Source organism: Danio rerio, chromosome 12 (genome assembly GCF_049306965.1).
Source record: "Danio rerio strain Tuebingen ecotype United States chromosome 12, GRCz12tu, whole genome shotgun sequence".
Lineage (NCBI taxonomy): Eukaryota > Metazoa > Chordata > Actinopteri > Cypriniformes > Danionidae > Danio > Danio rerio.
The window spans coordinates 22,111,070-22,237,500 of NC_133187.1; the positions used below are offsets into that span (position 1 = coordinate 22,111,070).

Below are 126,431 nucleotides of genomic sequence, written 5' to 3' on the forward strand. Positions count from 1 at the left end.
CCTCCACATAACCAGATAGCGATGGTGAACGGAGGGTTGAAATGGGATCCGCTGCGTTGAGGAGAAAAACAATACAGTACAGGTGAGACAGAGACTAAATTGTTAACAAATGAGAGGTTTAGAAAATCCCTTTTTTGATGGTTCCCTTTAAATCCCAATTCTGTCTCTGAAGATCCAACTTTAAGCAGAGCTCAGCTGCAACCTTGATGAAACACAGCTGTCTTTAAACACCAAATGCTCCTTCAGATCCTATGTATCCGCTTGTTAAGTAATGACGTGTTTGTAACGTATGTAATACTGTTTCCGGGTCCAAGCTGCCATTCATTTGAGTGGAGAAATCATTTGTTTATGATCACTTTTTATTCCTATCACACATTAAAGTTAATTTTACATAAAGGCATAGTGTACACAACAATCTCTGGGCTTGCTGCATAACTAATACCAAAATTTTAACAATTTATAAAACAATTAATCACTTTCTGTCCATCGAATATTAGGCATGGACATATATATTGCGATCATGACTTTCGAAAGTCTTAAATCGCTTTGTAAACCTTTATTATTACCATTTCATGAATCTCCCCATTCAGTTGATTAGAGCGCTTGGACCCGGAAGCCGCTCCGCGTGACGTCACACTTAACAAGCGGATTGGTTTGCTGAACTCTGCAGGAAGGAAGATCTCCAGGATCAAGATTGGGCTTTAGACATTCCAAGTAACTTTTCTTTGTCAACTGTCATTAGAGTATTTGTAGACTGCATATCTTCTGCTAACACTTTTGTTTGACACTATTCAAAACATTCTTGATAATTAAATTCCCAGCTAACACATAATGTTTCCCTAACATTCTTATATTGTTTCCACTTATTTTGGGGTGAACCAAATTAGGGGCTAATAAATCAAACTGTAGTGTTAAAGTTGGGTTCAAAACTGTATTTAAAAATTGAACTTGGATTTGTTCATATTTTAGCATATTGTTTTTGCATTGAAACAGCTCTATCAAACTGTTAATGTGCAGTTGCCTGCAGCTTGTAAAGTGTATGCCATTTATTTACAACTTTCAAATTGCAATGTGAAGGCCTTGACCTGACCTTTTGATGTTGAAAATTATAAAAATTTTTAAAATTTAGTATTTACTTTTTGTAACTGATGATGTCCAGGTCTCTGGTAATGACCAATAATGAGCACCAAGTACTTTTTTTGTTTTATGTGACTGATTTTTCATAAAAAAGCAGGGGAAAAAAAACTATTTTCAGTTTCATTACTCCAGTCTTCAGGCACATGATCATTTGGAAATTACTCTAATATTAATAATAATAATAATAATAATAATAATAATTATTATTATTATTATTATTATTATTATTATTATTATTATTATTATTATTGTAATAGTAATAAAAGCAATAATGACTGGAGTAATAACATTTTTTACATTTAATAAATGCTGCCCTGGTGAACAGAATAATTTTCTTAAAAAAAAACATGAAATATATATATATAATAATATATATATTATAAGGCTTAACTAGGTTAATTAGGTTTACTAGGCAGGTTAGGGTAATTAGGAGAGTTATTGTATAATGATGGTTTGTTATGTTGACTAGTGAAAAAATATATAGCTTAAAGAGGCTAATAATTTTAATCTAAAAATGGTGTTTAAAATATGAAAAACAAATATGACTGTCTCTAGAAGAAAAAATTATATCAGACTTACTGTGAAAATGTCCTTGCTCCGTCAAACATCATTTAGGAAATATAAAAAAATTCCAAGGGAGGGCTAATAATTCTTACTTTAACTGTATATATACATCCCATAATATGAAGTTTCAAAGCACCTGTGTTTGTTCATCCAGAAGGCAATTTATATGAATAATTGTATTATTATTAATTATTATTAATAAGCTTCTTACTATAACACTTTTTTTGTAATAAAATAATTCCTACCTGATTTCCGCCATACACGCCACCAGCACAGCCACTGCCAGCCCGTGCACAAGTGCTGGCTGCAGTCTTCCAGCTGCTTCCACATTTTCAATAACAGACACACAGCCAATGAAGACAAAAAATGTCGTGCCCACCAGCTCAGCAATGCATGGCTGGAATATTCTTTCGTATTTGCTCTGAGGTTTTGGTTTGTCTCTGTTTAACAAGGTTTTGTCCAGTTCTTCGAGCTCCAGCTTCTCTGCTTCCACCGGCATTGTGCTCCATCAAGTGCAATGAGTAACTCTGGGACTGTGGCAAAGGAAACACTATGATAACAGAGCTCATTTGTTCCATCATAAATCACTCTTTTATCCATGAATGTCTGATATTTTATCATAGGAATATTGTAAATGATCAAGCAACATTATACAATCAAGTTTTAGTTGACATTTAAAAGCTTAAAGAGTAACTGTGGGGTTTTCAGTTCAGAGTTACATCAATGGAGATTTGCTCTCTTATCGCATGTCAAGTTTCACATTTGAGCAGTGTTGTTTCCACTATTATCTCTGTGTTATTTATTTGTCAAGTGTGCCATAACTACTTGGCCTTGCGTTTAAATGCTATCAATCCAAATAGCATTGTAAAACATCACATGGACGCTTCTTGGTGAACTTTGAGCAGAAATGTTAAATATGTTGATGGTTTTAAAATGTTATTAATATACTCAAGGTGTCATAAAATTACTAATACTTAATCATAAATATTTACATTTTATGATAATCCTTTGCAAAAGTCAAAGACTTTACTGTAAAAAATGTACTGCTTTGTTGTTAAAAGTTAAATTTTCTAGTCACCTCAACTTACAAACTGACTAAACATATTAAGCTAAACCTACTGGCTTATTAAAATAAGTTAAAGTAACAAAAACATTTGATGTCGTGAATTTTGTCACATCATTTTTCTTACAGTCTATATTTTTAGCACAGTATAATGATGACCTCATTTAATTTAATTTGCATACAAACAGAAATACATTTTAGTCAGTGGTTTCAGTGAACCAATAGGATTGTTAGTCCTAAAAATTCATTCTATTTATTCATTTTCTTTTCATCTTAGTCTGTTTATTAATCTGGGTTAACCACAGCAGAATGAACCGCCAACTTATCCAGCACGTGTTTTACGCAGCAGATGCCCTTCCAGCTGCAACCCATCACTGGGAAATATCCACACAAACTCATACACATACATACACTACGGACAATTTAGCTTACCCAATTCACCTGTACCGCATGCTTTGTGTGGGAATTGTGGGGGAAGCCTGAGCACCCAGAGCAAACCAACAGGAGGAGAGCAAGCTCCACATAGAAATGCCAACTGAACCAGCCGGGCTTGACTCAGCGACCTTCTTGCTGTGAGGCAATTGTGCTAGCCACTGCACCACCGTGCTGCCTAGTCCTGAAATAGGCAGACAAAAATTACTTCATAATGTTTTCCTGATCAGCATCATGATAATCCCAAACACACTGCTCGTAAAAATTATTATTTGGAGAGAAAAAAAAACACTGACAGTCATGAACTGGCCTCCACACAAACTATACCTAAAAAATTATAGAGCTGGTATGAAATTACGAAGAAAAATTACACTAAAACACTGTAAAAAAAGTCTTTAAAAGGGTTCAAGATGTGCTTAGTGCAGCGAAATCACACTAAATAATCAATTTAGCTTGAAAAAAATCAATTTAAGCTATTTGTTTTCATTTATTTTATTTTCAGCTCAGTCCCTTTAATAATCTAAGATCGCCACAGCGGAATGAACTGCCAACTTATAGACCATATGTTTTACGCATCGGATGCCCTTCCAGCTGCAACTGATCACTGGGAAACATCCATACACACCCATTCACACACATACACTAAGGATAATTTAGCTAACTCAATTTTACCTACAGCGCATGTCTTTGGACTGGGGGAAAAACTGGAGCACCCGGAGGAAACCCACACAAACACAGGGAGAACATGCAAAGAAATGCAAGCTGATCCCGCTGGGGCTTGAACCAGCGACCTTCTAGCTGTGAGGCAATTGTGCTAGCCACTGTGCCACCATGCTGCCCTTGTTTTCATTCATTCATTCATTCATTCAATAATTTTCTTTTCTTTTAGTCCCTTTATTTATCAGGGGTCGCCACAGTGGAATGAACCGCCAACTTATCCAGCATATGTTTTACACAGCATATGCCCTTTCCAGCTGCAACCCATTACTGGGAAACACCCACACACTCTGATTTACACATACACTACGGACAATTTAGCCAACCCAATTTACCTGTATTAAATGTCTTTGGACTTTTGGGGAAACCGGAGCACCCGGAGAAACTCATACCAGCAGGGGGAGAAAATGCAAACTCCACACAGAAATGCCAATGGACCCAGTCAAGGATCGAACTAGTGACCTTCTTGCTGTGAGGTGTCAGCACTACCCACTGCACCACCGCGCTGCCCCTAATTTGTATCAGTTTAGATTGTGTTTCTGTATTTCCTGTTTGTTTGTTAATAAGAGGCTGAAAATTAAAATTAAGATCACTTCAGAGCTGTTTTATCACTTTTCTGGGTTTGTTGTTGATGTGTTTTGAGTAAAATATATGTGTCCAGTGATTATTCTAGTTTAATGGCACCCTGGGCAAACCACCCCATACAATTTAATAAATATAACAATTTATTTAGATTTATTATTAATATTATACAATTATTTTTCTACATAAATAACAGAAATCAATCCTAAATGTAACTGGAAAACAATGTAACAACTGGAGTGATATGCTCACTTAAGACATCTTTTGCATTAATTATAATTATGACAATTCTATAATACAAAAAATGTATATGTTTTATAGAATTGTCGGTAACACTTTATAATAACTACACACTAATCATTTATTAAGCATTACCATCTAGTGAATTCATTATCTGTTAAGTATTAACTCTACATTAATAAACATTTGTAAGCAGTTTATAACTGCAGTTACAAATAATTTAGTCTTGACTTACAACTACATTTATAATGTGCTTAATAATTGTACTTTCATACTTTGTTAATGATATATTTTTCATGACTAATATAGTTACTGCATTATTAACGAACTGTTTGTATTTAGGAATAGTTGGTGGTTTTTAAGATCATTCAGAATGAGTTAGTAAATGACGCCAAATGGGTTGTTTCCACATGAGCAGTGCGTTTGCATATTATAAATACAATAAGTAGGCCATATTCGCGCGTGGAAGCCGCGTGTCTCCAATTAAATAAAAAACGTGCCACACTCACAGAACTAGACCTACATATTCGAACAGGACCACCAACACTGCATGTTTTGGATATCTCCGTCTGACACAATCATTACAGGTCTTGCAGTCTCTGCTAATGAGCTGTTGATCTGAATCAGGTGTGTTTGGTGGTGGACACATGAAAAATGTGCAGGGCTGAGAGCTGATGGTCTGAAGGAACGTGGTTGAAAAACTGCATTACTCATAATAATTATAGAAATGAGTCTAAAATCATCAGATGTGTAACGTTGTCACAACAACACCTCTAAAATCAATTTAAGTCTAGTCCTACAAGTTTCTAAGTGAATAATAACCTATAAACGGTGGCAAAAACAAACTTTTCTAAAATGCTACAAATATCTAAAAGCACTTGCCTCAGTAGAGCTGCAACCTTCTCTTTGATGAATGAACTCTGCTTTGCAGTGGTGTCGTATGTTTATAAACACCTATCAAAAATCCACCTTGCAGACTGTCCTAAACTAAACTAAAATATTGCTGTTTTGGCTTATTGTTCGTTCCAGAAAGACAATATATTTTGGAAATTTTATTTCTGAATTACACGTTTTTTATTAAATCTTTTTTTAACATATTGATAATATGAGGGGCGGGTGAGGACGCTAACCCAACCTTAATCTTTCGACTTTATTAAACGCAAATTAATTTCTTAATGCAGTCTGTAGTTGCCTACCTTGCTGCCATCATCCTGAAAACCACCACTAAACATAACAGTTATAACAGTATAATAACAAAACAGTTATAAAAGGTTTAAGAGAAAACGAGTATAAGAGAAAACATTATAAAATTAGTATTATGCTGCACTAAAAATGAGTTTTTTTAAATATATTTTTATTTTTCATGTGCGCTTGCATCTCATTATGGTAGTTGCTGTCATGATTCAATCTTTCATGTCAGCAAGCGTATTCTGCACTGAAGCTGATATTACTTTGGCAAATAATGTAAATTAAGAGCTGCATAATTACATATTGCAAAGTGAAAACAAATACTTCCAGGCAATTTATAACAAAAGACTTCCTTTATTAATGTAAAAAACTGAATATATAATGACAGGGTATAAAAACTAAAAAAACAACTATATTTGGCGAAGAGACATTTAAGCATCAGGATACAGAAAAGAGTAGAATACTGCATTCATATAAAAGTTTGTCAATATTATACAGCGCTTTACAAGGTAAAAAAGCTTGCAATCCTCTTCAGTTCCTTCTTCCATCATTTGAAAATAACACGGACCTTCTTGTCACCCATTACCAATCTAGAATGAATCAAATAATTGGTCAGAACATTTATACTGGCATACTGCAAATTAAGATCAAACATTTCAAACTGAAACACAAAACTGCAGCAAACATCAAATGAAGCTTAAAGGGACAGTTACGCCAAAAATGACAGTTCTTCATCTACCCCCCCACTTGTTCCAAATTATGAGTTTCTTTCCTCTGTTGATCACAATGGAATATATTTTGAAGATGTTGGAAACTGGCAGCCATAGACTTCCATAGTAATTATTTTCCTACTATGGCAGTGGTTCTCAAACTTCATTCAACGAAATTATATTTCATACAAAATGCGAAGCTGATCAGTCGGTTCTTATCACGTGACTCACGGTGCGGCATTCTGAAAAGTTAAGATGTTTTCAACTGGGGACACCTGGAATACACAAGCGCCTCGTGCTGTAGTTCTTACTCATTTTGCTGGCCTGTGGGTTAAATTTTAACCCTCAAGTGACCAAGATGTAACAAGAGAATACAAGATAAAAGATTTTTCAAAATAAATGATCGTTCAGGCTCAGATTATAGATAAACGAAAAAAATATATGATTTTTTGTGGGGCCCGGTACCAATTGATCTATAGACCGGTGCCGGTCTGTGGCCCGAGGATTGGGGACCACGCTCCACGCACCTCTTTCTCTAGTTATGCGACAATTTAATTGATTTTTAGCAGCTGATGACGCGATACCATAGTTTGAGAATCACTGTACTATGAGATTCAATAGCTACTGGTTTCCAACATTCAAGTATCTTACTTTGTTTTAAACTGAAAAAAAAACTCATAAAGGTTTGGAACCACTTGTGGGTGAGTAGATTGTGAACACATTCTGTTTTGGCTAAACAGGCCCTGTAAATTGGATTGCACGCCAGATATGCTGCGCCACATTGCAACACCTCTTTTATAATTGTAAACACTATTTTCTCTGAGGGTATGCACACCAGCGCCACCATTTGGCATCTGCTTGTGTTGCTTAGGAACATATGGATAATTATGTATAAAGATGGTGCGTAACCCACTTTACTCAGTCGTAATACATTGTTCAAGCTGATACACTAAATGATGAAAATCCTTCATTGTGTATGATAAAATCAAGAATACCTCACAATGCTGACAGTGACCAGAGCGCCGGTAAGAGGTCCAACCCAATAAATCCAGTGGTGCGTCCAGTGGCCGGACACTACTGCTGGCCCAAAGGCTCGTGCAGGATTCATACATGCTCCTGATATTCCTCCCCTGTTTAACACACATGACAAAACCAGTGAGGACCTTGAAACCCCACACACAGTATATCAACCGCGAAACCAAAAAGTTCATTGTACTTAATATAAACAAGTTACATGAACTGCAGTTTTACAGTTTCTCCACGCTACATGAACTCCTCCAACTTAAACTGACTGAGTAGCAGATTTCAAATAGGCTCATTCTGAAATCATAGCCCTATAAACATTTCTGGAGATCGCAAAATATGTAGCCAGAGCTATGTATGGGTGCATTTCATCTTTAAAAGGGAGGCTACAGGGGGGTATGATGGGGTTCCTTTTTTCAATAGGGTTTGAGTCCTATGAAGAACGGTTCCAGAAAGCAGGTAAGACAAAAACAAAAGCCAAAAAATAAAATGAACAAGTAAATAACAGGGTGAGAATGTGGTAAAATCTGAAAACGTGGTAAAATCAAGCTGCTGTAAGGGATTTTCTTTTTTGGATTGCTTTTTAAAACACTGCGGTTGGGTTTAGGGAAGGGGGTGGGCGGATCAATCAATGCTTTTTAAAACATTATTGCTTGGGTTTAGGGAAGGATGAGGGATCGGTCAATTGTTCAGTAAGTCAAAAGTGGCCTTTGATGGATTTACGTGAGAACAGCAGGCATGAATGGTATTCGCGAGAAAAATTTGATATCTGAAAAAGTGTACACAGTGGCCTCTGGTGGATTCCCGAAAACAGAAGCTGCAAAAAATGTAGCTCCTGGGACGTATTTCGCTCTCTCCAGAAATGTAAATTGGGCTACCAAATCAGAATTAGCCTAGGTTGCAGATTTCAATTTCCCTGCTTGCTTTGTATTAGTATGTATAAGGAAAATAATGCTGTGTCCCAATTTGCATACTATCTGTCATAAATAGAATTAGTATGTCCAAAATCAAAATATATTGAAATGATTATAGACCCTTTTCACATTTCCACGTTTCTTATGCCTCATTCACACTAGCAGCAACTTTCTAGCTGTCTGCCACTCTGTAGGGTGAACTGATGCACACACAGGTCTGTGTAGGTCTACAGCATGGAGAATACAATCAACCTCTGCAAGAGCTGAGGGAGGATCACGTGAGCTCTACTGGTGCTCCTATTGGCTGTCGTTCAAGAAAGTCGCTCTTCATTTGCATAAAGTTGATGGATTCTCAACTTTGTTGCGTCGCTCGACATGTCCACCTGGCCGCCAACAGTCGCTGTAGATTGCGTAGACGGAATTGTCAAAAGTTGCTCACTTTGTTGAAATGAACGATCATTTGCCGATTTGCCACTGTAAGTCGCTCAAAGTGTGAATAAGACTTTAGCAGCAGTTTGTAGTCATCATTTTTTTTTTTTATATGTTAGTTTTATGAAGGATTTGTTGTGTGTTTAGAAGCTCAAAAAAGGGCCACTTTCCAACATTATACAGTATGGAAGAGCCAGATTTAAACTTAAATCTATTTGTTTTGTCTGAAAGAAGAAAGTCATATACATCGAGGATGGTTTCAGGGTGAGTAAATTATAAATTTCATCTTGAGGGGAACTATTTCTTTAACCTATGCTGTTGCTAACATTAAATCATAAAGATTTGAGTTTGATCAAATTTTTGCAACCAAATTTCAGAAATTCATACATTGATTAATTTCAAGAAAATTCTACTAAATGTCTAAAACAGGGGTCACCAATCTCAGTCCTGAAGGGGCCGGTGTCCCAGCAGGGTTTAGCTCCAACTTGCCTCAACACCTTCTTGGATGTTTCAAGTATACCAAGTAAGACCTTGTTGAGGTGTGTTTCATTAGGGTTGGAGCTAAAATCTGCAGGACACCGGCCCTCCAGAAACAAGTTTGGTGACCACTGATCTAAAACATCAGTTCCACCAACATTTTGGGTGAAAATCTTTAAGGATTTACAGTGCTGTTTAGTCTCAGGAACAAATATTTCCTGGAGTATAATTAAATTTCTCTTTATGTCTTTTTATATGTTAACATAATGTGGGGGATCTTTGTTTGGTTTCCATGTTCACTGAAATACATTTATTACAAGTGAATAAGTTTTCATTTTGATTCAATATCGTCTTATATAAACGCTGCAACAGTTATCCTAAAATAAGATAGCAGGTAGTTTTGTAACATGACATGAAACACCATCTGATTTACCAATCTAAAATGAGCTACAAGGGTAAAACCAGTTCACACTTGAGGTCAATCATGGGACAACAGTCTGCATCAATGCTCAGGATCTGAGTCAAGAAAATATAGTCAATGATAATATTATTTTTAGTATCATATGATGATGGCTTTATATAATCAGTAGCTAGTAGTTTATCTAAACTATGTTTGTTATATTGTTATTAAATGACCTCTATATTTTATATTTCTATATTTATGTATTTTACTTGATTAATAGATAATTTTTGTACATCCAGAAATATCCTCAATCAAGAAAGATTGTTTTGGATATGGATGATTATAGTAACAGCAACTAAACATATATACTTTTTTTTTACTATTTACACAAAACAAAACAGAAAAGCTTTTACTTTTAGATTGTGTGTTTTATATAGTCAAGATAATAGCTGTTAAATGGTAAAGAGAGAATCATACATTAAATTATTATAATATTGTTGTTTTGAAGAAATGTATTTATTATTTTTTGTAGTGATATCATCTATAATTATTGTTCTGTAATTATTTAACTTTTATACAAGTTTATTTTACTTATTACTCTCACAATAAAATAAGAGAGAGAAAGACAAAGAGAGAGAGAGAGAGAGAGAGAGAGAGAGAGAGAGAGAGAGGGGGAGAGAGAGAGAGAGAGAGAGAGAGAGAGGGAGAGAGAGAGAGCAAGAGCAAAGTTTGAGACTCCAGACTCAAAAAACCGGAATAACAATGCTCTTTATGACTATAACTCGCTAGACTTTTGTTTTAAGCAGTCGGCTACAGGATATTGTGTGCACTGTTTGTTTCCTACCCAGCCAAGATATTTGCCGTCACAGTGAGTCCAATGCAGAAAGGAGCAAGTTGACTTTTGGTTCTTCCGTTCACAGCGCCCATGCTGACGACAATAGTCAAGAAAAGCGTCATGATCATCTCAGCCATAGTGGCAGCTCCAATGCCGTCAGACGACGGAATGGCATTAAACGCTGCTCCTGTTGCATTGCTGAATGCATCATTTGTAGTCACAGCCTGAATATAAGACACAAAAAGTCAATTTTTGCATCACAAAAAAGTAAAAAACATCCTTTACTTCTTATAATTGTGCCTGAGAAAATATTGACCGATATTGTACTCTTTACCAGATGACATTTGGTCCTAAAAGTTACTCTTTTGATAGTCATTTGTCCAAAGTTCATTTTACTCAATATGGTGTTAATATTTTACTGTTTCATGACTCTTTTTACTGTTTTTATCATTAACTTTCAATCCCATTTTATACAATGTTGAATAAAATTGTTTATATTTCAACCTTTAGAAACCCTATAATAAAAGCCTTGCACTGTAAACGATTTCTGTTGTTTTCACAGTATTATACTGCATTTCTCAACAGTTTTTTACTGTATAAGCTGTGCACAGTGTGTTACTGTATATATTGTTGTTTTCACAGTATAATAATGTATTTTCAACTTTTCTATACTGTAAACATGGTTAACAGTATGTTACTGTAGATTTTATAATGAATTTTGGGGAAAAATCCGTTACTGTGCATCTAAATACAGTACTGCAAATGACCAAGAACAACTCCACACACACTATATATTATGATTATTATGTTTATTTATTTTTAGACAAATTATTTTGTGAAGTAAATAACCTAACCAGTTTCTTCAGACTGTTCAGTGCATTAAACTGTCCCCTGGTTTTCCATTTTTGGGTGCACTTTATAAGGCAACATAGAAATATTAAATAATATTTAATAAACATAACTTTGTGCTAAACCAAAACGTAAATTGGAACAAAAATAAATTGATTCACGTAACCAAAGACTGTTAAACAAACAAAATGATTTCAAAGTCAGCTTAAATGTCAGAGTGACCAACCTGCTTTAGACGGATTCAAGAATATTGGGCGCCCATATTGGCCACCGTAGAGGTCACATATCTCCGCATTTTCAAAACAACATTTTAAAATACGCACTATCTTAATAAATAAACCACAGAATTGAGTTTAAAACAACTACATTCTCGCATGAAAAACGGTTAAAACTTTATTTCATAACACATTTATTATAGTCATCGAAGACAGGGCATGTCTCAATAATGTCTAGGCTGATTAAAGCATGAGGTTTGCCGGATACATGAGTGATGGAGCGCCGTCAACCCCTGGAGGTCAGAATCTCCCCTATCGGCAAAGCACACTTAAAATTAGACATGATATCTAAAAACAAACCACAGATTTGAGTTTGGAAGAACTACATTCTCGCATGAAAAACTGTTAAAACTTCATTTGGTGACATATTAAACGCAATATTTATGATATGATCTGGCTTTTCTCATCCGCCATTACATTTGCTTGTTGGTGTGAAATGAACCCTGGGAGAAAAAAATATTAATTCTCAAAACACTTCAAGCGAACATTATTCTTATTGTTAAAGTCAGATATATGTAATATTTTCGCTGGTAAAGTGAGAAGAAAAAAACAATATTACTATTTTATCAATACCACGTTTGCATTGGTTCGGTTCAGCACACAAACGACACCGAATCGGATTGAACCGTTTGCTCGGGAATTATTTTATCACACGTGTTCACAAGCACATTCAGCAATATGTGTATAAATGTGTGTGGCCGAGCAGTATAACGAAATAGTAATGATTCATTGTTGTGTCTTACAATAATATACAAAAAGGAATCGGTTTTAGGCGGACTCGACTCTTTACTGTTCTAAGGAGCCGATTCATAAAGCCGAGCCGACTCGATTCGACCTTCACCAGGCAAGCAACGGCTCTTCTAATTTGAAATTCACCTGTCGCCTTTTCTTCCAGTGAATTTATCCTCGGTAAGTGTTTAAAAGTCAAATTCTGTTCGTTAAAGGATTGTTTTGTGTATATTTCCGTGTAGTGTGTGTGTAATTTAAAATAATTAACCAAGTTACTTTGGTTGTACTGTGAGTTAGGAACTTATGTCACGTTATTCGACGCCAGACCGTGTTTGTAGTGTTTGCGAGGTATTAGATAAGGTAATTACAGTGAGTTTATCTTGAGTGAGTTTTTGACCATAGTAACGTTAAGTTACCTGAAAAAAAAACGTAACTTTTACTTGGGGTTAACTGCATTAATGAATTCTCTATTTCAGCACAACACTGAGATGAAGGCAAAGTCACCATGAAAAGTTAAACGTTTAACGTTAAGGTAAGCTCTGGTCTTCATGTGGTCATTATGACCAAGTTATCATTATGGTTAGATTTGTAAACTGTAAGTTAGTTATTCACACTAAACTCACAATGAAACAAGTCTAAACTGTTTTATTAAATTGAGCTGATAATAAAATTCAGTTGATGTCTTTTAAGCTAACGTTAATATTAACATAATTCATATTAATTGTCTATTTCTCACTGGTTAATGAGCTTATTGTATAACGTTATTGTGTCATTAATTGTACATTTTATTTTTGGTGTTCAGGTGTAGGGAATGATTTGTATACAAATTTATTTGAACCCCATACAGATTTGTATGGTTGTACCATAGATTTAGATTATTAAATGTTAAGTCTTATTTTACTCTTATTATATTTATCTTTTTTGCAACTACAGCAATTGATGCTGAAAAACTGATGCTACCAATCTCTCCTCACTTGATTATTCAAGGTAATGTTGATGTCTTCCTCATTTTGATTAGATTTTGAAATGTCAAGTTGTTCACAGATTTGTTGTGAGGAGTTTCATGTACAACCTCTTTTGCTTCTTCCAGAAGCGACGCAGTGGCACAGTAGGTAGTGCTGTCACCTCACAGCAAGAAGGTTGCTGGTTCGAGCCTCGGCTGGGTCAGTTGGCTGAATACAATGGAATAATGATTCTGCTTGCTCACAGGAGGTACTTGATTTAGTTTTCCTCAAGCGATACATCAGTTTTTATGAGTAATGCGTGACACTTGAATTGAAGGGACAGTTCACCCAAAAATGAAAATAATGGCATCTTTGGCATCCTCCACTTGTTTCAAAATAGTTAGATTATTTTTTTGTTCCATTGAACACAAACTCATATTTTTTTTTAAAGAAATTTGGTTCAAATATGGATGTCCATAGTTTCTGGTTTCTAACATTCTTCAAAATATCTGCTTTAGAGTTCAACAGAAATTTTAATGGATTTAAAACACATGGAGTAATGGTGGCAGAAAAGTAAACTATCCTTTTAAATATTTTATTCTGAGACTTATTTAAATGTGTTTTGTCTTTTGACATATTGTCTTTCTAGCTCAGATTGTGATGGACCTGGAATGTGACACCAGTTACTCTTAAGTCAAGAACCAAATAAAACACAGATGTGGAGGGATCTGCAACTAAACTAACTGGAGGAAAGGAACCTTTAGGTAAAAACACCTGCTTTATTTAGATCTGAGATATTTTATTTGGCATAGACTATTATTTTTTTATTCTTATTCTAATTTTATGTTATGTGTACTGAATATAAGTCATTTAAATTTCACAAATGATTGAATATAAAATATCTAGATGTCTTATTTTTTATTGTCTTAAACATTGGTGCTCAACCCTGTTCCTGGAGATCGACCTTTCTGCAGAGTTTACCTCAAACCCTGATCAAACGCAACTAAACAAACTAAATAGTATCTGAAGGAGCACTTGGTAAATAAAGACAGGTGTTCTTGATCAAGGTTGCAGGTAAGCTCTGCGGAAAGGTAGATCTCCAGGAACAGGGTTGTGCACCCCTGATCTAAATGCTCAAAAATGCTGTTTCAGAGGTGAGGTTGGATGTAGTTCAGAAATAAATTCATTAGGATCAATGCTTAAAGTAAATGTTTACTTCTCTCTGTAGACCAAACATGCTTAGTATCCCACACATTTTAATGAATTATTTATTTTGGTTACTTTTACATCTATATATGGGTAAGCAAGTATTTAATAAATAAAATTATTTTAAACCACTTAACTAAATGACTCTATTACCCTAGCTTCTGGGAAAAAAAACATGTAAAATAACAGATTTTTTTTTTTACAGTGTGGGTGAACATACTACCTTGATGTCCAACAAAGACTGCACAAGAGCTCATTTGATGGCACATATTCTGTCCTGTCTACATCTCTGACAACCTGGCAGTGCTTCGACATCAGTGAGTAATAAATCTTCATATTATCATGCATTCAGGATTTCTGTAAGCCTATCTTTAATTTTAGTTTGTAATTAGCAGTGACTGTTTAAAAATTTGGTATTTAAATTATTCTTAACGTTTTACTGATGCTGTGCACAGTAACGTTATGATGATTTAATTTGAGGAAATGTCACTGGAGAGGTGTAATAATATTTATTTTTCTCACTGACATGCCATCACTTCATATTGAAATACAGTAATACTAATTGACCGCAAAATACTATCACAAACATTTCATGAAGTAGACTGCTTGACTACTCTTCATTTCTTTGCTCAACTTTAACACATTTGATCGTGTTGCTGTGCCTTTCGGCAGATTTTGCCAAAAATGAATGCTTAGTGATTACTTTGTTTAATGCGAACCAAATGTCAGTAACTTATCATTAGCATTATTTTTTTTTTTAAATCACCCACGGCTTTCATGTTCTCTAATGTAATCTTGTCTGTAAGTTAGAAGTAGATTTTCACATGTTAAAAGCCTAAAAGTACTTGATTAACATTAGTCACGTTAAATTAGATTATTTTATTTATTTATTTATTTTTAATATGTAGCCTCTTAAGGTCAGAATTAACTGTGTTCACCCCTCTTAAATTCATGGAAGCGCTAGTGTGGTCATGGAATCAGAAATTCAAGCTATACAGAGTCAGACATTAAGTTAAGATGAGACTTTATTTTTTACATACCTGTGTGGACACTTGACTAGTGTTGACTTGACTGATCTTTTCCCCATTAACGTTAGTGTAATTGTAAATAGACAACAATCTGTATTTTGCCAACAAAAACGATAAAAAACAGTGTTTTATATATATAAAACAGCAGTGCGGTGTTTGGTTTCTGAATGAATGAAATAATTTGAGGTATGATTAGTTTTTACTCCAGTGATTGATTTTGCTTGTCGTTTTTGCAGGATCACCAGAAGTGCTCCTGCCCTTTTTCACTGTCCGTTTTCCACAACATCATTTGGCCTTCATCATTTCGTGTCTTGTAGCAGTATTTTCATCTGTTTTTAAAATTGTAATACTTTTTGATGCATTAATTGTTGACTGGTTTTACTGATCAATTTTTCATTAGTGTTCTGTTGCTGTGTTATATTGAATAATTGCTACTGTTTCAGTAGGGTTTACACAATAAACTTTTATTGTGAAGTTAAAGTTTCAGTTTCTTTATTTTTCTTGTATTTCTTGAACAGTTAAAATAACATTTGTGCAATTTTTGAACTTTTTTTGCTCATTATAAAGTAGCACTGTTAAATACAATAAAATAACATTTAATAACTGTAAAATACTATACAGTAATAATGAAAGTAACGTTAAAATACCGTAGTTCTGCATGGTAAAAATGTACAGTAAAATACTGTTTTCAGTTTTGCAGTATGTGTATTACTACTGTAATTGGTGTTACAGTATAAAAAGAAAACAGTAAAATGATGTATTACATTTTACAGTAAATCTAATACTAAAGTAATTAGTATTACAGTAATGTTACTGTTTTATGAAATACAGCAGCTACTGGATAATTGTTGCCAGTAACTTACTGTTAATTTAACAAGAAATCGTTTACAGTGTGGTTATCAGAAAATAGTCTTTAGTTTCATGAATCGATTCCAGGTCACATCATATTGAATAAACAAATTTATGCTTTACAAATCAAGTCAAAAAGAAGCAGTGATGTGCAGTGAACAGATTTAGTTTTGTGTTTACTATTAAAAATGTAAAAAAATAATAATAATCAAAGGTGCAGTTGAAAAATCATTATTAAATTCATGTTTCAAACCTGTATGAATTCACTTCATTTTTATAAATCTACAGCAAAACAAAAATTTAAATGCAGCTTCTTGAATAAAAATAATGGTTGCAACTTGCAGCCTAAAGGTTAATCAAGTAAAAAGAGTTTAAATTCCCATTATTAATACATGAAACCATTTTTTAGCCTCATTTACAGTGGTTTCCCCATGAAATTTCACAGTTAAATCCTATGAAGTGATACTAATGTAATTTACTATAACAAAATACAGATGCATGTTGTGAATTTCTTTAAATTGTTTTGCTGTTTACCCACAATAATATTTTTTCTTTAGTATTAAGCTCTTTTACGCTTCAAGTCTTGATAGGCATAATTATGAAAATTGATATAGAAGTATAAAAACATACTTTGGCAAGGCTGGCAGCAATCACTCCACCTAACATCTGTGAGATGATGTATGGCACCAGGAGGATCACCTCCATTCCTCCAATGAGGTAAACACACACAGACACGGCTGGATTGAAGTGACCACCACTGGAAAGCATCAAGTGTTGTGATTACACAATCATAGTTCAGAACAAATGTCTACATAGAATTTTAGAAGTGAAAATATGTAACTTAATAACAAGATTCATGTAAATAAAATAATAAATTAGATGTTAAAAAAAATGTAAAATTAAACAACTGTTTATTAAATGTATAATTTTTAATTTATAAAATAATAAAATTCAGACTTTGGTCTAATAGGAATAGTCAGATGTTAAAAATTAATTAATGTTAAACAAAAAATACAATTAAATTTACAGATTTCATGTCTAAAATTCTGTTTACATTATTTAAAATTATTGAATTATAAAATTTTAAGTAATACTTTTTAAATAATCAATCATTTTAACCCACTGCCAAAAATATAGCTGTGCAACATAAGACTTTATAACCATTATGATCATTTTATAGTATGATTAAAATGCTGGATTGAATTAATAACTAGATAACAAGATGACACTGTAAAATTCAACAAGAAACCATACATAATCATACACAGCCTAGTTAAATATGAATGAATGAAACCTCAAAAAAAAAAATTTATAGAAATGATTAAAATAATTTCTAATTTTAACAATAAATGAAATAAAGTACATAAAATTTCGTTTATAAAATCACAAACTTCTAAATATTTGAAGTATATGTTAATAAAATGCAACTTTACAATTCTGGATAGATTAAATAGGCTAAGTGTCTATTTTAAATGTTCATATTATAATATTAGAAATAGAGTAAATATTATAAATGTCATGCATATTTTATAATATATTCATTCATTTATTTTTATCTGTAATGTAGACTTGTAAAGTGAAATCATGATGCAAAACACAAGCAAATTACCTGATTTCCCCAAAAATTGCTATTGCTATGGCCAGTGCTAGTCCGTGTGCCAGGGCGGGCTGGATGCTCCCGCTGATGCCCACGTTGCCCATGACGGACACGCAGCCCACAAACATGAAGAGGAAAGAGCCGACGACCTCTGCCAGACACGGCTGGATGTAGTGCTCGAAGAAGGGCAGCTTCTTCGGCTGGTTCTGGTGGTTGTCTCCCCCATCGCCCGTGGCCACAGTGAAGAGCTCAGACTTGGACTCTGCCGAGGTCATTTTTGATTTCTGCCCGGAGCTTCAGGGTGATTTGCGGGCATCAGCCGCGGGTTCGAGCTGATAAAGGTGGGCAGAGGATGGGGTGGAGTGGCGGTGAGGCGGGCCAAACATGGCTCCCTCGTCATCAGTCTCGGTGGCTTGGGAAAAAACACTTCATTTCCAGCAGAAGAGAGCATTGTTTGGGGGGGTGACGGGTTCAGGATAAAGCTTATCATCTAGAGCCTGTTATTACACAACTGAGTGAGGACAATAAAAACGTGCGGAACGAACTCTCGTCGTATCACCCAAGGTCTGCTCGTCTGTTATGCAACTCAATTGATCCCGGCTAATGTAGTTTCCCCAAACTTGATAAATTTAATGGTATATTATAGATTGGTTTTGCATTTCGACAGGGCCTGCAGCAGTTTTATTTATTTTTTGTCTCATCAGATCAAATCAGGGTTCCCGGGGCGGCAAATAGCAGCACAAGGTTGAGCTGGGTTAATGTTTCTCTTGAGGGACTCACTGACAAAAGTGAATGCAGAGAAAGACTGCAGGATGCACGGCGTTGATGGGCGAAGAGGAAACGTTTCCTTTTTTTGTGTCTTTTAATCGCCTTTTGTTTTCTAAACTACTTCCTGGTGATTATTTATGACGTTCGAGAAAAAAAAAAGAAACACTAAAATGTTGGTGGTCGCCCTAAATTAACAATGATATTGGCATTTTAATTAGCATTTGTGTTTAAACGCAGTTTTGCTCGAATACCTGTATGCAAAGGGGGTAAGATTTGGGGTGGCCAAACTTTTTTTTGGATGAAGGGCCAAAAATCAAATATAATTGAGAGCCTGGGCCTAAGGTGAATAAACCAAACTATGTTACATTAAATATGTCATGGGTGGTTTCGTAATTTATTTAATAACATTTCAAAATAAATAGAAAACATTACTTTAAATTAATTTAAACATTTTAATTGATAACTTAAAAAGCAATAAAAACATAAACAATCACATTGATAACAGTGGAGTTCAATGCTGAACACGCTGGTCAAGCAGAGTCTGCCTTTATCTTGATTTGCTCAACCAAAGTCTCTGCAGTGTCGGGTGACAGTACAATTTAGATCAGGGGTCACCAATCTCGTTCCTGGAGGTCCAGTGCCCTGCAGGGTTTAGCTCCAACTTGCCTCAACACACCTGTTTTAAGTATACCTGGTAAGACCCTGGTTAGCTTGTTCAGGTGTGTTTGATTAGGGTTGTAGCTAAAATCTGCAGGACACCAGCCCTCCAGGAACAAGTTTGGTGATCCCTGATTTAGATCATTTGATTGAAACATTTAATTTCAGTTAGCTTTTAATAATCAAGCAAACAAACAAAGGGTTACATTACTTTCTTCTCAGGAAGGATGGCGGGCCAAATCAAAGGTTTACCATGGGCCAATTTTGGCCTGCAGGCCCTAGTTTGGTTGCCTTTTATTTAATTTTACATGTAAATTGAACTTTTATTTTCAGCATCATTAGTCGACTTCAGTCTCACATGATCCATTGCTTAGTCCCTTTATTAATCTGGGGTTGCCACAGCGGAATGAACCTCCGACTTATCCAGAACATGCTTTATGCAGCGGATGCCTTTCTTGCGGCAACCCATTACTGTGAAACATCCATACACTCTCATTCACAAAAAAAAAAAAACACATGATTAACAAACTCAACTATAGAACAATTCACCTTCAGTGCATGTTTTTTGGACTTGTGGGGGAAACCCACACCAACACAGGGAGAACATGCAAACTCCACACAGAAATGCCAACTGACCCAGGTGAGAGAGGATCGAATCAGCGACCTTCATGCTGTGAGGCAACAGCACTACCCACTGTGCCACCTTTACATTGTATCAATTAAAACATTTTCTATTATAATCAAGGATCAAAATAGTTAAGCTGCATTATTCACTTAATGTTTTAGGAGTTTTAAGTTAAAAGAAAGCTCACAGCATTTATTTGAAATGCAAGTAAAAGGGTTATAAAAATGCTATATATATATATATATATATATATATATATATATATATATATATATAAACAATCTTTAAATAAGTATATTGCAAGCATTCAAACACTTTATCTTTACACTTGACATCAGGAGCATTTCAGATTCACCAAATCATCTTTAAAATCTTTCTACTTTAAGTAGATGACAAATTCAATTATTGGGGTATGATTTAAAAGACACACACTTGCCTAGAGGTAAAATCACATCTTGAAGTCAAAGGAACGGTCTGTAGAGCTGTGGTGAGACAAAACTGGGAATGAATAAAAAAAATTTCTCCACAGGTACACATGAGCATTTGGCCTACATAATCCTGAACGGAAGTATTCAATGACCAGGGCTCCTAAACTGACCTCCAAAACTCCCAACCAAACTGTGCAACTGGAGGAGAAACATACAACACTGCAACACTCAAAACACTTAAGCCTCTTTCAGCCAAGAGACACCTGCTTGGAAACTTCTAAATGCACCTAAACAGCTCTTCAGACCGTGAGCAATAAGAATCTCATATTTGGAGGACACCAGGTAGAGCTCAGATTTAGATATCTAAAGAAATCAAAAGATATCTGTCAACAGTTCCCATCCCAACTAACAAAGCCTGAGAAGATCTATAGAGAACAACGGCAGAACCACAATCACAATGCAGAGTTGCAAAGTTTGCTTTCCAAATTATCAGAGGTTGTCAATCCTAGTGCTCATGATACCCTACTGTGCATATTTAGTACGTCTTATCACTCCAGAGGTTTGTTCCATTCAACCATAAGTGGCCTGTGAAGCGGACATGACAGGGTCTTTTACCATGATTTCAGTTTGAAAAGAAGTGCGATGAATTCAACGGCTATTAAAGAGTCAGGCCATGACTTTTCCACAATTCTCATGCAGCTATGGGGCTCTCTTTTGACGATCTGTTATCTAAATCAGTGTGAAAAAAGAGAGACATGAAGAAAAGCAGAGTGTACGGTGGTCATTACCAGGATTGAGAACCATGAAGCCACTGTATTAGGTAGGCTGTAAAAATAATAATAAATAAATCAGCTGTGTGGAATAAAACAGAGCCGTGGTTAAATGTATTTAAATAAATCAAACAGCAGCACTGGATGGCAGTATTTTACTGTTAAAATAGCATGTCTTAACTTTGCTTGGGGACTTTTACATTTTTATTTTACAGTAAACTACCATATTTAATTAATTTATAGTTTACACCAGTTGTTTGAAGTACTAAAATCTACACATTCTACATTTGTTAACCAGACAAAAACACAACTAAAAGTGTGTGGTGATGATAAAGCCAAATAATGAACCAATGCTTACCACAAATAGAAACTAGTAATATATAGAAGGTGTTTCTATATACATTTACATTACATTTACATTTAGTCATTTAGCAGATGCTTTTATCCAAAGCGACTTACAAATGAGGACAAGGAAGCAATTTACACAACTATTAGAGCAACAATGAATAAGTGCTATAGGCAAGTTTCAGGTCTGTAAAGTCTAAGAAGGAAAGTATTAGTAATTTTATTTTATTTTTTTTTTGGGGGGGGGGGGGGGGGGGGGGTACAGTTAGTGGTATATCCAGAGAGGCAATTGCAGATTAGGAAGTGGAGACAGAATGTGTAAAAAAAAAAGAAAATGTAAAAGAAAAGAAAGTGTCGTTCACAAAACTAATAAACACAATCATGGTAAACACACACAGAGCTAAGGTAATGCAATAAACATTTCATTACAATAAACAACTAAAGTACATAACTGATACATTAGTAAGTGAAACCTAAATATAACTACAGTAAAGTCTACAAAAAAAGCATAAACAGTGAAGTGTCATGCAGGGAATTCTGAGAAAGTCAATCTACAGTTAATTAAAAAAATATCTAAAGAAAATTCATATTGTTAGCCAGGCTATAGGTTTTTACTGTAACATTTCACATGGTCATGAAGAAATTGATATGGCCAGCCCAGTTAGTACTAAGTGACTATATCCCTCTAACCATTATAGCACCATCAGGTCCAACCATTTACACACAGATGGATCCATGGTTTCAAGCTTATGGGAAATTCTAACCCTTTCTAAAAATTGACGTTGGTCAAAGCAGACAACCTATTAATATCAATGTTCTGCTGTCCAAGTGACACTAGAGTGCTCTTCTTATGCTGCTGTAGCTCATCTGCTTCAGTGTTTGATGAGTACTGAGATGCTCTTCTACAGGCTTTGTAAACAGTGGTTATTTTAGCTATTCTTGACTATCTATCTACTTGAACTCTGTCTGATCATACTCCTCACACCTCTGCCATCATAAAGGTATTTTCAGCTTTTGTCCTGCACTGGATGTTTTTTTTTTTTTGTAACCAAAATGTCCTCTGTGTGAAAGCATTTTCTGAAATACTCTTGTATATAAATCTGGATATAATCTGTGTATGTTGGTCTGTAAACAATAAGGCCAATGCCATGTTCAAAGTCACTTAAATCAACTTTGCTCCCTATTTTTGTTTGAACTTCAGCAGACTGTCTTATCTACCTACATGCATGATTGATGGTATATTTACATTAACCAGCTATTGGGGAGTAATACAAAAAAATAAATAAAAATAAATAAATCACAATCTAAAACATTGTTACAATTGGTAATAAAAAGTTTAAACCATGAAAAACATATAGCAAAACATTTAATATACAATAATAAGCTTTTACACTATGACCACCCACCTAATAACCTGCAGGACATACTCAATCCCTCAAAACTGTATCCATGCGTCGAGGAACTGATTCAGTGAGGTTGGGATAGGTCTTCTGGAATACCAATGTCAACAAACATTGTAGAGTTGTGGTGATAGAGCGAATCTGGTTTTCAAACTTTCAAACTCAATTTGGTTCATGTAAGGTAAATTTGGAGGCCAAGGCATTAATTGAAATTCCCCCACCTCTTGATAAGAACACAGTAGCCATGAGTTGTAGCAGCAGGTCCACAATGGTGTCTAAATACTTGACAGTTGTCAGGAATTGTCCTTCTGGGATAATGGGTCCTAAATTGTCCCAAGAGAACCCCATTCAAATACTGCCACCTCTGGCATGTGTCTGCTTAATTTAGCATCCAGGTGCCCTCTCTTGGTAATTGGTGAACAATGTGCAGCAGTCTCTGCTCCACTACGGCATCACTGAGCTGTGGGCGACACGCGGCTAGACAACGGTTCATTGTTTGGCCATATGTGCACCGCTTTTGCAATATAAGCTCTACTACAGCACACGAACAACCCACAATTTCCGCTGTTTCTGAAACTGATGTTCTGAGGTGCAATGCCATCACAATTGCTCCTTTATCAATCTCAAATTAATCCCCATAATTCCTGTTCTAACACCAAATTCTTTACTGACTGGAAGTGTCTCTTTGGGTGGAATATGTACTGTTCTGTGAACAGTAAGGAGTTCACTTACTGCTATAGCCTGGTGTTACTCAATATAATGCACTGGGATGGTCATAATGCAATATAATGCACTACTAAGGCCTTATTTTAACGATCTAAGCACATGGTGTAAAGTGCACTTAGGATGTGTCTTAAAGGGCCTTTAAGACTATCTATAGAATGAGCCAAATTCCCCAAAAACCCCCTGAGACGAAGAAAGCACAGAAAGAGGTAGCAATTTATTTATATTTATGTAGACAATAATATTTTACATTGCAATTCTTATATTTTTTTCATATATAAAAATATTTGCTGCAGCACATCCCTGTGTGTGTAATAAGCAACATTTATGTGAATTTGGACCCCCCCCCCCCCAATCACTAACACTTTTAGATGACCAATGGCAAAGTTTGTTTTAGTTGCCTCAAAATAGAAAAACACCAAGAATGCGCCCTAACACACTCATGCCAGCACAAATGGGACCAAATGCATTTGCTATTTCAACAACATGGTGCACAACGTGAACATGATAACTACACCTGAAGCTAAAAACTAAGCAGGGCCCTAACTAGGGGCCTAAGTTTTTGTTAATAAAATGTAAATGACAATGTACTGATCTTTCACCATAACAAAATATCCTAAATACTGTGGGGGCAATTAAATATTGGGTTTGATATTGGTAAAACCATGTATTAAAATGAAAAAAAAAGAAAAAAAAAAAAAGGAAAACACTGTCCTATACAATCTAAAAATATGCTGTATTTGGCATTAAAAAATCTGAAGAAATGAACCCATAGGTGGGTTTCTCCATATATGAACATTATGACAACCCAGCATTTTAGAATGTCCGATAATTATCAATCAACTCAATAACTTATTTAACTAAATGCTCGTTATAATAATTGATGAGGTGCAACTAGGCTCTTAATTGCTGGTGGTTTTAAACAATTTTCGGTCAAACTGTTGGGTTTGTTTTTTGAATGATTTTAAATACTAATTATTAACCCAGCGTTTGGGTTTTTGGAGTGTATAATATCTGCTGCTTTTTTTAGAATTTGCTCACTTATTTTGCAGTATTCTAGTAAAACTTTTCTTAAGTGTAATAATAATACATGCACGTAACATTCATTTAACACTCTTAATTGTCTTTATTAATCATCACAATTCATTAATATTAATACAGAGGGCCAGTTACACTCACAAAGCTTACAAAATAAGCATTGATGTGCATCCCACAAATGTTCCAAAATGGTTTAATAATAGTTATGGTAAAAAAAAATCATAGAAGTTTGAATATGGCACTTCAAGTCAGACACGTCAATCACTTGGGAAACATAAGGAGACATTCAAAAGCGAAGAGAAGACGCTGACTCCAGTAGTTTCCATTTTTATTGTAGTCAAAAATGGAAATAAAGATATAAATGACTTCCCTTTCCTGTCGTCTGACTCCTGGTCATGTTGTTTCAAACTTTTACAACCGAGTCCCACTTGCCGTTTAAAACCCAATTTGCGACAGGCCTGAAAAGAAAAGTCTGCTGTAAGTTACAACTATCCATCTAACATTAGAATGGAGTTATTTGGGTAAAACAGAAGTCTCACCTAGATTGAGCTTATCTTTCACAGCCCAGCAGATGCAGTAGTGTTGGAGAAGCTGTTGGAGAAGTTCCTTTTCATCTAAAAACTCTAGACGTTCAATTCTGTGATTGCGCAACAAAGAAAATTACGGGAGAGATTTTAATCTGTATTTTTCCTGGCACAGGCTGTACAGTTAAAAATACACACTTGATTACAACTGTACTTGAGTGTTGGCTTGTGTACCTTGCTACATCTTCCTGAGGAAGCATGCTGTAGACCGTCATCATGTCCAGTGCGTTTACACTTTCCCAGCCTGAAGACAAAAAGCGGTCCTTCTGTGAAAACACGTGCCAGAGTTCTCATTGTTAACCACAAGTAATACTTAAAAATACTCATTAATTACAATGAAAGAATTCTATTTTTATTACTTGAAACAATTGTTAAGTAGTATATAAAACACAAACACACTCAGAAAACTTTTAATAGTTTAGTTGAGGTCCTAAAAAACGTATAGCATTTTTTAAATGTATACATACAATTACTTTATATATGTAAGCAATAAAACTAATGCAAAGGACAAAACATCACAATTATTGAACATTAAATAAAGCAAAACTATAACATAATTATTTAGTTATATAATAATTAACTGAAAATATATAAACATTCATATTACTAAAAGTATAACCCATATTAATGACACTAAAATACCACTAGTACTTAAGTCATCATTTTCCATGTTTATTTATAAAGTTTTAATGCAAAAGTTGGCCAACCTTGACAATTTTTATAATTGCAAGCCATAGTCTGCTGGCCTTTTAAATCAGCAACTTAATTTGGATATATTTTATACCCTAGAGAAAAAGCACCATTTCAGTTCTGACATAACACTTATTTAATCGACAGATGTAGTGCAATTTAGGTCATAACAAAAACAGACACATGCAAAAATTCGGGCACCCCAACAGAATAATGACATCAATCTTTTGCACAGCCACCTTTTGCTGAAATAACAGCCTGTTGACGCTTCTTTTGACCAAAGACAAGTCTCTAAATTCTTGCTGAAGGCATTTTAGACCATTCTTCCTTGCAAAACCTCTCCAGTTCAGTCAGATTTGATGGGTGCTTTTCAAATCAATCCATAAATTTTCAATGATGTTCAAGTCTGGGGACTGGGATGGCCATTCTAGTACATTGTATCGTGTCTTGAGTATGAATTCCTTGGTAAATCTGAAACTGTGCTTTGGGTCATTGTCATGTTGAAACATCCAACCCTGCCATAACATCAGCCTATTGACTGATTCTTGAACATTGTTCTTCAGAATCTGTTGATACTGGGTAGAATCCATGCGGCCTTTAACTTTGTCAAGGTTTCTAGAACCCGTGCTTGCCACACATCCCCACAGCATGATGGACCCTCCATCATATTCTTCAGAAGGGAGCAGGTTCTTCTCCTAATACGCATTGTTGTTTTTTCGCCATGCAAAGCATCTACGTATATGGTTGTAGCATCTGTCCACAGTATATTTTTCCAAAATGATTCAGGCTTGTCCAGATGAGACTTTGCACACATCAAATGACTCTTCTTGTAAGCAGAATGCAGAAAAGGTTTCTTCTGCATCACCTTGCATTTTGCTCTTCTTTGTGAAGATGTGCTGGACTGTGGAACGATGTACAATGACATTATCAGCAGCAAGATGTTACTGGACCTGTTTGGAGGTGGTCTGTGGTTTCTCTGTGACCATTCTAACCATTTTCGCCTTTCCCTTTCAGATATTTTTCTTGGTCTAGCACATCTTTCATTCACAACAATGGTTTCTGTGGCTTTCCATTTTCTTACTATATTTCTGAATGTGGAGATGGAGACTTTAAACCTTTGTGACAGCTTTTTTCATCCTTCTAATTCATGTTGGTGAATTATCCTAGTTCATTAGGAAGTTCTTTTAAGGTTCCCATGTTGCTACCGTCTGGTTCACAAAAGAGAGAAACACAACTAGCAATCAGATATCCTAAATATTTTTTTTCGTGATTGGTTGCACGTGTTAGGATTCACTGAGTCACTCAAATCAATGTTGTGCTGTAATCAAACAAAGTCATGATTTGCACTCAAATAATTACTTTGTATAGTTTTTTTTTTTTACATTCTTCAGGTATTACAAAATCCTCAGTGTTTGATTAAATTTCCTTTTTCATGAATGGTTGCATCTATGTTAGGATCAATTTTGTGTTGAAATCAATCAACATTAAGTGACTACAGATTTTGAAATCCACACAACAGAGAGGGTGCTCAGACTTTGCATAGCCTATTTTTCAGTTTCAAATTAATTTCACACATCTCAATACTGCTACACTATGTACTTCTGCCTAAAAACATGACATTATTTAGCTTTCTCTAGAAGCAGAATGGCATTTCACTGCGATCTTCTCCTATAAAGAAAGCACATCACTACGCAGCCACAGAGGGGTGCCTAGACTTTTGCATAAAACTGTATGTACGATCAACACATTTCACTTGGTATTTAAAAAAGAGAAAACCACATGTCCTGTAGTTGTTTTTGAACAAGGGAATACTTTTTCTTTGAACAATAATCATTATTTTATCATTTTATTTGAGGAGAACCTCTGATATATACTTGTGTATTAATCATCTACATTTTTTAATTGAAAATAAAATCTATAAATAAAACTAAATTATAATAACTAATGGAAGCCTTTTAGGTTGTGCAACAAATAAATGAACCTTCCCTTATTATTTATCATATAATTTACAGGATTCCAGCAAAATCTGTAAGATGACTAAAAATCAAAGTTGAAGCAAGAAAAAAAGCACAAACATAACAAACATAAATAGGTTTTGAACAGTGGTGAATCTTAACAAACACTGCTAAAATGTGTTGTTTATAGTTACATCATTACACCTAATCCATAAATTAAAATCAACCAAATGAACAAAGCATTGAAAGAAATAATTTCCTCTTCTCTTTTTACACCAGATTCAAGTTTCAGCCTGAATTTCACGCAATGTAAAATCATGCTGAGAAGATATCCTGAGGTGTCTACGGAGGTCACAATGGAGTAACCTTGAGAGACTTGCGCTGATAATGCTTTTGTGAGACTGAAGTGTTGGCGTTAACCACAGTAAACAATGACTTGAGCTTAACTGCGCTGTTTTCCTGAGTCTTGATCACCCATTGTATGCTGAGCAGGAAAACAATTTTGAATTCCAAGTACAACCCTGTGTAATGTTTTGATTGTACATAGCAAGACACCATTTTACTGTACAGAGCAGAACCATCACCTTTCGAAGAGCCTGACGGTTCCTCGTCATTAAAGGACATTACGAATACTGAGCAATAAAAGTTCATGCTCATTCAAAATGGACATATTTCCTACTTGAGAATCGAGAGGTCCACTCCAGCCAGATTTCACTGCCATCTCTGCAGATTCTTAATCATGATGTGCCCAAAGCAATCATTCATGTTCACGACGGTTTACTGAGTCACCTAAATCAATTTTGAGTTGTAATCAATCAGCATTAAGTTACTACAGATTTTAAAATCCACACAAAAGAGAGGGTGCCCAAACTTTTGCATAACCTATTATTTATATTCAATTTAATTTCACACATCTCAATACTGCTACACTGTGGATTTTTGACTGAAAAACATGACATTATCTAGCTTTCTCTACAAAACAAATGGCATTTCCTCTTATAAAGAAAGCACATTACTATGCAGCCACAGAGGTGTGTCCAAATTTTTGCATAAAACTGTATGTACCGTCAAAACATTTCACTAGGCATTTAAAAAAAGAGTGAACCACATGTCCTGTAGATATTTTTGAATAAGGGAATTCTTTTCTTTAAAACATTAATCATTATTTTAGCATTTTATGTGAGGAGAACCACTACTCTATTGTTCCTCGTCATTAAAGTACATTACGGATACAAAGCAATAAAAGTTCATGCAAATTTCTTACTTGAGAGTCGAGGGACTGACAGAGGTCCACTCCAGCCAGATTGCACTGCCGTCTCTGCAGATTCTCAATCATGATGTGCCCAAAGCGATCGTTCATGTTCACCTGAAAAAACATGAACAGTTAGCTGAGCAGACAAAAATAATGCTAGACTATGCTAAACTGGAGAATTTGAGAAGTTCGTGTGATGAAAATTTTGTCATCAGCACAGTTCACTCTCAGTATGTGTGCAGTGTGTACAATAATTTTTCATTTTTTGTCCACAAGAAAAAAAAAATTTGCTAAGCGATTTTTGGAGATTTGCATTTTTTTTATTTATATATATTTTTTGTTTGCAAAACTTTCTTATATTTTGCAAGTATGCTGTATATGGCTCTAGATTGACTCCATAAAAGTGTGCTTTTCTCAGACCCAAAAAGCTAAAAAGCATACAAGGCAAACTGTAACTAAGCAGAACAATATAAAACTGTAAAAATACCACAATAAGACAATAAAATATGTACAATAAAATTGACGAAAACAATCAACCTAATTTAAAAGCAATGGTAAAAAGGCGAGAATTGAGAAGTTTCGTAAAACAGTCCAAAGAAGCAGCATTCCTGATGCTGATGGGTAGACCATTCCATAGCTTAGGTGCACTATACAAAAAAACTTTACCACCCATAGTCTTAAGTTTACAGTGTGGATGATACAGGGTAAGTCCAGATGCAGAACGAATACTGCGGATTGGAGAGTTACCAGGTCACAAATGTAGTCAGGTGCTTAAAATCAATACGTGACTTAACAGGAAGCCATTGAAGTTGCTGAAGTACAGTGCATACAAAATCAGTAGTAAGTGCACTTTAGCACATATGGACATCACTAGTTTCTTAGGCTCTGTTCATACAGAATGCATTTTTCCTCTCCAATGTGCTACTTTTCTATTGTTTTTGAATGCAAATAGACGCTTGATGACAGTTACGCTTTCAAGCGCCCCTGACAACCGCATTTTTAGATGCTGTGTGACATTAAAAAGCCTTCAACTTTAACATGCAGTGCAGCCCATCACTGTCAGTTCCACAGCAATGGACCAATCAGAAAAAAAATCGGAGGCAGGTTTAGTTGCCAGTTTCTGTTTACAGGCGCTCAGTGACTGTCCGGATACCCTCATGCTTTATGCTGTGCTTTTTTTCAAACAAGTCTGAAGCGCATTCGGTGGGAATGAGACCTTACACTGTTCTGCTGTGATCTTAATCTGCTTTTCTTCAGTTTCTTTAACAGTTCACTGACTGTGATGTTTCTAAGCCATGATATTAGTTAGATTTTCAATCAGGTTTAGATCAGGACTCAATTTTGCCATTTAATTCATTCGCTCATCCATTTTCCTTCGGTTTAGTCTCAGTGGTCAGAGGTCGCCAAAGCAGAATGAACCACCAACTTATTCAGGCATATGTTTTACTCAGCGCATGGCCTTCCAGGCGCAACCCATCACTGGAAAAACACCCATACACACTCAACTCATCTATTTACACACACACTCATAAACTACAGCCAATTTAGTTCATTCAATTCACCTATAGTGCATGTCTTTTGACTATGGGGGAAACCCACACAAAGATTGGGAAAACATGCAAACTCCACAAAGTCATGACCAAACCGAAACCGGGACTCGAACCAGCGACCTTCTTGCTGCCAGGTGACAGCAGACACTGAGCCATTTAATTACTTAGATGAAAGTTTTCAGCTTCAAGGAGTTGCTGAAAAATTGCTGGCTGACAAAATGATGAATACAGGAAAGGAACCGGATGTCTCCGAAAGAAATTCTGATAACCATTTGCTTTCACTCTGTCATGTATCTGTACGTGACAAAACTCCTGCTGCAGACTCACAAACACCACTAAACCATGACACTTTATCTAAACTTTTGCTGGCTTATTTACACTTTGGGTTTAGTCTTTCCCCAATGTAAAAGACTGATTAACATGTTTCTCACTGGAATAGAAACCCTTAACACACTAAAAGCAGAACTTCACTCTGTTCAGTGCTAAAGTGACAGTCAATTTCAGCTGCAGTGTTAAAGCGATTACCCAGTGACAATCTCCACATTATCTCGTCTTTTTCAACATTTATCTTTCTTGGGCACCCAGCCTTTTTGGGGTAATTGAATGAGTGGAAGACATTGTAAATATGCTATATTCTAGAAATTACAGATTTGCAATGACCAACTTTTTTTTCTATGGCTAAAAGGCTCTTCTCTTTGGTATTAATCTGGATGACCTTCTGTCGGAGGGTTTCAGTCTAAGGCTCACCATCTTGCAAATTCTGTGAAAACTGTAAAGTTAAGCAGCTGGTTAAAGAGTTGCTATAAGAAAAAAATGCTGTATGTAAGTTTTTTGACATTTCTAAAACATGAAAATACAATAATATGCTTGTTTATCTGAAAAACAATGCTAAAGTCAGATATTCTGCACTGACAATGAGTGTTACGTGCCAGAACGCCTGTCTTTGCTTTGGCTCTTTTAACCCACCCACTGTCACTTTAGCAAATTATTCATTCATTCATTCAGAAAGGCTCTCAAAGCATGAGACCGAAATGCGACCTCTGGTGGACATAAAACAGAATCTGAAATGAGACACAGATTCAGAATTCCACATGAGGTGGTTATTAATTAGCAAATAATATAAATATTAGGAACGTAAACCTTAGTTGAGCAGGTTACATTGTAACAACATGCTACATGACCAGATTTGCAGTGGTAAGCAATTTGATTGTTTGCACCAGACGAAACACAACAGAAATGTAAATACAGCCATTCAAGAAGCACAGAATATGCACTCACTCACAAAATGGTAAGTTTCATAATCTGATTAATACATGTTAAACCTCTATACCATTATTAAATGTACATGCTGAATCACTGATATGCGTTAGCTTTAAGTCACAGTTCTGAAGTTCAATTTCAAACTGTTTATTTTATTTCAAGATCTGAGAAGAACTATCTGCTGCTGCTTTCAGTAGTATGGCAATAAATGTCACGTAAAATGGCATCTAAACTCACATTGTTAGCATTTACCAATGAATAAAGCACATGAGCTGTACCTGAGCTGATAATTGTCAGTTTATCCTGTAGTTCAGCTCCAAGAAATAGAAGCCATTTCTAATATCAATTCGAGGAGTTGGTCAAAATAAAAACTCCTTTTAAGATGGAAATATTCCTTCTATCGCGTGTTGTTGCTTTTACATAGAACACAATTTAAATCAGTCTTTAGGCTGGATCGTCAGGCTCGCTCCTGTTGGTCCTCAATTTGGCAACCTGCGCTTGCATTTATTTTGATCCAGGAATGCAATATCTAGTTCAACCACAGGGTGTCAAACTTAAATACTGCACCTTTAAATAGAGTTGTATGTGCCAGATTAAAGCCAATAAATGTGAGGAAAGTGCTCAGCAATTTTGATCAAAGTTATTTTTTAGTCTCCCAAAGTCTTTAGACTTTAAATTGCCCCAATATTAGTTGGCAATTTTATAAAAGTTTCTTGTCAGTAGCTGTGACATCCCTCATCTCATTTTGGGCGTGCCTTGCGCACAAAAAATGCTATGAGTTTGTCATGGTATTGGGAATGAGTCTTCTCCAAATGTCTTATTAATTTGGCATGCATTCATTAGCAAGAACTTTGGCGCATATATTTGCACTGTGGCTGGGTCAGGGACTCTTTGCTTTAAGAAATAGAATAAAACCATAGTTCAGCTAACTATCTTGGTATTTCCAGCATTTCATGTTTCCAGTATTGCTAGCGCTGCGACCCGAAATTTTTGGAGCTTCCTTTCCTGGGTCTAGTATGCTTGGGTCATTACTATTAGCTGCTGATGGCAAATCAGTGAAACTGTCTTTTTTGTGGAGGATGAATTACAAATGTGTCAATGTTTTTAGTTAGCCAGGGAATAAAAAGAACTAAGGTAACATTATCATTCTCCTAATTGCCCACTGCTAAAAAAGGTTAAAAATATGACGCGACCCACCACAGAGCTTGCTGAGGGCCCCATGTGGGCCAGGACCCCCTTTTTGGGAACCGCTGCTTTGGAATAAATGCAACTCATAAAATAAAGTATGCCTTAAAAATGTCTGTTTCACTTCTGTTAGAAAAACTTTGAATAATACTAAGCTGTGACCTCAAAAGGTAATAAAAGTATCCCTAACTTTGATCTCCACTGTACAGTAGTAGGCCAAAAACAGTATGTAAGGAGAGCAATAAGTCACCAAACTCATATACAAAAAGCGTTCATGTGATACTGAATCAAAGGGATACCCAATAATAATAATATGAATAATAAATTGTTGTCAGTTACACACAGTATAGCACACTAATTATCATTAGTGTGCCATATGAAGTGTTGAAGTCCTTTGAGTTGGGTTATTGTCAGTCTCTGTTTGTGGAAACCATAAAAATGAATGAAAAGGGGAGTGTGTCTAACATCTGTGGTTGAGCATGCAATTCAAACCAGTACTCTTTGATAGCCTTAGTGTTAAACTGCCTTAAAGTGTTAAAAGCCACTTAACATAATTAACTTACCTGTTCATAGTTAATGAACATGGCCGTGGGAAAGGTTTCTGCAATCCAGTGCACTAGTCTGGACGACTGTTCGGGGCTCATGTACACCAGCACACATTCAGACAGAAAGAGCGTGGGCAATCTGGGTGGAAAGAAGCAGGAATGCTGGGATAAAAAGAATGTTAATGGCATAATCCTTCAGCTCATATCAATGGTGGGGAAGTGTTCCTTTACAACACCCATCCTATGATTAAGCTTCCTCTAGATACAGGCTAAAATAACCCATGAACTACGGCTAGCAGTTTGAAGTTCGGTGACATTAAAGGATTTGGAACAATAAACTAACCAAGAACAACTTGTACTTGTACATTATTTATTAGTCTAGTTTAGTGTAGAAAATTTGCATTAATTGTATAGCAATTATGTACCAAAAATAAAATAAATTAATAATGAATAATAATAATATACAGTATTTACAAATTTACATAACATACAAACATTTTGGGTAAAAATAAGACACTAAAAAGACAATAAAGACAATAAAAACTTTTATAATGTTACAATAGATTTCAATAGTAAATAACTACAGTTTTTTTTTTTACTATGATAGGGTTCATACACATTTTTGCTACAAAATTTCAAGGACTTTCAAATTTTCATGACCTAATGTTTCAGGTAATGTCTATATACACGTGGTAAATCATAAGAAACGTTAAAAAAATGTATTAAAACATATCATAAAACGCGCAATAGTTTCAATTTATTGTTATATCTATGTAAAACAGATGATACTTACACTGCACTAATAATATGACTACATGTTTTTGGCCAAGAAATAAAAAGAAGTAAAAACAACTAACCTCCATTCCAATATACAGATATTTGTCAAATTAATTTTAGATAATCTTAATAGTTCGTTAAACTAGTAATAGTAGGTAAAACTACTTGCATTATAAAGTCGCAATCACACTGCACTTTTCGTTCCATAGACCTCCATTCATAGGCATGTCAATGCTGGAGCTCAGAAATGCAAGCACATGTGACATGTTAGTATCGCATTTCACGGCATTCTAAAGTTCAAGCTTTTAAGGTGAATTCTACCTGCAAAATCACATAAGGTGATTGCGTGAGACCAATAGAAGATAATTTAAAATAAGAAATTTAAAATATATCGGCTACGCAGTGGCGCAGTAGGTAGTGCTTTCGCCTCACAGCAAGTAGGTTGCTGGTTTGAGCCTCGACTGGGTCAGTTGGCGTTTCTGTGTGGAGTTTGCATTTTCTCCCCACGATCACGTGGGTTTCCTCCGGGTGCTCCAGTTTCCCCCACAGTACAAAGGCTTGCCATACAGGTGAATTGGGTAGGTTAAATTTTCCGTAATGTATGTGTGTGAATGAGTGTGTATGGATGTTTCCCAGAGATGGGTTGCAGATGGAAGGGCATCCACTAAATAAAATTTAGTTGCTGGATAAGTTGGCGGTTCATTCTGCTGTGGCGACCCGAGATTAATAAAGTGACTTAGCTAAAAAGAAAATGAAAGAATGAATTTAAAATATGGAGCAATCGCTCACTTTTATTAATGTCTAAATATATTGTTTAACCCCGGCCCTTTTCGCAGCGCCGCACGACAGAATTTTGCAAGCACAAACTCTAGTGTGACCGCAGCTTAAGTTGATTTGGACAAAAATGTCTGCTAAATGACTTAATGTGAATGTAATTTCCATGACTTTTCCAAAACCTTGTGGGTTTTTCTGTTTTTCCAAAACTTATACAGGCCTGGAAAATGCCAGGTCAAAATTCCATGACTTTTTCAGGTTTTCTACAACCGTATAAACCCTGATATTAAACAATTGTTTTTAAGTATTATTGTTTTTACAAAAATTAAATCAAACATCCCAACTATATGGAACATAAAAAAAATAAATGTCATCAACATTTTTGAATTATTTCTTCAGAATCATGACAAGATTAATGGTGAATTCATGGAAATTTCAATCATGCCATCACATAAATTTATTTTATTTTTTAATATTTTAATTTGTAATAATTTTTAGCAAAATTACTATTACAGCCTAAATGAATTTGTGCATATTTTTGTTTTATGAAAAAAACTTGCCTACCACTATATATATATATATATATATATATATATATATATATATATATATATATATATATATATATATATATATATATATATATATATATATAAACAAAAATTATTTGTATTATTTTTTATCCTTTTTAATATCATTTTATATCAATCATTTAATTAATGCATTGCCTATTAAAAGAAATCTGATTGTGAATTGTTCCTAAATTATATTTTAAGTATCTGATTAAAATTACATCTTTTTAAGGAAAACCGACTCAGGAAGAGCATTTTCTTTGGCTGAGAATGTTACAATTTGTTCTCCCCATGAATTGAAACAAAACAAGAAGTTTGTTCCTGGAGACTGAACATTACGGTAATATCTGGACGTACACAGCAGGAAATCATGTTTTTGGAAGAGCACTTTGCGTGCAGCGACAATAGATTTTCCTGACTTTTTTGTATTTAGCATCTGAGCGACTGATGGGATTTGCAGACAAGCTGGTAAGCGTCAAGACGCCACGTTAGGGTGGACTGAACAGGAAGTCGCAAAAGAAAGCAAAACAAAACAAAAAAAATAGACTCAAGGTGAGAGGCCTTGAGAAAGATGCTATTGATGTCATACACCTTCTAGAACGGTAGCTTCCTTCGGGTCTCATCAGTCCACATCAAAGAAAACGTGCACTTATTGACGCATCTGAGGAACCACTAAATGCTCCCATGTGTACTATTGTTATCAGGGGCATCAACAGAGATGCACGAAAACAAAACAACAGATGCTTACAACTCCTACTGGGATAACTAACAGGATGGATCAACCCTATCTGGGATGCACAAAATTATAAAGTTAACTTTCTAGTACATCAAAAATTAAGCATCAAATCCAATTGTTTTGTTACACAAAGTTCTACCAATGGTTAAATATAGATAATGTACAATATACAGCTCACATGTGACTGGGGCGACAACATGTGCCAATTTTTACAGGACACTTTTCCAGAATCTCTATATTGTGCAGACTGATCATTGTATGACGCTGGTAAGAGTAGTGCTTGTGTTTTGAGCTTATTGCGATATCAGCTTCACTGGCTATTTAATATTTATATTCATAAAACAAATTTAATAAATAAGATTTTGTCTATAATTAACCCTTGTGTGCTGTTGGGGAGGATTTCATCCACTCTAGGATGATTTTGATTCTTAATTTTACCACTACTTTCCACTTATTTTTGCTGACATCATATTTTGAAATATTTTGGAAAAATGCTTTGGATTTTTTTTTTTTTTTGCTCTCAGAATATAATAAACATGGTAAGTGTATTTAAAATTCATAGTAAGTTTATTTATAAGAAGCACAAACTTGTTTGAACAGGGCTATCTAAATGGGTAATGCTTCCAACTGATGATCAACAGTAAAAATTTAAAATGTTACCTCTTCCAAACAAGCAAAACCACCAACAATCAAAAATGCATGATTATATGGTGTCATGGCTTTAAATAAAAAATGTTATAATGAAAGTCAATGGGGCAAAAAAAGCCATAAACATAAATAAAGGGTAGTCGATTTGATGGGTGAAAAGGTATATAGGAATATAAAAAAGATATTTAACAACAATTAATAAAACATAAAATAAGAAATCAAATTTAAAACTTTTGAAAAAGTTCTACCATTTCTGAAAAATTTACATCTAGAAATTATTCCTTTAAAGCTTGTGTGTGTTGAGCATCAGTTACGACAATTTTTGCACCTGTGAGCTTTAATTGTGGGGAAAACTGGATAATTTGGAGCTTTTGTCAGCTAATTTAAGCTTCCGGGTTTAAATTGTTTTTAGGGCGGGATCAAAATCGGCTACGTAGCGCAAAACTGCAAGTGGAAAGATGACGTGTTGATTTTTCATTATTATTTATAGCTGAGGTATCTTATGAGAAGAGCCTGCTTCTTAATTATTCAAGACTGCACGTGCTATCCGAAGGCAAGGCAGACCTGCCAGTGGCAAAATGTGTTTGTTTCCATGACCCTGATCCACGGTTTGTTGCATGTTTTTCCCTGCAATGCTGTCAGGGATGATACAGCAAAGCTGTTTGTGTGCAGTGAGCATTTTTGTCGGGAGAGCAGTACGAGAATTGGAGAATGGCAGACGTTGTCTTTCTTCACAAGTTTGTTCATATTTAGACACATCGCCGTGCTGCTGTGTTCGCCTAAATCCTCTAGATTACCAACAGAGCTAATGGTTAAAATAGACAGTGCAAGAGACATGCTGCACTGAGTCTGCATTCAGGCCTATGATTCAGACCCGGGGATTGAGGGAAAAGTCCTCGTTTATAGTTTTTATATGAACATGACTATCTTTATAATGATATAAATTGTGGTTATCTGTAAATTAAATTATGATTAAGACATGTAGCAGGACAATAAATTACTGTTTATTTCTTTGCATTTCAACTTTGTAAACTATAAAATCACGAGTCTCCTGTAGGTTTGTGTCTCATTTTGTGAGCTAACTGACAACAGTTGTTCGCTCCCCTCCTTCTCCCCTGCTGGCCACGCTCAAACCTGCCCTTTGCTCGCGGAGCTCCACGCCCATTATGATGCATCTTTTTAAAAAATTCTGAGGTAGACTTGAACCGCAAGTCGGGGGTGTCATGACCCTTTAAAGTCTCTCCAGACAAAATAGTTTTCTGATAACATTAAAAATCTTTATGTTTAAGTTTATGTATTGCAATGTTGGTTGATAATGCAATATTGACATTTGTAAGAGAAATATAGAGCACATGGCTTCTTATACTTTGATTTCATTAAAATATTGGTTTACGCAGTGCCAAAAAAGAAAAGTAAGCATATTTGCATTGATTTGAACATTTTCTGTTGATCCCTGTGAAATCATGACTGGTCGGTTTTGTACAGTGCCTGCACGTTATTGGTCAAACTACTTTTTAATCATTCAGGATTCCCACTATATACAAATTCCCTGACATTTCCCTGATTTTCACAGCTTTTTAAACTGAATTTCCATTTAAGAGTGGTGAGGCCATTGTAGATTAAAATGCGTCAAGACTTCTGGTCTTATTAACTTCCATTCATTTTTAGCAAAACAAAACTACTTATGCTTTTTGATGTTCAAAATCATTATGTTTTAAATGGGACCTATTATGTCTATTTTTACAAGATGTAAAATAAGTCTGTGATGTCCCTAGAATGTTTATTTAAAGTTTTAGCTTAAAACAGCACACAATTTGTTTTTACAACTCTTTGAAACTGCCTCTTTTAGGCTTTAATCCAAAGTTTGCCATTTTGGTCACAATCGCTTTAAATTCAAATGAGATCCTAGTGCTATTTTTTAAAAGAGGGCGGAGCTACAAAAGCCATAGTGGCTGATTCAAAACGGGTGTCTGAAGAAGGCAGTCTCTGGTGTTCATTTGTGCATTTTAAAACTCCACATTTAAAATCCTGTTAGTCCCTAATCTTCAGCAGGTATGGTGAAACCTCTTATGTCGCTCAGGGCTGTTTATGCTAATAAACCCTCTTCTGATGACATGTAGAACAAGAGAATGCCAATCAAAGTGGTTCTGTACACTGTTGTTATCTGTTTAAGTGTAATGGTAAAAAAAATCACATTTTTACTAATAAATTTATCATCTGACTATTTCCAGTTTAAATCTGTATAAAACAAAGTGACTGAAGGTGCAGTTAGAGCTGATTGTATTCTTTTGGAAATCTTCTTTTGGAATTTGATACCACAATCTGTTAAAGAATGTGTATCTTTTAAGTCATTTAAGTATAATTGTAAGAAATGGCTTTTTAATAATCAACACCGTGAACACTAGGCTTTTTGATATTGTTGTTGTTTTCTGTTGTTTATTTGCCTATTTTTCTTTAAGTTTTAATTTGTATTTTTATTGGCATGGCCTTTAACATCTGGTTAAGAGACCACCAATGAAAACTAGTCTTTGGGCTTATTTGGGAACATTTACAGTCTCGGGGAATGTTGACTGATGTACACTGTCCCTTGTGAAAAACAAATAAACTCAAACTCAGTGGGTGACTATATTCACACACTGTTACCACACAACTGTTTTTAAACCCTTTATAAAAGTATTTTTTTCCACTTAATAAGTCCCCTTTAATATATTTGATTGTCAATTGAGAAGCAGAAAATAAAACAAATGGCATAGAAAAAATTTACTAACCATAAGAATAGGTGAACATGTGAACAAATATAGAATTTGATGAACGAATGTGAAATTAAAAATGACAAACAAAAGTCCATGATATCTCATGACCTGAAAAAGAAATATAGATTTCTCTGATCATTACATTTTGCAGCTGTGCAATCTACAAAAACAAATATAAAAATCCTGGCCAGGATATGTCCTGTGAAAATGGCACACATGATCACCCTACATGTGACAGAAGCAACAATTAAACGTGTGAACTTTTCTGAAAGACAAATCTGCCAATCACAATAAAGATAAGAGAGGCTCATCCTGATGTTGAAACTGTATCTCCCTTGATAACCTTGTTGATAAAGCATCACAAAACAATTTTAAGGTGCAATAGAAAGACCAAAACAGTGCTCCATTTACACTTAACATAGCCAAGGTTGTAGTTTTACAGTACGTACTCTGGATTTATCTGGAACTTTTTTAGCTTGTCCTCTAAAGTAGGGATGTCTCTTAAATCAGCACCGATAATACAGTATCTGTCAGAGTCCAAACTATGACCATCTGTGAAAAAGACAAAGTCGAACAGAAGAGAGGTTACATTGAAAATAATCAGCAAACAACAATAAAGTAACGTATAAGTAATAATGTTTGATTTTCAATACCTAGAAGAAGCGAATCAGTGGAGTGAGTCTCAATCAGAGGTTTCGATAGTGGAGGTTTTGTCCTGTAGATAGATAGATGGATGGATGGATAGATGGATGGATGGATGGATGGATGGATAGATGGATAGATGGATAGATAGATAGATAGATAGATGGATAGATAGATAGATAGATAGATAGATAGATAGATAGATAGATAGATAGATAGATAGATAGATAGATAGATAGATAGATAGATAGATAGATAGATAGATAGATAGATAGATAGATAGATAGATAGATAGATAGACACACACAGACAGACAAATACTTGTTAATCATTCATTCAAAAGTGTGATTGTAAACATTTTTATCTCTGTGATCGCTATCAGATTTTTATCATCAAACCATTCATGTTTATCATCAAACAAACAGCTTAAAGTCAACCTTAAAAAAACTGTTCTACACTTGCATGCTGTATGTAAGATATACTACTCAAAATTTGGCATCTTTTGTGTAAACCTGAGTGAGTTTGAGTTTAAACAACACCAGCTGGTTACAGGCAACTGTCGAAAAAGGTTGTGAGAAAAGGTCTAGTATTTGACACTTTGGTATTCTGTTATCTAACGGAATGAGGGTCTGGATTGTATTGTACAGGTATTACGTAACTCCCTGTGTACACAGCTTGTGTATCTGTAGTCTGTATATCACTAACACACACACATACACACCCATGCACATGCATGCACACACCCACTCACTCACTTTCACTAGTACAGTTCTCGTTGTGGGGACTTCTATCAGCAGAGTTTCTGCAGGTTTCATCAAGTCAAATTTAAGACCATTTTGAATGAAATTTTAGACTTATACAGGAGTAACACTAATGACTGTTTTAATGTTTTGTTTTTTTCTGCTTGCCACAAATATAATTATTTGTAAACCACATATTTTAATGCGTCAAAACAAGAAAATTATATATATATATATATATATATATATATATATATATATATATATATATATATATATATATATATATATATATAGCTAAATACACTGTTTTCAACATAATATTTATTTTTCTTTAAAATGACATGCATATGCATGCATACATGCATATTTATTGTGGAGACAATCACATGTACAATCAAAAATATATATTTGTTTGCTTTTTTCTAAATGGATTAAGTTTAACTCCCATTCATTCAACATAATGCATTTCTGCCATAAAACCTTCAGTTTCATCTCAATTTATGAATATAATGTCAACTTACTTCTGTAAATAGTTTTTACATAAAGATCATGTAAACTGAGATGTTTGCTCCGTGAGGAAATGTGTAATTATTTGTAATTTTCTTTCCCTGACTAGGGAATTTATTATGGAGCAAATGCTGTGAAAATGATTGGGTAGCTTTATTTGGAAAGAGGAAAAATTAAGACCTGTTTAAAATGATTAAAGACATACAACACAATATTTTAGTGAATTTAAGACTTTTTAAGGCCTAAAACTTAGTTTTTCAATTTTAAGACATTTTTTCAAATTTTAAGGCTTTTTACGTTTTACACTGTACAAATTGTGTATACTATGGAACAAAATCAATGCCAAATGTAACAGCCTGCCTGTTGGATATTTCACACTGGATGAAAGATCATCATCTTCAGCTTAACCTCGCAAAAACGGAAACGCTTGTAGTTTTTGCCCACCCAACTCTACACCATAACTTTTCAATCCAGATGGATGGGGCAACCATTACTGCATCCAAAATGGTGAAAAGCCTTGGAGTAACGATTGATGACCAACTAAACTTCTCTGACCACATTTCAAGAACTGCTCGATCATGCAGATTCACACTCTACAACATCAGAAAAATCCGACCCTTCTTATCTGAACATGCAGCTCAACTCCTTGTTCAAGCTCTTGTTCTCTCCAAACTGGATTACTGCAACTCTCTACTAGCTGGGCTTCCAGCTAACTCAATCAAGCCTCTTCAGCTGCTCCAGAACGCAGCAGCACGAGTGGTCTTCAATGAACCTAAACGAGCACATGTCACTCCGCTGCTAGTCCGTTTGCACTGGCTGCCAGTTGCTGCTTGCATCAAATTCAAAGCTCTGATGTTTGCCTACAAAGCGACTTCTGGCCTTGCTCCTTCTTATCTGCTCTCACTTCTGCAGATCTATGTGCCCTCCAGAAACTTGCGTTCTGTGAATGAACGTCGCCTCGTGGTTCCATCCCAAAGAGGGAAAAAATCACTTTCGCTCACGCTCAATCTGCCCAGTTGGTGGAATGAACTCCCTAACTGCATCAGAACGGCAGTCACTCGCTATTTTCAAGAAACGACTAAAAACTCAACTATTTAGTCTCCACTTTAGTACTTTCTAATCTGCAATTGCCTTTCTGGATATCACACTAACTGTACCCCAAAAAAAAAAAAACCATTACTAATACTTTCCATCTTAGACTTTACAGACCTGAAACTTGCCTATAGCACTTATTCATTGTTGCTCTTATAGTTGTGTAAGTTGCTTCCTTGTGCTCATTTGTAAGTCGCTTTGGATAAAAGCGTCTGCTAAATGACTAAATGTAAATGTAAATAAAAAGCTTGTTGAATAGCAAAAACTGAAAATAATGATACATTAAATTAAGAAGTGCTTGCATTTTAATGACAGGGTTTGTATTTTTAGGTCCTGAAATTTAACATACCCATTTATTTAAGCTGTTATAAATATTTCAACTTAAAATTTTTAAACATGTTTTCATACTTATAAATCTATTAGTTGATTTTTAATTTTAGGATTTCACTTACAAAAACTGTTAAAAGACACAATGTGTATTCAAAAGGCAATTTTCAGTTTAAAACTTCCAAGAATTGAGTGGTTCAAATTTGGCTGTTAAAATTCAACATTATAAATAATAATATTAATAACGATAATAGTAGTAATAACAATAATAATAATAATACAATTCACAATACTAGTTTCATATTTTTTGTATAATATTATAATTGTCATCAAAATGTGACAAATTTAAGGGTTTGCCTGTTAAATGAATGGCCTCACGTTCATGGTCAATGGGTCTCAGTGACTATGTTTACATGGACATCAGTAATTGAAATATTTGCTTTAATCTGAATAAAACAATACTTTGGTTAAGGTGATTACATAAGTTACTTTTAGAATGTTGCTTTCGTGATTATGTTTTACATGTTATAGCACATAATTCGATTATCGTCATTGCATTACGGCACTATCCACATTTCCTCTGGAGTTATTTTGTAAGTTCAGGTAAACATTCTCAATTTGTGGACTTTAATTGCAGTTTGGCACTTTCACTTTCATTCAGAAACATTTCCTGCATGTCCCTGTGAAAAACGAGTTATTGGATGCGAGTATAAAATGCTGAAAGAGTGTTGTTTTAATGGAATTTGATTGGAGAAAAACCCCTCTGCATTTTGCGGTATATGTGTCTGTGGTTCTTCACTGACTCTGATTGGTTCAGGAAATAGTGTCAAACAGCCGAGTATGTATAGATCATCCTGTCACAAAATGTAGCGAAAGTCATACACAATGATTATAGTTTAAGGTGTTTACATGTCTATAATGCACTTCAATAATGTGACTTAAATTGGCATACTCCACATGGCTTAATTTAATTTCTGTTATGATTATGACCTTTATCAGATTTAAGTATTTAAAAATCGCTGTTTACATGGTCAGCTCTTAATTAAAGTATTGTTTCAATTGTATTAAAATCAAATAATTGGTGTCCATGTAAACGTACTCATAGGCTGTAAAAATTGCAGGTCTGCAGCAAAATCTAGCATAATCATCAGCAAGCTGGATGCTTGGTATGAGGTGTTTGTGCTGATAAGCTCTTTGGGTTTTCATCAAAAGAGTCAATTCTAGGAGTTTTTATTGTTTTAAAAAATAATTTAGCAAACCAGAAAAATGTCTTTTATTAACATACCATGTCTAAATGCATGGATCTGATCTTTTCACAATTTTTTTACCTGACCATTTACATTCACCTCAGACATGCCTTGCGTCTGATAACAGTGCTTACACTAATCTGCCGCCTAAAAAAATCATTCCATTGGCTTTCACAGCCCTAAACACAACTATTGACTCTCAAATTTAGAATGGACTTTAGCTTATTTGTCTATTCATCAGCTTTTTGATCGTAAAAATTTACATTTGTACATTTCAGCCATGACTCTTGTGGGAAAGACCAAGCAGGAGTGGTGTACATCTCCTGGCTCAACTGACTTCCATCCATTGCATCACATAAATATTTTGACAGTGCGTACAACTCGTGCTTGAAACGGGTGTGAAATGATGACGTTCAATGCAATCCTTCTTGGAACATTGACGCAACTGACATGGAGAATCGGAAATGAATGTTTAGATGTATGTTGAATTTCCAGATATTGTATATCTGATTTAAAACCATTGTAAATTACTCAGATTAGTACAATCTGTGTTAGATGAGAGTAAAAAAAAACTATTCTGGCAGTGTAAATGCAGCCAATTTTGTGTTTAGATAGAAGAGGCTTTCTTCTGTCAACCCTTTCAAACATGCCATTTTTGTTTTGTATTTTGTAATTTTCCAGTTAAAAGAGTCTGTGGTGAAGTTCTTAGCTTGTTTTCCATTGCTCATTGTCGGATCCTAGGGGTGAGTTTTGCTGGGATGCCCAATCCTAGAAATATTACTGTATTGTCAAATTTAGAATGCTGTAGAATGCTGAAGAAATCGTATAATGACAGGTCTATGACCTAGAGGTACTCTATTAAGGTGGTTTACGAGGACATGCTTTGTGTCCATGTTATTCAAAATGCTTAAAAACTTACTTAATGGGGTTTTTGACATTAATAGTGCCACAGACTTCCTGTGAAGGTTGGATTTAGGATTAGGTTAAGCATGTTTTAGTCCTCGTAGTAAGACCATACATCAATGTATGTGTGTGTCAATATTACACACTTTTAAAATAAAGTATCACCATCTTTAAAAAATATAATTTTTACATAAATAATTTTGCGGTTTGTGTGGGTAATATTGTGATCAAATTAAAATATATGATTGTGATCAAATTAAAGTTTAACAAAAAAAAAAATTATCCTGCAGATTTAAACATTTTCTCCAAACCAGCTTAGCTAAAACAATTTTGACAGTTCAAAACTGAGTGCTAAACTGTGCATAGTATAAATCACTGGGAGAACAGAGACGGCTGGCACAGAAATGCAGGAGATCAGCAGTAACATACATAGACAAAAATAAAGCAAAGATCAAAAAAATGAAGCAAAGGCAATGGCACTTGAGTGCGTAAATGGCATCTGGTTCTGTCTTTTATCATACAATTCCTCTAAAAAGTTCTTCAAACCATTGATTTTGCTTTATCTGAACATCGCAGACTGTTGCAATACACATCTTTGGCAATCAGCAGCATTGGGCTCTATAATCAATCACAAATATTTCTGTTAAGCTTATAAACGCAACAGATTTGTTTACACTTGACCTCAATGACTAACTACTGCACTTTCGTAAATTCACAGATAAGAAAAGCACTGATGCATATTAAACATACATTTCTGCACTTCTGTGTGATCATAACACAGTTTTTTAAGTTGACGAAGCCATGCTAAAATGAAGACATTTTGTGGGGTATCTGAAACTTCATATATGCAGGTACAGTATGTGTCAAAAATGTTATACCAGTTCACTAGACACAAAGTGAAATATTTCAAACTCTTATTTGTTTAAATGTTAATGAATGTGGATTTTTAAAAATCCAGTAATTATCATTCTAATTATAAATTAGAATATCATGAAAAATTTAAATATTGTAGGCTCCCAGAGTGTCTCAATCTAGTCAGCTTATTAACACCTGCAAAGGTTTCCTCAGCCTTGAAAAGGTCTTGCTCAGTAGGCTTCAGAATCATGGGGAAGAATTTAATGGTTTTGCAGAAGACCGTCATTAACACCATCCATAAGGAGGAAAAGTCTTAAAAGACAATTACAAAAGAAGCTGGATGCTCACAGAGTGCAGTATCAAAGTATATTAACAGTGTTAAAAGAAAGGGTGTCCAGAAAAGGTGCACAAGTGAAAGAGATGACCAAAGCCTTGAGAAGATTGTCAAAAAGGAGTGATCTGAGGCTGGTGTCAGAGCATCAAGAACCATCCCATACAGAAGTCTGCATGACATGGGCTACAGCTGTAAAATTTCATGCATCAAGCCACTCCTGAACAAAAAACAACATCAGAAGCATCTATGCTGAGCTAAGGAGTAAAAAGTACTGGTCCATTGACCAGTGGTCCCAAGTCCTCTCTTCAGATGAAAGCAAATTTTGTATTTCATATGGAAATCAAGATCCCAGAGTTTACAGGAAGAGTAGAGAGGCAAAAACGTCATACCATTAAAAGTCCAGTGTGAAGTTTCCACAGTAAGTGGTTTAGGGAGCAAAGTCATCGGCTGGTGTGGGTCCATTGTCTTTTATCAAGTCCAAAGTCAACGCAGCTTTATATCAGAACCTTTTAGAGCACTTCATGCTTCCTGTTGCCGACAAGCTTTTTGGAGACGATGATTTTGTTTTCCAGCAGGACTTGGCATCTGCCCACAAAGCCAAAACTACCAGTTCCTGGTTTAATAGCTGTGGAATAACTGTACCTGATTGGTCGGCAAACACACCCGATTTAAACCCCACTGAAAATCTATTGAAAATGTATTGAGGGAACAGAGACCCTGAAATGCAGAAGAGCTGAAGGTCAATTTCGAAGCAACTTGGACTACCATAACACCTCAACTGTGTCAAAGGCTGATTGCCTCCAAGCCATGCCACTTTGATGCTTTAATTAGTGCAAAAGGAGTCCCAACAAAGTACTGAGGACAAATTACAGTATATTAACACACTTTTCAGAAGGCCAACATATGTTTAAGATCCTTTTTTTATAGGTCACGCGAAATATTCTAATTCCAGCATAATCATTAAAATCAAAACAAATAAGGGCTTGAAATATTTCACGTTGTGTGTAGTGAACTAATATAACATACAAGTTTCACTTTTTGAAAGAAATTATTGAAATAAATGGACTTTCCCTCTGTACATTTTTTTGGCACATACTTGTAGTATGTGAAAATCAAATAGTACTGTAAGTCTGCATTTACATAGTATTAAAAAAAGTATGCAGGTACCACCTGGATGATACACTTCTGGCGAAATTCTAACATCTCATTTCAATTCATACTACTTCCATTCATACTATATAGAGCATTCTTTTCTAATCGTCATAAAGTAAATTCAAATTTAACACCTACTTGTGTAGTACAGTATGTGATTTTGGATGCAGCCACACAAAAAAGTTTTCATTCATATTTTAGTAATCTACATTAGGTTGATAAGTAAGGGAAAAAGTACACCTAAGTGGTTCTTATCGCAGCCCGAAAGGCTTATCAGCAGCTTGATGCAAAGCAGAGTGCTGTTGTATAAGACTGAAGGGATTTATTTTGTAAAAAAAAAAAAAAAAAAAAACAGCTGGATGTACTTTATTCCATGGATTACTTCTACGGCTACTTGTCATAAAAAAATAACATTTTTATGCAGTAAGCTGTATCAAAACAGAAAGCTGTTTCAACTGTAATTGTTTATTAATGCTTTAAATAAAGGCAAAGCTGACAGCAACAAAAATGGCTGAATGAGCATACACTAACCTAAGTATTATTCAGTCACAAGTGTGCCAAACACTCAAAAATAGCAGAATAACAGACCAGCATGTACAGTTGAAACCAGAAGTTTACATAATATCTAAAAAAGAAACATAACCATTTTTTTTAAATGTCTGATGGTAAATCAAACTAAATGTTTTCCATTTTAGGTCCGTTAGGATTACCTAAATAATTTACATTTGTTAAATGCTAGAATAATGAGATTTTATTATTTTTTTTTTTATTTCTAAATGGTCAAAAGTTTACAGTACATATGATTCCTTGGTATTTTTTAGCTTTGCTTTTAAACTGTATAACTTTGGTCAAATGTTTTGGGTATCCTTCCACAAGCTTCTCACAATAGTTTGAAGGAATTTTGGCCCATTCCTTCAGACAGAATTGGTGTAACTGAGTCAGATTTGTAGGCTGTCTTGCTTGCACAAGCTTTTTCAACTCTGGCCACAAATTTTCTATAGGATTGAGATCAGGGCTTTGTGATGGCCACTCCAAAACATTCACTCTGTTGTCCTTAAAGCACATTTTAACTAATTTGGCAGTAGGGTCATGGTCAGCTTGGAAGGCCCATTTGTGGCCATGTTTTAATTTTTCTGCCTGATGTCTTGAGATGTTGCTTCAGTATTTCTACATAATGTTCTTTCTGCATGATGCCATCTATGCTGTGAAGTGGACCAGTCCCTCCTGCAGCAAAACAGCCCCACAACATGATGTTGTCGCCCCCATACTTCACAGTTGGGATGATGTTCCTAGGCTTATAACCTTTCCCCTTTGTCCTCTAAATGTAACACTGGTCATTATGGCCAAACAGTTCAATCTTAGTTCTATCAGACCACAGGACTTGTCTCCAAAAATAAGTCTTTTCCCAAGTGTAATTTAGCAAATTGTAATCTGCCTTTTTTTGTTGATTCCGGCTTGTTGATTTTCCCATGTTGTCACAAAAGGAAGCAGTGTGTTTGAGGTTTTCCTTAAATACTGTTCTACAGTTGTGCCTCCAATTAACTCAAATGTTGTCAATTGGCCTATCAGAAACTTCCAAAACTTTGACACCATCATCTGAGCTTTTTCAGAGGCATAATAATCTTATTGTATGTAAACTTGACTTTCAAGAAAAGTTATAAACATTTCTCAAAAAATCTCTTTCTCATTATTTTGCTATTAAGGATAACAGAAACACATTTGATAATCCTAACTTACCTAAAAGAGAAAAAGTTTAGTCCCATTAACATCTGACTTTAAAAAAAAAATAGTTATGTGCCTTTTTCTGCTTTTAACTGTAAATATGAATTTATGTAAATGTAAGTAAACGTACTCAAAAACTACAGACAAGGTGATTTGGTATACATGGCTAAGCCCGTGTTAGTAGATTCAGAGGTTGTTATCTGAAACAAACACAACTTGGATTGTTGCAACCAACTAATCAGAATCAAGTATTCCAGACAGTCATGTAATAATCATTGCTAAATGTCAAAGTTAATAATCAGAACATTTCTGTCATTAACCTGTATATGAATTATGCAATCAGGAACAGGGCTTTAATAAAAGTGTAATGTATTTTGATAGAAGAAACTGCTTAAAATATTCAAGTCAGACATGAACGACAATGAAGATTTATTTTCTACATTTTTTAAAAGATTTTAATAGTTATAAGTGAAATTATTTGGTAGTTAGAGTCTAGAGGTGAAGTAGGATTTTTATTTTTTTATTTTAAAGGGTTAAAGTTAAGAGTGATCAAAAGCTCACTGTATTACTGTAAAGATATAAACCTTTGCTAAACTGATACATGTAAATGCAATACTGCATATGTGGCACGGCTGTACCAACTGCAATTCTTAGTGACTGTAGTTAAATAGTAATTATACAAAATATAAATTCATCATAGACTTAACATACCCCACTCGCTCATTAATCACAAATGCATAAATGTTAAACTATTCGTTCAAGCAGGACATTTTAAAATGATAAAGAGCGCTAATGCATCGATCAACTTTAATCAATACAAAACAAATCACAGTTATAAAATCCAGACATTGAGGGGTGGACTAACTTGATGAATCCACTCATCTTACGCACTGTCTCCATCTAGAGGATAATTACTGAAGAACATGATCAGCAAATACAGTAAAAGCAAATGACTGACAAATAATTATAAAACAAACAGAAACACTTTAACAATAAGGTCTCATTTGTTAACATGTTTATTAGCGAGCATGCACTAACATTATTACAGCATTTACTAATCTTAATGTTGGCTTTCAGGAATTCTATTGTTTGTTAATTTAAACAAGTAATAACACTTTTTTAAATCAAACAATAATGCTGTGAATTAACATGAACTGAAGTTCTTAAAAGCTGTCACATTAATTCCTAGTTAACTTAAAATTGTTAACCAATGTTACCTTATTCTAAAGTCGTGCACAAATATTATAAAAATAAAAACACCTTACTTGATGTTGTGTATTTTTCTGGCAACGATCATCGGGAAGTCAACTTCAAAGAACTTTTTTGGCATTATGTTTTCATCCTATGAATAAAAAAAATACTTTTATAATTTTTCTTTGACTGCTTATCATTTTTCAGTAAGAAAAAAATAGACTTTAAATAGAACAAAAATTCATTAGAATGTATAATTACATTTATTAGCTATTAGCTAACTTTAAGGAATAGTTCACCACAAAGTGAAAATTCTGTCATCATTTACTCATCCTTCACTTGTTCTAAACCTGTCTGAGTTTCTTTCGTCTGTTGAAAACACAATAATATATTTTGAAACAGTTGAAAACCTGTAAATATTGACTTCCACAGTAGAAAAAACAAATACTATGAGAGTCAACGATTACAGGTTTCCAGCTTTCTTCAAAATATATTCTTTAGCGTTCAACAGATAATAGAAATTGATACAAGTTTGAAACCACTTGAGGGTGAGCAAATAGAGAGTACATGTGATTTTGTGCATGAACTATGACTTTAATAAATATGAATGTATAGATTTTTTTATTTTTGTTAATATCTTAATTATATTATCTATCTATCTATCTATCTATCTATCTATCTATCTATCTATCTATTTATCTATCTATCTATCTATCTATCTATAGATAGATAGATTAGACAGACAGACAGACAGACAGACAGACAGATAGATAGATAGATAGATAGATAGATAGATAGATAGATAGATAGATAGATAGATAGATAGATAGATAGATAGATAGATAGATGAATAAATAAATTGTTATATTGAGTCATAAAAAAGACATTTATTTTGAAAAGTACAAGCTACTGTAATGTGATTATACAGTCAGAATAATAAATCTAAAAAAAAAGTGAAATGCAAAATGATCAACCTTTAATCTCCAAAAAGTAGTATCCAGTCCTGCCCCAAGATTAACCACCTGGCAGTCACATTGTGTCTTCTTGAGAAAGTCGTCAAGAAGGAGATTCATCCCTTTGACACGTCCATAATAACCTACATCAAAAATAAACACATTTTGAAAGAAGACCCACTCCTCACTGACAAAGGTTCAGAATTTGTCCCATACATTACCTCATTTGTCCTATTTTGTGTATTTTGTTCTAAATAGTTAAAATAACCCATCGAAAAAGGCTTTAAGAGCAAGCGGCCAATGCTAACAATTATTTTCATTTTAAAATCTGACGTAAGAGAAATCTTCTTTCGCTACTGTACTGTTTTTAAACAGAGAAAATATTTTACATGAAACTTTTATTCTAAATTGCGGAGCTTTTTCTTGCAAACAAAAAGAACCAATAAAAAGGTGTGAAGCATCAAAAGTGGCCCATATCAAATTAATTGGAATACTATTTTGAATATTTTTGTTTTCCAAGAAGTTTCAAATGTACTTTTTTTTTTAAAGCGGATAAAATTGTTAAGCTGTACATTATAATAATGTTTTATTTTTACAATTATTAAAATGGCCAAATTCTGACTGGGGACACTTGGATGTGCTGGCCAGTTTGTTATTTGCCTAATAACTGACAATCGGCTACAGTTTTTCATATAAAACAGATTCTTATTTTTTCCCAATGATATATAATGTAATAAATTTGTATTTTAAAAATAAACATTTATTGATATTTCTTTATACTAAATATTTAGGAAATATTTTTGGTACATACAAAGTTTGGTTATGGTGACCATCTAACAAGCCAATCCAGCTAAAAATGGTGCTTAAAATGTCACTAAAATGCAGTATTTAACTCTCATAATAGAATAGAAAATGAGGAGTAAATCAGCAAAAAAAGGTCTGCTTTTTGAGAAAAGCGAACCACCCTATTCACCAGTCTGGCTAGGGGCATGTGTTAAACATAAAAAACAGCCTTTGACTTCACCATAATATTTTTTTGTACCTACTATGGATGAAAGTGGCTACTTTTCTCCAACATTATTCAGAATATCTTGTGTTGTGATCAACAGAAGTAAATAAAAAAATCATAAATGTTTAGAATGATGATGATGAGGAAATGGTTGTTGTTTGGGTGAACTATCCCTTAACTAAACGCAACTGCACACATTGACCGGCAGGAGGAGATATTTAAACGATCAATCTTACCTCTGTTGATCTCAGGTGCTTTCCGTTCACCTATTTGCCTCACAAAATACTGGACGTAGAGGTCAGTCCAGTAACCTTTACTAGTAGCAAACCTACAAACAAACACAATAAATTTAAATGTTATTATAGATGATCATCGAATCGTATAAGTACACTCCTTATTTTGTCAAAATTATTGGAATAATCAATAATCTTAAAACTTATGCATAATATCTGATATATAATATTAATAATAGCTGCCACACTGTGCACAACCACGACAGTAGCAGTATATTTTTTACATATATGGCAGTTCTGTGAAAGCACAAAAACTAAGTGTGGCTAAATGTGGCTAAATGTCAATGCATTCAGAAATACGGGTCAGTGTTTTCTCATTATTTTATTGCGCATCACCTTTTGCATATGGACGCATCGTCGCAAGTTGCTCTGACCGCTTCGTCAGCAGTGTCAGAATCTGTAAATGATTGTCTGGATGCCATGAACACTTGCAGTTTTGAAGCAATATATGAATTATAGTCATAAACGCAGCGTTAAGTACACATAACGTTACTGTATTCGTGAGAACACAAAATCCTAAATGTTGGCAAAACTGAGCGCGTTCCTTTCGAAGAGCGCAACAGCGTAAGATTGCGTCATTGACAATATTATCAATTGATACTTTAAATATTTCTTCAAGCACATTTATTTCAATAAATCATACTGGTTTTTAACAGAAGCAAAACTGCACCGAGCGCTCCGGTTGACAATCACATGTTTACATCTACTTCCGGTGACGACACTTTCCCATAATGCATTTCGAGAAGACCGTACTGCGCATGTCCGTAATTTTAATTCACATTTATGTGTAAGATTTACATTGGTTGACGTCGAGGTGTTTACGCGTATGATTCTGCAAATCATTTGAGTTGTTTTTATAAATGCCTGTTTTTATTAACATTGCTCACAATAATGTCGCATTCTTCATCATTCACGTCAATGCTGATAACGGGGAAATGTCCCGTTAGCTAACGTTACAGATTTACAGGTGATCAGGATCTTAGGGTTGTAAAACCTGTTGAAAGTTGAGGATTTGGTTGGGATCAGTTTGAGCAGTATTCAAGCCCTTATATGTGAAGGTTAATAATAGATTTTGAGTAGACACAAATTTATTTAAAACTTTATATTACTATATATATATATATATAGCCTATATATATATATATATATATATATATATATATATATATATATATATATATATATATATATATATATATATATATATAAATGATAATGAAAGTTTTTTAAAAGTAAAACTAAATATGATAGTGTACGCCAAGGATGTCCAATCTTGGTCCTGGAGGGCCGGTATTCTGCAGATTTTAGCTCTTACTAGCCTCAACACACCTGGAAAGATGTTTCTAGAAAGCGTAGCAAGAGTTTGATTAGCTAGCCCATGTGTCTGATTGGGGTTGGAACTAAACTTTGCAAGACATCGGCCATCCAGAACTGAGTTTGGACACCCAGAGTGTACGCTATATATATATATATATATATATATATATATATATATATATATATATATATATATATATATATATATATATATATATATAAATTACAAAAACCAAAAAACAAACATACAAAAAACCCTTGTTGTCATACTCTCAGCAGGAAATGTTTTGACTAAAAACAAAAGATTAAGATTTTGTCACCTTGTAATTATAAGGGGTTATCTGCCTTCTGAATGATTTTGAGATATTTAGCTTCAAAGTTTTTGCATTCCGTATAGCAAACAGTATGTGTGTAACATTTGTTTTTAAAATAAAAAGTCTTAAAATGTAATTAACTTTAAAGAAAAAAACATGTCATAATGTAAATAAGTTGTCATTTAATAAGAATATGTCAATAAATTAATTTTGACAAAAATGTCAGATAGAACTTTATCATTCTAAGGTGAGGATTTTACAAAATATTTTAAATATTAAAAAAGAACCAAAATTAAAAATCTAAACGTTTGATAAATAAACATTGAAAATAAAAAAGCAAATACATAAATATAGCATTGAATTAATGTTATAAAATAATACAATAAATAAGAAAAACTATTTACTTTAGACACAAAATAAATAAGCCAACTTTGACAATATATATATATATATATATATATATATATATATATATATATATATATATATATATATATATATATATATATATATATATATGGAAAAAAGTGACAGTCATTACAAATGAGCTAAAATCAATGATTTAAAAAAATGATTTACTTAAAAAGAATATGTGAATAATTTCGAATAATAGCGCTGTCGCATGTCGCCTCACAGCAAAAAAGTCGCTGGTTCGAGCCTTACCTGGGTCAGTGGGCATTTCTGTGTGGAGTTTGCATGTTCTGCCTATGTTGGCGTGGGTTTCCTTCAGGTGCTCAAGTTTTCCCCAGTCCAAACACATGCAGTATATACAGTAGGTGAATGAATGCTCTCGTAAAATCATACTGTGTGTGTGTGTGTGAATGCAAGAATATATGGGTGTTTCCCAGTGCTGGGTTGCGGCTGGAAGGGCATCCCGGTGCATAACAACATATACTGGATTAGTTGGCGGTTCATTCCGCTGTGGCGATCCCTAATTAATAATAAACTAAAAGACTAAGCTAAAAAGAAAATGAATGAATAAATGATTTTAAAAAAATTCTCAAACACAATACCATAATGATTAATATAATGAATGTTTATAGTGTAGGTAGGATAATAAAAAGGCCTTATAATAATAATAATAATAATAATAATAATAATAATAATAATAGTAATGGGCTAAGCAGTGGCGCAGTAGGTAGTGCTGTGGCCTCACAGCAAGAAGGTCGCTGGTTTGCGTTTCTTTCGCTGGGTCGCTGGTTTCGCGTTTCAGTTGGTGTTTCTGTGTGGAGTTTGCATGTTCTCCCTGCGTTCGCGTGGGTTTCCTCCGGGTGCTCCAGTTTCCCCCAGAGTCCAAAGATATGCGGTATAGGTGAACTGGGTAGGCTAAATTGTCCACAGTGTATGAGTGTGTGGATGTTTTCCAGTGATGGGTTGCGGCTGGAAGGACATCCGCTGCGTAAAAACGTGCTGGATAAGTTGGCGGTTCATTCTGCTGTGGCGACCCCGGATAAATAAAGGGACTAACGTTAAGCCGACAAGAAAATGAATGAATGAATGAATAATAATAATAATAACTAAATATTTTTCAAATAACATTTAACCCAATTAATAATAATTAAAATGTTTGTTTTCTTTGTTTATTTATTTATTTTATTTTTTATATTTGTGGTTTTGTGTAAAACAGAAAAATCCGTCTCTAAAAGAATGTTTATGATGTTAAACTTCTACACTCCATGCAATAAGTGTCTGCATGGTCATCCCAGCTGGTAATACGAGTGGACACTGAACTCTACGTAGCTTCATTTGGCTGCGTCTCAAAGCCTTTACAGCTGCCTACACAGACAGTATCTTTGAGCACAACCGACGACTGTCAGTGCTGTTTATATAGTCATCGCACTATGTTCTGGGACAGCCCACAGTTTTCACGTTCATGCCATCATGATCAGCCCGGAGCTGCGCCGATGAGAGCACTGAAACACACACACACACACACACACACACGCACACAAAGTGCCCGACTCGGATGGAGTGATCAGCCCGCTGCCATGCACTCTTTCCCGAAGTTGTCACGGGCTGCTGGCATACGTGGAAAAACACTCACTCCCGCTTATGAGACCAGTTGCAACACGGAATGACATGAAACGAGCACCGCTAACTTACTCACCGGAGCTAACTTTTTTCCACACTGCTGTTTTTTTCTCTCCCGATTCGGCTAGTTTTCTAGCTGCCTGAGCTAACCGTACACCGGGCTGTTTTAATGTAATTAGCCACACGACTTCACCATCGTGCACAAGGATCTTTTGGCTCATGAGGAATCGACGAACACACGTCTTTACTGGATTTTGAGGCCGACGACACTAAAATGAAGAAACAGTTTAATCGGATGAGACAGCTCGCCAATCAAACAGTTGGCAGGCAAGTACAGATTTCAAGTTTTTCTGCTGCTTTTTGCCCTCTCACGGATGGGTACGGGCTGCTCTGTCATGTTGTTATGTTATGTTGTTAAGGCGTCAGCCAAATTAACCAGTTGCCTAAAAAACATATTTTCGATTCACTGTTTAGTATAACAGCAACTAACAGTTAATTTTCCTAGTTTGTTATTATTTCAATCCGCTTACGCAGCTGTTTGTTCGAACAAACTCTAATTTGTATAACTGCATGTTGGGATGGATTTGTATATTAACGGTTCGGATTGTTGCGGCCTCGTTACTGTTTATTGAATACTAAATCTGAAAGGGACATGGTTTAAGATAAGCTATCAGTTAAACTAATCAAGATAAGAAATGACCGATTGATTCGTAAATGAATCATTCATTTGAGTCGAATCTTTTCGGTGAAGCCATCGAATACATGCTCATAATTCTGTTCGATCTTTTTTTATGAGTCGACTGAACGATTCACTAATGAATCAGTGCAAGCGATTTACTGCTTTAATGGAACTATAGCTAGTTAAACAGTTTCATTTCTTAGTTGTCTGACGATAGTATGCCTAGCTTTTGACCGTAAACTAATTTTATTTTAATCTTAATGGCCATGTTATGAGATTAGTTATCAGATACAGCACTAAAGATTAGTACTTTGATTTGTGAATAATTCTTTTGAGTCAGGTCTATTCAAAACCCATTATGAACGATTTGTTTCTCAATCGACTGAGTAATTCACTCATGAATCATTTATTGCTTACTAGTATAACAACTAGCTAAAGAGTAAACTTGATTCTTTGTGTAACTATTACTCAGATTATGCAGTAGTTTGACCACAAACTCAAATTTTTAATGGATTATTCACCCTAAAAGTTGTTATTCCAAACCAATAAGACCTTCGTTCATCTCTAGAACAATTTTTTTTATCAAATCGAGTTCTTTGACCCATCAGACAGCAAGGGCACTGAATTGTTCAAAGCCCAGAAAGGACCCAAGAACATTTTCAAAACCAATGTGTCAGTGGTTCAAACTAAATGTTTTGAAGCTATAAAATATCTTTGTTCACATAAATCAACTTAAAAGTAGAATGACATTAGCGTAAGTAATTAATGACAGAATTTTTCATTTTGGACTGAACCAACACTTTAATATAGTATGATTTAAATATTAACTGTTTGTGGATTTTGTTTATTGCTGTTTATTTATTACTAAATTTTAATATGGTAACTTAGTTAAAATGTATTGTTCACCTAAAAATGCTAATTATGCCTTAATTTACTCACCCTTGACTTTTTTCCTTTTTTCTTTCTTTTTGAACACACGAGATGATACATTAAAAAAATATTTGAAACTGTTAACCATTGACTTCCATTGTATTTGTATTTGTTTTGACATCCTACTATGGATGCCAATGTTTACAGACAGTTTCCAACATTCTTCAAAGTATCTTCTTTTGTGTTCAACAATTCAAGCTGGTTTGGAACAAGTCAAGAGAGAGAAAATTAAAAATAATTTTGGCTGCACGACTCCTTTAGGTATAGTCTGAATTATGCTTGTCACAATAATAAATATATTGACTGATCTCACAACACATGGACATGACCGCACACATTTTTGGTGATGCAATATATATCACCCATACATAAAAACCAATTTTAGCAACATTCAAGCTAATAGCACAACCTCTTTCTCTATTGGAGGTGTCAATGTCAGTATGGTCAAAAAACACTATAGTATTTACTAAATTACTATATAGTATGCTTTCATGTGGGTATCTGACAACTGAAAATAAATCTGGTAGCAGATATCGCAGCCTCTGCACTTTTTACCTTGTGCTTTTTTGTTTACATTAATTGTTATTATTTATTTAGGAAATGCCGGTTCACATTCTGATTCCAATGCCTAGTTATTAAATTGTTAAAATGACTATAATTAAATGAAGCATTCCTAAGAATAAATAAAATATGATGTGTTCTTTGGAGGAGTGTACTTCTATTATGTTGCTGTTATATTGTCATTATATAATGAGTGGCACAAAACGAGTCTTGAAATGAAAATAATATCACAATAATACAACAATAATATTGTTTATCGCTATATATTAAAGTGCAGTAAATCGTACAACAAAAAATAAATTGTGACAGGCCTAATCTGAATCAAAAACAAATCATTCTTTTGAATTGGAGTTGGATTTGTGCACCGAAATGGTTTTGGTCCAAATCAAAGTAATTTTGAACTAATTGTTTAAATAAATCATTCAAACATATTATTGAGTCAGTGATTCAATCAGAATGTCACTTCACTTGCTTTGTTTCTAAATGTAACCCAGCGGTCCTACTCCACCCAACCCTCTCCGAGCTAGGATCGAACCGGCGACCTTCCGCATGGTAGTCGGTTGTTCTTACAATGAGGCTAAAGACCACCTTTAGAGGTTTACCTGCACAGCACTTACTAGCTGGACTCCGTTACACTCACCCCCCTAAACCTCACTCCCATCCGGGTCAAGGCTCAAATGTAACCCTGCTGGTCCTACACCACCCAACCCGCTCCGAGCTGGGATCGAATCGGCAACCTTCAACATGGGAGTTGGTTGCTCTAACAAGTAGGCTGAAGACCATGGCCTCTACCTAGGGCACCTTTAGAGGTCAGATGAGTGAGGTTTACCTGCACAGCGCTTACTAGCTGGCCTCCGTTACATAAACAAATTAGCTGGTTTGAACTAATAAATTATTTTTAGTGTTGATTTAGTGTCTCATTTACCGCTTACGTGGACATCAGTAATCAAATTATTTGCCTTAATCTGAATAAGACAATCACTTGATTAAGGCGTTTAAATGAGCTGCTTTTTGAATGTTTCTTTCATGATCCCATTTTACATGTTATAGCACATAATTCGATTAACGTCATTGCGTTACCACACTATTCGTTTCCTTCAGAGTGTTATGGAATTTTGAGTGTTTCATTATTAATTTGTCCACTTTCACTGCAGTTTGGCACTTTCACTTTCATTCAGGAACAGTTCATTCTTGCCCCCCGTGACAAATGAGATATTGTATGCAAGTATGAACTGCTATAAGTATGAACAACTATGTTGTTTTAATGGAATTAGATATCGCAGGCCGTAAAGGGAAAAAACGCTGCATTTCGCGATGCAGATGTCTGTGGTCCTTCACTGACTCTGTAGGTGCAGAAAACAGTGTCAAAGCCGTGTAGACTATCCTGTCACAAAATGCATTGAAAAGCCTACATGAAGGTAATAGTTTGATTGTGGTGTTTACATTTCTGTGCTGCACTTTAGTAATGCAAATAAAATCGGCATACTCCACATTAATTTGATGTCTGTTTAGTTCAATTATGATATTATTTTTGATGAAGTTAACATTAATCAAAAGTTGCTGTTTACATGGTAGACTCTTAATCAGAGTATTGTCTTCATTTCATTCAAATTTATTGGGTTATTGGTGTCCATTTAAACATACTCACGGTTATAGAGACTTGCCACAGTTGTAGTGTCATTTATTTAACAAAAATTTACTCAGAAAAATATTAATTATCATTAACAAAAATAATACCCCACCCAAAATTTTGGTAGAATATATTGGTGGTATTTTTTCATTACATGTTTTTTATGCCAATATGCTCCACCTTATTTTTTCCTTTCATCAGATCTAGTCTCAAAAACATCCAAGCAATTAATTCATAAATTAACAGAACAGTTCCCTCATGAGTCACTCAGAGGGTTTCTTCATTCTCAAATTCTTTTACTTAAAATACTTTACTTAAGGATATATAAATTTACTACATGAAATAATGGACCTATTAAACACACTTAATAAAAGTTAATGTTGCATTGTTGGAAAATGTAAGAAAATTATTGAACCATATACAGTTGAAGTCAGAATTATTAGCCCCCCTGAATCATTAGCCCCCTGTTTATTTTTTTTACCCATTTTTTGTTTAACAGAGAGAATTTTCTTTAACACATTACTAAACATAATAGTTTTAATAACAATTTTTTAATAACTGATTTATTTTACCTTTGTCATGATGACAGTAAATAATATTTAATTAGATATTTTTCAAGACACTTCTATACAGCTTAAAGTGACATTTAAAGGCTTAACTATGTTAAATAGTTTAACTAGGCAGGTTAGGGTAATTAGGCAAGTTATTGTATAACAATGGTGTGTTCTGTAGACTATCGAAAAAAATGTAGCTTAAAGAAGCTAATCATTTTTTCCTTAAAATGGTGTTTAAAAAATTAAAAACTGCTTTTATTCCAGCCAAAATAAAACAAATAAGACTTTCTCCAGAAGAAAACATATTATCAGACATACTGTGAAAATTTCCTTGCCCTGTTAAACATCATTTGGGAAATATTTAAAAAATAACAAAAAATCAAAGAGGGGCTAATAATTCTGACTAATAGTTCTGTAAATAACAAAATCTGGATTCCATTACCCAAAATGCTACTTGTTTGTGCATTTATGTTTTTATTGTTTTATTGTAGTGCATTACATAATCTTGGCGCTTACAGTTTTTAGATGCAATTCGTGCTTGTTGTGTTTTCACATTTTTGTTTGTTGGGCATCAAGAGTCCTTTGAGCTCATACTTTGTATCCTACATTGAAATGGCATGTGCACGGTCATCACTTCTGACTCCTCTGACTGTTGATAAAGCCTCAAACTGCATTCTTCATTCTGCTCAAACTGCTTGAGGGTAAACGGGCCTGTAGATTCTCAACTTTCGAGGATTGCAGGTCTCTCGGGGAGGTGTCAAATCCCCTTTTTCTCAAGCAAACAACAGTTTTTGTTACATCAGACATTTTGAGTAGGGCTATTGCTTACTTGAAACAAATTTGTATCAATTTCACTTTTTTGAACAGACCTAAATGAGGTAGATATCATGTATCACCATTCTTATATGGGAACTTTTTTGAGAAATCTAGCTCAAATGGATAAAATCAGAGATAATAACATGCATTTTTCTCCAAAGGTGTAGTGGATTTATAGACATAGATGCAGCATTTCCTACACCAATTCATAACTTTTTGATTTAGTGGATGATTTATATAAATTTATATTCTTATTTGTACATTTTATTTATTTATTTATTTTTATTTATGAACAATGTGAAAATATACAGTCACTGTATAAAGAAAAAAAGAAAGAAAAATCAAAAAGATATACAAAAAGGGGTATCCGCTTGTTAAGTGTAACATTGTGCGTAGGGGTGTAACGATTGACCGTTTTTACTATTAACTGCTATTTAATTCGTTATGGTTAGTTAATCGTTAAGGCTCCTCAACTCCGCGTTTCTGCACAGAACAAAACTGCTGCAACTAAACAAAGTTATTCCAACTTTGAGCTAGTTTAAAGTTTAGAGTTTGTACACTAAGGCGAATACCCACTCACACTGGATTAACTATGGCTGAGGCTATTACCTAACATCACATTCTTTGTCTTTTGCATGTGCAAGTTCATTAATTCCAATGGAGGTACACAGCTGAAAGAATGGTGCGAGCGCACGTGCACCACGAGTCCTGTGACTGATCAGTTTCATACTTTATATGGAATATACTCATTTCTACTCCAAAGAGAAAACAATTTAAAATGATACCAAACATGTTTGTAATATAGTTAATCAAAATTGCCTTTCAAACAAAGGTTTAGCAGCCTTTGATTTTATTTTGCTAATATGATGCTTAGATTTACATTAGACAAATACTATTTTTTATTTAAGTCTTATTTTATTTATTTATTAATTTTGTGTTTTTTTTTCCTGTGTAAAATTATTACTTATTATGTTTGAATTCTGAATTTGACTTATTTTTAAATCCAAAGAGAAATGAAATATTGTTTGTTTTTTAATATTATTTTGTTTTATGTTATTTGGTTACTGAGCAGCAATAAATAACACTTTAAATATGAGGAGTTTTCATGTGATTTTCTAAGCTAGTAGTGTTTTGAAATTAATAATTGCATAACAATCATAATAACCATAAAACCATAATTTTTCCTCAGACTAATGATAGAATATTGGTGTTTGACGCAGCACGTTCAGAGGCTGTTGTGTAAATTATGATTTTATAAAAACAATTCACTTTTAACAAATTTTTTCTCAATTTAAATGAGTAGCTGCTTGGACAGAGTATTTCATGTCACAACTTAACAAGCAGATAAACATCGTCACACAAAGAAAAGATTATAGTTTACTAGTGGTGGGCCGTTATCGGCATTAACATGCTGCGTTAACGCGAGACTCTTTTTGCACCATAAAAAATATCTATGATGACTTTCACCTTGTTATTTTAGTCTGGATGTATACCTGACTCACTGACAAAAAAGTGCCCTTCTAAATCAAGTCAGCATTGACTTTAACTGTAGTTTGGCAGTTTCACTTTAAATCATTGAACATTTAATTTATGCTCCCGTGACAAACTGGGGTATTAGACGCAAATAAGTAGTAAGGTCTGGTGACAGTGTTATGGAATTTAATACCACACACCAAATGGAAAGAAAAAACTTTTGCATATCACGATATGTTTGTGGAAAATATGGCGAAAAGCCCTGCATGACGGTAATAGTTTGATCATGGTGTTTACTTCAATAATGCCACTAATATATATGCACACACCACATATCTTAATTCCATTTCTGTTTAGTTCTGTTTTGAGCTTATGTAGGCCGTCAGTTCAAAAATCATGTTTAACTGAATTAACAGTTAGTAAACACAAGTACAGCTTATTAAACATAATTTATTTTCATCACCAATTATCATAGTAGAACAGTTTCTCAAACAGTTGTGATGTATTTTGGAAACAGAAGAAGAGCCCCTGGTCTAATGCGCCACCTGGCTTGAGAAACCCGTTCTCAAAGACTATTTGGGTAGTACACATATTCTGAATGCCTTCAGCAGAATTCAAATAAGCCAGATTAATTAAATTAGATTAATCTAGATTTTTTTTTTTTAATTATCTATGCCCAACTATAAGATTTACTTATTTCAGTTTTTAAAGCCTTTTTTGTAATAGTCTTAGAAAGTTTCAAAATAATACTGCATTTCAGTAAGTAAAACATAAAATAAAGAAAATGTATTTCCTTCTTATGTGAAGGCTCTGTTTTGCAATTAACAAAACCAAACAAAAAAATTTCCCACATTTAAGGAAAAGTCTTTATCAAGGCTCTCAATTACAAAAAGGGAAACGTCTTTCCCAAGCAAATTAGAATAATATCATTGCCAGAATAAAAACTAGAGACTCTGGGTGTTGCTTACAAAAGGAACAGTTGTAAAAAGGAAGTATTGAAGATGGATAATTCTAAATGAAACATCTTTTATCTTATTTGTAATTAAGTATTTGGAATGAGCCATTTTTTTCTTTTTATTGTCAGGAACAAAAGTGCTCCAATAAAAGGTAACATTTGAAACTGATATACTTCCATTGAGAAATAAAGAGCCATTTAAGTACGATCTCCCAATGTCATTTGATGACATGTTTCCTTTTAAAAAATTATACATTTTTCAACTGAATTTGTACGAATTAGCCACTTAACTGACAAAAGTTAAATGAATTCTGTTTTCTCATGAGATAGGCCTGGATGCACCTGCCTGTCACCTGTGCTGCTCATTTAACAGGTCATTGTTAACCTGACCTTTAGCATCCATGTCCTCAGCCTCATTCTCTTCAAATGTGTGCAATTCGATCAGCCACCAGAGACTTTTGGCTAGCCTGCTAACAATAGAGTAGTATAAGATGAGAAATACCATAGCTAACAGTTTACTGGCATTCATGCTTAGCCCAACAGGGGCAAGGCCATTCCCTTTCAGTTCAAATCTAGATAATGAATGTGATTATAAGTTTGTTGCAAAATTTGGAATAGCAGGAACTTTTCAGCCCCCTCAATCCTCCTGAGCCTCAAAAATAACTGTTTAATAAAGAAGTTGACTTGTTTCTCACAGCCCAGTGTTTTTACCAAATTTAAGGTGTCAAATTTTTGATGATAGTAATGGATTTAAAGGGATACATTTGCAATTTTTTGCTCACCCCACTTGTTCAGAACCTATTTGAGTTTCTTTTTTACATTGAACACAAAAGAAGGCATTTTGAAAAATACTAGTTGCAAACACCCATTGACTTCCATAGTACTTTGTTGAAGTACCCAGTTTATGGAAGCTACAACAGATTTTTTTCAAAAAAAATTCTTTTGTGTTTAGCAGAAGAAAGAAAGTCTATGAAGGTTTAAAACCACACGAGGGAAAATGAATAATGAGGTACTTTTAATTTTTGAATGACCTGTCCTTTTAATCATTATTTGTTTTAAATGTATACTAATAGCAAGCCTCAGGCAAAATGAATGACTCCATTAATATTCATGACCCTGTATCTGTGTCCTAAATATAAATTTTTAAATGCCAATGGCCTAGCCAAGAGCTTAAAGGGATAGTTCACTCAAAAATTTAAATTGACATTATTTACCCAAATCTGTTTGAGATTTTTTCTTTAGTCTAACCCAAAAGAAGATCATTTGAAGAAAGCTGGAATTCCGTAACCATTGACTTTCCTAGTATTTGTTTTTTCCTACTATAGAAGTAAATGGTTACGGGTTTTCAGCTTACTTCAAAATAAATGTAGTTTTTTGCAGGAAAAAAGAAATAAAGAATAACAAAGAATGTTTGGGATCACGCAATGAACGTGTGGTGTCGTTCAAAGGCATGAGACGCAGAGCACATACACTCTTGACAGTTCTGGAGGTCATTTATAATATAATATCGCTAATACTAAAATGGTTAAGGCATTGTAGAATGACCAAAACAACAATTTAGATGTTAAACAATGTGCTCAGCCTGCTGGTTTGTCCATTCGCACACATTTTTTTACCATCACATAATCTTTTATAACAAAATCACATGACTTTTTCTTTTAAATACTGGACTTTGTTCAGTAAAAGTGTTTCCATCGTAGTTTATGCACATCTTTTCTTATTGAATAAAACGTTTATCCTACTCTGTTATGCGCATCTTTTTTATGTGCATTTTCAAAATTTATGCACATAAAAATAGGTGGATGGAAACGTAGCTATTGACAACACAGTAATAATAACAGCCCTGGACTCCATATCAATAACAATTAATCTGTGAAAGATAATCCACTGAAAAAAAGTTGTTTTGGTAATCAACCAAAATCTGACCATTTGATGTTTTGAATATGAAGATGTTTTGAAATCAAGTTCAAAAGATGTCAGCGTTTACCTCCATTATAGGAAAAAAAAAACAAAGGCTGCATCTGAAATTACTTACTACTCAGTAGGTACTGCATCTGCATTTAAATGTACTACTAGACTGTTCGAAAAGTATTTTTCTATACAGTTTGAATGTGAGTATTATGAATAGATCTCGGATGCACTACATCACACATTTTGTCATCATCATGTGGCCTACCTGCATCAGTTGCATCGCTTCCCACCCATTCATGAATTCTCTCATGGTGCATCATGGACGTCCATCCGATGCACACTTCAGCATGTCGCCTGAAGCAGTAGGTGATCTGGTTACTTCTCACATTCTGTTTTTTGAATTCTATGAATTTGGACTTACTACATGGCTCACCTACTGATTTTAGTGTACTATATGGTATACGATTTCAAACACAGCCAAATACTATGGATGTCAAAGGTTACAGGTTTCCTGCTTTCTGTCAAAAAATCTTCTTTTCTGTTGTGCAAAAGAATGAAAGACAGTTTTAGAGCACAATGCTGGGTAAATGATGACAGCTTTTACAGTTTTGAGAGAACTGTCTCTTTATTTTACATGTAGTTTCTCACTTGAGCATGTATGCCTATTATGTTAAATTAATTCTAAGTAAATTAAAGCAGTTGTTTTGCTGTCTCAGATGTGCATTAATGCATACTTTTAAATCCCAAAATGTCTTCTTATGTAGATTCATTATTCATTATTCCATATTCCGTAAAACACTGAAAACACAAAACATCTGTAAAACACTGATAATCAGCTTGTTTCTGGTCGAGAAACACCTAGTTTCCTGTGATTTCTTGAAAGACACATCTAGAAAAGTGACCGTGTGTTTAAATGCACTATTGAGATGAAGTTACAATCAAAATGCCATAGACATTAAGGGAAGGCAGTTTTTACTTTCTGGAAGTTGATTTTGTTGTGGAAGGTGTTTTCACTCCTGTAAATGAAGAAACTGCGTGTACAGAACTTTATTAATCGCGAAAAGGTGAAGTGACAACAAAACCTAATGTAGCCTTTATTGTGTTCAATTCTGTTGTCAGATTAGCAGTATGAGGTTATAAGGTACAATATTGTAGATCAGACCATATTTAATATAATCTGCTTTTAGTTGGTACATTATTTCGAAAGGAACATCAAGGGACAGTAAGATCTAGTTTGTATGTTTTTAGTTTATTTTGTTTGCAAAAGCTATTTAGCCTCATACTCAGCAATGATTCATTACATTTAAAGAGTTTTACTAATGATTTTATGTACACACATTATTTTGAAGTATATATTCATCAATAAATCCTCTAAATAATATTTAGAAACAACAATTATAGTAATAAATAAATAAAATGGCATCATATTAAAATGATTTCTGAAGGATCATGTGAAATTAGCTTTGCCATTAAAAAAATTCATTTCCTTTTAAAATATAATAAAATACAGATATTTTATTGTAAAATTACATAGTATTATTGTATTACATAATTTTTGATTAAATAAATACACCCTTGTTAAGCATAAGAAACTTCTGTTAAGAAATAGTAACCTTTAAAGTGTGTTAAAATTAAAGCTGAATATGATTTCTTACAATAATACACAAAAACATCAAAGCCGGTCATGGCCTTGTAAACGCAAGTGCGTTACTTGCAGGATAAAAGAAAATTCAGCTGGAATTCTCATCTCTTCCTGAATTTATTTTACCAACAATAAATCACTTGACTGTGATGCAGAAAGCAGACCTGAAGCGGTTTAGGGTCGGACGGACGTAAGAGGGGGGTGGGGGGTAGTGTTGAAGTGGCTGGACGCAGGGCTCCGCTGGTCCCTTGGTTCCTGTGATTGTGAGGAGGCAGTACACTGTGTTCGGCATGCAGCGCCTCAAAGGAAATCTCTCCTTATTCTTTTTTAAACAGGAAGTCGTACTGAGGAAGTTTCGTTTCTATGAATGAAATCAAAGAATGAACTCTGAGGCAGATCCAGAGATGAGCTAGGCTTTAAATTGTGTAAATGGTTAGTTCACATCCAGATTTTTTTTTTGGTGATAATTAACTCTACTTTGTCATCCAAGATATTTTTTTTCTTTTAGTTGTAAAATAATTCAAACATTCCAGGACTCTTCTTCATATAGTGGACATTTATGGTGCTCAGTGCAACCTTAAAAAGTCTTTAGCAAGAACCCAGTTGAGGAATAATTGTCTTGCAAAGGAAAAAAAAATAACAACAGCTTGCAACCAAGAGCTAATGCAGATGTTCATTTATGGTTAAAGAGTACATAAAATTAGTTTTTGGGGAAAAATTTGCCACTGATCGTTTGGCTAGGTAAGACCCTTATATTCTCTAGCTGTGTCCGTTTAAGGCACTTACTTAATGATTATTAATGAAGGACAACAAAACTAGATGTGTGGAGGAGTCTGGAAAATGGTTTGCACTGTTCTTTATCTAAAATAATAGTAATAGTTAATATGTAATATTGACCCCCCACCCACCCACCCACACACACAAACACACACACACACACACACACACACACACACACACACACACACACTCACACACCCTATAATGGTTCATATCTTTGCCAATGCAAGATTTGTCTACCAGGAATGCAGAAATATATTCAGTCAGTGGTCTGAAACAAGCAGATTTTGCTCACAGAAAAGCATTGTAAGTGTTCAAAAGAAACTTTTTTTCTGTTTCTAAATTGTAAAATTAAGTTTCTATCTAAAATTAAAATATTTTCATTTTAAAATCTATACATGCATACTAAAGGCAAAGTCAAATTAATATAAATATTTTAATAGATCACAATAGGTGTGGTCTTTTATGCTGATCCTCTTGTCATTGCAGGGGTACAAACTTGTGACATTTCCGCATAATACACCATTTTATATTAAAAAAAAAATTGAAAGAAAGAAAGATCAAAATCTTTATCTATGAAAACACTAAAAATAAGTGAGTAATTTAAGTGAATGAGGCATATATATAAAAAATATGATTTCATATTATACTCTCGTTTTGTGGTGTCACAAAATACATTGTTTATGGTAATACCTTTTCATAATTTAAATGAGCAACAAAATTGCATGTCATTGCAGAATGCAGACAAAAAAAGAATTGCAGAAAGTTCATGAGAAAGCTGCAGTTTTGAAAGTACACCAGTGTGGCGTACAGGTGACGCTCATCAGCACTTGCATTCACTGACCTCACTCCGTTCCCATGGCTCTCAGCCATTGACACCAATGTGTATTAAATTAAATTATTTATGGATTGGTCATCTCAATATGACCAATACCTTACTAAGCTTACCCCCACCTCCCCAGTAGTTGCTGTTCTGCCATTGACTTTTGTGACCCAAAGCAAACAGAGCTGAAAATAAACACTTTTGACAGGAGACGAGACAAGAGAGGAAAATGACAACAGCCTTTCAATCGGAGTCAGAATATCTGCTGAGATTTTCACTCATTCATAGTGTTTTAAAGACTAAATGTTGCACCTTGACTCAGGTTTCTTGTCTGAATTAGAATTAATTAAAACCGAAAACTATGTTTTAACTCTTTATTTTAATATCATCAAATAAAAAAAAAGTAAAATCTTAAAAATATATAGGGAAATTTTATATCATAAGAAATATCGTTATCACGAAACTTAATATAATATAGTAATATTATATTATAATATATTATATTTAATGATTGAATTTACAGAAATGGTACTATATCTTACTTTATCCTTATCAGTTTTTTGTCATATTGCCCAGCCTTAATATGTATTACAAAAAATACTGATAAAAAGCTGATCTCCTTGCTTTGAAGCTGTACTGAAATTTGGAATCTCAAACTACTGAGCACCACAGATGTCCACTAAAGAGAAAAATCAACTGAAGTAATAATTAAATTAACATCCTGGATGACAAAGGGTTGAGTAAATTATAAGGGAATTAAGTATATTCTGGAAGTGAAACCAATCCTGTAACTTAACATTCTAATATGACTCTCTGCACTGCATAACACGCCGTCCCAAGGCACATTAGTGCCACTTTGCCTCACAATTTATCAGAAGACTAGAACCACCTGTCAGTTTGCTGATAAGGCAGATCTGTTGTAAACTCAGGCCTTTCACTGGCCTCGGGTGCTTTGTGTGTTTCAGCAAGATTGAAGCAATTAAAGTAGAAGCAAAGCTGTTTTAATATACTGCTAGAGAAATCAAGCGCTCAGTGAGTACATTTACATGCACATTCTAAAACTGACTATAGGCTACTCTGTCTAAACTAATTTGGATTTAAATAATGTATTCACATTGTATTGTTCATTAAAAACATACAGTATATGAGGTAATTTCGTTTCTATTGATCTACAATAATTGAATATTGGGGGCGAAGCAGTGGCGCAGTAGGTAGTGCAGTCGCCTATCAGCAAGAAGGTCACTGGGTTGCTGGTTCGATCCTCGGTTCGGTTGGCGTTTCTATGTGGAGTTTGCATGTTCTCCCTGCGTTCGCGTGGGTTTCCTCCGGGTGCTCCGGTTTCCCCCACAGTCCAAAGACATGCGGTACAGGTGAATTGGGTAGGCTAAATTTTCCGTTGTGTGTGTGTGTGTGTGTGTGTGTGTGTGTGTGTGTGTGTGTGTGTGTGTGTGTGTGTGTGTGTGTGTGTGTGTGTGTGTGTGTGGGCTCTATTTTGACGGTCAATGCGCAGAGCGCAAAACGCAGGGCGCAAATGCTTTCAGGGCGTGTCAGGACGCGTTTTTGCTAATTTAAGGACGGGAAATCTGCCTTGCGCCGTGGCGCATGGTCTAAAAGGGTTGAGTTTATTTTCTTAATGAGTTATAGGTGTGTTTTGAGAATAAACCAATCAGAATCTCCTCTCCCATTCCCTTAAAGAGTCAGCTGCGTTGTGCCAAGAGCGCATTCGCTATTTACAGGACGCAAAGTAAGTCTAAGCGGAAAAAATTAGCATTTCACAAGCAAACAGTTAACAGTTTTTTTTTAACAGAAAACTGTTAAACAGAGCATCTACTGCGTGAGAATGAGAGATAATGGAACTACTTTCACATTCGCTCTTGGATAGGGAAACCTTTACGCACAGACATCAATTAGTCTTTAAATAAATGCTTTTGTTTGTTAAACGCAAATATTCGTTTCAAAACTATTTCTAAATTCAGTTCTAATTTCCAGCAAACGAATAAATGAATAATAATAGCAAAATGAGCTCAAAAACCTGAATTATATCCTAAAACACATGCTGGGCCCCATATGGTCTTAAACCTGACAGGTGGGCAAATCTAAGCTTGTTTTTAATAAAACAAATATAAATATGGATATAATAAATAATACTGCTAATAATAATACCATTATACAAAAGCAAATAGTTATGAATTAACTGAAAAAGCCTCCCGAGATGAAGAAGACATAAAAGCAGTGATTTTTTTCATATTTATGTAGGCTAGAAAATAATATGTTTTGTAATATTTTAATCCTTTATATTTATATTCTATATCTATTCTTATTATATCCTATATATATCCTTAATATTTACATTTTTTCATATGTAAAGATATTTGCCTATTGCTCTCTTGTGCGTATTAAGCAGTGCGTAAGCGAGGCGCAACTCTGCGCCGGAGTTTAGACCGGGTTAGATTTGGTCTAATGAAAAATCTATTATTGCTATTTAAACAGCATAGCGCAACGCCTCAAAACGACTCTTGCGCCAAGCTGAAACTACCAAAAGACTACTGCATCACGCCTTGCGCCACACTGCGCCGGGTGTATGATAGGGTGCTGTGTGTGTGTGTGTGTGTGTGTGTGTGTGTGTGTGTGTGTGTGTGTGTGTGTGTGTGTGTGTGTGTGTGTGTGTGTGTGTGTGTGTGTGTGTGTGTGTGTGTGTGGATGTTTTCCAGAGATGGGTTGCAGCTGGAAGGGCATCCGCTGCTTAAAAACGTGCTGGATGAGTTGGCGGTTTATTCCGCTGTGGCGACCCCAGATTAATAAAGGGACTAAGCCGACAAGAAAATGAATGAATGTATAATTGAATATGTTTTTAATGAACATACATGGTATGAGGTAATTCTCTTTATATTGATTTACAATAGTTTGATATGAGCTCATCTAAAAAAAAAAAAAAGCAGAGGAGTTGTGAGCTGCTGCTGCAGGAAAAGTGTATAATTCTGTATATTCTAAACTTTAGCCATTCTCTATATTGAGGGATTTAAAAGAAAGCAAAAGATGAATGTTTTAAAGTGTTTTGCACAGTAGATTGTAATGCAATGAGACTGTTGGAATGGTATGTTTTTTCCCACCCATTTCTGAAAAGCATTTGCTAACTTGGTTGCATTTTATATATTTGTTTTCAAAATCTTTAATATAAACATTGTTTCTTTTAAAGGTGCCATATAATGAAAATCTGGATTTACCCAGGCATTGATGAATAATAAGAGTTCAGTACATGGAAATGACATACTGTGACCTTCAAACACCATTGTTTCCTCGTTCTCATGTAAATCCTGTGACTGTCAAATCCCTGTGGAAAAACACGTAAACCAGAACCAAACACTGACTCTGACGATTCAGACATTAATATGCCTACCCTGTCAGCAGTTATGTAATTGTTTGCAACAAAGCAATGCTATTTTTTCCCAGGAAAGACTGAATATAAACTTATTCAACTTTTCCTGAAGAAGTTTTTGTGTAAATTTTTTTTTTTTTGGATATTTTTAATGAGTTAATAAAGACTGCCGTGAGTAAGTGTTTACTACACATTTATGCATTTTGTCATATCACTAAGCTCTTACTATAATTTTTCTGTTATGAAAAGGTGGCAGTAAACTTCCAAATACATTTTAACCACAAAATACAACTCTAAAAACATATCTGCCAGCCCCTTCTGTCAGCTCATTAATATACACATTCCAAATATTGTCAAAACTTAGCTTGTATTACCCTAAATATAAAAACACGCTGTTAAAAAATGCTGGGTTTCTCACATTCCATTTGTGTTGGGACAGCATTAAGGAAATAAGTTAACTTATTAGTTTTTACAGATTTAAGTGGATTGAACATAAAATAATTAAGTTGTTTCAGCTCACTTTAAATAAATAGTTTGAAAAACCAGCGAACATCATTTTTGAGTGGTCTTTTTGAACGCTCTTCATCCACACTAGCTTCCTTTAATGATTTTTCAAATATTGCTCATCCACACTAAAATGACTAAATATGTTCATGTCCCTTGTATACTGTTATCAAAAAACAACTGAGTAAATTCTGTCTCCATTGAAGAAATGGATGTGCAAACTGACATCTAATAACGCTGCCATGACAATGATGTTACTAACTTACTACATTCCCTGTCATCTTGCTTTTAGCAGAGTGGGTCACGATGACTAAAAATGTGTTGTTTTTGTTTTTTCAAAAGCCTCTGTTTTCACACCACTACAATTAGGAAAGTTTTGAAATATTAGAGAGTTGTTGTTTTTATATTTATGAATAAAAAAAATTTTCTTACAGATAGAGGCCTATATGGTGAGAAAGTTACAAGCCAAAAACATGTGTGGTCGTGTAAACGTATAAACCCATTTTCCTTTATCAGCGTAAAGGTCATAAATGACTTAAAAAGAAACAGATGGACACATATATTTTGCTCATACCTGCAGTTTCACCCAGTAAACACCTCAGCCTGCATTCTGACAGTTTATTGAATATGTGTGATAGAGAAGCATCCTGCGAAATAAAATACATTATACAATTTAATTATTTTGAAAGGCCTTTTTTTATCAAAGCTGGAAACGAGGGTATACCAGTTTTCTGCTAACATTTTAGAATAATGTACGATTTTGAATGCTTTATTCAACATTGCATCTCGCATAATATCCTCAATGGGTGCTTTTCACCACAAGGAAATAACCAGATTTTTTTTAAATGATAGTCTTGTGAATGTGGTTTACTTTTATTGCTGGGTTATTGATTTGCATGCAAACCAGTAAAACAGGTTATTTCAATGAGCTGATTTTTGGTGGTTGTCAGAGCATTAAAAGTGAAAATGCTTTATACAAAGATTTAGATGATGGCTTAGATAAGTTTTGATTTATCAAATGCTCATCTGTTGATATCAGTATTTGTACCATGAATGGACAAAGTGCTTCTGGCCATACACTAGCTATGTGTTTATTTACTTATAAGATACATCAGAGGTTGGATGATGTATACTCTCAGAAATAAGAGTATACCGTGAGCTGTCACTTGGGTGGTACCTTTTCAAAAGGTACACATTTGTACTGAAAGTGTCCATATCGGTACGTCAGAAGTATATATGAGTACCTACAAATTTGAAAAGAAATACTTTTGTACTTTTTAGGCACTGGTATGTACCCTTGAAGTAAGGTTGGGTGATGTTGACCAATTTGGCATCGTACAATGTCTAATGTGAAACATCGCGATGGATGATGCCACCGTTGTCATAGGCAGGGGGTGGTGGTGGTTGTTAAATATCAATTCATAACTAATTAATTAATTGTAGCCTACCGTTTTCGCTACCTGACCCACATGGTCTTTGCTTTACCCATAACCAAACCAGAAAAAAAATAGTTACAAACAAATGACCACCTGTCAGTCACTTTTTTTTTTCTGTGGGACTCTGGCATGAATAGCCACAGGGATCTGTGTCATTCTAATGGCTTTCCCACAGCTGGTGGAGGAGACGAGAGTTTGGTTGGAGTTCACTGTAGTAGTGCATACATTTTCATTGTTTTCATTGCAAAACCCTAACCGCGTGCGCAGATTTAGGAGACATTTATGCAGAATCTTTGCACCTAAAAACGCCAAACGCAGCACTCAGGAACCGATTAAAACAGTTGTTATGTGAGCTTGCTGAAGTAAAAGAAGCCTGCAATGCTTGCCCCGCCTTTGTGCTCTTCTTATTAGCTCACTGCTCTAGAACTGAACGTGAATCATTGGTTAATATCAGCTGTCAATCACTCAGTCAATACCTTCTGCCTTAGGATGACAGGAGCTATAATTGCGAAAATGTGAAGCACTGAAGATGAGTGAATAAAATAACACTGACAGATTTACCTAAAGTTACTAATAGCACATCTTATTAATGATCATGTGCTGAATGTTATCCACCATTTACACTTCTCCAAAAGTAGATAAAAGACTTCCAGTGTTTCAAGCCACTATGAAAATGACTAAAGCCATTCATTGTAAAGTCTGTGGGACAGGGTTTGCAGGTAACAGAGTTTGCCACTGAATCTACACATTTTAAGCACGAGAGGAACTGTAAAATTCCTAATTGAATCTCCACGATGCTGTCAGCCTTGCAAGTGGCAGCTATATTTAAAATTTAACACCGCTCATGAAAAGACTGTTATTGCTCTTAAGATGACATGCAAGTAATAAGTTATTTATCAATATAAATGTGGGGCAGGGGATGGATCTCGATGCCGGCTCAGCATCATGAAGATTGTCGGCCATCAATGATGGCATCAACTATCGGCACAACCCTATACCTTGAGGTATTAATATAAACCTTTTTGGCCCGTTTTCACTTAGTGGTATGGTTTGGTTCAGTACACTTTTTATGGCTGTTTTCACTGTCAATAGGTTCCTAAAAACTAACCATTTGGTACACCTTTGCAAAGGGTACCTAGCACAACTAAAGGGTACCAAAAGGCGGAGCTAGACACAACTGAATGCTATTGGTTTACAGAGATGCGTCACTCACTTGTGCAACAACTACATTGAAAACAAAGGAAGCGCTTTTCTGTAATTAGTAACATATCAGAGACTGTAAGGGACCATATGTGTTCATATCTTTTTTTTAAATAAATATAAAAACAAAGATATTTTATACAAATTATAAAATAAAACGTTGGTTTAATTTAAATTTGGGACATTGATTGATTGATAATGTTACAAAAATGATTTTGCGATAAATTCTGTGTAGTTAAATATTGTCAACCAAAAAATTCTGAAAAAAGTGTCATGATTTTACAGAAATTATAAGCAAGGCAGCTGTGTTCAGTTGACATAAGAATAATTTCTTTCTTTATATAATATTTAAATGATCAGCTAACACTTGAGAGCAAAGTATCAGACTAACTTTGCTGGCTTGAGAATAACTATATTTTAAAATGCTCAAATAAAAATTATTTTAGATGTTTTATTTTCAAATATTATTTCACAATATTACAGTTTTACTGTATTTGTGTTAATTAGTAGCGTTGCTAAAACCACATAAACAGATTAAATAAAAAAAATATTGAATTAAATATTATTTCACAGTATTACTATTTTTATTGTGTTTTTGACCAGTTAACTTGGCCTAGAAAAAAATCAGCTCTGGAAAGCTTTTGTTTTTAGTTGTTCTTTACTTGTGACATCAAGAGCTTAATTAAGGCACACTTTTAAAATGTTTGAAGTTCAGCCTGGATTGGTTGCAGCCTTATATTCTTTTTCTTGTCCTCCTGTGTTAATTGAAAGCAGCTGTCCTCCACTAGTCACGAGGTTACAGCCGTGCACTTTTTGCAGAATGAAGAACTGGATCTGAGATTTGTGGGTAACATGGCAGACTGAAGACATGAAACTCTTCAAAATTCCACTCTTAAGCTTTGACCGATCATTTTTCAGTTGTTCAGACCCTGTGTTCTGCTTTAACCACATTAGACGAGCTTCATTAGAAGCCAATGCTAATCATCCCAGCTCAATTGCTGCTCGTTAATATCAATGGGAATAATTGTTTTATTGCTTTTTGATTACAAAAGAAAAACATAAGGACTTAAATTGGAGACAGATGTGACCATAAATAAAGATGTAAATGACAGTAGCATGCTATTATTTAGCTTTAGGTTGAAATGCTAGAAAGTATAATGAAAATGATAGTCACAAAGGAGATGCAGATTATTTGTTTTAGGCATCATTCAAATATTTACATGAACGCTTAATAAAAGTAAAAGAAATGGCAGCATTAAATATAATTTAAACAAATGTGGAAGCAAACACAACTAATAGTAAATATTTGTGAGCACCAAATAACCATTAAAAACAGTGATTTCTGTGGATTATGCTATTAGATGTCCTTTAGATCAGTGCTCTGACTGGCCATACCGCTGACATAAAGAAAATGCTTTTTGCTATTTTAATAGGTGGAGGAGCTACTAAATATGCAATGCCCTAAATGTCAGCACATCAAACATTCCAATGCACTTCAATGGACCTTTAAATGGATGTCAGAAGTGATTGGCTCCTGTGATCATGCTCTTCACTGAGTACTTAGACAGACTCACAGACATGGGAGTATGCAAAAGCTGCATCTATCGCTTGGTAAAGAATGTAATGTGGTAGCCAATCACCGTCATAGCTATTGAGCATGTGAACACAATGGCCAATCAGCAGTGTTCAAGAATGTGCTAAGCTGTGCTTAAAATGCAAACAGGAAATGCTTTTTTCCATTTTAATTCAGTTACTGAAGTCACTACTTTAAGCATCTTGACTTAAGGGTAAAGTTCAACCAAAATTGAAAATTGTCAATAATTACACAACTTTATGTCAAACCACTGTGGATTTCAAAAACCTATTAAGATATTTAGATCTTCATCATTCTCAATAGACAGCGAATGTCCCAAGACATCCAGGGCGCACTTACACTATGCTATTCGAACTGTGCCCAGACATATTTCCCGGATCATTTGAGAGAGAGTCATTTCTGTATAATTTTTTTCAGTGTGACTTTAAAAGGACTATCTCATGTGGATTTATTAATCATTCTTACTGTTCAATGAACACAAACTAATGTAGTTTATTAAAGACGCAAACCCTTTACTGATGGACAGCTGCACCTTCAACAAACTTCCTAATACGAGCATCGAAAGTGGCTTATCTGTTCTGCGAAATATTTAACTACGTGTCACTGCATCCATAACGACTAAAATGATAAATAAAGCGTTCTCCATATGCTAAGCGAAAGCTTCTCTTCTGTTAAATTGAACAGTGCATCATTGATGATGTAAGTGTGCTTCGGCTCGAATGCAATGTGAGTGCAGGCCATCGGGGGAGAGGGGAGGAAAAACAAGAGTGCTTCGGCACTGTTCAAGGCAGCTGGACAGAAAAGTTTTTAAAAAGTGATAAAAAGTGTCCATGTGTCTTCAGTGGCTCAATCAGTATATCATGAAGCTATGATAATATTTTTGTGCGCACATTTAAAATAAAGTCAAAAATAACTACTTTGGTCGACCAATTTATTCACTGTAGTGTCAGTATTCATGAGCAGTGTGCTCTGGTTATCCAATGGATACCTGTGCGGGACTTGATAATATATCTCTTGATAATATATCTCTTGACATATGGTCTGTTTTGAAAATGTTTTGGGCAACGAGTTGTCACTATTTCTGTCTATAGAGGATCAGGAAAATCTTAGATGTCATTTAAAATATCTTTATTTAGCAAAAAAAGTTTCAGGTGTTTGGATTGACATGAGGGCGAGTAATTAATAACATATTTTTTTGTGGGTGAACTAACCCTTTAAAGTTGCAATAGGCAATTATTAAATATTTGTTGAAATTAAGTGGTCCAATTGTAATAATTTTATATTCTGTGGAAGATGTAAGACCAAGAAAAATTTGTCCCATCAAGTAATTTGGTCTAAATATTATGATAAGCTATCCTACCTGATTTGCACCCTATTCACACAGAAAGAAATGTGTCAATGTGGCTCAGACAGAGAATTGCGGGCAAATGTCAATAACCTACCATCTTCTTTTAAGTTCTTATGTGGTGTGGCATGGTGGTGCAGTGGGTAGTGCTGTCGCCACACAACAAGAAGGTTGCTGGTTCAAGCCTCTGCTGGGTCAGTTGGCATTCTGTGTACAGTTTGCATGTTCTCTCCGTGTTTGCATGGGTTTCCTCCGGGTGCTCCAGTTTCCCTCACAAGTCCAAACACACGCGCTATAGGTGAATTGGGTAAGCTACATTGTCCGTAGTGTATGTGTGTTAATTAGAGTGTATAGGTGTTTCCCATGATGGGTTGCAACTGGAAGGGCATTGGCTGCGTAAAACATGTACTGGATAAGTTGGCGGTTCATTCCGCTGTGGCGACCCCTGATTAATAAAGGGACTCAGCTGAAAAGAAAATAATTGAATGAATGTTATGCAATGTGTTGCAGTGATGTTGTCTTTAAATGGTAATTTGCAGAGTGGGGTTTTCAGTGCTATCAGGCTAAAATTAGCATAGTTAGCACAAATGACTTTCAGAACATTGTCAAAATAAAGTATTCTCTGTAAAACAATATCTTCATTAATATCTTCCTCTTGGCAAACAATTCCGATTTAGTGAGTGTAGACTGAAACTAATATTTTACACTGCGAGGGACAAGCTTACACTGTTGTGTAACAGACAACATCCTCAACTGCTTTCCAATGTTACGGTTGCCACAACAGAAGGTTGAGACAGACACAGAAACAGACCCACCTCCACTCACACAGAGGAAACATTTCACCAAGGTTTAATAGCCACACACTACTGTACGCTAGTTTTTATGTTGATGTGAACTCGCAGGACCATAAATCCTTTCAGATCATAAATTTCTACCGGTTCTCTACAGTTTTTTTTTTTATGCACACTTCAGAATAGCTTCAGTACACATAGACAACTAAAACTTTTTCTCTGTGGTGTTAACTACATCTTGAAGAATAATAATATGCTTCTCACTCTTTCCTTAATCCATCTCAACTCTAGTTTGCATATTTCTAACAATGTCAAAAACTTTTGGTAGCACTTTTTAATGAGTTTTGCTTGTTTATTATGGGTTTCTTGATGCTTTCCTCATTTTTAAATCGCTTTGAAAACAATTGTCTGCTAAATAAGTTGTGCCCAAAAGGGGTTTTCAAGGGGTGAAGCTGAAATCCTTTGAGGCCTAATAAAGATAGTCTTTGAGCCCTATGAAAACTTGAAGAGATAATGCCAACTCTTCATGACTTGATGGACAGCACAAAATCTTAAGCAATACGCAAATACTCTTCATTGAAAATGTATTATACACATCAAGATTGTCTTTGAAAAGGGCACTACACTGCAGGCTAACTACATAATATATATAATGTTCAACCACACAACAATGACTTTGAACAATAATTACTGTGAAAAGCACTACAAATATGCTTGAAATAGCCATTAACATTACAAATGTTTCCTTAACAATTTAAGTTAAGAATGTTTCAGTTTATATGCATATAATTCAATAAAAAAATATTAGTCAGACTGTAGTCTACCAGGGCTTCAGAATGCAGACAAACCTGTACAACAACAATCCAGTTCAAAGGCATTCTGCAAATCAACAATATTGACAATGGTTTTGCTGTAGAAACATTGACAGTAACCCCGGTTTATGGCAGAAAAGTAGAGTATTCATATAGAATTGTTTATGTACTGTATATTAAAGCAACACTGCAATTTTTTGAAAACAGGCTTATTTTACAACACCCCTATAGTGTTAAACCATCATTTTACCATTTTTGTATCCATTCAGCCGATCTCCGGGTCTGACGGAAACACTTTTAGCAAAGCTTAGCATAGATCATTGAATCAGTTTAGACTATTAGCGTCTTGCTCAAAAATTATCAAAGATGTTATAATATTCCTATTGAAAGCTTGACTCTTCTGTAGTTACATCATAGGACTGATGGAAAATCTACATAATAAACTCAGGTCTGATATTTTCTACATATTTTTGCAAGTATTTAATGATTTTCCTCTGAGGTAAACATTGCATTATTCTAAACACGTGCAACTCATTTCTTCAATGTATTTATTAAACATTGGTATCTACCTTTTTCATATTATTGCCAATATGCTGATGACTTTAGGACTGTCATATACCAGGGGTGCACAAAATTTACAAAGAACAAAGGGTCAACTTTGGTCCACAGGCTCTAGTTTGGGCATCTCTGTCATATACAGTACAGTTGAAGTCAGAATTATTTGCCTTTCTTTTTCAAATATTTCCCAAATGACGTTTAACAGAGCAATGGAATTTTCATAGTATTTTCTATAATATTTCTTTCTTCTGAAGAAAGTCTTATTTGTAAAACCATTTTATGGTCAATATCATTAGTCCCCTACAGCAATATTTTTATACAGGGGAAGCGGGGTAATAATTCAGATTTCAGCTGTATGTGGGGGGACAAAGATTTAAACACACCGGATCCATTCCAATCTTTAAAGTAGCAAATAGATAAGTAAATCACATTGATCACTCTAGATAAAGATCTCTAATGCGGATAGTTTCTAGGTGAGGTCATACAACCTGTCTCTGAGTCATTGTTCTGAAACAGTAGTGTGTTGTGTGTGTGTGTATATTTATGTTTGTGCGTGTGTTTGTGTGTGAACTGAGCCGGTGTTGTCCTCTCACATTCTCTCTGTCTCAGATATAGACAGGACACAATCTGTGCCATGGTCAAAGCCCTCCATTAGTTTACTATTAATAGGGCCTTAACTATTTGTTCACAAGGCTGACAGTGGACTGCTAAATTTCCCTGGGAAAGTAAATGCCTGTGACTGCATTTCAGACAGCTGCCTTCATTAGACAGAGTGTCAGCTGTTTGCAACTCCTAGACTTGAACGGTGTCTGTAGATTCATTTAGAAAAATTATTTTGTAGAGCTAATATGGCTGCAATGTTAATCAAAATAAACTGAAATGTTGGTATGGGTTAGCAGGATTATCAAATCGTAGGTTAGTTGATCAATTAAATGTGTGTAATGCTTGTGTCATTGAAACCCAGCACTGTGTAATTTTACACCCGAGCAGCTCATAGTCTGGAGTTTTCAGTGTCTCAGAGTGGTTCTGTTTGAAGTAATTGACTGGTAATGCTGTCTGTTTGTACTATCTTGTCCTTAGAAATTTTAAAATCATTAAAAAAATGCTTGACATGTTTGTTTGTTTTTTACTGAAATTAATTTTGTTGACAGAAATAAGATAAATGTTAGCTGCAAAAATAAGATGGGTTAAAACATTGTAGTTCTGCTAGTTAGAATCTAAAATAAAATAATTAAAACAGTAAAGAGACAATTTCTAAAAAAGAATAAATGCAGGTGGCACGGTGGCTCTGTTGTTAGCACTGTTGCCTAACAGCAAGAAGGTCGCAGGTTGGAGTCCTGACTCGGCCAGGTAGCATTTCTATGTGGAGTTTGCATTTTCTCCCCTTGTTGGCGTGGATTTCCTCTGGGTGACATGCGGTACAGGTAAATTGGATAAAGTGCATGTGTGAATGCGTGTGTATGGCTGTTTCCCTGTGTTGTGTTGTGGCTAGAAAGGCATCCGCTGCATTAAACATATGCTGAAATAATTGGCGGTTCATTCCGCTGTGGTGACCCCTCATAAATAAGGGACTAAGCCAAAGGAAAAAGAATGAATGAATGAATGAAATAAAAAGATGAGTGGTTCAGAAGAAGATCAGAAGAAAAACAAATTTAAACTATGAATAATAAACGACTAACTAAAATACAATAGAAAAAAAACTGTTATAAGCATTTTGTAAAGAAAATTATCTAAAACATTGCAAAACAGCAGAAACAAAATGCTGAAAAAACAAAACTATCATTTAATAAAAATTAAACATTTTCACATCACTACTCAAATGGTTTGAGGAAACCGATTGTGGCAAACCATTTGAATTGACTAACTTTATTCATTTGAGTTCAGTCAACTTAAACCATTTGTTGGTTTTCTCAAACTATTTGAGTAGCTAGGGTTGTGTGTTTATGTGGTCACGTGATGTGCGTTTTCAGTGGACGGAAGGCTGTTAGAAATGCTAGGTAAAACACGTGTAGATGTGGATCATTTTCGTTCTAAAATGGCATTTTAACACTAAGACGTATTAATGTAAACGAGGCCTAAGTGTGTATTTTTCGCGAGCGGGTTTGCGACGGGGGCAGGGTGGAGGATCAGCGATGCCAGCTCAGCATCGTGTTGTCTATTGGCCATTGGCAATGGACGATGGCCTAGTCTATCGGCCCAACCCTGATACAGTTGTTTCTACTTAATTTGTTTAAGTTAACTGAACTCATACAGATTTGATAACTGAACGTAAAATGTTGAAGTTACTAATACTAAATGTTTGACAATATCAACTCAAAAAGTATATGTGTATATGATTCAATGAATATAAGTTTACAGCACTCCCTAAATTACAGCCTAAATGGTTTGACGCAATCAGTTTCCTCAAGCAGTTTGAGTTAATTTATCTTATCGGGTTATACAGTTTACTCAAAAAAGTATTAGTGAATTCAATAATTGCTTGCTTTGTTTATTGTTAAATATTTGTATATGTATAATTTATTATTGTTATAGTAATTCTTTTTTAGTTGACTTTCTTTTTTTAATAATAATACTAATTATCATCAAGGTGTTTATGATGATGATGATGATTATTAATGATTTACAGCAGATAATATTAATGTTTTCATAAATTATTATGATTATTATTATTGATATTAATTATATAATAATAATAATAATAATAGCATTTTATTATTATTATTATCAAAGTTTGTTTTTACTTGGATCACAATCATCAATTAAAGCAATAAAAATTGCTTATAAAAAGTTTTGTATATTTCTTCTCCACATAAAGAAGCCTCACCTCTTTGAATGTGAATTTTAAAGCATTGTGTCTTTTTAAGAATATTATTTTTGTTTCTAATAGTTTGTTGTTGTTTTTTACAGAGCGGAGAAAACAGAAGTCCTCAGTGATGACCTGTTACAGGTGACTCTTTCCTTTTCCAACTCCTCCTCCGCCGCTCTGTTCTTTGGCTTTAATCCATTATAAATTAAACAGTGGGAAACTAGTGAGTCACATGGTGTAGGAAAGGTGAAGTCATCGATGCCCAGCAAATACATTCCATCCCATTTATTTTTGCCACATTAGAAAGAATGTTCTCTCCCGAATAATCATGCGAAATGAATTGCGTCACGTTGCTTTTACCCTCTTTATGTGAAACCGTCCCCAGTGAATTCGTCAAAAAAAAGTTGCTGTAGAAACAATACCAAAAACAATCTCCTAGAAATGCAGGAATTAAGCTTGCGAAACAGATAGTTATTATGTGAACCTCCACCAATATAGCGTTTTTGACAGCTTGTTTATTGCTCGTAGTCAAGAGCTTCTAAAATTATCTCTAGGCAATGTTCGGACATATGAATTGAGAATTATGCTGACAGGCCTTGGTTTTTATTCTGGGTTCTGCAGGGTGTTCAGGGAGGATCACAGCGGTATCCCATCACCCCCTTCTCAGCTGTCTGAACGTCACGCACATCACTCACAGATGCATTCTGGGGATATTTTGTGACGATCTTGACTGAGCGTCTGGATTAGGGCTGTGCACTAATGAAAAAAAATGTTAAGATTAATCTTTTTTTTTTTCTCGCTGTTTTACACATATACTTTATTTATTAGGTAAACAATTTATTTATATATATATATATATATATATATATATATATATATATATATATATATATATATATATATATATATATAAGAAGAATAGTTTTCACTGATAAGTTTTTTACCCACCAGTAAAAGCTATACTTACACTCAGTGGTCACTTTATTGGGTACACCTTACTAGTACCCCCACACTATTACACCACAAACACCAGCCTGATCTGTTGATACAAGGCAGAATGGATCCATGCTTTCATGTTTTTGACTTGAAATTCTGACCCTATCATCCGAATGTCGCAGCAGAAGTCTCATCAGACCAGGCAACATTTTTCCAATCTTCTGTTGTCCATTTTTGGTGAGCCTGTGCGAATTGTAGCTTGAGTTTTCTGTTCTTAGCTGACAGGACTGGCACCCGGTGTGGTCTTGTGCTGTAGCCCATCCGCCTCAAGGTTTGACATGTTGTGCATTCAGAGATGCTCTTCTTCATACTCGATTGTAACAAGTGGTTATTTGAGCTTCTGTTGCCTTTCTATCAGCTCGAACCAATCTGGCCATTCTCCTCTGACCTCTGACATCGACAAAGTATTTGCGCCCACAGAACTGCCCCTCACTGGATATTTTCTCTTTTTTTGGACCATTTTCTGTAAATTCAAGAGATGGTTCTGCGTGAAAATCCCAGTAGATCTGCAGTTTCTGAAATACTCAGACCAGCTTGTCGGGCGCCAACAACCTTGTCACTTTTAAAGTTACTTAAATCACCTTTCTTGCTCATTCTTATGCTCAGCTTGAACTGCAGCAGATGGTCTTGACTATGTCTACATGCCTGAATGCATTGAGTTGCTGCCATGTGATTAGCTGATTAGAAATTTGCGTTAACTAGCAGTTGGACCTAATAAAGTGGCCGGTGAGTGTATGTTAAAAAATGATAGAAACTCAACTTGAACTTTCTGTTGTTTTACACCAATTCTGTGCAATTTTTGTTAATTTTCAGTTAAAGAAGAAAAACATGCAATTCTACACTATGATCAAGTCACTTTACACATTAGATTGTTTTAATAAAAAGAGAATTTTTGTATTAAACATTACATTTATTTCAATTTTACAAGACGTTAAATGATCCACACCTACTAAACTAATTGTGATGTAACTAAGCTTAGCTACACATGACATGGCACCATGACATGCAATAAAAGGTACCTTTTTTATGTTAAAACCAGTTTTGTCCTAAGCATCTGCGACGGTGAAGCACAAAATTAGAGGTGTGAACCTACGCTGGTCTCACGGTTTGGTTTGGTTTGGTTACGATTATCATGCCATTAATTCAGTTCAATTCGATATCTCGGTGAATTAACAATGCTTTTTATACATAATTAATTTTTTCTTCACAACACAAAAATTGTTTTTATTAAAAGCTATAAATATATTAATATTTATTTATGTATTATTTGTAATACAATTTTGTCCTTTAATACAAGCAGTAAGATATATGAACTGTATCTTTAATTTGACCTGCTCAAAGAAAGCACTCTTTTTAAATGTATCAAACAAAACTCCAATACATGCAGAGAAGACAGCATGAGCATTTATAGCAAATAAACTAATGTAAATATTATCCCGCTTGCTTTTTGAGCGCTGTCAAGCGAGGTCTTACAGCCCTTTGATTGGTCATTGTCTTCACCAGCTCAACAGAAAGGGCTATTAATACAATATAATACAAGTATTGCAGCCAAGAGGAGACAAAAAGTTACCTCACGAACACGCCAGCCGATCAAATGTCCAAAGTGAGAGAGAGAGAGGCAAAGATGGATTTTACAGCATTACTCCCTTGTAATGAAATAGCGGCTTGTGTGCTGTGCCTTTCTTTAGTGTCAATGAAAGATTTTCCAGCAAACTTAAAAGTATTTGAACTCTGCATAGTTATCTATCTTTTAAGTAGTAGGAGCATTTTATTCACTCTCTCTCGTCTCCTTCGCCATGGTATTCAACTGCGACATCACACATAGGAGATAAATGACATCAGTACGTAATAACCAGTTATGATCTATTGCTGAACCGATAACGAATTGTCCCCATCTGCATCACGGTGCACCGAAGAAACAATTTTGACACCTCTACACAAAATGCTTTATTTTATAAAAAGTTTCTATTTCTGTACTTTGCAACAAAACAACAGCGTAAACTACAAAGACTACGATCCCCTCAGGTACAAATTATGTGCCTTATTCAGTGTTAAATACTACCAATATGCGTTTGAACACCATTTTACATCACACGTATTGCCAAATGGTAATTTTGGTATTGTTAAATGTCGGTGTAAACAAAGAACATCAGTCATAAATTGGTTCGATATGTACTAATTAGATCATAACCCTTAAAGTATTTGTTTTTGTTGTGTTGCATCGCGTCGCTTGTAGTTAGGACATGGTGTGAGGATATCAGCACCATTATACAGAAATAGAATATTTAATAAGAATAAATTTTAAAGTACAATCGTAATCTCTTTCTTTTCTTATGGTTAACCCTCAAGGTCATTCATTTATTTTTTTGCTGACTTACTGACAATTTATACTTCACCCAATTTATACTTCACCATGGCGTGTTTGCTGTACGGTACACTGCACCCCCTGCACGTAGGCTGCACAATTTATTATTTCAGCATCGATATTGCAGTGTGGTCATTTGCAATAGTCACATCGCAAGCATACGCATTGTTGAGTCTGAATTCTAATTTCTCATTTAGCAAGTGTCTGACTGTATGCCTGAATACTGTTCGACTCATTGAAAAACAATCAAACACTGTATATTTAATTTATATCTTTTTATTGAGTCTTGTCGTGCGTTGGACTCCTTGCCCAGTGTTGGGATGATTGTTTCCTTTTTTTCCATCAAATTTTTATTTTATTTTGTATTATTTGAACGCATAATACAGCATATAGCCGTGTGTATAGATCTACATGTGATAACCAATATACAGGTTGTTAAATAATGATATTAATAATAATGCCAACAACAATAGTGACAATAAAAAGGAAATACAGAAGAGTAAATGACAAAGACATACTAAAACAAATAAAAATAATAAAATAAAATAATACATATATATATATATATACACACACACACACACACACACACACACACACACACACACACACACACATACACACACACACACACACACACACACACACACACACACACACACACACACACACACACAAATACATATACAGAAAACACATTTCCAAACCAAAAAAGGCAACAAACCAAATCTTTATTAAAGGTTAGGTAAGAGTAAAGTAAAGCCAGTTAAAAATAAATAAAAGATTGGTAATAGACTATGAGAAATGGGTATTCAAAACCATGTTGAAAGAGGTCTACGACAATGAAGAAAAGTTATTAGAAGCTCAAACAGGAAAACTTAAATTACTATAAAGAAGAAAAAAAACACAGATAAAAGTAATAAAGAGGAAAAATAAATAAGTTAATTAAAAATAAATAACTAAATAAAAATGTTTAAAAAATGATGGGGCCTGGAACCAGAAGTTTCTGCTTTTTGATGTTTCCTTGATTCAAATGAGTAAACCTTTAATTTTGGTTTTTGCCTAAAGTCTGATTGTGTCCTCTTTTGCACCATGGATGCAAGCAGTGGATATTTCCAGATACGCAATATCAAGAAAAGTTAGATCCAGTGATGGTGATTAAGAGAATGTGGAGGCTTCCATCTTGTTGCAACTATTTTTTGGCTGCTATCAAGCCAGCTAAAAACACTCGCTTCTGAATTTTGTTAAGCTGGATATCAGAAAAATCAGTTAAAATGAAAACAGAGGGGCAAGAGGGACTGAAACGTTTTGAAAAGTATTGAAGACAAATTTTGTTTAACCATATTCCAAAAATAACCAAGCCTAGGACAGTCCCAAATCATGTGAAAGAATGTACCAGTTTCACCTGTATACAGAGAGTTTAGGATTTAGGATCAGCTTTAAGCTTCATGCTATAAAGTTTGCATGGAGTGAAATAAGTGAAGGAGTGAAGTGAAGTTTAAATGAATCTCTTGATGATTCGGATTCCTGGATGCAAGCGGGATGATTGTTTCCAATATTTTATGCGGATGCGCTCCCCTAAAGATTCTTCCCATTCAATCTAAAATAATATATTATTTCCAAATAGTTATTCAACTCATCTAGTGAAATTGTATTCATATCACAACACATATCACAGAATTAAAAAATTTAATTTTTGATTTTTCCACAATCGTTCAGCCCTAGCACACGCCCTTATGAACATTTGTATGTCTTTGTTTTGTCTGTGTTGCCCTGCAATACCATTTCCAACAACATTTTGCAATGAGGATTCTAGGTTACTCTGTGTCTGTGTTTTGAGTTCAGTGGTATAGTTCAAACTCACCCTCATTCAGTTGTTTGATCAACAAAGGTACAGCAACTTTCATAGAATACATAAAAACTGGAAATATGACTTTGCCAATTGTATTGTACAAAGATAATCTCAACATTTAAAATATTTATAAATGTGTAATACAAAAACTTGTGTTGGGCAAAAATTAATTGTGATTATTTGTATCCAAAAAAAAAGTTTGTTCTGACATAATTTAAGTGTGTGTGTACTGTTTATATTAATTATGTATATATATAAACACACACATGTATGTGTATTTTTGAGAAAATGTTTATTTATATTTAGATATAAAATATAAATGTATATACAAATTATATTGAAATTTAAATATCTATTATTTAATATGTGACAAAATAGATTTGTTTGTATGTATTTGTGTGTATCACATAAACAATAAATATATAATACACACACATATTTTGTCAAAGCAAACTTTTAATTTAGATAAGATTAATCACGATTAAAATTTGCCCAGCACTATTAATAACTAAGTCATTTTTTGTTCTATATTTTTTAAAGAATATTTATGTAACTGAAGTAAAACATACATTTTAAAAAAAACTAAATTTAATATATATTTATATAAATGTACACAAGTAAATACCTTAACCGTCTGCAAAAATGATTGCAGTTTCCATGTGGGACTTCCAATGACTAATCCGAATTTATAGTGGTGTTTCCCCATTTTTCCGTACATAGCATAATATGTTCAATCCACCCATCCACCCCACCTTTCCCTAAAACAGCTCATTGTTTAGTCTACTCGTCAGTTTTTAGTCTCTGTTGGCAACAGGCAAACATGTAAAGACCTCTCACACCACAGAATCCAAACAGCTCTTCTGGAACAGGATCTCCCTCAGCAGAAAAAGCAGGACAATAACAGTCAGTGATTCCCCTTGTTTTCGTGCCAGGTGTCAGAGACGCCTGAGAGGAATGTACGCTTGACCCAGCTGCATTAGGAAGGCCTGTGAGGGAATGTTATGACGTAAAGGACGCAGAGAAGTGTGAGGAGGTGGTTATCTCCTCTCCCGGCCTGTGGAATTCCTAAACTGGGCTGTTTTTGGAACATGACTCACTTTTTTTTTGCTCATTGGGATCTGTTTCTCCTCCTGTTTGTTCAGTCAAACCGCTCTCACAGTTCTGAAGTGACATTCTTCTCATGCTTGTTTTTAGAGCTGACATGTGTTCAAACAGGCCCAACCTTTTTGCATCAAAAAAGCTGTCATGACGTTAGTTTTTAAAATCAGTGAAAATCTGACAAAACCTACAAGATGACACTCGCTTTTTTTCCACTGTAGAAGAGAAAAACAGAAAAGTTACTCATTGTTTACTCACCCGGTTATGTGCGAGTTGCTGTTTTGGTTGTTGTTAATGTTGAATATAAAAGAAGATAGTTTGAAGAATGATGAACTCCAGTTTCCAACATTCTTCTAAATATCTTCCTTTTTTTCAATAGTACAGGGAAACTCAAACTAATTAGGAACAAGTGGAGACAATGACCATTTTCATTTTTATGTGAACTGTCCCTTTAATTGTAAGCAAGACAATTGTAGAGTTACTGTTTGTGTTATTGTTTTTAATATTGAATTTAAAAGAAGATGGTTTGAAGAATGATGAACACCACTTTCCAACATTCTTGGAGTATTTTCTTTTTTTTTCAACAGGACAGAAAAACTCATTTTTCATTTTTGTGTGAACTGTCCCTTTAACTATGAGCAAAAAAAATGTAGACTAAATAATACACAAGAATGCTGAAATCAGGCAAATAAACAGCAGAACATTGAACCCTGACTATTTCACATTTGTCTCATCTGCTGGAGTTATATATTATTATATGGTTTATCAAATAATAAATGTTAAAACTTTTCATTGATAATTAGTATCAATTCAAGTCTAACGGGCACAAACAGAAGTGTTTCAATCACTGTTGGAGGAGCAGACAGCCAGATTAGGCTGAATTATGCTTATTTATTTTTTAATATTTACTTAATATATTCCGCTGCTGGCTGGAAGGGCGTCTGCTGCATAAAACATGTGCTGGATAAGTTGGCGGTTCATTTCGCTGTGGCGACCCCTGATTATTAAAGGGACTAAGCTGAAAAGGTTTCACTGCTGATAGCTTTTTGTTTAATTATCATTTTAATTCATATCATAACTAAAAACTTAATACATGAAATCACCAAATAATACCTTTTTAACTTTTATTTATTACTTTTACAATGCAAATCTAATTAGATACACTTATTTGGTAAACAAAGCAAGTCTCATATAATATCTCTACATCTCTGAAAGAAAGTAAATATCACTTTACAAACTGTTTTGTAAATAAATCATATGAACATTTTAATATTAATATTATTATATCACAATAATATTAGTGAAATTAATTTAAAAACTGAATGAATATAAATTTACACACATTTACACAAGTAAATACATAGACTGTATGGTGGGCAAAAACAAATCTGTGGAAATCTACAGATACTAGATTCTGTGTGGGCCTATCAATAACTAATCAGTTGTTTTATATAATCTGTTGTGTTTTTATACTGTATGCAGCATTACTATCAGAGCTTGTAGTTTTGTAGTCATTACTTGAAGGTGTTGTAGTTGTTTACTCATATTTTAATACAAATATATATATATATATATATATATATATATATATATATATATATATATATATATATATATATATATATATATTTTTTTTTTTTTTTTTTTTTTTAAATTTATTTATTTATTTATTTTTTAAATGTGTAGAAATTATATATAATTTATTGTGTAATAATATTGAAGTGTCACATTATTCAAAAACATTATTTAGTAACACTATATATTTGATAATTATTTCATAATAAATAAATAAAAAAATTATTGTACATTTTTTCTTTACATTTCTTACTCATTTATATGATAGTTTGCACAGGCACACACATTTTATATATAAAAAATGAGCCACAAAAACATCTGCATGTGCCTTTTCTATTTATGACATCCTAACATTGAACTCAGACATCCCAATGGGGCAGATGAATCATACTTGTCTTTATTCTGTAGCATACCATGTCTTTTTCATGCCTCTCTAGGGAGTGGTGTCATTCTTGACCTTACCCCACCCTCAAGACTATCAAAAGTTGTTTTATATCCATGCTATCAGCAACACCAGATAATTAACAAGTACTCAGACTGTGATGATCAATGAGAGTTAAATATCTAGTCTAAGGCTACATTATACTGGATACGTTTAAAGCATGTCCAATTTAAAATACTCTCGTAAGAATTAGGCAGAGCCCAAGATTATTGTAGATAAACCAACTACAAATGAACAGATTTTGCTACAATACACAGTAGTTGTAGTAAACATAGTTGTAGTAAAACTTTATATACAATAAATGTTAATCAATGTGGCAAAAAACCTGGTTGCTACATCTTTAATTTTTTTAACAATGATTAATATTAAAATAAATGAACTATTTCACTATTTCCCAAAATTCCTGTTCAAATTTAAGTTGGAAATGCTTAAAATGTCTTTGTTTGCTTATGTAAATTGTAGCTTTGTTGAGTTAAATTGTTAATGTTGGCTTGAGAATGTTTACATTGATACATTAATATTTAGCACATTTCAAGCATGTTGTAACACATTTATGAAACGACGATATGTTGTTAGCATATTTCTACCTTGTTTTAGCACATAGCTAACGTGTTTTAGCATAACATGTTAAATGTAAAGCCTACGTAAAACTATTTTAAAATCTCCTGACAAGCTGAAGAGTGTATTAGTGTAGCTGTTGCCAAAGGCTTTCTGATGGCTATGAGCAAAACCTGCTGAATTTATGAAATGCGTTTCATGTCACAGAAAAACACATGCTTCGTTACATAACTTGTCCTAGGCACTTAATTAACAGGCTGTTTACTTCCAATACAATGCATACAGACTTTGCACTGAGTGAGAGTCATGGCTCAATATGGATTGTGGACCGTTATTGACATTTAGGTTTTTTTTCTGCACAGATTGAACGCCGTATGGAGTTGGTGCGGGTCGTTTCGCACAACACGCACAAAAAAATGGCTGTGTGTTTGCAGGGGCAGATTGGCACCGATGCTGAGAAGAGACATGTAAGGGCATTAACGGTGCTTATGGCTGCACTAAATGTCAGTCATCATTGCATATTTTGGATGTAATGTTGCACAAACTCCATGTGTTTCTGTCACAGAAAAAGCTTCCACTGACAGCGCTGTCACAGGCCATGCAGGACGGTGGGAACCAGCTGGGGGAAGAGTCTCTGATTGGGTAAAATGGCATGACATCATCATCGATTTACACTTAAGTCTGCTTCTTTATTGTTAAATCGGGAATTGATTTGCTCTTTGTATTATTAATATGAGATGATGACTCAAAAAAGTTGCCTAGCTTGATCATTAAGTTGGTGTAAAGTGGATAAAACCTTTATAATATTACAAGATTAAATGTTATTAATTGTCATGCGATCATGAGATCATACAAAATGCTTGTAAATTATTAATTAATTTATTAATTAGTTTATTTATTTATTTATTTATTTATTTTTGTTTATTACTGTTCTGAGCAAGGTATTTTCATAAAAGTTGTTTTTATATAGTCCACAAGACAGGAAAATACCTGAAATTATTTGAATAATCAAATTTGTTTGTGGAAAACCAGATATATTTAAAGTTGTAACTTAATAGAAGAAACTATCCATACGCAATAAGTCATAATATTAGAGTGATTTCTGAAGGACTTTGTGAGACTGTCATAATGACTGAAGGTTTTGCTCTGTCGTCACAGGAATAATTTTCATATTAAAATGTATACACAGAGAGAGATGTTATTGTAAGTAAGATTAAAAAATGTTTTAAGCCTTGTTTTAAGAAACTAGAGTATTTTGGTATGTTCTGTGCAGGAAGATGATGGAGATGTGTGGAGATGCGGAGAACAGACTGGCCTCAGAGCTGATGCAGCATGAGATGAACATCGAGAAGGAGATCTTAGACCCCCTTAATCAGCTAGCAGAGGTACACACTGTCCTTCATGGATTATGCAAGCACATTTCCCCAATTTTTATTAGGCAGCCACTGAATTTTCAGCTGCCAGAAGTTATCATCTGAAAATGACATTTTCAAAATTCAGACAAAAGAGAAAAATAAGCCATTAATTCAATGGCTTGTGCCACTTAAGGGTGGTTTGTTGTTGCGATGACCAAAGTGCAAGATCGATAGAGTGCATCGTAGACTAGCTTGCTTATGCGCCACGGTCAAATATTAAAAATAGTTTATTATTCCACTTTGTGGATATTCTGCTCATTTACACATATACTTTCTATGCATGTACTTTATGGCCAAACCCATTTAAGGCCGTACTCACACTATGTACAGTTGCTTTGAACCGGGCCAAAGCACGATTGTCCCCCCTCCCGTCTTCCCCGATGGCCCGAAATATTTGACTGTGTGCCACCGCATTTTAAACAACTAAAACATTATTACTAGAGAAACCTCCACTGTGCTGAGCGAGAGCGCTTCTCTGCTGAACAGTGCATCATCGATGACGTAATCGTGTAATGTGATGTGAGTGCAGGCTAAATAACTCACTGACAGGACATTTCTATGTGGTTTACTTGTTTCTGCTGCTTACAATAGCGCTGCTCCGCTATCATGACATTAGCTAATTTCACACATACAGACCTCTCCGGAAAATTACTGGCGATTCTTTTTGAAAATCCTGGTAAATTCGCTTTGGCAATTTTCCAGAAAGAGAAGTTGTAACATTACTGGTAATTTGCCGGAATGCTGCGCTGTGTGAACGCAGAGGGAAGATTGCCAAAAAGAGCATGTTCATGTCTAGAACGTGCTGACGTGAGACAGCTACTTTAGCCAATCAGAACACTCAGACACATTCACATCCACTCTGTTTATGAAAATAAAAGCCTTTGTATATTTTTCCAGACACATTTAGCTGCTAAATGTTAGTCAGATAACGTTTCTATGTTCCTACTGGGGAGTGCCAGCACACACGCATATATTACAAACATTTTGACGTGAAAATGTTCCTCCATATCTTTTCATATAAGTTGTTCAAAATACTTACCAATCCACAGAATTTGTAATGTAATAAAGTGTGTAAACATTTAGCTGCAGTTCGTGTTTCTGCTTTTGGATGTCTCACAAAGCAGCTGCATAAATGATAAAGCTTTAAATAAAAACCCTTCTATGTTTACAAATACAAGCACAGTCGTTTAGAGCTCATTTCTGGTTAATGATGTCAGAATTTACTGGTATTTTAAAATGGATGTGTGAATGGTCTTTTCCAGAAAAATTCTTAAACGACCGTGCCTGTGTGAACAGTGCTTTTTGAATTAACAGATAAAGTCGTTCCGGAAATTTTTCGGAGATTTACAAGTATCATTGTGTGAAAGCGGCTAATGCTGGTATAAAGACGCCTCTCGACTTGTTCACTGACAATGAAATTTTACTGTCAATAAAATGTGCTTATTTTATCGGCTTGTGTTTTTAAATGTAAAAAAGTTAAAAATGAAATAATATCTAATTATAACATAGAATTTTGTACTGTAGGCCAATGTATCCAGAAATTTGGTTTTGTTTTTGGCCTGGAATTTTTATTTTGGTGCATCCCTAGTGTTTATATTTACATATTTGGCCATGATCTTACACTTTTAATACTATTAGTCAACCAATGTGTTTTATTACATTGGGGAATTGCTAGCACTTTTCTAAAAACACTCAACTGTGAGACTTCTAAAAAAAAAAATTTTTTTAATTAAAAAAAAAAAAAACGAAGAGTTAAAAAAAAAAAAAATCCATCCTTAGTACCTGCCTACACTGTCGTCCTTTAAAGAAAACATGGTAATTGGAAACTGGACATGCTCCCTTAAGGGTAGTTCAGTTCAGTTCAAATTTGGTTAACTTTAATCCGGACATAAATTCTGACCAAGCACAATTAGTGTTTACAGTGTAATTTTAAAGCTGAACCTAAACATTACAAACAAATGCTTTTATGATGTATATTTTGTGACAAAACTTACTAAACATGCTGGGCTAAATGTGCTCAAATGGCCTTGTAAAGAGAAACACACACACATATACATAAGTTTTAATCAACAATAAACTGTCACAAGGGGGGTGTGGCTGACAGCCGTGAGAATGGAGTGAGGCCAGTTGTACTTGTTAATGAGGATCACCTGTTCACGCACCGGTTTTAAGTCTCACAGAGGAGGACAAGCATAAAAGGAGGAGTGACGACAGAGGAAGATGAGAGTGGATCAGGCCTGGACACTTTTTGTGTTTGCTTCCAGTTTTGTGGCCGCAGGGGACTGCCTCCACCCATTTGTTTCATGTTTATTTATGTAATGCAATTATTTAAAGTTCTTTCATTCGCCCCCTCCATTTTCCCGTTGCCCAAGAGCCAATCAAACTTCATTACACAGACGTTATCTTCCAGTTATGTATCAACAACAAATCTATTAATAATAATAATTTAATTTTGTTTGTAAATAGCGCCTTTCTGGACACCTAAGGTCGCCTTAATATAAGCATCAACAGCCATACCAGAACAAATTACAACAATTAATAAAACGTTGCCAAACAAAGTGTAAAATACATGTAAGGGGTTGCAGGTACAAACGCATAGTGAGTATAAAATAACAAGGTAAAGGATAGTCAAATGAAAGCCTGCATAAAAAGATAGGTCTTGAGATTAAATTTAAAAGCGTGAAGATTTCCACTGCTCCTTAGGTCCAGGGGAAGCTAGTTTCATAGCCGAGGAGCTGTGGAGCTAAAAGATCTGGATCCTATTGTGCCTAATCGAGTGCAAGCTGGTTTGCTGATCTAAGAGTGCAAGAAGGGGTACAAATATGGAGAAGTTTGGTGAGATATTGAGGAGCAAGAGTATGAAGTGCCTTGAAAGTGAGAAGTAGCAGTTTAAAATCAATACGAAACTTCACCGGAAGCCAGTGAAGCTGAAAGAGAAGTGGTGTGACATGCTTATGAGATGAAGTCCTAGAGATGACATGAGCTGCATGGTTCAGAACCAGTTGTAGTTTATGTCTCACCGAAGCTCGGTGAGAAGTGCTTTACAATAGTCTAGATGTGAAGCAACTAATGCATGAATGAGAATTGCTGTGTTTTTGGTTGTGAGAGAAGGATGGAGACGACTGATATTGTGCAGCTAGAAATATGCAGTACACATAGTATTATTGAAACGCTTCTAACGAGAGTGTGCTATCCAAGTAGACACACAAGCTCTTGACCTGCAGAGAGGGATAAATTGTGCTATTATTAATTTCTATTGTAAAATTATCAGATTTATCCAAAACACTTTTAGTCCCAATGAGTCCAATATTAAATTGAACTGCATTTTTGACAGAATAAAAGGGGGAAAAACACCAGAAATCAGAAGCATTTACAATAAATAAATATATATCTGTTTAAAATATCAAGCTTTAAACATTTTTAAAGAGCACTTGAGACTAATTGCATTTAGTAGGTGTGCTTATACTTTCTCGTGTGGCACAAATTCAAATCTCTGTGTGCTTGCTTGTCTTTACTTGTTTCAGGTCATGAGAACATGACTTTTCATTCATTCATTTCTTTTTCGGCTTAGTCCCTTTATTAATCAGGGGTCGCCAAAGTGAAATGAACCGCCAACTTATCCAGCATATGTTTTACGCAGCGGATGCCCTTCCAGCTGCAACCTATCACTGGGAAAAACCCATACACTTTCATTAATACACATAAACAACGGACAGTTTAGATAACCCAATTCACCTATAGCACGTGTTTGGACTGTGGGGGAAACCGGAGCACCGGTAGGAAACCTGCATGAACACAGGGAGAACATGCAAACCCCACAAAGAAATGCCAACTGACCCAGCTGAGGCTTGAGCCAGCAACCTTCTTGCTGTGAGCCAACAGCACCACCCACTGCGCCACCGCGCTGCCAAAAACGTGACTTGCATTCCTTAAAATATAATAAACGTTAAAGGGATATTCTTCACCCAAAAATGATTTTCTCACCTTTTACTTACACTCAAGTGACTCTAAACTTTTATGAATTTCTTTCTTCCACTAAAAAAAAAAGATACTAAAGATTGTTGAAAATTTGACATCTATAGTAGAAACGACAAATCCTTTGGAAGTAAATGGCTGTTTTTTCCCCCCAATATTTTTTTTTTTTCAGTTTGTATATCTTCATTCATGTTAAACAGAAGAGAGAAACTCAAACAGGTCTGGAAGAACAGGAGGTTGTGTTATATCTTATTAATAGTACAATTACAATGTTGTTAGCCAGTTTGTTTATATCAGTATGTTTTAATGTTTATCTTTAAAATCAATGTCTATCATAATCTTCTTGTTTTGTCAGTTTGACATTCCTAACATCCTGAAACAGAGGCGGCAGTTAGCCAAGCTGGTTCTGGACTATGATTCTGCCCGGGCAAGGTAATTTTTTTATTACACATATCATATATAAATATAATATCTCCATATAATAAATATGGTTTTATTATAAATTGTATTACATTTTTTACCCACCTAACAACTAAAATGGTCTCTTTACAGGTGGTTGCAGGCGACCAAGTCAATAATCTCAGGAACAAATACACAAGCACTGACAGCCAAAGCAGACTCGCTTAAAGAAGAAGTTGACGAAGCTATGAACAAAATGGAGCTGTGTAAGGTACTGATGGATGGACAAGCATAAACATGCCTTACTCTCATGAGTTGCTTTAGTTATGGATTTTAAAACATGGTGGCAGGGGTGCAAGAAGCATCTCAAACCTCATTGGCTTGGCTTAGTTCCTTTATTCAACAGGGGTCTCCACAGCAGAATGAACCCCCAACTTATCCAGCATATGTTTTACACAGTGGATGCCCTTCCAGCTGCTATCCAGTACTGGGAAACACCCATACACACTCATTCACACACATACACTACGGCCAATTTAGTTTATTCAGTTCACCTATAACATATATCTTTGGTCTTGTGGGGAAAACCGAAGCACCCGCAGGAAACCCACGCAGAAACTCCACACAGAAATGCCAACTGGCCCAGCCAGGAGGTGAACCAGCAACCTTCTTGCTTTGAGGCGACAGTGCAAACTACTGACCCACTGTGTTGTTACACCAAGCTGAGTATAAAACCCATGCTTTTAGCCTTAGATTCTCCCCATTCAACAGATATATACACTAGATATCGCATATGCACCCTGAGCAAGTGTCAATAGCGCCACCACATTTGTACAGTGCTTCCAGGACAAATGTTATTCAACCACACTAGTCAAGAATAAAGCCAATGTGAAGATGCTGGATAAATGCGCACAAAATTAGGTGGATGGAAAGATATTGACATCCAGTCAATGACTACCTTTACTATTTTGTGTTGTCGAAATTAAAAATGCTATCAGCATTTACTTAACCTTGACTTGTTCCAAACCTGTTCAGGGTGAGTAAACGTTGACAGAATTTGGATTTGTGAGTGAACTATCAATTTAGGAAACAAAAATCTCCCAGATCAAGCTCAAATCGGACCAGACATTAGTTTAGTATAACACGAAATTCATCTGGCTTGTAGTCGAACTGTTGAGTTACGGTAAGCTGACTGATTTATGACTTGGTGATTGTTTTAACTGCAAAAATTCGATGTGTAATCAGTATTCAAATTCTAAAGAAGTTATAACTCCAACAGAAGCCTTTTTTTCCCCTGACAACAGTTAAGACTCTGCGTGTGTGCTCCTGTACATCACCACTTTGAATGCCAGAGAACACATTACTGATAAAACGTATAGCTGAGTACAAGCCAATCTGGATAAAAGCATTTGCCAGAAGCATAATGTAATGTTGCATAATATAATGTAGCATAATTTGTCAAGAGGTTACCACAGTGCGTATTCCCTGTAATGTCCAATTTCAATCTCTGCACAGTCAAATGCAATCCAGAATTTTTAATTTTTTTTATTTTTCAGGATCAGCTTTCAGCAGATATGTACAACTTCTTCTCAAAGGAGGCAGACTATGCCCGCTACTATGTAATGGTAAGAAGCCTTTTGTTTGTCATCCGCTGATTCAATAACTCAGTTGCTATGTTTATCCCAGTTCAGTTCCATGTTTATTTTGCCCATTGTTCATTCTGCTGTGTGTCAATGTCTGCTCTGTTCTCAGTTATTAGAGGCGCAGGCGGATTACCACAGAAAATCTCTCACCTTGCTCGAGAGCGTCCTGCCAAACATTCAGGCTCAACAAGGTGACGACACACATTCTTGATGTTTCTAACAACCTAAAAATTATATCAGTGAAACCTTTTAGTGACTAATGGGCAAATGTAAAAACACACTGCATGTTTTTGAATTACTGGCGACATGCACAGTGCTGATAAATAAAGTTGTCATTCACTTTTTAGTGCTTAATACTGTTTTACACACACTTCTGTCATTTATAGGAGTAACAACCAGTGTTGGGTAAATTGCTTTAATTATGTAATTTTAATTCTGAATTTTGTACAAATTCATTACTTTTTTAAAGTTGTTTCTAATTACTTATTACTCTGTCTGAAAAGTAATTTATTTACCAAATAAGGATTTATTTTTTACTCAATACTGCTTAAAATCCCTATGAATCTCATCACAATATGCCACAATTTTGTAACAGTTATATAAAATGAAACGTTTTTTCTTCTAAAATCTGGTCCAAATCTGGTCTTTAAACTTTGTTTTAAAAAATAATACTTAAGAATTTTAATAACAAACATAACATTATTTAGTTAAGAAACATAAATACTCAGCAAAGAATTTTTTTAAAAATATAATATTTTTAAAACATGAAACTTTCAAATCAGTAACACCGTTTTCATTGACTTTTTTTTTTTTTTTTTAAATTTAATTTGTTGCTAATTGTTGTAATGGGCCTATTATGCAAAAATTACTTTTTGTAAGGGGTTTAAACACAGTTGTGTGGCAACAGTGTGTGAATATAGCCAGCCTTTATGGTAAACAATGATTAATTCTATTTTTTACAATCACACTTAATTAAAAACTGCAGAAACACTTTTGCTTAGGACATACAGTACTCATACTATGTACAGTTCCCTTGAACCGTGCTGAAGCACGCCTGTCCCCCCTTCCCTCTCCCCGGCCTGCACTCACATTGCATCCGAGCCGGAGCATGCTTAAGTCAACGTGATGCGCTGCTCAGTTTAACTGAAGAGAAGCGCTCTCGTTCAGCACAGTGGAGATTGCTTTAGTTATATCGTTTTAGTCGTTTGGGATGCAGTGACACACAGTCAAATATTTTGCTGAACAGATCAGTCAATTTTGCCACTCATAAATAATAATAAAAGTCCTCATGCCGCATGGATAAGAGATTTGCTGAAGGTGGAGTTGACGTACAGGGAGGGGGTTTGCGTCTTTAATAAAATATGACAGCTCGCTTTCATTGAACAGTAAGAATGATTTATAAATCCATATGAAACAGTCCCTTAAAGTGACGTTATGGCCATTCAAGGTAGAAATACGCAGAACAACTTTTGTGTATTGTAATTTTTAAAAAAAATTATAAATATGTTAGATTAAAATATAAACACATTTAGGAAAAGTCAGTGTACTATAGTTATAAGGGTCTTATTTTAACAAAGATACTCAAATATAAAAAATACTTAAATCAAGTGTTAATGCCTCAAGAAAATTTATTGTTTTATGAGACAAGTCTAAACCTCTAACATTTTAGAGGCCCCTAGCATAATGTTGTTTAGTTGCTATATTAGTTTGGTCAAAAACAGTGGAATGACACTGTTATCATTCTGGGGTCAGCTATCTCTTTGGAGAAGATTGTGTACTTAGTGTCATCATTTTTTTTATGTCATCCTCAAATTGTTCTAAACCATTTCTTTAATCTGCTGAGCACAAAAGAAAATATTTAAAGAATGTTGAAAACAAACCGTTTTGCTTCCCATTGAGTTTCATTTGATCTGTTTACTGTAAATAAGTTGGAAATCAATGGGGACCAAATCATCAAGAACATTCTTAAGAATATTGTTTATCTTGTACAGAAGAAAAAAAAAAGGTATTCGGGTTTGAAAAAACATGATTTTTATGGGATTTTCCTCACTGTTTACTCCAAGGAGTCCACGGGGTCTTAAAAAGTCTTAAAATGTCTTAAATTTCAAAAACTACATTTTAGGCCTTAAAGTCACAAAAATTTTGTCTTGTAGGCCTTTAATTTAAACAATTTTAAAAGCTAGGTCTTAATTGTAATTTCTTTATGAAAATTTACCTAATCGTTTCAACGCATCCAATCACCAACAATATGAAATCTCAATAAACCTTTTAGCAAACCGCTATTTATAATATATACTATAACAGTTTGTTTTGCATACATTTAGTTTATTTACTTTTTATTTTTAAAGAGTTTTTTTTATTTGCATGTATACAACAAGGGTCTGTTTGTTTTGACACATTATTTTAAATATATGGCTAAGAAATAACTCATTAAAATTCTTTTTTGATGGGGCTAGTAATTAAATTCTGTTAGGCCATTTAAAAAATCCTTAGCAATAAGCCCTATATAAGTCTAAAATTGATTTCTTGATGGTCCTAAATTCTTAAATGTAACTTGGTGAAACCTGCAGAAACCTTGTTTCTGAACTTTGTTAAAAAAAAAATTCGGTTTAACACAAAGATGATATTGTAAAGAATGTTGAAAATCAACAGCCTTTGACATCCATGACAGGAAGACAATTTCCGATGTAAGTCAATATCTAAACTAGTCAAACTTTACTTTTTTGTATTAACAGAAGAAAGAAATTCAAATAGGTCTGAAAGAAGTGGAGGATGAATTTAGGATGACAGATTTTTTTTTCTACTCCAAGCTAGATGTTTCAGACTTCAGTCGTTCAAGACATGGTTTTTGTGTATTTATGACCATCTTAATGTACATGTATCAGCTGAAAATAAATTTAGCCTGATGTTGTTTCCGTGTGTTTTTTTTTTTTCCTGTGCAGTCCACTCAGGCGCTTAATTGCTTTCATTCATATTTGTGCCTGTAAAACTAGCACTTAAGTGCTATAAATTGTTGTTGTTGTGATGTTTTCCTGCGGGCACACATGAGGCAAACAGACTTGAGATCCCAGCATGTGAAGCATGAGTAATACTTCTCACACCTCACCCACCTGGTTAATTTGCCTTTTTCAGAAACAGTAAGAAAACAAAAAAGAGGAAAAAACTGCTTAAAGAGTGGATGTCACAGCAGGACACAGTGTTTAGTTTATCTTGAAAGTAGATGAAATCTTCGTCTGCAAATCTATTGTTTATTTTAATAATCTATACAGATGATATATCCAGTCAGCATTTTTTTAAATTAAGTTTTTATTTCTGGACAGACTCATGGAGTGAGAAGCCAGCGTTTGGAACAGCTCTGGACGAGCACCTGAAGCGCAGCAGCAGAGAGATTGCTCTGCCCATAGAGGCATGTGTCATGATGCTACTGGAGACTGGAATGAAAGAGGAGGTACATGAAATATATTAGAAAATATTTTTGCATAATTTACTATGATTAAGCATGGGACAATATTCAGTTTAAAATTCAGTTTACCGTTTCAAAATATTATAAATGTTTCCTAAAATAAAATATATTGTGTTCAATGGTGGAAAATGTGTTTTTGTTTTTCCCCAGACATTTAAAAAGAACTTATTTTAGAGCAGTAATCTCAATATCGTGAAACCGTGATATTTTTATCCAAGGTTATCATACCCTTGATAACTTATACTAGCCCATGCCTAACTGCGGTATAAAGATGCAGGAATGTTTAATAAAAGAGTTAGTTCACCCAAAATTAAAATGACTCCATGATTTACTCAACTTCAAGGCATCCTTCACACTTTGTTCTGGCCTCTGGCTTTTCCGGCTTTTCTTACCTTACAAAACATTCAGTTCAAGTCAGAATTATTAGCTCTCCTGAATAATTAGCCCCCTGTATAGTTTTTTCAACACATTTCTAAGTGTAATAGTTTTAATAACTCATTTCTGATAACTGATTTCTTTTATTTTTGCATTGATGACAGTAAATAATATTTGACCAGATATTTTTTAAGATACTAGCATTTAGTCTAAAGTGCAAGTTAAAGGCTTAACTAGGTTAATTATGCAAGTTAGGGTAATTAGGCAAGTTATTGTATAATGATGGTTTGTTCTGTAAAGACTATGGAATAAAATACTGCTTAAGGGCTCTAATAATATTGACTTTAAATGTTTTTTTTTTTTTTTTACAAAATTAAAAACTGCTTTTACTCTAAATAAAATAAGAATTTTTCTTTTTGAAAAAATATTATCAGAAAAACTATGAATTTTTTTTTCTTTTGTTAAACATCATTAGGGAAATATTTGAAAAAGGGGATAAATAATTAGGAGGGCTAATAATTTTGACTTCAACTGGACCTTAAAATGTTGCGACTGATCAATCTGAATCAAGTATTACAGGCAACCTTGTAGGAGTGTCAAAATTAATTGTTTCTTTAGTGCACCACAGTGTAGACATGAACAGTTCGGTTTCGGTTCAGTTAGATACTAACCGGTTATTGCGTACTGACTTCATTTATCTTAAATGCGCAATATTGCGAAAGGTTACTATGGGGAGGGAGGCGAGTTTTGTTTGAAACATTTCAAAAATGTTTTCTTTGAGCAGATCAAATTAAATGTACAGATCATATATCTGAATGCTTGTATTAAAGGACAAAATTGTATTACAAATACACATAAAATGTATTTATGAATATTACATTTTATTACAAAGATTCTTGTGCTGTGAAGTAAAATATATAATTGTTTATGGAAAGCGTCATTAATCAAACCAAATCGATGGCATGATAATCATAACCAAACTATGAGACTAATGTAGGTACAAACCTCTACAGCCTTGTAATAATGATAAATCTCGCATTGTTGATCTGCCACAGTCATCTTTTCCAGTCCATTCAGGCAGGTCCAGTCTATTGAATCTTCTAATCTATTCAAGGCAGATCAATGAATGTTTTCAGTTGTTTACATATCTAAAATGTTTGAATTATCAAAAAAATATGATATTATTGTTATGACAATAATCAATCAAAACAAAACTTTAGAATCTTGATAGGATCATTTTGGGACTTTGCTGGCAATGTAAATATGCCTGTATGCTTATTCTCCAGGGTCTGTTCCGCATCGCAGCAGGAGCCTCTAAACTGAAGAAGCTGAAGGCTGCTCTGGATTGCTCCACCTCACAGCTGGAGGAGTTTTACTCAGATCCACATGCTGTTGCTGGTACGGCCTGTTCTGTTAGTGTATCAGTAATATGTCAGTCAAACCTAATAAATGGTGATTTCTAACTATGCTCTATTGGTTTAAGGGGCACTGAAGTCGTATCTCAGAGAGTTGCCTGAACCTTTGATGACTTACCAGCTGTATGATGAATGGATACAGGCCTCCAAGTAAGCCATCTAACTATGGTTTACACTAGGCTTTAAATGAAGTTTGTGTTGTTCATTTGTGTTGCACTTTTGTTTTGTCAAGTGTTCCTGACCCAGACAAACGATTACAAGCTTTGTGGGTTACCTGCGATCAGTTACCAAAAAACAACAAGGCAAACTTCAGGTGAGCTTCTAATGCATATGAATGCGAAGACAAATAGTGGAGAATAAATATTGTTTTAATTATGAAAAATAAGTTATGAAATGATTGAATGATGAAAATGAACGATTTTCTTAAATTTAAGTGTTTTTATTTTTTATTTTGATTTAGTTATTTATTGTTTACCAATATGTTTTAAACGTATGCACATACACTACCAGTCAAAAGTTTGGGATGAGTCTGGTTTAAAATGTTTTAAAATAAGCTTCACCTGCTCACCAAGGCTGCATTTATTTCATCAAAAATACAGTACAAGTTGTAAAATTGTTAAATGTTATTGCACTATAAAATAACTGTTCAAAAGTAGTTTATAATTGAATTTAATCATATATTCTGTTAATTTTAAAGATGAATTGTCAGCCTCATTACTCTAGTCTTCAGAGTCACATGATCATTTAGAAATCATAATAGAAATAATAATAATAATAGTAGCAAAAACAATAATGACCGGAGTAATATATATTTAAAAATTCCCTTTAATAAAGGCCGTCTTGATGAACAGAATAATTACACACACAAAAAAAAAACACTTTTGTAGTGTATGTCTAATCCAACACACAGATACACACCACATATATTGTGTGTAATGTTGTATAAAATGTATTTTGTTTTTAATTGTGCTTTAAATAGAATAAATAAAATTCAAACAATTGTCAGTGAAATCAGTGAGAAAACAAAACAAAAAAATGCATAATTTTCATAATTGAATAATAAAATATTACAAATATTTTTAATTGTATTTTTCAGATGCTTAACAAATATTGTTTTTAATATGTTTTATATAATACACACACACACATTACTATGAAAACTAACATTAAAATATTCGTTTGTCTTATTTTTATTGTTATTCAATTATCCATCTTCAGTAATTAAAGTTAATATACAGTCTATTACAATATAACAAAAAGTCAAACAATTCATATTGTTGTTATTAATATTCATTATTAATAAACAAAACAACAATTGCTTGCAATCAGCAGATCACTGCCAAAACAATATTAAATTTCATTGTATTTTTATAATTTAAAACCTTGACATGTATAATAGTATGTTTATTAAATCAGCATTTCATCAAAAAAAAAAAAAATCATTTGCCATATACCATATGTTCAAAGTTACTACAAATGAAGAGTTCAGGTGCAAAACCCTTTAAATCCATCAGACCTCTTTTCTTGTAAATGAGCATTTTCTATCGGTCTCCACTGATTAGGTTCAGAAGTTTCATTTATATGTAATGATGAGGTTATTAGCTTTTAAATAAAATACCTTTTTTTTTTTTTTTTAAATGACACTTTAGACAATTCTTTGGTTTTTAACAAGGTAGATTTTCTTTTGCATCAAAACCAGCTAAATCTGCGTCTGTTTTTTTGTTTGTTTGTTTGTTTGTTTTTTGTTTTTTGCAAATCTATCTATTGGAATAAGACAATGTAATTAATTGAAAATCACTAAAGATGCAAATAGAAATTATTTTACCAAACATAAAACACATACACAAACCACTTAAAATCAAAAATACATAAATCTGTCAAGTGGCAGTTCATTCCGCTGTGCTAAACCAGGGAAAAAGCAGAAGGAAAATGAATGAAAGAAATTTGTCAGGTAAGTGCATTATTAAATAACATTAAACTTGACATTAATTAAATTTTAACAATCTGTTGTCATTTCTGGTATTTGGGATTTAGATTAAATGTAAGTAGAGCAATGTAAACATTGTAAACTCAGCTTGGTAGATTCAAACAATGTAGTCTAAAAATATTGTCAAACATCAACATCTTTGCATTGTCTATTAATATAAAAAGCTAATCAGACATATAGGTATTATGAAGTAATATAAACAATGTATAGTTTTATAAAAAAAAAAATTAATAGCTTATATAAGCAAATAAAACACAAGGTAGGCCTACTGTGCAAAAAAGGGGATGCCTCGCAGACAATTATCGCTGTCATTCACAAGCTGTCTTGTTTATCCTCATAGCATCCCCGTGGGATAAAAAAGTTACATCGTAACTTCGTCTTTTCGAGAAATGGAGTCGTTTCCGTTTAATGTATTGTAAATCGGACTCATTTAAAGTAGCGCCGCTGCACAAACAACAATATGAATGCATGCTACACTTCCAACTGTACATTATGTTTTCTTTTTTTATAATGCACAAAGCTTTGAGGTACATTTTCATTTGCCATCTATTGACAGTCAGACAGGGATAAAACTGTCTCCTCATAAAAGCCGGCGTATCAGCGCGCTGCTGCATTGGAAATATATTGTTTGATTTGCGTCTTCTCATTGGTTCTTGGCTTATAGCGGCTTTTGCTGTCAAAGGCAAGTGGCATTCAGAGACTTTTGCCAACAAACTGTTATTTCTGAAAGCGCTGACACTGGGATTTGGATGATTAGAAGCAAATGTATTTATTGATGGTGTAGTACCTGCCTAAAGCATCCACTCAATGTCATTATCTCATTTTTGGCGGAAATGGTGTTAAGCGGCTTTTGTATCTGAACTCTTCAAATAAATTCCAGATTTTAAAAAAATCATGTTTTTATTTTCAAGTTCAACTTGTTTCTCTTCTGTTTGGCAGATATCTTGTTAAGTTCCTCGCTAAACTTGCACAGGAAAGTGACGTTAACAAGATGACGCCCAGCAACATCGCCATTGTCCTTGGACCCAACTTACTGTGGGCCAAAACTGAGGGGTAACAATATTTTGCAAATGCAACAAACACATTATCATCCTTCATTGTATCCTTTTAAAAACACAGTCTATCTACTCTCAGGAGCCTAGCAGAAATGGCTGCTGCAACCTCTGTCCATGTGGTTACTATAATCGACCCCATCATCCAGCATGCGGACTGGTTTTTTCCTGAGGGTATGTGCTGTAAAGCTGTAAATGTCTTAGTGAAAGAAAGCATCGCTATCACTTTTAAGATGAACCTGTTTCTTGTTATTCATTTAGATGTGGATTTTAATGTATCCGGCATGTTTTCGATGCCCGCACCCCTGCCAAACAATGTCAATCACCTGACGCCGCCAGATTATGACTCAGGCACCATAGAGAGAAAGAGACCTGGCAGTATGGTGGGTCCAGATGGGGATATGCCCCGAAGAGACAGGTAACATTTTACACCAAAGTGTTTGATTCTCTAAATCAATTACACTGGTTATTTACTCATGCTTCACCAAGATCAATCCACTTTAATTGAGCAATTAAAAAAATTGATCAAATTACACTCACATAGTACTGGGCGATTTCTTTTGTACGATTATTTCAAATTAATTATTAAATTGTAACTAAACATAGCATCTGTTACCATGTTTTGTTTTGTTAGCAAAAGTGTAATTTAACAAATACTACAAAGCACTAGAGGGCGCTTGTTAAACTCTCTGTCTGTTAAATAAGGAAAGGATGTAAAAGTAGTAGTTTGACAAAAAAAAAACATGCGCTGCGCCCCAATTCACGTACTTATACTGCACCCTAGAAGTATGTACTTTTTGTGGAGGAAAGTATATATTTTTGAGTATATAACAGAAGAGTATGCAAGCTTTGGGACATACTACTCGCTCATTAACATATCGTTATGTTGCTTAGTTAAGTCCCCAGTCAATCATTTCGAAACATCATCCACATTTCTTTCATATTTAATTTCGTACCTTATTGGAGAAGCAGCAGCGGGCTAATTTGCCATTAACAATTTTTTCATGCAGAGAAATCTCCTCAGGTCTTTGGATAAATATGGATTGAGAAGTTAATGTCCAAACAAATCTTGATAGAAGTTCACATTTTTGTTACAGATGAAATATGATGCGGAAAATGCAATTGAACTATTTTCCTGTGGGCTAAATATTGATTAATGGTCATTCAAACATCTTTACCGAAGTCTTGGTCTCGTACGTCCGCCATGTTTGTGGTTTATTTACATTTTTCACTCGTGTTTGTAGTTCTAATCCAGGGTTTCCTCTGTGTCTTAAAAGTCTAAAATGTAAAAATCTAATTATTAGGCCTTAAAAAGTCTTAAATTCGCTGTTCTAGGTCTGCAATATTTTTGCATTGGCCTTATTTTTACGATTTCCATGTAACACTACATCTAATGCTCATTTAAATTCTTTTTTGTTGTTGTTGCTTGGTTTTTGTGGTGGTGTTGTAGTTCTTTAGTTCACTATTCCAAATGTAATTTGTGGTATTACAACTACAAATGAGACCAACATGCAATAGCCAATCAGCTTTCTGTTATTGAACTCAGTGCGCGCGGCAAATGTGACGTCATCGCAGAGTTTGTGGAGGTTTGCTTTGGGTGCGCGTGACTGATTTTGGATGGCAGGGCACACAAAATGTTTTGAGACTCGAGCAAACAATTTCATTTGAGTTAAATATAAATCGCTTTGAAGAGATTTTGTCTGAAATGAGTACGACTGTACAGACACCTTTATGATCCATCCATGCGTGATCATAGGGATAACCAAATGAACAATAATTCTTAGCTAGAAATTGCAACAGCAGTACAAAATGAGCAAAGTTTTTTATTAAAAAGTTTGGAAAAACCTGAGGGATAAGTTTGTTAAAGCCAAAAGAGTCCAGGTACACAATTACAGAATATGTTTTTCCACCAGTTATAGGTTTTACACTGATCTATATATTACAGTTTTGAATTAAAAAAAAATTAATAGTTGCAAAACCAAAATGAAGTAATAAATGATGTCTTTGATAACTGGAAAAGAATACTTGAACCTATTGGTTTACAATATACTGATGCTGTTTTTCTAAGCATCATTGGTGATAATGATCAGGAATGTTGGAACTTTATTGCCTTTTTTAGCTTTCAAGTCGAGGACAGAAACTAACCAGCCAGTAATGTGTGAACTGTTGAGTGGGCAAAATAAAAATAAAAAAACGTCAGTATTTTTTAATAAATTTCTTTTGGTTTTATCCTTTCAAATCAAATCATTCTTTCTGTAGTCATTAATATTTAACTTTAATAGTTAGAACTGTCCGAGATATGAACAAAAGCAAGTGATGCACCAACATTTGATTAAAAAAAAAAAAGCTTGAATGGTTATAAAAATCTTTACAATCATTATAATAAATCATTAAAAAAAATAATAAAAAATAATTAATTTAAAAATCTTGAACAATATTAATGATATGACTAAGTTCCGGAAACTTCCTACTTCTCTGTTTATCCAATTGACTTTACAGTGGCTTTCTTTTAACCCCTGTAGTTTTAAAGAGCCTCGTCCGTTTGAGGTGCGCGCGCAGTCAGCGAAGGTGCGCAGTGCGGCGCCAGGCGATTAGGCGATCAGCCTTAAGATGTTAGTTTGTTTTTTTCCTGTAATTCAGTGATGCATCTAACCTGTCTTCAGTACTGTTCAATTTGAATACATTTATTTTGCCACTAATTTTGTGATTCTTTGCTTTCACGTGTTTTTGATATTGTGATGCAGGTCTTAAATTTAATACTTAATGGTCTTAAAAAGGTCTTTAAAAGTCTTAAATTTGACAAGATGGTATCTGCAGAAACCCTGTGATCAAATTCACGTCCAACGCACAATGTATTATGGGCAATATCATCGTTTAGAACATGAAAGCTTCTACACTTCCAATTTTTACCAGAAATAGTAAACCATCCGGGAGCCTTTGGCATACTATTTTCAACATACTATGGTTTGGGAAATACTAGTTCTATTTTCGAGAACTAATTAGGATGTATAGTTTGCGAATTGGGACACACAAGTGTAACAGATTTTATGTCCTATTACATTTTTTAGTTTTGAATAAGATTATATATATACAATATTGTCTTCCTTGTGCAGTCTCATTTGAGATCCTGTAAAAGATACAAACAATGTAGAAAACAAAGCTCGACATCAACACATTTACATAAATCATGTGGAATTAAATTTTTTTTAGCCTGATAGTTTTCAGCTTTTCATTTCGCCCAGTGCTGCACTCACCATTAACCTCTCAATAATTGTTTGTTCTACTGATAAATTATTGCTTCCCCCTATTAACCCTTCAATGTTTGTGTCAGTGGGATTTCTACCTGTGCAGTTTGCCCTCTTGGTTTCTGTGGTGTCGCTCTTCTGGGAACTTATTAGCACTAGTGGTGTCTTTGCTGTCTCCTCTTTCTGTAGCTCTGCTAATAAATTAATGGACCACAATCCTCGTAGAGGCAATACTGTACCTAGAAAGCAGCACGCTTCGCCTGCCTTCCAGCCTCCGCTGCCCCCGGTGGAGGCTGCGGGTGGTGCAGGGGGTCAGTCCACAGCTGAACTCCTGCTCCAGCAGCCTGCGCAGGTGGGTCTGGGCTTAGAGAACTGCCAGCCTGGGGTGGCACTGGGGATGGCTGCCCTGGCAGCAGCACAGCAGCTTCTAGCACAGCATACTGAGGAGATCAGGTAAGATGCCTGCTGCGTGCCGGGCCGGTGCAATGCATGAATGAAGCAACCCTGCATGCACATGGAGTAGCTGTAGAGGAGAAAAAATTGAGCTTTCCAATTCATTTTTTTTTTGTATAGTTGTTTCCATTATTGAGTTGTATGATCAGTTATTTTAATTTCCGTAACTGAAGGTGTCTAATTATTTTCATTTATTTTCAATTTCTACCACAGCATAGAAAATATGTAATATGATTACAATTCTGACTTTTCTCAAAATTCTGAGTTTAATTAAGTTTTCCTTGTTGGCTGGTGAATTGCTAGATTTAAACTTGTATTACAAGTCAGAGTTCTGAGAGTTGTTTTCTCTGAATTGATATGCGCATTCAAGCTCAATAGTTTCTAAATTATTAAATTAGTTCCAGTCATCTTTTTCTCTTCAAGGAGTGGGTTAAAACAAGCTTTCATTCATAGCAGTTATTGGCTAAAATATATACAGTTGAAGTCAGAATTATTAGCCCCACCCATCATAATTATTATTATTATTTTTATTATTACTATTTCCCAAATGATGTTTAACAGAGCAAGGAAATTTTCACAGTATGTCTGATAGTATTTTTTTCTTCAGGAGAAAGTCTTGTTTGTTTTATTTCGGATACAATAAAAGCAGTTTTAAATTTTTAAAAACCATTTAAGGACAATATTATAAGCCCCTTAAGGCTATATTTTTATATATATTAGTCTACAGAACAAATCATCGTTATACAATAACTTGCCTAATTACCCTAACCTGTCTAGTTAACCTTATTAACTTAGTTCAACTAGTGACTTTAAATATCACTTTAAGCTGCATAGAAGTGTCTTGAAAAATATCTAGTAAAAGTTATATCTAGTTATTTACTGTAATCATGACAAAGATGAAATAAGTCAGTTATTAAAGATGAGTTATTAAAACTAGCATGTTTATAAAAGAGAAGAAAAAATCTTCTCTTCGTTAAACATAAATTGAAGAAAAAATAATCGGGGCTAATAATTCTGACTTCAACTGTATATAAAGAATAAATTTTACTGGGGTATTACATAATAATAGTTATGTACTTTTCCGGTTATTCCAAGCTGTAAATTATTTTATTCGTAAACTAATTGTGAGAATACAAGTTGCTGTTTTATACAACTTAATGTCAAAATATTCCATCGGAGAAAGTTGGAGTTTGCATGCTGCAGAATAAATATTGATAAATGAATATTATTAATTTTTGTTGATTTGACTTTTCTGTCTGTTTGTTTAACAGTTCAAAGAGCCGAGACTCTGCATCCACTCCTCCTGCTCAGAGAAATGGCACTGGAGGCTCAGGACAGCTGAGTGTGGGGACCCCTGTGGCGGGATCTACAGGACCCAGTCCTCACATGACACGCAGAGGTTAGTGAACTTGCCTTAAAAAAAGGTGGAGGCCCAAAATATACTCACTACTCAATGTACTTGGGCCCAATCCCAATTCTACCTCTTAGCCCTTCCCCTTACCCCTACCCCTCGTTTTGCATGTGAAGTGGTAGGGGTGTGCCAATTCTCTTTAGCGTGAATGATAGTGCTAAGGCATAGGACTATATACCCCTTCGTACATAGATTTTTCAGGACCACACTTGAAACCAATGGGTAAAAAATTTTTTGTCATTATTACGAATTTTAATACAATTATAACCTTCATGCTTAAAAAAAAAAAAGAAAAAAAAAAAGCTAAAAAAAAAAGCCTAAATTTTGCTGTCTACAATCCCTAATAAAAATTCTTGTATAGTAGTCCATCAACATTCTGTCACTAGATGACACTTGAATATTCTGTCAGAACTGTCTTGTGGCTGGGAATGAGCTTTTTACAGTGTCTGCCATAATCTCAATGTCTTTTTTTCTGTGTTTACATAAATGGCCACAGTGTAAATGCACAGTACAGTTGCGATCCTATTGCCACATTATAAAGAATAAATACCATTAAATAACACAACTGGAATAACTACAGCAGTCATGATCTCATATGAAGCAAGAGATCTCGATGACATATGATGATGTGTGCAGGTGTTGTAGTGGTGTCCCATTTCTTAGGGGTAAATTTTGAAGGGGAGGGGTACAAAAATAGAATCAGGATTGTGTCTTTATATCAAACAATGAAAGTGCAATCACAAAATAAGCAGAATCTAAACAAAAGTAAGCAGCAGCCCCTCACAGACGACTGATAAACAGACATAAACAAAACAGCAGCATACACTGGCCCAGGCCTGACCTTCTCTCTTCTTTTACTGACATTTCTCCTCCCTTTCCTTTCAGAAAGGAAGGAAGATGTAATCTTGGAATTGGATGTTTATAACTTGCATTTGACCAAATGCATTAACATATGCTAAGGCAGCTGGAAAACATCCAGTAAAACTATGTTTACTGCATTAACTGTATTAACAAATTGAAAGTTGTAGTGGTATTGGCATGTTGTTCTTTTGGTGAAAGATTACTTTTGTCCTTATTTGTTAGAGACTTTTGATGAAAGCATGAATGACTATGTGAATGTAAATGTCCAAGGAATAGTGATAAAGTGAATAATGAGGAAAAAAACAATATTTTGTGTTTAGTAATTATGGTTATTCTTAAGTATTGTGGGCATAGTTTGTAACTTCAGCATGAAATCCAAACAAATTCTTTGTTTTAGTCGGATTTTTTGTATTTTGAATTCATTATGTCAAGGCCTTTATATGATGAGCTCAACTACGCTAGTACTGCTAACATGCAATTAGTTGTTTAAGGTATACAAATGCTGCAGGCTGCTCATATTTCAGTGTAAACTTGTTTCTGTATTTGGTGTTAAAATAGTTTTTTAATCTCTTTCGCAGTTTTCGCAGTTTTTATATTATGCCATTGAAAGTTACAAAAATATAAATAGTATTCTTAAAAAAAAGTGCTTTTTAACAGAGCAAAGTCATTTTTCACAGTATTTTTTACAGAATTAAGAAAGTCTTATTTTATTTTTCATGGATAAAAAAACATATTTCTAAATTTCTCTGTATACACTAGTATCTTGTGAAAAACTAGCTAAACATTATGTACTGTCATCATGGCAAAGACAAAAAAATACTTATTAAAACTTATGTTAAAAAAATGTATTAAAAAAAAACTTATATCTGTTGAAAACAATTGGGAAATATTTAAATCAGAAACTCAGAAATCAAATTTCACAGCAAAGGCTAATAAATCTGAATTTATGTCTAACAAATCAAGGACATCTAGCACATTTGAGTTTAATTTTGAATTAAATAAAATTAAACTCTGAAGGGAAAATATGCAGAAATGTGCAAGAATTAATAGAAGTGTAAGGCCTTTATATTATGAGATCAACTCAAAACCGCAGAAAGAGCTTATATTAAATTGCCTTTTATTGTATATTTCTAGGTACAAAGAAGCCTGCTCCAGCTCCACCTAAACCAGCCAACCCTCCACCAATCCAACCAGCCAATCAGCCTGTTCCACAACAGACCCAATCAGGCACCCCTCAGTCCTTTAGCCCGTCCCCTAGACCGCTTTCCAGTTACTCTCCAACCAATCTGAGCCCCACACAGACCCAGGCCCAAACCAACACCACCCCACGCCGCCACTCCAGCAACCAACCTCCCATTCAGGCACCCAACCACCCACCTCCACAGCCCCCGACCCAAACCACTCCACCTCCCCAAACCGGCATGCCTGGTGACCAAGCTGAAGACCCCTCGCCTCCACATACCCCCACCCCACCGAGCACCCCTCCTCCCACAGCAGTCTTCCAGGACAGTCCTAGTCCCACCGCGCCTCCGGTGTTCCAGTCAGGGTCGCTTCCACGCCCCAGGCCTGTGCCCAAACCACGCAACAGACCCACTGTCCCCCCTCCGCCTCAGCCTCCAGCCATAGGAAGTGACAGCAATGGAATTTGCAGCGCTGCCTTCAAAACAATGGGTGAAGCTCTTTTATTTCCCTCACACTGTAGGCTGCTGAGTAACAGGCTGATTGTTTGTGTTTCTGTGAGCTTTCAGTGAACACCACAATTGAACAAACAAAAAGCTGTGTTTACTCGCAGTCATTATGAAATTAAAATATGCAGAATATTATTTTTATTGAATAGTGGTGTAACAATGTTTTGCAAGGCGCAACGCAATTGTTGCTTGCTAGTTTTCAGCTCGGCTAGTTTCACCAAAAGTTGTTTTGACGTTTTCCAGCACGGTGTATAAATAATTTGTGAGCTTTTTTTAGTTTATTCATGACAATTTTCTTTTGTATAATGTTGTTATTATTAGCAGTTTTATTTATTATATCCATATTTATATTTGTTTTATTAAAAACAAGCTTAGATTTGTCCACCTGTCAGGTTTAACCATATAGGGCACAGCATGTGTATTTTGAAATAACTTTTTTTGACCACTCTTCGTTATTATTGTTCATAACATTGTTTATTGTTCTTTGTGCTTAATAATTTGTGGAAACATTTAGAATAATTGTAACAATAATTATGACGGGCTAAATATTCAAATAAATAATTGATTCTGCTGTCTTCGTTTGTTTTGAAAACACAGATTTCTTTACAATCAACTTTGGATATCTTTTCTGTTGGAGATACTGTTGTCTTAAAAAAAAAAAAAACTTTAATAAAACATCTTACACAAACCCAAGGAGCGATATAGTCGAAAATTTTAGCAGTTTTATAACCTTGAATTTTCCAAAACGCGACATACCTTGAAAACGATTATCGTTCCATGCCTAGTTGTAGCTACACGAATACTATACATAATGGGTTAATATTTAGAATACAGTGATGTTATTCATTCAAATTGTAATTCTACTGATGTTCTTAAAAAAAAATTTTTTTTTAATTAAATATAATTTTTTTTCTGTGATTACTGTAGTAAATTACTTAACTTGTGTAGTTTATTCATAAAATTATTATTTATTTTTAGATTTTCACATTGAATTCTATCAGGAAGTCAAATGATCAATCATTTTTACTTGTGCATGTAGGATTAATAGTGTTAGTTCACACAAAAATTCAAATTGTGTTATTAATTCTCATCTTCATTTTCTTCCAATGCTCTGAAACTTTTGTTTATCATCAGAATTCAAATGAAGATATTATGGATGACATCATAGAGCTCCCTCATCCTCTATTTACAGCAATAGTCTAGAGTAGGGCTGGGCGATTTGGCCTAAAATCAAAATCTTTGTTAATTGAATTACCTCGGTTACAATTAATGAACGATCATTTTATTTATTGATTTTTTTTTGCCTTACAGTTTACTGACTGGTTTTGAAAAAGAAATATGCTTACATATTAAGTAAGGAATTTTTTAAATGATGCATTACTTGAATTTAAAGTTTTTGAAGGAAACACACACTATCTACTATCTATGATCGTTCATCAATGTTGAACAACTAAAATTAAAACACAATACCTAAAACGAACAGTCACTTTTTATGTAAAATAAATAACTTCAGCATTTGCATAAAGGTTATGCGACTGCATGAAGGCTGTGGTGGATCATGTTTGTGCAGAGCAGTATAGTATAAACAGTATAAACTATTGACTGTATAAACAGAGCAGGGTTATGCGAGTCCACACACTGTAGGGAAAATGATAGAAAAAATTAGATCGATTATAGGTTCTGAATGTTGGTTAATCTTTTCGATTAATCGTCCAGCCCTATAATCTAGAGACATTCAGTGTCCAGAAATGGAACTAAAAATATTGTCAAAACATTCCATGTGAAATCAGCAGTTGTTCTTCAAAGTCACTTTTTTAACTGTAGAATTGAATTTTCAACATCAAAAGGCAACAGAGCAAAGATCAAGATCCCATAATGCAATTCAAAACTGTAAATGAACAGAAAACACTTGTGAATCACGAAATACAGAAACTTAATGAAGAGATATTTCTTAATATGGAATGTATGGAAGATGAGAGAGCTCTCTGATTACATCTAAAATATGGTCATTTGTGTGCTGAAGATGAATAAAGGTCTCAGGTGAATTAAACGACATGCAGATGAGAAATTTACAACACAATTTTCATTTATGGGTAAAAACCCTTTAAAAGAAGAACAATATGTGTAATAGTCACAGTTGTTAAAGTTGTAAAATATTGTTTGAAATGAACCGCATTTCCAATCACTTGGTTCTGCTCACCTCTAACTGTTGACCTGTATTACTTTTATCAACAATAGCCAGACTTGAGAGGTAGATTTGTAACCTATTTGTGTGTCTTGCAGAATCGGGGATGACATTTAAAGCAGTGGGTCGAGCTCTCATTCCGGACATCGCAATTGAGAAGCCTGTAGCTCACCTGAAGGACGCAGACCTCGACACAGAGAGCACCGTCCTATAAAAGATGGCCTTCACCCAAACACCTGCTCCCTTAACCAAAGGTTTGATTAAAGGGCTGCTCTACTCGACCATTACCAAAGTGTTCATCACCTTGGCTGTACTTCTGCAACCCCCTTCGCTTAAGACAATCAACAATCCCAGTGGCACCAGGGAAACCGATGCTTCGTGATGAAGCACGTTTATTCCAATCTGCCTTTTCATTTCGGATGGTGGCGAAAATAAAAAGAGCTGTATTGCATGAGAGGAACTGGGCTTGAATGGTGATGGGTGAAAATGGAGAACAAGAAAATAAGCGGATCGTTTCGAGGTACTTGGAGGTGATTCTTAAGTGGCCTTAGCTAAACAAGCAAACACTCGAATTAAAAGGTGAAAGACACTAAATAAAAGCAGCACAACTGTGGCTTTATGTATAGCTCGTGACTGCAGGTCTCCAGTCAGCTTATACACTACATTCCTTCTTTTCATTTGCCTTATTATTATAATTATTATTATTTTACTTTGGATAGTAACGTGCAGTACTTTGGTTGAAGGTCTATAAATGCCGAATGATTCATTTTCAGTGGGAGCTTGTTTCCGTCATAAAATTTAAAAAACAAAAGTTTTTTTTTCATGACATTTCAGTTTTTCTATTGTGCAAATTTATATCTCATCATTCAGACTTTGTATACTAGCACATGTGTTTTGAATTAAGTCTAAATTGTGAGATATACAAGTAGCAATATGAGAAATAAAGTTGCAATCTAAATATAAACTTAGAAGTTGCAGTTCATTAAGATAATGGGAGAATTGTGAGACATAAATAGAATTTTAAGAAATAAAATCGCAATTTGAAGAAATAAAAATGCAATTTTTCAAAGTAGTATGATGAATTGCAACATTATATCTTTTTTTTGCGCTATTTGTACATATATACCACAACAAAACTGAGAATTGCAAGTATAGATTAGCAAAACTAGGATTTTTGTTCTCACAGTTGCAAATGTTTCTCAAGTTTGCCCTTTTTTCGAGAATATTTTGTTTACACTTTTAATAACTACACTATAAATCATTTATTAAGCATTAGCAAATAGTGCATTCATTATCTGTTAAGCATTAACTCTAAATTAATAAACGTTAGTAAGCAGTTTATAACTGCAGCTACAAATGAATTTTCTTGACTTAAAACCACATTTATAATGTGCTTAATAATTGTACTTTCATACTTAATGATTCGCTTTTCATTACTAAATTAAGAATTGCTTTTTTTACAAACCAGTTATTTAAGCATAGTTGGTTGTTTTTTTAAGGTCTTTCAGAATGAATTATGTAAATAACTAATAAACTATTCAAATTAACATTTTATAATTCTTGTAATTCAGGCATATACTAATAGTTGAGTTAAGTATGTTAATAAATGCTTTATTAACTCAAATTCTTCCAGTTTTGTTGACCTAATCTAAAGTGAGGACTATTTATCCTTTATAAATCCCTTATTAATGACAATTAAAGGCTCAGTTATGTTCAAAACAGAAAGAAAAGACATTATTCATTCCTATTCGTTTGAAGATGCACAAATGAAACTGTACTTCAAATAAAAAATAAATCTTTGCAAGCGTATCTAAAATCAAATGACTGTACATTACTCATTACTGCAACTTATTATGTTGTTGAATTATTAGTTGTTATTTTATTGTTTAATGTTGAATTTTGACATTCCTGTTATTCAGCAATGTTTAAACTTTACAGGAATTTAACTTTTTAGATAATATTGCAAAGATTATTGTTCATTTTATACCAAGCCTTTAATTGTCATCTATTAGAGATTTATGAAGCATGAATAGGCCTTACTTTAGATTAGGTCACAAAACTGCATGAGGTCGAATTAATAAAGCATTTATTAACATAAATAGTAAACATTAATATGTGCCTGAATTATAAGAGATATAAATGTTGATTTCAGTAGTTTTAATAATCATTTACTAACTCATTCTGAATGATCTTAAAAACCTCAAACTACTCTTAAATGCAACTGGTTTGTAAATAATGCAATTCTTAATTTAGTTATGGAAAAAAAATCATTAAAAAAGTATGAAAGTACAATTATTAAGCTCATTATAAATGTGGTTGTAAGTCAAAAACTGAGCATTTGTAGCTGCAGATATAAACTGCTTACTAACGTTTAGTAATGTAGAGTTAATGCTCAACAGATGATGATGTCACTAGATGCTAATGCCTAATAAATGATTCATTGTGTGTAGTCATTACAGTGTTACCGAATGTTTTATTTAACTCTTTGTTTATTATCACAATTTTGAGTTTATATCTTGCAATTCTGATTCTTGCTTTTTTTTTTAGGATTGTTTAAATCTCAATTCCCCCTTAATCGTGATCATGTCTTTTAATTCGGACTTTTTCTGAATGTGCGGCAAATAATGAGATAATTGAGATAAAGAGGTTCTTCATGGTTTTCTGCCCTTTGTGTCTGATGGTTCATAATTTTAGGGCATTAATATGACTGGACCTGAATATGTTATATAGTAGAGCACTTCTCAGCTATGTGTAAATGTAATTAGTGCGTATGTAAAAGAGGCCATTTGTTGGTGGACATTTGAATGCTGAAATCAGTTTGTTTGTATTTTTCTTTGACATGGAAAAGGTCAGATTATGTGCTTTAGTGATATTCTGCTATGAAAACATTGTTATGGATTTGTTTGTATTTTCCCTGGCCTTGACAAGGATAGTTTTGTATTTTCTTTTACCCTAGATAAGGTACCAAAAGTGAGGGGAAATGTGCCACTCGGATGTTAATCTTAGCTAAGAGCAGACATCATTGCTTACATTTTTTCCCTCATCTCATATTTTATAAATTCTCAAAATCAGTTTCAGCAAAAGAACTATATTGATATTGTGATTTAACAATTTAAGTGAACCCCATTGGGGCTTATCATCAGCCTGTCACTTTAATTTTTTATCTTTGATACATTATTGTTACAGCTTGCTCATATTTACTGCTTGATGCTCCCTTCTTCAAGGATAAAAAAAAAACATCCAGCATATTCACATGATCCTTAACTTTCATGAGAGAAAAATGTAGGCGATCATGCTCACTGTTAGCTTTTTCTTTATCATGTTTCCTTGCCTTTACCATGCTGCCTTACCCAAGTACACTTACAAGAGCTATTTTACCATGGTTTGGAGAGTAAACTGACTTCACACTTATGAAACTGTAAATGTTGATGGTGCATTTGAAGTTAAGAGGCTTCATGTCAGAAGACTTTACTGAAAATGATAAAAAGGCTTTGTATTAATGCTTCAAAGTGGAATAAAAAAACAAAGAAGAAATGATGACAATGGTTCTTTGTTTAGTAGTTTTATTTATTTTTTCATCACGGTAGCAGCGGTGTATCAATATACTGTAGGTTATGCAAAAACAACAGAGTGAAGATCAAAATTAGGGAATCAGTTGTAAACGCTTGTTTTGTTTTGTTTTCTTCATAACTAAAATGAAAAGAAATTGTAATTGTGGATCTACCATGCTACAGAGTTTTACAAAATATAAATACATGTTTAAAAGCCAGTTCTACAGCAAGAAAATGTTTTCAAGAGATTTTCAATCAGGTTTAGATCTGGACTCCAGACTGCCATTTTATTATTTCAGCTTCAAGGAACGCTTATGGGCCTAACTCATTTGCTTTTCACAAACAACAAGACTTTTTTGGTGAAAAATTTTGTTGCAAATCACATTAAGGGTCATTTTCACATGTGCTGAACACTCCTGAGTTGTTTGAAATGCTTGAGTACAATGAGAATGTCACAATGGTGAGGTGTTTGGGTTGCTAGAGATGGTTGTACGTAAAAATCTCAGTAGAGCAGCAGTTTCTGGAATAACCCAGATCAGCCCGTCTGCCACCAACAACCATGCCACGGCCAAAGTGACTTTAATCCCCTTTCTTCCCCATTCTGATGCTCGGTTTGAACTGCAGCAGATCATCTTGATCATGTCTAAGTAAAGGTTTATATAGCACATTTCCCAGACATTGAGTCACAAAGTGCTTTACAATAAGAGAAAACAACTAAAAGAACACATGACAATAAAAGAAGACACTTTAAAACATTAAAATTAATTAAAAATCCAAATACAGAAACACTTATACTGTTAATTAAAATCTTGACCAAAAAGGTGCGTCTTTAAATGCTTTTTAAAAAGATAAACTAATCCCAGAGTTCTCAGTGCTAGCGGGAGAGAGTTCTAGAGCTGTGGGGTCACTACACAGAAAGCACTTTCGCCTTTAGTCTTAAGACGAGTGCCTAAAGCTGCGGTCACACTGGACTTTTCTCCCCATAGACTTCCATTCATATGCACGCAAATGCATCAAACTGGTAATGCAAGGTCGTGCGGCAAGTTTCGCAGTTCACTGTGATGGAAAGTTCAAACTTTGTGAACTCTGACCTGCGAAACCCATCACATGATTGTGTGAGACCAATCGCAGATCAAGACATCACCTCTCTGGACAGAAATTTAAAACATGGAGCAATCGCTCGCTTTTTTAATGTCTAATCATCTTGTTTAATCCCGCCCCTTTCCGCAGTGCCGCACAACAGAATTTCGCAAGCTCAAACTCTACTGTGCCCCAAATAAAGTGAATAATAAAGTAAAAATAATAAATAAAGTGAATGTTTGTGTGTATGTATATACAGTTCAGAGCTTGACATTAACTTTTTTGACCACCAGCCAGTGTGGCTAGTAGATTTCCAACATTACTAGCCACTCGCCATTTTCACTAGCCACACTTTTCTTGTTGGGAAAATATATTTTATATGCTTAAATTTGACTTTGACATGCTAAATTGACTTGATTTAGGTGTTGTGTTATGTCTACATGCCTTCTCATTAATTTAACTTCTTATATGTATTGTGTATTAGCTTGCACAGTGTGCATGAGTAAATGAGTTGTCGCAATGCAGTTTTTATTTCACATAACTTTTCAGGGCTCAAAATTAAGGATTTAACAACCAGACCAAATAAGTATTTCTTAGCCACAAATTTTTATGTCAAAACAAGGAAAATATAGCTTTGTAGGTGCACTTTTTAATTCAACAAAACTTTTCTTAAAAAAAAAAAAAAAAAAAAACATTTTATTAAAAAAAAAAAAAAAAGAAGTATTGTCATCTATTTAAAATATGCACAGTGATCTGTCCTGGCTGAAAATCCCAGATCACCAGTTAGCTACACAAAAATGGGGAGTTAATCTCCCATTAAAGCAATGTTGTTGTAAACAAATATAATTAAACCATATTAACCAAAATAACTAAGCAAAAGAAAGCAGGTGAAACATACCGTGTGTAATAATGAAAGGATGATCACATGCACACGGTTAATATAGGCCTGTTAATCTGTTAAAAAAATAATTAAAATTACAGCAGTGACTGCTGCTGCTTACAAAAGAATATGTGTATTTTTAAAATCTTGAGCTCTTGAAAGCAGCAGGACTGTGGGTGCACGATCATCGCTCTTTGTGCAGTCTATTTCAAAGGGAACCGATCGCACCAGTTGTGCTTCTTCTAGGCACGGTTGCTTTGCGCAAGTAAATGGGAGCGCGCACGCTTTTTAACAGTCGTGCGCATCACATCACCTGTGTGATTATCCTCTCGTTTGGTATTTACCTTCTTTTTTTGCTGTTTTGCTTGCACGAACAGTTATTTTTTTCAGTCGTGCTGCTTCTCGAATTTAAGATCACATTCGCACAAATTCTGTTCCATGCTTATTGTCGAATCCTGCTTTTGAGAAAACTACAATTTGAAAATTAGTTCCAACCAGCCAAAGTGGCTAGTGGAGGTGTCCGTCTAACCCAGGGATGTCAAACTCAATTCCTGGAGGGCTGCAGCCCTGCACAGTTTAGTTCCAACCCTGCTCCAACACACTTACCTGTAGGTTTCAAACAAGCCTAAAGGACTCAATTAGTTTGATCAGGTGTGTTTAATCAGGGTTGGAACTAAACTGTGCAGGGCTCCGGCCCTTTAGGAATTGAGTTTGACATCACTTGTCTACCCCGCCAGAGCTGAAATCTACCCACATTTGGCGGGTGTTAATGTAAAGCCCTGTGCATATACTGTATATTTTTTCCCCCTAATATTTTCTGCCAAAGTTTTCATGAACTTGTAATATGATCTGACTACCCGCAACTTTTCCAAGATGTCATATGTAATGGCTAAATAAATGCAAGGCCTTTCAAATGGTATTCATGCCCAAATATTGATAACATCTTATTCTAGCAGAACTCTGGTGGAATGAAATCGTTCAACCCTATTCCTGGCAAAAAGTGTTCAAGTATGATAAGTGTTTGTAGCCTCAGGAAATTGTAATGGCAGCTCCACTGAGTGCTGCGTTTTTCTCTTAAAGTACTTAACTGCATATGAAATGCTGCTGTAGTGATTCTGTCTCACTATAGAAGCGCTTTTTTTAACACGAGCGTTCTCAATAGTTTGATATTGTATCTATTTTTTGTGCATCAGAAAAGAGCTCTGAACATGCGGGAGATTCAGGGAGAGTTGGGATGCTGATGTTACTCATCTGTGATTCTGCTTGTTAACAGCAGCAGGTGTTCATCGTTAATGTTCAATCAACACTTAACACACTGCGGCCGTGAGTCCATACAAAGAGCATAGAATCACCAAGAGGCGACACTCTAGTGTAATTCGGTAAACAGCCACTAGATGGCGATGCGGCCATTTTGGAATGAAAACTCCAATAGAACAACATGATATTATAAGTCTGTAATAAACTATGAAAAGTGCTGATGACTGTGATAGTACGTGTTGTATTGTCATCTTTCAGGGTGTATCTCAGCTTTAATGAGCTTTTAAATTAAATAAATAAAAAACAAAGCAGCTGCTTGCCATCGCGACAGCAATAAGATCTAATGGACAGCTGAAAGCTTTCACTCCAAAATGGCGGAATCCGGGACTGTAGCTGGGCGCTACTATTGCAATGGAACATTCTATTGAGTGTCGCCTCTTGGTCATTTTAAGCTCATTGGTACATATTGCAAATACTTCAGTTTGATCTAGATAAGTTAGCTCCTCCATCTTTAGCGTTTGGGGCCTAGCAGGTTTTAGTTGTGTATGGTGCCTTGTCTCCAGGCTCTAGTTGTAGGATCTTCAGAGAATCATAGCCTGGGAATATGAATTGTACATTTGTTTAGTTTTGGTTAGGTATGTATGCTGTACCATCCAATCTTATTTCATCTCAACTGGAGCTCCACTGAGCTTTGAGTCAAGTCTCTCTCTCTCTCCCTCTCTCCCACTGCGGTCCCAGAGGCTGTCACTGACGTCCGGGTCCCAGATGTCCTTGTCACTGATGCATCAGTGGTTTCAGTCTTGGCTCCCTGTCTTTGTCAGCTGCCTTTGGTCCAGAGAGCCAGTTAGGGCCTGTTCAATGTGCTGGTTAAAGCTAAAGCTTGTAGTCAGGGATGAGCAATATTTATGATTTCAAATACAAAATAGTAATTTGTTTTTGATAGGTTTGAGAGTCTCTGGATTTATGGGTTTGAGTAAAATGTTAATATGCATTTTATTCTATAAATTACCAAACCTACATTTGCTTTAATTGTTATGCTATTTTATGTTATGTTATATTATGTTACGTTATGTTATATTATACTACATTATATTCTATTACATTATCAATATTTATATTTACATTTGAGTCTTTTTGTTTTATTTTTTTATTTGATTATTTGATTAAAAAGATCCT

The 126,431-nt window shown here is 34.5% G+C and overlaps 4 protein-coding genes and 1 long non-coding RNA gene across 7 annotated transcripts in view; 2 read left to right on the forward strand and 3 right to left on the reverse strand.

The window, feature by feature from the left end:
• Window positions 1-2,220, reverse strand: part of aqp8a.2 (aquaporin 8a, tandem duplicate 2) — a 6,752-nt gene extending 4,532 nt beyond the window's left edge. Inside the window, 2 exon segments of the mRNA NM_001080182.1 lie at window positions 1-51; window positions 1,947-2,220. The exon segment at window positions 1-51 is cut by the window's left edge and continues 76 nt beyond it. Of these exon segments, the coding sequence (NP_001073651.1) occupies window positions 1-51; window positions 1,947-2,200 (305 nt within the window). The 5' untranslated portion in view covers window positions 2,201-2,220.
• A 4,037-nt stretch (window positions 2,221-6,257) lies between these two features.
• On the reverse strand, window positions 6,258-18,499 carry aqp8a.1 (aquaporin 8a, tandem duplicate 1). The gene is given in 5 exon segments (NM_001004661.1): window positions 6,258-6,513; window positions 7,629-7,763; window positions 10,724-10,938; window positions 17,225-17,351; window positions 18,204-18,499. Coding segments are annotated over 5 exon segments (783 nt in total). The 5' UTR covers window positions 18,467-18,499; the 3' UTR covers window positions 6,258-6,470.
• Window positions 12,038-16,222, forward strand: LOC137490438 (uncharacterized). Its single transcript, XR_011009901.2, has 7 exons — window positions 12,038-12,747; window positions 13,044-13,099; window positions 13,501-13,554; window positions 13,658-13,779; window positions 14,161-14,275; window positions 14,923-15,034; window positions 15,982-16,222. It is a non-coding gene; the product is annotated as an uncharacterized lncRNA (long non-coding RNA).
• Window positions 18,500-24,112: 5,613 nt separating the features above from the next.
• lcmt1 (leucine carboxyl methyltransferase 1) lies at window positions 24,113-53,901 on the reverse strand. 2 transcript variants are annotated; one of them, NM_001004645.2, is given in 11 exon segments: window positions 24,113-25,403; window positions 25,485-25,582; window positions 25,704-25,795; window positions 29,439-29,540; window positions 33,985-34,105; window positions 40,676-40,778; window positions 40,880-40,941; window positions 51,016-51,092; window positions 51,916-52,037; window positions 53,140-53,231; window positions 53,533-53,901. In NM_001004645.2, coding segments are annotated over 11 exon segments (978 nt in total). In that variant the 5' UTR covers window positions 53,619-53,901; the 3' UTR covers window positions 24,113-25,380.
• Window positions 53,902-56,740: 2,839 nt separating this feature from the next.
• arhgap17a (Rho GTPase activating protein 17a) lies at window positions 56,741-119,829 on the forward strand. 2 transcript variants are annotated; one of them, NM_001017592.3, is given in 20 exon segments: window positions 56,741-57,185; window positions 84,136-84,175; window positions 93,283-93,387; window positions 93,486-93,562; window positions 94,194-94,305; window positions 98,666-98,742; window positions 98,863-98,980; window positions 100,266-100,334; window positions 100,462-100,543; window positions 103,673-103,800; window positions 105,477-105,588; window positions 105,674-105,755; window positions 105,838-105,918; window positions 108,532-108,645; window positions 108,727-108,818; window positions 108,906-109,062; window positions 112,079-112,342; window positions 113,614-113,741; window positions 115,749-116,285; window positions 118,586-119,829. In NM_001017592.3, coding segments are annotated over 20 exon segments (2,544 nt in total). In that variant the 5' UTR covers window positions 56,741-57,132; the 3' UTR covers window positions 118,702-119,829.
• Window positions 119,830-126,431: the final 6,602 nt, after the last annotated feature.

Coding starts and splice junctions, on each gene's coding strand:
- lcmt1 (XM_073917568.1), bottom strand. CDS start 51,080: ATGCCAAAAAAGTTCTTTGAAGTTGACTTCCCGATGATCGTTGCCAGA. Junction 40,779..40,879: donor CACTGATTCGCTTCTTCTAG/GTATTGAAAATC, acceptor TCTTTTTCACAG/ATGGTCATAGTTTGGACTCT. Junction 34,106..40,675: donor AAGTTCCAGATAAATCCAGA/GTACGTACTGTA, acceptor CTTTCCACCCAG/ATTGCCCACGCTCTTTCTGT.